This window comes from Telopea speciosissima, chromosome 2 (assembly GCF_018873765.1).
Source record: "Telopea speciosissima isolate NSW1024214 ecotype Mountain lineage chromosome 2, Tspe_v1, whole genome shotgun sequence".
Classification (NCBI taxonomy): Eukaryota; Viridiplantae; Streptophyta; class Magnoliopsida; order Proteales; family Proteaceae; genus Telopea; species Telopea speciosissima.
This window is the reverse complement of record NC_057917.1, coordinates 52,983,348-53,116,303: the sequence shown is the minus strand read 5'-3', so window position 1 is coordinate 53,116,303 and position 132,956 is coordinate 52,983,348. Positions and strand designations below refer to the sequence as shown.

The following is a 132,956-nucleotide window of genomic DNA, read 5'->3' as shown; positions in this document are numbered from 1 at the left end:
TATTTTCCCACTTCTATCGGTCCTATTCCTCTCATCTACATCACAGATTGTAAGTTCTAGGGCTTCGGATCAGATGTCGTATTGCTTTCTGCTTTCACAGGTTCCGACTGAGGCGGATTCAATGAAGACACAGCTGCAGCTGGTTGAGAACCCAAATCAACAGAGGCCCTAGCAGATCCATACCCACCTACAAAATTACATAGTACGATGATCTGATTTCAACAAAATGTAAATAGAAAAGCAGTTGAATTTATATATTTCCATGGGGAGGTAGATTAACACCACATCCATCGTGTAAAATAAAACATAGTACGATGGTCATCTAATACCTCTTTCTATTTTGAAGTTATATTACTTGTGCAACAGAAACTCTAATTTGTCAAAGAAAAGCAGATCCATACCCACCTACAAATTACACCATTGAACAAGGGTTGCGATTTCTAATCCTAAACTTCTGTGGATACTAGATTCAATAGGTTCGATGACAAAAACAGATATATCAAATAAAATCAAAGACTAGATTTAGCGGAAATGCAGATTTCATGCTATCACCGTGAAGGAAAATTTGATTGATTATACTGATAAAGATTAGCCAACAGTAGCAGCACTTGACTCTCGCCGTAGATGATGTTCGCCGGAGATGAAGTTGGGGGGAGAAGGGGGAAGGTTGACATTTTAAGGTTAAAATAGACATTTCAATTTTGGGGTTAAGATGGACATTTCGTCTGGTTTTTTAAATAACTAATAGGTAAAATGGACATTTCAGTTTTAGTTGCTAACTGTGCTAATACTCAGAGGGGGTGTCCGTGAAATTTGGCGTAATTTTTATAACATTTTTTAACAAATGGGCCCAAGTCATAGAAATTGAAATTAGGATTAATGAGAGAAATGAGGAACGAGGATCAGATCGGTGAAATAAAGGGTTCAAATCCAAAACTCTTCAACCTCTGCTATCATTGACCAAAACATTTGTAGATTGGAAGATCGACACTGCGTTTTTCTCCTTGTGGTTTGTTTGGATCGAGTCTAGAACTCTTCAATCTCTTTAGCTACTTCTCCATCTTCTCCAATGATCTGCAGTAGAGGAAAGAACTCTTCAAGTCCTTGCAATGTGAAGAACAGAGCATTTATAATAGGAATGCTTGATGACTGAGAAAAGCACCTTAACAGGTCTTCTTTCTAAATCCAAAAATGCAAAACCATAAATCAACCAAACCCAGCTGGAAGGACTGCAAACAAGAACCAGAAACAGAGGAGAATGGGTATACATGGTGCAACCTTGATAGATTAACCCATCACGTTCTGATATTTTCTCTCTCCCTCTCTTTCTCATCTCTTCTTCTCCCACTTCTAGCAAGACCCTCTCATCCTTCTGATTCTCTCTTCCTCTATCTTGCATACTAGCAGTCGTTTTTCTCTATTTTGCTGTTTGCAATAACATACAACAGAAGTGAGTGAACCTCTGACTCCGCATTCTTCGTCGGTTTGGCTTGAGATTTTGGGCACATGTTACCCTTCTTTGGGCAAGCCAAAACCTCCATCCTTAACACTAGGGTCTTCATCTTTTAGTAGAACTAGACATGCAACCATGGCTGCCTAAAGAACTTCCGCCTACCTCTATTTCTTATTAAATTCTTTCACTATCTTGGTGTTAAATTAGGTGCTTATTGGTCATATTTTATAGAGCATTACAGTAGCTATCTAATCCCATTTTTCAGGTTGATTGGGTCAGTATTGAGAGAGATTTCTATCTTGTAATAATTCTGGTTTTCCGCTATGGGTTATTGACGCAAGGAAGAAGACTACTCTTCCTTCCTCCATGATTCCTTTACTGTCTCTTAGAGCCATCTGTTCAGATCAGAGCAAACTCAAAAACAAATATTTCGTCGAGTAAATCGCAGGTTGCATAGTACATCGGTGAGGTTCGTTGCAGGAAGAAAAAAAGAAGAAGAAGAGAAGGAGGAGGAGGCTTGACTTTCTAAAAATTAAAACAAATGTCTATTTTACCCCTCGTATTTGGGATTTATGAATACATGCTCATTAAACGTGACTAGCGAAAAAAAAAGTGAAAGAAAAAACAGATTTTGGCCATAATTCATGAGTCTATTATCATTTTGGAGGTTTTTTTCATTTATCTTAAATAAATACAAGTTTCAAAAGTGATATCAAATACATAAAAATGAAGAATTGTCAAAAAATTAAAATGAAAAATGATACTAAAGAGGCCCTAAAGTCTTATACCAAGTATGATCTCGATAGAGCCTATTAGAGGACAATAATCCATATAATAGACTCCATTTAGCTGAGTTTCTCTTGACCTGCTGAGCTGTGTCTATTTTCTCTCACTTTCATCTTTTATTTTTTATCTTTCATTTGTCATTTTTCATTTTTTATTTCTTATCTCATTTAACATCCCCTTTTTCCCATCTCTATATTCCCCTTTTTTATTTAGATCTTTGTTTTCCCTATTTTGTTTTGTTTGGATCCATGCAGTCGACCCTATTAAGTTGGGATAAGGCTGAGGCTATTGTTGTTATCTCACGTTTCACTAATATTATGTTTATGACACCTAACATCTCATAAATGTTATGTATGGGAGACTTTCTTTTTATAATTTCAACTTTGCTCATAGATGTTATGTTTGGTACTTGTTTTCCTTTTTGTTCTCTGCTTCTCTTCTGTAGTTCAATCTACCGCATCAACGGGGGAAAAGAGATGTAGGGTGATTGTAGACCACTCTCTCCTAGTGGTCGAGCTGATTTAGCATTAGCGCCCCTGTTAAGTTTTGATTTTCTTGCTGGGCGTGCTAACCATTGCTTGCTTGATTATTGCCTTCGTTTGTTGGTTCAAACAAGTACTCCTAGTAAAAGAAAGAAAGGGCTCTCCTCTAACTAGATTGGCAAAGCAAGGCTAGCTACTAGTAAGACAAGTCCTAAGTTTTAAAATCCAGTGAGCTAGGGAAGAGACAATAAGTTGAGGGGGAGAGAGAGAGAGAGAGAGAGAGGCAAAGTGGGATTGCTGGGAAGGCAATCGTCAACAGGTGGTAGAGGGGGAACAAAGGGAGCCTCTATGACTGTGCCTGGAGGCCTTCTCCTGGAGACTCCCTTTCAACGAGTTGAAATCCATCAATATCTAGAGGAGGAAATCAGATCATGATGCAAGTGTGCACGAGGGAACAGAGAGTTAGATTACATAGGCGGAGTAGTACTCAACAAGAAGTGTGCAAGTAGTAGGTGGCAAGGAGTAGCGGTAGGGGACAAAACAATAGCACAAAGGGGCATCAATAGTCGAGGTTTTTGAGGAGGTGGTGAATGTGAAAATTTTGAAATATGAAGATGGTATCCAAAACATTGTTTTTAAAACGTGAGGTACCCCAGACATAGTTTATTTGAATGTTAAGGCCAAGGTGTAATTTATCCTTAATTAATTAACTTTTTCGCTTTAGAAAAGAAACCAAATTTTTTTTTGCATCAAGAAGCTGGATTTAATAAGGAAATATATTTCAGCACACCTCACCCAGAAGTATCACCACGTCTTGTACATTTTGTTGTGGAAAAGTGATATTATAATTTTGATAGTTGGATATTAAGAAAATAATGTTGATTGGGCAAATATCATAATTTCAATTGAGATTCGATATATCATCTCAATTATAGGCATACCGTCTTATGTATATTTGTACCCATGTTAAACCCTAAAATTTTCAATACAATGTTTTACCACTTATCAAACTTGAATTAGACTGAAACTTGACATTTGATTACAAGACCATGGGGTCAACCTATAAAAATAGAATTTTTTAGACCCTCACCATGGCAATTATTAAAAGGCATGCAAATATATTTATGAGTGATGGTGTTGTCCACGCTTCCTTTTAATGTAAGTGGGATAGTTACCAAATGTCATTATTATTATGGAGTAGGGGCTTGGCACCATAGTTTTTAAAAAACGGTCTCGACTGATATTGATATCGATACCATTATAAATCGATTGTATCAAGCCGAATTGGATGGTTTTGCCCTTAATTTTGATTACAAATGACTTGTTTTGATAGATTTATCCCAAGTTGGAACAATTCTGTCGATACAGATTAGTCAAGTATCAGTATCAGACATGACTGATACAAATACGGGTCAACCAATCTGTCTGATCCGATACCATTTTTTGTAAAGCCATGCTTGACATGCCCTCACTCATGAGTAGAAGAGCATACCCTTCAATGATTGCCACATTTGTTGAGATATTGCATATTCATAAATGTTTTTGGTGATTCCTACTTGTATCTTAATGTGAAAAGACCTACACTATAGTTGTTTTCATTTAACATCACTTCTTATGCTTCACAATGTGCATAATGATTTGTATACCAATGGTTTCTTGGATGGTCAAGCCTTTATTATGAGCTTGGCCTTCTCATGGTTGGCAGCAAGTGACACCTTCAAAAGATATTATGAGTCCTTTCGCAAGTCCACCCATGGCTTGAAGTGGTATGCACTTTAATAAGTCCAATTCAGGCATGATGATGGTGAAACACAATTGGACTTAATCAAGCTTCCATTAGTAATACTAAAGTTGGAGATTGTCAAAGCTTCATTAGATCAAGAGCTTCAAGTGGTCACTATCAAGACTTCATCAAAAGGCAATGACTCTTTGCGACTTAGGATTTTGTATTTTGTAATTGCAACATTTTGTAATCCTAAGCATACATATGTGATGTGATTCTCAGCCTAGGGCATTAGTGACTCACCTAACAAAAAAAAATCCCTAAATAGAATCCTTTTGGTATACCTTGACTTAGTCTTTTTAGGAAAATGGCCTCGGGCAAGTAAATGTTTCAAGCTAGGGGTTTTTTACTTAGAAAATACCAGAAGAATTTGAAATCAGTTTTGTTAAAACTATACTTGAATCGACCTTACACAACCTAAATTTAGTCTGTCTGACTTGTGTTCCAATCTGCAAGTTCATAGCAGCTGATGAAGCCCGAGGGATTTGGTCCTTGGTTGCCTATGTGTCGAGCTGCCGGTACGTACCACTCGATGAGACTCGAGGCTTATCAGGCTTGCTGGTCTATTTTGGTGACATGTGCTTAGGCAACGTTTGAATACCGATTTGTGTATCGGTCAATCGATGACAGGCCAGAATTGGATGACAACTCTTTATGACCATTGCTCAACCTACGACCGATTGTATATCTGTTAGAATTTTAGTTCTAATAAAATTTATATGGACATAATTAAATCCCTAAACCAGCTAATTAGGGTTTTGGTCTAATAAAGTGAGGTCATTAAGTTATATTAGAAGTCTAATGTGGACCGGCTAGTGTGGGCCGGAGTAGATTCCTATTGGGACCGTGATGAGTCGCCCTAGGGATTACTATATAAGGAGAGCTAGGTCCCCCTCTACCCATCACAACTTATTATTCTCAATTACTATTGAGGAGTGCATTCTTGAAAGAGAGGGAGATATTCAAATGTCTGGCTCCTCGCGATTCTAGATTCCTCATCGCGCTTACTTTGGGAATAGAGGGGAAGCACCTAGATCTTTGTTCTTTATTTTCCACGCAATCATCATCACTATGGATGCAAACAAGGTCATGGTTCTATCCTATTTTCTATTATTTATTTGATTGTGTTCTCGAACGCCCATGGAGATCCTCCTTTTGGGATTTTGTCCCTATTCGGATCAATTTAGTCTAACATGTGTATCGTAGCCTCCATAGATCCGTTGTTGAACCTATATGGATTCAAAATAATAGAACATAATAAGGGAATCAAAATTTTTTCGATTCGAATCAAGGTTTTTAGGTTTTTTCCGCTTTCCAAAACCCGCGGACACCGGTATTCTCGCCAATTTTTTAGCCAAAAAACAGAATCGATCACATGGGGCGAGAGCTCGCAAAATCGAGTTTTCGTGGGTGGATCACGCAGCCGCGCCGCCGACGCGCTCCCACGGTCGCCATGGCAGCTCGGGTGATCTTCACTCGCCACAGGTTAATAAAAAAAAAAAAAAAAAAAAGGGAATCTGGGTTTTGCTATCGATACCGATGCTATCTATAGGCGATGCTAACGGCGCCTGGTCGGATCGACCCGGATTCTCGATCCGAAAACCCGACCCGCTAACCCGGTAGTGACATTTTTGGTTGACCGAACCCGTCGGATCAGTCCAACCGTTCACTCGAACGGGGTTGAACCAAATTGATTTGGTTTGACTTTTGGACCGGTTTGCACCAACATACCAACCTGATTTTGACTTGAACTTTGACCGGGCTTGGGGCTACGAGACTCGTTGGGGTCCCGCTTTTTGCGTTGGCTCTATTTTTCTCGTGCTCTCACAAAGGGTGCCCTCTTTTTGATCAGATATGAATATTTTAAATATTATTGATATTCTTTTAATGCATGCCCTATTCTAGAATTTGTCGATCTGCTCCATTGGGAACCGAACTAATTTTCTCGACTTCATCGAATACCTACTTTGATGAACAATATCATGGCATATTTGTGTTAATTTTGAGACAGCTTAAGCCCCTTGTCATAAAGTATAAAATAACACAATTTGTTTAAGGATGTAAGTAATTTTGGAATATCCCAAGAGAGGGTTCCATGGGTTCGACAGATGCATCGCCAAAGCGACCTTCCTTGTTGGATTTATGAAACACCGGTCTCATAAGGGCTTGTGGGATGTCATTCAACTCTAATGTGTGGTCATACACCCAAAGGTGGTGGTCATGTATTGGTATTTGAAGGGGTACATATACGTGATGCATATGAATAGGTCGAATTCTAGAATTCTGCACACCCAAAGGTGGTGGATTTTGAAAGTTGAGTGTATTCCCATGACCACTCGGTATGTAGGGATTTTTACAATTGCATGTTGGGAATTCAGCCCAAAGGTGTTTTCACAACGATGTGTGTAAAATTCTCGTTAACTTATAAGGTTTCAAGTCGTACTTGCATCATGCCGATTATTGTATCTGTTCATTGTTTAAATTTTCAACATTTTCTCAAATAATAACATGGTCACTATTGAGATTCTTATCGGGTCAAATTTTAAGAAGTGGAAAGAGGACATTATGTTTGCCATGAAGATGGCAATGTGCATACGCCCCTTGTTATAGATAAACCAATGGACCTAACAAATGATAGTACTGAGGATGAAAATTTGTGCATTCTCGCATGGGAAAAGAGTAATCGCTTAGCTGTACTATCTATAAAGAGGTCGATACCGAACACCTTAAGAGTGGTCTACCCGATAAATGTATCGGCAGTATTGTCTGGATGCAATTTTCAAGAGATACCAAGTTTCATCGAATGCTAAGATTGGGAGACTTCCTAAGGGCTATTTAATATGGAATACCATGGTTCGGGGGTGTTAGGGATTATATTGTTTGGATGATTGACTATCAAACCAAAATCAAAGCCTTGAATATTGTTCTTCCCGATGCCTTGATTGTTCATCAAGTTCTTAATACCCTACCTTCCGATTTTGACATCATCAAAACCAACTACCTTCCCAGGACGATGTCCGGAGTATCAATGACCTTATTTCTAGGGTTGTATCCGAGGAAGAGAAACTACTTGTTATTTCCAAATCCCATGAGAGTGAAAAGTCTAAAAACCATACTCATAAGTCTCGCCAATAAAGAGTGCGATCGGATTAACAATTTGGGACCTAAGAAAGACTCTTTCAAGAAAGAGAGTGATCACGCTTCTTTTGCAAGAAGAAGGGTCACATAAAGAAGGACTCAACAAATACAAAACTTGGTTATCAAAACTCGGGCCATCGTGATTCATAAACCAAGAGGCCAAATCAGATGAATCAAGACTTGTCATAGGGAATGATGGATATGATTGACGAAAGTTCGTGGGAGATCATTTTATTACTAGTTTCTAGTTTTAATTTGATCAGTAAGAATACTTTTTATGTACCATCCTTCAAAGGAAATTTAATTTTGATTTCGTGTTGGACATTGGTAGTTACCATTTTGAAATAAAGAACAAGATGATAAATTTGTTTCAAATAAAGTTGGTTCCTCGCATTACGTCCAATGGATTGTACAGACTGTGTTTATCTCCCAATGATATCTACGCCTTCCATAACATTGAAAACGTTGTTTCCAAAAGATCCTTACCTAAAGAACGGTCTTTCACATTGTGGCATAAGATGTTAGGTCATATTTCTAAGGCAAGAGTGGAAAGACCGATAAAGTCCGACATCCTACCTACTCTCGAAAGTGATCTAGAAACTTATGTAGACTGATGTAAGGGAAAGATGACCAAGATAAAGAAGAAAACTCGTAATCTATAGTTCGACTGTTGGAGGTCATTCAAATTGACATCGTGGTCCCCTGTTCACCCACATTGTGTAGAAATTTTTATTTCATCACTTTTAATAGGCGACTACTCCCGATATGGCTATCTCTGTTCTTAATTAAAGAAAAGTCTGAATTTCTTGACAAGTTCAAGATTTTTGGGACTAAAGTTGAGAAACAATTGGGGAAAGTTATTAAAATTGTTAAATCCGATCGTGGGGGTGAGTATTATGGCGTATATGGCGATGCCGATAGCTTAAGGGCCTGTTTTCCAAATACTAAGAGGACTCGCGATAGTTGGTCAATTTACTATGCCAGAAGTCCTGAGAAAATGGTGTCGCCGAAAGGCATAACCGCACCGTGAAGAGTATGATTAGTAAAACAAATTTTACCTAAGTTCTTATGGGAGAAGTTTTTTGAAAACTACTCATTGTATCCTTAACCATGTAGTTACTAAACCCGAAATCATCTTAGAGTTTGGGGGTGCCCTGCAGTATAAAACTATATTATCCGACTTTGAACAAGTTGGATCCCAGGACTACTCATTACTATTTTGTTAGCTACCCGTGATCATTCGAAGGGATATAAATTTTATAACCTCATGGAGACACTAGAATTATGGACTTATAGGCGTAAGTTTCTCGGAATTTGATATGGCCAAAAGGAATGATTGTTCTCGATCGCTCGAGATAGTGACATGGTTGGTACATTGGTACATGTTCTTCTACCTATTCGGACGGATGTGGGGCATACCACGCCATTAGTTACACTCGCTGGAGTTCGTGAGCCTGATATTGATAACGATCCTTGACATTCATGTAGCACTGATGAGATTCCTCTCAATCAGATGCGATTGAGGATCCTATCATTGATGCGCTCCCGAGATTTCTCGATTCGTGGGTGAGGCAAGGGTAGCACCATCACGAAAATCCATCAAGGGGAGAAATTCAGAAATACCATCTATCTATGAGGTCTATCTCGAGAGAACATGACTACGACATTGGTTGTGTGGTTGATCCAGTTACTTATTCAGCGTTGTTTCTAGTTCTCGCTTAGATTTGTGGTTAAATATAATGAGAGATGAGGTGGAATCGATGAAACATAATGATGTTTGGGAGCTTGTTGAATTAAACCCGAGGGTCTTGCGGTGGATGGTTCGCACCATCTTGCGTGGACTCAAGAAGTCTATTTACTGTCTCAAACAAGCTTCCAGCAAAGGGTATTTGAAGTTTGACAGTTGTCGTGACTTCATTCGGTTTTGTGAAAAATAAAGCGGATCGTGTATATATCACAAGGTCATGGGAGCAAATTCTATTTTCTCATATTTTATATGGATGACATCCTTCTTGCTAGCGGTGACCTAGGGATGTTGCATAAATGAAAGCAACTATTATCTAGGGAATTTGACATGAAGGACCTTGGTGAGGTTTCTTTTGTCCTTGGCATTGAGATCCATGGGGATCGTTCTCGCTTTACTAAGTTTTTCTCAGAGGGCTTATGTTGATCGTATTCAGAGAGATTCAAGATGCCGATTGCAAACTTGAGAATGTTCCTGCTCTCAAACCGAGCTCGACACAAGCCCGAAAAATGAAGCCGAGAAGGATGACATAATGAGGTGCCTTATACTAGCGCACTAGGTAGTATCATGTATGCTCAGTCTCACTGCAGATCGGATATTACTTTTGTGATGGGTCTTCTTGGCGATATCACCGATCCTGGTCTTAGCCACTGGGTTGCTGCCAAGAAAGTATTATGGTACTTGTAGGGGACAAAAGATTATATGTAACATAAAGACACATTCTCGAACTCAAGCTAGTGGGTCATACTGATTCTCGACCTTGCTAGTCTGAGAATGATAGGAGATCCACATCCGGTTAAGTTTTTCTAATAGCAGGAAGGGTAGTATTATGGAACAAGACAAAACAAACATTGGTAACCACATTGACTATACAGTAAAGTTTGTAGCATGCCATGGGGTTGCTACTCAGGTTATTTGACTCAGAATCTCATAAAGTAGTTGACCATTTTAGATTCGTGTGGATAGACCCATCCGCATATAGTAATAATACTCGCTATGTTGGTTATAAACAACAATAAAGGACTTAGAGGGTCTAAACACATGGAGGTCAAGTATTTGACCATAAAGGAGAGAGTAAAGGAAGGTGACATTACAAGGAGCATATTAGTACAGATGATATGGTTGCAGATCCCTAACCAAAGGTCTTCGCCTTTGTGTTTTTGAGAGACATATCATGGGCATGGGCTTAGTTACATCATGGGATGTGGTTGGTTAGTGGGAGTTTGTTTTATTTTGCTTCATTGTAATTTAAAGTTTATTTTCATCCGTATTTTTACCTTATGGTAAACTTTGATTTATATATATATCGTGTCATTGCATGCTTTCTTTTAAACACATGAGTGTTTTATTTATTGACATGATGTATATATTTCTGATTTTAAAGTCTTAAGGAATGTGTTAACCTTAAGCAAGGCCGGCATTAAGTTGTTAGCCTAAAGGTATGTCTTGTAACACATAAAGTATAACTCGAGTTATTTCTCGATGAGACATACGATTCGTTAGAATCACAAAGTTTATTTCTCTAGTGAGCCTCGTGCCACTTAAAGAAGAGAAATTTTGGACCGATAAACGAATAATACATAAGGAATCACTACGTGAGTATTATCTCGTTGCCACACTACCACATTGTATCCATGTTAGTAAAGTTGAGGGCTCTCGTGACCATGGAAGGCTCTGTGTCGCTTGATCATAGATGCATTCACCGCCATGATTCGGTGTCTAAAACTCTATGGGATAGGATTGACTTTCTAATATGACCTCTAGACCAATTTATTTTAAAAAAAATTGTGCACATAAAGTTTTCTTAAAGAGTTGTTAGCTGTGATTTGTTTTGGTCAAAACTGTTTTAAATCCTTTTAAAAATAAGGAATTTAATGTAAGTCCAAGTGGGAGAATGTTAGAATTTTAGTTCTAATAAAATTTATATGGACATAATTAAATCCCTAAACCAAAGCAATTAGGGTTTTGGTCTAATAAAGTGAGGTCATTAAGTTATATTAGAAGTCTAATGTGGACTGGCTTAGTGTGGGCTGTATAGATTCCTATTGGGACTGTGATGAGTCGACCCTATAGGATTACTATATAAGGAGAGCTAGGTCCCCCTCTACCCATCACAACTTATTATTCTCAATTACTATTGAGGAGTGCATTCTTGAAAGAGAGGGAGATATTCAGTGTCGCTGCGTCCTCGCGCATTCGTATTCTCATCGTCCAGCTTACTTTGGGAATAGAGGGGAAGCACCTAGATCTTCGTTCTTTATTTTCCGCGCAATCATCATCACTATGGATGCGAAACAAGGTCGTGGTTCTATCCCTATTTTCTATTATTTATTTGATTGTGTTCTTGAACGCCCTATGGAGATCCTGGCTTTTGGGATTTTGTCCCTATTCGGATCAATTTAGTCTAACAATATCGACTAACAAGGCAAATTTTGCCCGTTGACCTGATTAGGGGTGTCAAACCCTAGCCCGAACTGAAACCGAAATGGAGCTTATTGGATTGGCTTTGGATTGGAGTTTAGCAAAATCGAACCCAAACCGGACCATACCAAAATCAATAAGACCTCGAACCAACCTTAGAAAATCCAACCGAAATCAAACCCAAACTGATATAATTTGATAATAGGCTGATACTATCCCAAAAGTCATAATAAAAATAAAAAAAAAAAACATGATTTTGTTAACACTTATGAATATATGTGCATGTCAAATCGAACCTGATACCAAATCGATAACACACCAATTACAGAAACTGATAAGAAACCAAACCCAAACCGTGCTGAAACCGAATCGAAACCTGTACAAACTTATTGGATTGGTTTTGGACTCACCGGTTATCACATTGAAACCGGCCCAAACCCACCAATCAACACCCCTACACCTGGATTTTGTGGCACTTTTTGAGCTCTATTTAAAGACCATATGGGAATTCAACCACTTCAGGAATTCTAACACTTCAAATTGATATCCTTACGAGTCTTAGTGCCTTTATTATTGAAAATCATCTAGAGCTTTCATATTGTATGTCTTCCTTGTTGAGGTTTGTGATTTCATTTGTATATCCAACTTTTGAAGACCTAAAGTGAACCTATTTGTTATACCTCGACTTCGACTTAGTCTTTTTGGGAAAACGGCCTCGAACAAGGAAATGTTTTAAACTAGGGTTTTTGACTTGGAAAATACTTGAAAAATGTTTAAAATCAGTTTGTCAAAAACCATATTTGAATTTGAATTATCATTTAAAAAAAAAAAAAGAAAAAAAAAAGAAAAAAAAAAGAAAAAAAAGAAGCATATTTGAATTGACCTTGCACAACCCAAATTTGGGCTATCATCCTATGTTATATAGCCTATCGATTCATACTATTCGATGAAGCCCAAGGGCTTTGGTCCCTAGCAGCCTTTGTGTCGGCCTATCAGTACATACCGGCCCATGCGACCCGAGGCCAACCAGGTTTGCCAGCTTATGTTGGCTAGGGGTGTAAATGGATATTCGGAAATTCGCATTTGATTCGCGTTTATATCCGTTTAGGAGAATTCGAATCTGTCCAAAACTAATCGGATACGAATATGATAATCCCCCTATCTGACTAATTATTATCCGATTCGTTTAGCAATTCGACAGTAATAAAATATTTGAAATATATCTCTGTGTTCGCCTATCCTTTTAAGTTACGTTATTGGATTTTGTTATCTTATTTTTATAAATTTATACGTTAAGATAATATGATTCTTTTTCTAGATTTGCTATTGGTTTATATATATTGTTTTATGCAATGTGATACATGGAATCACATATCTATTAAAATAAATACAAGATAAAATCAAAAGTAAAAAACGTAAGAAAATCGAAGACTAAGAAGAGTAGAAAAAATGGTAGTTACTAAACTCTCAAATCTCAATTCTAACCCTCATCATAAAAACGGTAAAGATGTCAACGGATAGTTGAAAATTTGTATTCGATCTGTATTCATATCCATTTAGGAGAATCTGTTTTCAAAAAATCACTGTCCGGAAATTATCCGAATCCATCCGAATATAATCAGATATGAATATAATAATGTCACTATCCGATTGAATTCGATCTTTTTACATCCCTAATGTTGGCGGTCTATGCTCAAGTACTGGTCAGTCATCGATCAGTGTATAGGCTAATCGGTGACTGGCCAGAATCAAGTAACGACTCTTTTATAACTGTTCTCAATGGCTATTGAGTACCAGCCAATGTACCGGCTGACTGGTAGATCGACCAACAAGGCAAATTTTTGCCAATTAGACCTGGTTTTTGTGGCACTTTTTGAGCTGTTTTGAGCTCTATTTAAAGACCATGTGGGAACCGGGAACCAATTCAACTAACTCTGGCACTTCAAATTGATATCCTTTCCTTTGTTGTTGACAATCGTCATCGAGTTTTCATTTTGCATGTTTTCCTTGTAGAGGTTTCACGATTTCATTTGTATATCTGGATTTTAAAGCCATTGTGTAATTGAGTGAAAACACTAAAAAACTCTTCAAAGTGTGTTGTTGTGTAGATTAGGGAATCTCCACTGTTGCAAGGTTTTGAGTGTTGACCTAAAGACTAGGGTTACTAATTATCTCAGAAAACTACTAAGGTTTGAGCATGAGTTGAAACAATTGGATTTATTGTGATCTCAAGAAAACAATTGTGAGAATACTTGATCAATGTCATTGGTCAATTGATCACATTGTGAAAATACAAGTGTGTAAATATAAATATTTTTTGGTTAACCAAGTGTGTACATATCACTTGATAGTGAATGCAGGCAAGAGACTAAACCACTCTAAATTTTTTGTGTTCACATTCTCTTTCTCTTTTTCTTCTTTTCAATAATTGCATTCGTCTTTTGTTTTGGATAGTTAAATTTTAAATTGTCATTTGTATTTCACCATATCCAATTCACCCCCTCTTGGGTTGTCTATAATCCTATCAAACATTTCAATTGGACTGAAAATTTATGTATAGATGGACTTTAAGATCCTTTGATCACTTGTCAAGTTCCAACCTAGTTCGAGTTTTCCCAAGTGGTAAAACAAGAAAGGATAGCCTACATATGAGAGGGAATTTCAACCCACATGTTATCGTGGCATATTTTTTTTTTTTTTAAAAGATAATAAAATACTAAATCAAGAAAGAAGATACATCAACCAAAAATGTCAGATTTAGTATTAGTACTCCTAACTATCACAGCTAACCTATGAGTTGGATTGATATAAATACTATCATTTTTTCTGGTTTAATGTCCAGCAAAACACTACATATTTCCCATAGTTGCTGATAAGACCTTGGAGTCATCAATTTAACCAACCCATCACAATCAGTCCAATTGTCGATACTGTTGACTCCTATTGACCTTGCTTTTTACAACCCCGGCCTCCCATGCATTGCCTTATCTCCCACATTATATAGCGCGTCTACTGAGGTCGAAAATCTGAACGCAAATACCCCAAAAAATGACTAAAAAAACACAAAACAGGGAACGAAATAACAGAGAACAGGTCAACAATGGAAAGAAGTACCTGAAACAAAGAAGGTTGGATGACATCCTGTGCTATATGATCATCATCCTCTTACCTATTTTAATGGTTCTTTTCTTTCTTTCTTTGGTTTCTTTGTTTCAAATATTTTAAAAAAATGGATGAATTACATGTCATCCCTTGATTTTCAAACGAAACTTAGATCACCCCTGGTTTTTGGAAAAACTCAAATCACCCCCTCTACAATAATGGTGTTAGTCTGGTGTTAGTTATTAGTCTGAAAGGACTGTTTTACCCTTGTACTAAAACATTAGAATCAAATTTACAAAACTACCTTTCCTTCATCTTTAACATTGGTCAAGGGTAGTTTAGGGATTTAAATTTTTTTAATTGGCTAACATCATCACTTAACAACATAAAACTAACGATAGCCGATAGGGACTAATTTGTCATATTAAGGTCTAAACCAGGGAGTGATTTGAGTTTTTTCAAAAACCAGGGGTTCATCTGAGTTCCGTTTGAAAACTAGGGGGTGATGTGTAATTTACCCTTAAAAAAAATAAAGACTTCAACAAACTCACTGAATAAAGCAAAACCCTTGGATTACCAATAAAGTGAATCACAACACATGCATGACCAACTCCTTTTAAACTAGTCAGAGAGTGGCATTTTACTAGCGAATGCTGCTGTTGTAATGTTAAGAAATAAAATTAGCCGATGAGAGAATCCATAAGAGTGCTGCAATACAATGACACAAAACAACATTCCCACCTTAGATGTTTAATACAACTCTGGTTCTTCAAATTGTACAGAAAGAAATTGCTTCTAACGTTGGTAAAGCCTAGGGAAGTTTGTACCAAGACATGTGCTCAAAAGTCATCTTCATCCCATCCATTAGTCACTTATCTGCTACCGTCCAACCCCACCCTCTTCTTGAAAGAGGAAAAGGGATGGGGTGGAGGAGACTGAAATGCAGCAAACTGAATATTTTAGAAACTCCCAAGAGCTGCAGTTTTAACTGTAGAATTGGTCTCTTACATAGTAGAGCATTAGGAAACGGTTTCAATGTGTACCACCATTGCATTTAGGTCCGTGGTGAGAAAGAAGATCTCACCCATGTAGCAACTACTTTATTGCATCATAGAACCTCTCATGCCCTCGTCACCAACAGCCATCCAAGAATCTGGATCAAAAACACATTAATCCTCAAGAAGTTCTGGCAGCTTGGCAATATTCAATTTGTATCTTTCTAAAAGCAAAGGATCCAGATTCCAGAAGTTGTCCCCGAAGGAAAAATAAATAAATAAATCAATTGTTGCTTACCTTTTTGAGTTGCCAAGGAAACCAGACAGTCATTTTATCTAAGCATCTACATGTTAGCTTTCCTTTCCCATCTTTCTTTCGTGTCAAGCCTGCCGATCAAAGGACATGAAAGAATATGCAGTCAAAAAGCATCTGCCAAAAATTGCTTCATGAATGAAAAAAATATATCAATAGCATAATCATAACAAGCTTTCATAACACAAACCAAACAAATACATTAATAAAATTTGATATGTATCCATTATTGTTGGTCCATGCATAATATTTTCATGCAAATTTATGCATGCGCCACAGATGTAACGGATTTGTCAACATATTAGGGCAAGATACGAAGGTTAATACCCCCAGTGTAACTTCTGGCGCTTCTTCGGTGCCACGTGTGTGACAACTTTCTCTTGCTGGAGCAAGGAAACACTGTTAGTATTGCCTTTGGAAATGGAGACACCAGAATCTTCAAGCATCACATTTATATCTTCATCCTTACTATTTTTGGCATCTGCTTCCTTTACATGGGCATTTTTTGCCACACCTGTTTTCCCTGCAATGATCTTCCACAAATTGAATAGACAATTCATAATTTAAACAGTAACAAACAATGCTGACAAGGCATAGTCACAAAAGGAACCTTTTGAACTCTTTTGAATCTTTGATCCTTCTTTTATCTGTAGACGTCTCTTGTGTAATTCCTACCAAAAGCAAATATAACAGTAGTCAAAACTCGGACTTCAATCCTCCAAGCAGGAAGAAGCATAAAAGTAAAAAGAGAAAGAAAGAAAAGAAACCAAAAAATAAGGTTGCTAACCAAGTTATAAAAACCATGAAATTGTTCTTCAGGGTTGTTTTGAAAAAATTATATCAAGGCACCATTTGCATTTCTACCACATCTTGTGTTGTTCCATCCAAGGTTTAAAGTATTGGCATTGGGTATCGTATCAGTCGGGCGATTTTAAGAGACGTATCGGAGATACGTATCGAACGGTGCAAAAACGCATGGAAATGATCAAGATACACATGGAAATAAACTTTTGGAAAAAAAAACAATATAAACAAACAATATAGACTATAGAGTCACTCCCTCATGCATAAACAATAAAATGGAGAATAATGTATAACCAAACAAGTGCATTAAATTGAAATTGTTATAAAAGATGATGAGGTTTCTTACATGTACAGTCACTCTATAGCCATGAAGAGTTCAAATCCTTGCAAATGTTAGACTTTGATGCATCTAATAGCTAAGTTGAACCTAAATGCATAGACTTATAGCAAACAACAGAACTAAAAAACATGATTTGAACAAAAAAAAAAAAACCATTTCTTTTCCTATGAAATCCCCTTCACTCTTTGATTTCAACTTGTTGGATGATGTTTTCCACTACTTGAATCATTTTCAAGTGTTCAATGGAAGCCCCAAGGTTGTACGTGTGAAAAATCAAATTTAGAAGCAAGATTTCAAGGTTTTCAAAGTGGCTTCTGGGTGTTTTTTCTGCCTCTGCCTTGCTGTGTTGAGTTTCTGGGTAAAAAATAGGGTTTAAAGGCTTTGTATTGATCATATCGGTATGCATCGAGCCGTATCGGCTGATTCATCTTGATATGTATCGATACGTATTAATGTTCACCTAATGGCTAGTGTTGGTCGTATCAATATATCGGTGCATATCTGCCAATACAATACAGTACACTTGATACACCATTACTATAAAAAAAGGGAAATTTATGTTTACCACCCCTGTGGTTTCAAACTATAACGTCTATCACCCCTGAAATTTGATCTATTTCAATATTCTTACAACCATACCCCTACCGTTAGATTAGAACAGTTAAGTGATGATGCCATTGTCCAAATTTAACATAAATGGCCATAATACCCTTAATAGCATATTTACCCCCATTTGGGAGCACCTGCTGCTCTGTGACCACCTGCTGCTTCGACACTTTACTACTTTTTTCTTCTTCTCTACTTTCACAAATAGAAAGTAGTGATTGCTAAGAATAAAAGAGGTAACTGACTATTAGGTTCCATTCTCCTCACACTCCTCCCACGCAGCCAACCTGCTCTCTCCACTCCAATCTCTGTCGCTGACGCAATCGGAGTTGCATTCATCGGTTTGGTCATTGTTTACATATAATGGAAGAGGAAAGACTCCAACAATGGCTGCAGTTGCACAGGGAAAAGCAAATTCGGGGGTGGCGATAAAGGCATGATTAAGTTTTGTCCTTGCTCTTGCTTGAAGGGCATTTCAAGTAACGACACTCAAATCGAATCCAAGAAGGAAGGTGGTGGGGGAGTAGAAGGCCAATTGGTTGCGATCGATGAAGGGTTCATGTTCGAACTGGACGAACTACTGAGAGCATCGGCGTATGTGTTGGGGAAGAGTGGATTGGGGATCGTGTACAAGGTGGTTCTGGGTAACGGAATACCAGTGGCTGTGAGGAGATTGGGTGAAGGTAGAGGTCAGAGGTACAAGGAATTCGCTCACGTTTTCTTATTTTTACCGACTGTCATATATATCTCCTTCAACCCCAAAAAAACTTTCCTTTAGTTCCCTCTCTCTCTCTCTCCTATCTGTGTGTAACGTCGTTTCTGCTCCTCCTCCGCTCTCCTGCTCTTTCTTGTCTTCCTCTCTTTCTCGTTCCTCTTTATCTTCTCCTTTGTAGCGCCGATTTTAGTCCTCAAATCGCTCTCTACAAGGTACAACTACTATTCAGCCATTTCTATAACTTTCTGTTGCTTCTGGTTTTGTTAGTCTTAGTCGAGAAAACACAGAAACTGTACATTGACAATTTCAGTTCTGAATTCTCTATACAAGGTACAGGTATAGGTACTGGTCTGTGGAGATTAGAATCCATCACTTTGATTTTGTTTTACTGTACATCCCTGATTTCTCTCAAGAGTTCTATTTCTTCTTCTCCTTCTTCTCCTACTCCTCTTGGGCTAATGTTGTTTTCACAGTTTCAAGTTGGGAGCAAAGAGATCAGTTTTAAAGGTAAACTCTTGAAAAGGAGAATGGGCAACGGAGCAGAACCAACGAGGGTGGGGGTGACTGTTGCAACACCAATTTGCTTGCTTCTTATGCCTCTGATATACACCATTTCCCTCTCCCCATTCGATTTCTGTAATTAACCTTTTCTTCTCACTCCTTTATTTCTAGTTTTATGTTACATGTTTTCTTTTCTTAATCTATGTCTTGGTTTCTGAATTGATGTTTTGGAAACCAGTTTGTCTAGTAACAGAAGATCAAGAAGCAGAGAAGAAGAAGCAGAATAAGAAGATACCTGTCAGAGCAGCAGGTGATGCAGGTTCATCATAGAAATTGGCTTATTTCTTTAGAAATAGGCCTAGGGTTGGGTTACATACATGTTGGGCCTTTGATCCCATGGGTTTCTAATGTAATAGACCACTTTTATGGGCCTAAAATATGGGTAAATAGGTTGCATAAGGGATTAACTCCCATACTTAGTTTTATTTCCATACTAAGCTTTTTATTGGTGTTTTAAATTGAACCGGTTCAACCAATGATTCAATTTAAGTGATTTTATTAGTTTTTCTTTTAGTTGTTTAGTTGGGCTGGATTAGGACTCTATTTTGAGTCTATTTCAGTTTCCTAGTTGGTTTAAGTTACCTAATAGGTTAGGGATAGGGTTAGGCCATTCCTTTTTAGTGTCTGAGTCTATTTTTGAGTCTTCTATATAAGTTTGTAAGGGAGGCCAGCATTACATACGAATTTTGATTAATAAAACTCAGCTTTATGCTTACTGCCTTTGTTGCTGCCTTTGCTCCATCGTGAGTGTGCCTTGTGAGTAATATCAAGGTGAAGGGATTGGTGGATCTCCAATCAACTCCTTGCATCGTGAAAATCGGGAGGGCGGCTACTTATCTCCTTGCATCTTGTAGATCGGGAGACCCCATTGTTCATCTTCAAAGTTGCTGCCATTGGAGATCTATTCAAATCCAGTAAGTTTAAATCTGAACTTTGTTTAAACCTTCTTCTTCTCACTCCTACCCTAACTAGGATTCCTCCATAACTTCAAATCTATCCATTAGTTTCAAACCAAACTTTCAGCATACATCCCTTACATCATTATTGACACTCGATCAAAGTTTCATCAAACCCCCACCACCCTAAACCCTAGAATCCCCTACTCCTACCTCCATTAGGAATTGTCTCCAATAACCTTATCTTGCTGTCCAACTCATCTAACCTACTTCCATTCACTCAAACATCATAAAACCTACACCAATAGACTCCTAAAAACCTACACATCATTACCAAATAAAACCCTATCTCGAAACCCTAACCCTAACCCTAATTCTGCCCTAATTAGCCTAAGCTGTCCAATTGGCCTGCCTTGTTTGGTGATCCTATTACCCTGGTTCCTAGTGGGACTACTCCTACCTAGGACTATATTAAATTGGTATCAGAGCCATGGATGTACATGGCAATCCAGTTCTGCCCCCTCCACTTGATCCTATGGCTGCTATAATGGAGATGCTACAGAAGTTGAATGAAAAGGTGTCACGATTGGAAGAGAAGAGGACTACCCCTCATAGGGACAGCAACATTCCCCTAGAAAAGGACAGATATCAAGTCAATTCGGTAGTACAAAGAGCCCAAGGAAGAGATCAATACAGAGAAGACAGAGAAAGGTACAGAGATCATAGTGAAGATAGGAACAGAGGATACAGAGACTACAGGAGACGCCATAGACCTCCAGAGGTGTATGAGTTGAGAGACTATGATGGCAAACCAAATCCACAGGTATTTTGTGATTGGTTAGCTGCTTTAGATGATTATTTTAATTGGTATAATTTGCCTGCATAGTTGGCCATGACAACTATGTTTGCCTGAGCATAGGAAAATGAGACTAGCACATACCAAGCTAGTGGGACCAGCACATAATTGGTGGAGAACCCAGATGGATTATCCTGACTACTGTGGTAGAGAACCTGTAACATGGGCAGAGAAGAAAGAAGATCTGAGTAAGAAATATTTCCCACGGACGTTCAGAGCTCTACAACAAGGTAACTTAAATTCCCATCGACAACATCACCACCAAAAGGCCTTTAAATCTGAAGACAACTTGAAGCCTCCATCAATGAGATTCCGTTTGCAAGTTGAAGCGTGTTGGAATTCTGACATCACCAGTGTTAAATCAGCGGCTGAATACAAATGGACATTGCCAACGGAAATTGAGAGAGCACAAGTTGAAGACAAAGCTGAAGTGATCACAGTGAATTTTGATGAAAAGAAAGAGACAATGCCTGAAGCTTCAAAGATGGAAGTTCAACGTGTAGAAGATTCTACTGAAGAGGTATACATTGAAGAGAACAAAGTAGGCAAAGCTGAAATAGTAGAAGATGAAAAGTTGATTGAGAGCATTCCAAAGGAAAACAATGACCTTCAAGATGCTGTTCTTGAAGAGGTGGAGCTTGTGTCTCACGCATTAGATGAGAAGGTTGCTAACATTGAAGGCTCTATGGACGAGACATTGACAGTTGCTGCTGATTCAAAGAAAGAACACATAGAGTTTGTTATGCCACCATGGTTCTTCGAAGAGAAAGCTCCACGCATTGAAGACTTTATCCCCAATGTTCCTGCCTCATCGGAATTTTGTTTGGGGATGGTCAAAGTTGCTGATCACATGTTGATTCCCCCCCATCACTGCAAAATTCGAGGACGAATTTTTTCAAGTTGGGGAGAGTTGATGCAGGTTCATCATAGAAATTGGCTTATATCTTTAGAAATAGGCCTAAGGTTGGGTTACATACATGTTGGGCCTTTGATCCCATGGGTTTCTAATGTAATAGGCCACTTTTATGGGCCTAAAATATGGGTAAATAGGTTGCATACGGGATTAGCTCCCATACTTAGTTTTATTATACTTAACTTTTTATTGGTGTTTTAAATTGAACCGGTTCAACCAATGGTTCAATTTAAGTGATTTTATTAGTTTTTCTTTTAGTTGTTTAGTTGGGCTGGATTAGGACTCTATTTTGAGTCTATTTCAGTTTCCTAGTTGGTTTAAGTTACCTAATAGGTTAGGGATAGGGTTAGGCCATTCCTTTTTAGTGTCTGAGTCTATTTTTGAGTCTTCTATATAAGTTTGTAAGGGAGGCCAGCATTACATACGAATTTTGATTAATAAAAACTCAGCTTTATGCTTGCTGCCTTTGCTCCATCGTGAGTGTGCCTTATGAGTAATATCAAGGTGAAGGGATTGGTGGATCTCCAATCGACTCCTTGATCGTGAAGATCGGGAGGGTAGCTACTTATCTCCTTGCATCTTGTAGATCGGGAGACCCCATTGTTCATCTTCAAAGCTGCTGCCATTGGAGATCTCTTCAAATCCAGTAAGTTTGAATCTGAACTTTGTTTAAACCTTCTTCTTCTCACTCCTACCCTAACTAGGATTCCTCCATAACTTCAAATCTGTCCATTAGTTTCAAACCAAACTTTCAGCATACATCCCTTACATCATTATTGACACTCGATCAAAGTTTCATCAAACCCCCACCACCCTAAACCCTAGAATTCCCTACTCCTACCTTCATTAGGAATTGTCTCCAATAACCTTATCTTGCTGTCCAACTCATCTAACCTACTTCCATTCACTCAAACATCATAAAACCTACACCAATAGACTCCTAAAAACCTGCACATCATTACCAAATAAAACCCTATCTCGAAACCCTAACCCTAACCCTAATTCTGCCCTAATTAGCCTAAGCTGTCCCAATTGGCCAGCCTTGTTTGGTGATCCTATTACCCTGGTTCCTAGTGGGACTACTCCTACCTAGGACTACATTAGCAGGTGGTCGTCGCCGGAGCAACAGGTGCTCCCAAACCCTTCTCGCTCTAGGTGGGTTTGCAGCGGTAACAAGGGTGGGGTTAGTTTATTAATAACAAATAAGAAATACGATACAGACCGATACTTTAAACCATGTTTCCACCATATATATCTTTGGGTGTGCCCCTTGATGGACAGGCTTCACTATTAAAATCCATAATTCAGTTGAAGGTCAAGGACATCCAATCTCATTCAGTTACTGATCCTTCCACAGCAAAGCATGCTATCATCTCTTGGTTTCATCTTGTCACTCTCTTTCATAGTCAACTCTCTAGTAGCGTTAAGAAGTCACTCTTCTAATACGAATACTGATATTCCTTTCCTTTAGCTCTTACACTAACTCTCTTTTTCTTCCATATGCTTCAAGTATCAAAGCAACAGGCCTAGGCCATTCAAACCCAACATCCCAAAATCTTGTCTGAGACTATAGGAGGGAGGAACCTCAATCTTTCTCACTGCAGTTCACCCATCAACAGGGCAAAACCTGTCTTTATGGACAAGAGGGTTCTAGCCAGATATATCAGGCAATGTGGATAGGCAAATATCACATTGGCTGAAAACAAAGATGGACACTACTCATGCCAATCATACTACAAGAAAATAATAATTGTGGTTTAAACAAATCAAGCAGTAAAGTATTTCCTTAACCCACTTTAAACCAGGAATATTTAGGCTCTATATGACTGTTATAAACATAGTTTCAAGAATTGGTACAGATTGGTAGGATAGTCAGACTCATATCAGAATATGAGGGGAGAGACCATTCTATCATATATGCACATATTTTGGATCAACTGATCCAGTAGCAATATCAGGATTTTTCTCACAGAATTGGTCAATCCTTCATTTGGATCTTCTAATGTGCCTAGGAATGGTCTAGGTTCTGATATTGATCTTTAACTCTTTGGTTGAGAACACGTAGAAGTGAAGGAACTACTGAGGATAGGGTTCATTTCTGAAGCTGGGAAGATTCCATTGAGCAGATATGAAAGAATAAGAAATTAATCCCCCCCCCTTTCTCTCCCTACAGTCAATGCGAGTTTCCAACTCTCATTTAGAGGTCAGTCAGTGAATCTACCTCCTGTTCATTCAAATGCTGCCCAAATCTTGGCAAACAAGTCGTCTAACAATTTCTTGTGGCATCAATGTTCAGGTTTTCTGGATTGCTTCAGTTATATTTTCACCACTCTTGAAGTTATGGAGCCAAATTATTAAAAATAATGGTATGTATTTTATTATGGAAAGTGAAATTATGATTTTGAGGAGTGACACGATAACTTTTTTTGGGGGTTTGTTAGATTCATAGGTACAGAGATTTATTGAACAGTTGACAGGCCAAACTCAGACTTATAAGAAGTCAGCAAATGAGACAAAGTGATGTAGAGATTAGTTGATTACAAAACAATATAATGAGGTTATAACATTATAGAGAATTATGGAGAATAATAAATTACGGTTTACAAGATTTAAAGAAACAGATTATCGGTGATCAACTGGAGAAGGGAGCTCTAGGGCTAAAAGAGAATTGAGAAACAAAAAATAAAGTACGAAAAAGAAAATATAGAAGTTGTAGAAGAAATAAATAAATTTTGAGAATGGTGAGAAGAAATTGAGATGAATGGTACCGCTTAAAGGGTCCCCATGAACAATGAAGAATGTATAAATGGAATGTAGAAGACCATAGATTTCCATGGCTGTGGCTCCTCCACCAAAAATACTGATGCAGGTCCAACCATTAGAAAGAAGAAGAAGCCTTGACTTGGCTGTTTTGGGTTGGAGCCTTTCTCTTTTTTTCTATACTTAGTTTTTTTTGAGCTCTTAGATTGAACCGGTCCAACCACTGGTCCAATTTAAGTGACTCTTTCCTATTGGCTGTTTTTTGTTTTATTTCTATTGGCTCTTAGAGCATCTTTTATATTTTTTTGTTTAAACTTTGTTTTAGTCTCCCCTCCACGATTTTAAGAGGGTAGAGCTATATTGTGACTAGGATTGTAACTAGGACTCAGATCTGGGATTCCTAATCCAGATCTGAATATCTGTAAGGCCTTTTGGCCCTTTTTTAAAACTATAAATACTAGTGATCGTGGGTAGGCTCCCCCACTAATTTATGCAATAAAAATCTCCTGCTTTCAAGCTGTGTTTGCTGCCCTCGTGCTGCTGCCTCTGTTCCTCTGCGAGCTCTTACATCCTTGTGGATCTCAAGGTGGTGAAGGGTAGGTGGACTCCTGCGACTCCTTGCATTGTGAAGATTGGGAGGTCCTTTCAAATCATTCAAGCTGCTGCCATTACAGTGAGTTGAACCTGCTTTACTTTAGTTTTCTTTTACATAGACCTGATCTACAGTCCCTTCTCCCATCAACCCTAATTCTCCATTAAACCTGCAACCCGATGCTGCCCAAATGCAGAATTTTAAAACACCTCCAAACCCTAACCTTTTTATGTCATTAAGGCCTCCTAAACCCGTATATTAAAACCCTATAAACCTTTTTCCCAAAATCCACCCCTAAACCCTAGATCCTGAAAACACTCCATTTTCGCAAGGCCTCTAACCCGAAACCTTAGATTTCCAACTTCATCCAAATCAATCCAAACCTACACCAATAGACTCCTAAAAACCTGCACATCATTACCAAATAAAACCCTAGCTCGAAACCTTAATCCTAACCCTAATTCTGCCCTAATTAGCCTAATCTGTCCCATTCGGCCAGCCTTGTTAGGTAACCCTATTCCCCTGGTTCCTAGTGGGATTTCTCCTACCTAGGACTACATCAACTTTTCTGAGCTTCTCTACTCAAAATCAACTTAAACCAAGGGATTATAAAGCAAAATATATCTGACCATTCCAGCTTGTTCTAAGTCAATTACAATTCAAATTAGTTATTAACCAGGGGTTGGAAAAGTTAAACCACAGCAGCGAATAACATCCTTGAACCTGAAAAAATCTATCCTAAGAAGACCATAACAGAACCCAAACCGAAACTGGACAAAGACCAAACTAATGGCTGCGCAAAGACTCAAACTTATTAGGACTAAAGCTAATAAAATTAAATAAAATACTCCTACCTCAAATATAGAGAAATGGAATGAAAGTGAACACACAAATTATTCCTAAGTCTGCTCCAAACAATTTAAAGCATGTTCTTGACATAATGTGGCCAGCAGGTCCCAAAAATTGTCCAATGTTGGGCTGTAAACATGTAGGAACTGTATGCTTCAATTATAGTGGCTGAAATTTAATTGTCTTTTCTTTTGTTTTCTTTTCCTTTAAAGGTGTTGTCTATGTGCTTAGTGCTCACACTTGGCAACAAATGATATTTCCTTGATTATATAGCATACCACTGAGGAGACTTTTCGTACAGGTAAATACAACACCTCTAATTGTACCTGATGCTGTGACCACTCCCTTCACACACACACACACACACATACACACACACACACACGAGATAGTTCTGTTGGTAAATAACGGATGGGCCTTAACACAAGCAAATAACAGAAGTTAGCTGAGTTTTAGAGATGGTAATTAACCTTCCATATATAAGCAAAATATCAAGAATTGTACTGCACATGAAGGTTCATACTTACCCTGAATTTGACACATTAAAAGATTTTCCAATGGCAAAACATCATAAAGGAATGAATATAATAGACACTTGAATGTGTGGTAGAAAGTGCTAGCACCATGCCCAAGTGGTGGCACACACAGTTAGGATCCCAGCCATTCAGTGGACTCACCTCTAAATGGTTTGTGTCCCACTATATGGCCATGATCTGAGCTAAGCATATGCCACCAGTCGTCTGTGTTGATAGCACTCGTCATGTATGTGCATACGCTTGGAGATAACAAATAGAATTACTAATATAGTTAAAAATCGTCAATGATCTTCCATAGTCAACAGGCAAGGCCTAGGTCCCATGCTAGGGTGATTCTAGGCCATTGACAACTACAGTGAGCCTCTCCACATTCACAAAGACCAGGATACATCTTTAGCACAAGAACCAACCCTATTGGTGACAGTATGACACTACCATGGGTGCTCAAGTACCACCAGTTAAGTCTACAAACAAATGTTTGAATGCATTAACCATCCTAATAGGCAAACCAGGCTTCTTGGAGACGAAGAACAGCACTATATGATCAAACATAGAAGCTAAGGAGGAGTACAGAATACTTCTAACCCTTCTAAAAGAAATTATTTCCTCTGATACTGTTATAGCCAAAACCGATCTTCTGACCTTTCAATACTTGTAACTTGTAATTTAAACCTCGAGTTTCAGACATAATTATAGATGTTAAAGAACAATTGTCATCTCCAGAAAACAGAATTATAAGAATGAAAGGTGTGATAAGACAAAAAAAAATCCCTAAAAAATGCGTCAAATATTCATATCTTCGGTACCTTGAACTTATTAAGTTGATCTTTCGTAACGCTTGTGGACTGAAAATTTGGTTGCAGAGCTGGTGTCACTGCTATCGCTGCCTCCCCCCTTTCGTTCACATCATCATCCGACTCCATTCCCATCCTCCGTCGCAACTCACAACCCTTGGCTATCTATGTAATAAGATATTGGTTGTTAAGTTTTATATTTCTAGCATAACGATGCCCCTCCTTTTCAATTTAGTTTCCAAAATACCCCTCATGTTCTGCCCATACTTAAAGTTTGCGACTGCGGTGTCACATGTGATGTAAATGGTGCATATCCACCCAACAACTGGGTTTAAATAATCGAGGATAATTTCGTCATACTAGAAAGCTACGGATCGAACCAGTCTCTTTCTTATATTTTTTTTTGTGAATTCAAAGAGACGAGGGCTCAAGCATAGATTCTTGTTTATTTGCGCGAAAATGGAAACAGGGTATAATTCCCTGCGAAGAATTGTTCCTTTTTTTCATCATTCCTCCATTTAGGTCTTCCTTACAGAAGCTGTTCAACGGCATCAACTCTTTCGTATCCCAATTATTGAAAAGAAGTAAGAATTCAAAATCGAATACCCATCTTGCTCAAGTTCTCAGGATATCTTTTCCCTTAAATTTGCAGAAAGGGATTGTCTTTGGGTGGTGCCTTTCTTCCATGACGACGTCTTTAATCATGGAGACGTTGTTCCAGCGTTCCTTAGAGGACATGATTAAAGGCATCCGTCTGCAGGTGATTGGGGAATCCAAGTTCATCGCCAAAGCCGTGGAAGAGATCCGCCGGGAGATCAAATCCACAGACGTCCACACCAAGTCCATTGCTCTTCAGAAGCTTACCTACCTAAATTCCATCCACGGTATCGACATTTCGTGGGCCTCCTTCCATGTCGTGGAAGTTATGAGCTCCACCCGATTCGCCCAGAAGAAGATTGGATACCTCGCTGCGTCGCAATCCTTCCATGAAGACACTGATGTCATCCTGCTGATAACCAACCAGCTCCGCAAGGACCTCACGAGCACCAACGAATACGAGGTAGGCCTCGCTCTCGAATGCTTATCCGTTATTGCCACGGCCGATCTCGCTAGAGACTTGACTCCAGAAATCTTTACGTTGCTTTCTAGTAGTAAGACTTTCGTTAAGAAGAAATCCATTTCTGTAATTTTGAAGATTTTTAGCAAGTACCCAGATGCAGCGAGGATCGTTTTTAAGCGTTTGGTGGGGAATTTAGAAAATTCCGATCCTCAGGTAATGTCTGCAGCCGTTGGAGTCTTTTGCGAGTTAGCCTCAAGGGACGCCGGATCATATCTTCCACTTGCCCCGGACTTCTATAAGATTTTGGTTGATTCCAAAAACAATTGGGTGTTGATCAAGGTGCTTAAGATCTTCTGTAAACTGGCTCCTTTAGAACCGAGGTTAGCGAATAGGGTTATTGTTCCGATTTGTGAGCTTATGAGGAAAACTGGGGCGAAATCGTTGATGTTTGAGTGTATTCGTACTGTGGTCACCAGCTTTACTGAACATGAATCTGCAGTCAAACTTGCAGTTGAGAAGATCCTTGAATTTTTGGTAAATGATGATCCGAATCTTAAATATCTTGGCTTGCGGGCGCTTTCAATTCTTGGACCTAGGCTTATATGGCCGGTGTTGGAGAACAAGGAAGTGGTGATAAAGTGTCTGAGCGATGCTGATCCAAATATTAAAGTTGAGTCCTTAAAACTTGTCATGGGAATGGTTTCTGAAAGTAATGTAGCTGAAATCTCCCGGGTTTTGGTAAATTATGCACTTAAATCTGATCCTGAATTTGCTAATGAGATTCTTGGGTCCGTTCTGTCAACTTGTAGTAGAAATCTTTATGAAATTATTGTTGATTTTGATTGGTATTTGTCACTGCTTGGGGAAATATCAAGGAACCCATATTGCCAACAGGGAGAAGAGATTGCATACCAGCTTGTTGATATTGGTCTTAGGGTTAGGGATGTTAGACCAGAGCTTGTCCGTGTTGGACGCGATCTTTTGATTGATCCTGCATTGCTTGGTAACCCATTCTTGCATAGGATATTATCTGCGTCTGCTTGGGTGTCAGGAGAGTATGTTGAGTTCTCGAAGAACCCATTTGAACTCATGGAAGCACTGTTACAGCCACGCACCAGCCTTTTGCCTCCATTAATAAGAGCTGTGTATATCCAATCTGCATTTAAGGTTCTAATTTTCTGTCTTCATTCTTACCTCAGGCTGAGTGGAGTTATTGCTTCATCAGCTGATGATTTAGCTGCAGGGATATCTGATCTGGCATCTGAAAGGGAGTGCCCACAAGGGTCTGATTTAGCAAAATGTGAGGCAGCTGCAGCCTGTGAACAGGATGAAAGGTTTTTCCCAATCGGTTCAAACAGGGCAGTGAATGATATTGCTGTGCAAGATGGAGGAGAAAGAATTCTTTCTCATGAAGCACCTTCGATTTCTGTGGAGAAAAGATCTTTCACACATGAATCTATTTGTTACCTTTTAAATTTGGTCAACATGGCTTTGGGCCCACTGTTAGGAAGTGATGAAGTGGAAGTGCAGGAGAGAGCAAGGAACATACGGGGGCTGGTTGAGCTAGTGCAACAAGAATTGCCTAATTGTGTTCCTATAAAAGAAGGCAGTGTTGAGATGGAAGAACCCAAGGCTTCCGTAATGATCAAACTGATACATGATGCGTTCTCCAAAGAGCTTGGTCCAGTCTCAGTGAATGCTCAGGAAAGAGTTCAAATACCTGATGGGCTTATGCTGAAGGAGAATCTTTCTGATTTGGATACTATTTGTGGTGATATTCTTGTCCCTGAGTCAAGTTCATTTTCCCTTGGAAGTAATCGAAGAGGAGACAGGGATGGTAGTTCCTTCTTTGACCAGCAAATAAAAGAAGAATCTGAACTATCAACTGAATCTACATCTCTGCTTGCACAACACCGTAAGCGACATGGATTGTACTATCTTCCGGCAGAGAAAAATGATATCAGATCCAATGATTTCCCACTTGTGAATGAACCTCAGTCTGCAGGTTGTTCCATTGATGGTGTTGATGATCTTGTGAAGCTTACGGAGCAAACAGTGGTATCAAAGAAGAAGCCAAATGCAAAGCCACGACCTGTGGTGGTAAAATTGGATGATGGAGATGAAATTCCTGCTTCTCTAATGCAACCAATAAATTCTAAAGACAATTTGCTCTCTGGTGCTGTTCGAGAAATTCTTCTAGGTGATGAACCCATTCCAACGACTATGCGAAGTAACCCTTCTGAGAAATCATCTGGGAAGAGAAGGGTGAAGGAAGTGTCTTTAAATAGTGAACATGCTTCTCTGTTGAAACAAAATGCAGGTGATGTGGGAAACCTCAGTCATGGAACCTCAAGTTCTAGAAGAAGCAAAAATCGTAGTCATGGTAAAGAGAGACATAGAAGTCCTAAAAGGAATGACGTGGGAAAGGAAGAAAACAGTCAGAAAGCCAAACAGAAGAGTGGTCATCGTCATGGTAGACACAAAACTCGGGAAAGGGGAGATGGGTCAAGTATGGTTGCACAAACCCCTGTGATACCAGATTTCCTCTTGTAAAATTAGAAGTTGAATAAAAAAAGCTCTTTTGTTTTTGGTTGGTGGAGTTGGTTACAGTTTTTTTTACAGCTCCATCCTGTTTTGCTAAGGTCTGTTATTGATTAGTCTGCATACATTTGTTCTGACACAGTTTGTTACAGGGATCAGTTTTAATTCATTTTGGAATAACATGTATAAACAATTGATGCTTGATTCATGTCTAGTGCCAAAGCATATTTAGTCCCTTTTCTGCTTTTTGAATTTCTTTATGGTATGCCTGAAGTTGAATACTGGATCAGATGGGCTGCTGATTATTTATGAATTTTAATCTTATTATATGCTGAAAGTTAAAGTGTTAAACTATGGGACTCTGTAGAAGTACACACTGGAACAGTTTGATCTGTAATTTTTTTTTTCCCACTCATGTTGTGGCACAATGTATGTCTTCCATTGATCTGCTTTTCACAGGCTACTTACTGAATCCAAAAAGTAAATAAATAACCCTATAGATGATAACAGGGGCACCTCCGGTGCCTAGAGAACTACTTGATGCACGATAATCAAAATCACTTGCAGCTTTTATGTTGTCTTGCTAGTGTATTGTGGATTATTGTTGATTACTGTATAAATCTTCCCCCCCCCCCCCCCTGGTTCCTGTATAATTTTTGCTTAGTTGAGTTGTATAATCTTTGCTATTTGTCTTTCAAAATTTCATGTTTTCCCAATCCTGTGGTCTAACTGGGCAAAAGAAATAATTAAATGGTCTTTTCAACTCCAGTTATGGTACAAATATTCCTTAAGCAGCCTCATATTGATCAGTATCTCCTGAACAACTGATCTTTGCTAATACATGTCCAATTACATTGTTGGTTGACCTGAAAAATTATGGCCCAATCGATTCGTGGTGTGCTTAGAATGCTCCTCCCTCTTTTCTCCTGTAAATTACTCATTAATCTCTTTTTTGATGAGCTGATCATTAATGTTCGTAAATTGATTAGTTGTAAAGAGAAAGACCACCCCTAATTTTTTTGTGTTTGGTGCGATCTTACTCTTTGAAGAGTTGTGCATGTCTCTCTGTGGACTTGATTCACAATTCTTAGTTCTCTAAGATCAGTGGCAGATTCTTTTCCCTGGACCATTTTTCTTCATCACTTTCATTTGTCAAAATCTTTTTTTCTTATTTTGGGGGTTGTGTTTTTAGAATAACTGAAATAGATCCTAAGTTTCATTTTGACTCCATGTGTCTGTGTGTGAGCATGCCTGTGCACGTGTGTGTTATTGTTTCCTTTTATCAGCAAAGTGAAGTTGCATAAAGAAAGTGTGTGTACTTGTCCTTTTCCTCGTTTTTTCTTCTTTGGGTACAGAAGTGGAGCTCTTCGAAGCTATTTATGCATATATTAATGTGTCAGAGCATGTCTGTGCGAGAAGTGAAGCTCTTGCTGAAGAGCTTCAAGGAGGATCATGAAGCCCTATAACAAAGGTAAGATTCAAAAGAAAATGACAGTGCTTACAGATCCATCTCTTTTCCCATACGGTTATCTGACATGTACATACAGAGCTTGAGACAATGCATAAGTTAGTGGTCATCAACTATATTACAGAACTAAAATAAAGCTTTAGGGGAGCTGTACAAGAACTGATGGAATGTGCTAGCTTGAGTTATGCTTTCTTGCTTCTTAATTATGTACTTTTTGTATTTTCTTGTAGAGCATGCTGTATATTTTGTAAAGCTATGGCATTTTTGTTTACATTAATGAAACTTTCTGAAAGCTATGACATTTTTGTATACATTAATGAAACTTTCTGTTTCTGACCCATCCACCCCACCCCCAAATTTTTTTATTTTTTATTTAGGCCCAATAAGCAATGCCAGATAGGAAGAGGGAAGGGTAGGCTGCCACTGTAATGGTGTCATTTGTGTCAATTTTGCCACATTCCGAATCCCATTATCTCACTCTGATGGATTTAAGGCTTGATATTCAAATGAAGTATGGTAAGTTACACCTTAAATGTCTTATTTGTGTATTGAAAAGCTCACAAATAGAAAGGGCATCACTTTCAATCACAGATTCACAGCAGCCTTGAACCCTTGATTTGCTAGCTCAAATCCATTTAGCACTTCCCCCTACCTTTGCCCTTCATACAACTTGAAACTTGTTGGAATTTTAAATGATTTTAAGGTAGATGATTCAAAATATTGATTTTTATTTCAGGGAAAAAAAGGCTACCTGGTCGTGTGGCCCCTCTGTCTAGACACAGGTGGGCGCGAAATGACTGCCCGGCCTGTGGAAAGGCAGAAATCTTGCCCTCTGTGATGCTTGCACGCATGCTCTCATTGCGTGGGGCCCACGCGACCAGATAGCTTGCTCTTGCCCTTTATTTTATAAAAGGTTTGCTAGAAGGTTGTGTCTTTTCTTAATAGCACCTAAATAACCAATATGTGTGACTATTAGAAAACATGTTTGAATGGTCAATAAACATATCCAGTGGGTAAAGATAATGGTGTTTGGGCATGTCCGTTGAAGATAAATCTTGGTGGTGTCTCTCCCTCTCCTGTATATAGAGAGGGGGGTTTTGCCCTTTTCTCTAACATTGTTTTTGAAGACAATCACATCTTTGTTTTTTCTTGGCCTTCTTTTTTTATTGTGTGTGTCCTATTAAGCACAAATCTTGGTATCTTTGGGTGCCTAGTGAGTGAGTGCAACACTATTAGATAGTCTCATGTTGGGGTTGTTTTATTGTGGGAGTTGATTGGCAAGTAAACCCGTTTGCACAGATAAGGAACCTCTACAACCTTAAGGAGAGTGAAAGCATTATTCAACTCGCATCAACTGTTGCAGTGTTGCAGAATTCGAATCAGTGAACCTTCTACACTCCCCTTCAATTGGTGGACATTGCTACAGTAAAAGATAAGTTCTTATAATCTCATCTTGGTGTTCTACCTGTGAACATCTGAGTAGTCGGCTGCACATTCTGCTCTGTGCGTGTTTACTTCTCCGCTTTGTGCGTGATGCCCTAAGTTTCCATTCCTCATCCTTCCTTCTGCAAACACTTCCAGCTTGAGTTGCGACATTAGCTCCTCTGGGCATCCCCCCCCCCCCCCTTTTGGATACCCTACTACTGCCCCCTTCCCCCTCCTTCCTCAATCAACCCACCATCATCAGTTTCCTCGTCTCAGTCTGAGACTCCTTTATCCCCTGAGAATCTGACCAATGACTTTGATGATGAAATTATCATTGACGAAGAAACTGAGAGTCGCCTATCGCTGTTGTGGGAGAGCACCCTGGTAGGGTACATTTTAGAGGGCAAACCCTTTCGCAAGCAAGTTGTTTCAGCGGTACTTGTTAATGCTTGGAATCTTAGGCATAAGGTGTACATCTTGCCCCTGGAAGAACGTGAGTATCTTTTTTAGTTTCACCATGCGATGGATATGGAGAATGAGTTGCAAGAAGGCGCCTGGGCAGTATCGGGTAACCTTCTTATTCTGGAGAAGTGGAATGCGGCTCAAAATTGGAATTTCACACACCAATTTTTGGGCATAACTACATTCTATACCTGTGGATCTTAAGGAAGTAAATATAATCTTCTAGTTGACCTGAAAGCTGGGAGAGACTACAAAGGTCATGTTGATCGAGGGAGTTTAGTGTGGAAACAAGGTCTGCTACACTCGAGCCAGGGTGTGGGTTGATATCCAAAAACCTCTCAGATCTTCCATCATCGTCAAACGACAAGCCGACAGCAACTCATTGATGACAATTAAGTTTGAGAAACTCCCCATTTTCTATTATTTTAGTGGTATGTTTGGTTATGGTTAGATCACTCAATTCAAGATCCAAATAAATTTGGTTTGGATCATACCTGAATATATATGGGAAGACATTGGAAGAAAGATTAAGAACTGAGCTTTTGGTTACGAGCACACGAACAAATCTTCTTGAATCTCTAGATATCTTGAAAGGCTTCTCCACATAGAACTCCACACCACAAATCCTTGGGAAGAGATGGAATCCCACAGAGAACACAAGTACTTGGAGAGTAGAGAGAGAGAGACAAATCTTGGTTTCCAGTGTTATGGCCTTAGGGTTAGAGGTCCTCTATTTATAACCAAAACCCTAAGCCCCCCCTCTTTTTAAGATTCACACTAGGAATCAAACACAAGAGAGGGGGGGGGGGGAGAGAATCAGCCACTTAAGTGGCCGACCTCTCTCCCACGCGCTCGGGTTGAGCCCAACTCCGTTTTACATCTCCTACTCTCCCACACAGGATGCGATAGATTAACTATGCATCCAAGTTTCTCTCAATTTGTGTTGCTCTTCATACAGAAAATGGGGCATGCGACCTAACGAGATAATACGGGGTAGGAGTCCTATATCAAGCTTCCATCTAACCAACATAGCACATCACTCACCAACAATCTCAAAATACCCCAAATAATCCAATTCCACCAGATCTAGCAGTCTCGACCCTCATGATGAGCAGTGCCAACCCTTTGTATATAATGTACTTATGACTACGCCGATCACAAATACGACAAGTCCCATGGGCAATGAATCACAAAACAAAGATGTAATGTCGGATGGTTTTCCCTGAGCCCATTATGTCAATCCAATTGTTCCCAACAACTTTCCCAATCGTGTCCCGCTGGACTATATCATCCATGATCCTAAGGAGTACGTCAAAGTAGCATCATTGGGCATCCTCTTCATGACATTGTCTCAGGTAACAAGGGTACTGAAGGATTCATATAATCCATGTGGCTCACACAGTGACGAAGCAGGGATCCATTCAGTTACTCTCACTATCGATCAGTATAAGCACATACAATATGATATGTATGCTATGGTGTAACTCCCACTGAGGTGGGTATGTCACTCTCGAAAAATATAAAAGTCATACGGATCTTAGTCTAGTTGCTGCGCCAAGCGCCTAACCTGGGTTTTCTAGTACAGTCACCCTTAGGGGTGTCAATAAAGCCCGCTAGGCCCGAATCCGCCCTGAGCCCGGCCAGGACCCGACCCTGATTTTTCAGCCCGAAGGGCGGGTCAGGGTTTAGAAATAGCTTGACCCTGGCATGGTCGGGTTTAGGCCTCAGGTTGAGCCCAGCCCGACCCTGAATTGTTTATAAGGATATATATATACTTTTACATATACAATATATAGATATATAGATATTTATATATATTATATTCTTCTTTATCCTAACAAAAAATAATAAAAAAACACTCAAAACCCTCAAAACCTAAAATCGATTCACATTTCACTCACCCCATCTCTTTCCCTTCTTTCCCTTCTTTTCCCCTTCATGCGTCGTCTCCAAACCCCATCTCTTTCCTTCTGCGATGTCTGGATTAGCCTCATCTATCGTTCTCTTTCCTTTTGATTGTTCTTCTTCTTCCGTATCTCTCTCTTGGTTCTGTCTCTGGCTCTCTTCTCTTTGCTCTTTCTCCTTTTTTTTTTTTTTTTTTTTTTTTCACTGGGTTGAACCCTAGAAGGGGTTAATCGAAGTTTTAGAGGAAAAAAAAGGGGTGGTGGGCATGCAGTCTTGTGATACATGAGAAGTCCAGTGGCTTGCCGTCCCAATGCGATTTGTTTTCCGGCGAATGGGTTTTTGATAACTCGTCCTACCCTCTATACACCTGGGAGCAGTGCAGTTATATTTCAGATCAAGTGGCGTGCGAGAAGTTTGGGAGAAAGGACATAAAGTATCAGAATTGGAGGTGGCAACCACATCAATGTAACCTCCCAAGGTTCTCTCTTTCTCTCTCTCTTTGTGGGTGTGTGTGTCTATCATCAATCTATCTAAATTTGATCTATATTTTTTTGATATTTGATGGTATATATCTAAGTTAGTGTAAGTTTTTCATGTAAAAAAGGTTTAATGCCACAGCATTGCTGGAGATGCTGAGAGGGAAAAGGCTTATTTATGTTGGGGATTCCCTTAACAGAGGTCAATGGGTATCTATGGTTTGCCTTTTAGAGTCTTCAATCCCTCCCTCGTAGAAGTCCCTCGACTGGGGCGGGCAGGATGACTCCTTCAAAGGTCTGTGAAGATTGAAGATTCTTTTTGTTAATGTAATTTAGGAGTACGATGCATCAATCGCGTTCTATTGGGCTCCTCTTTTGCTGGAATCCAATTCGGACCATCCATTTAACCATCGTCTACCTGTCTACCTGACCGAGGAAAACCCTGCCAGGGTCGGGTCGGGCCCGGGCCGGGTTAGAGAAAACCCTGGCAGGGTTGGGTTAGGGTTGAGGGTTTCTTGGCCCTGCCAGGGTTGGGTCAGGGTCAGGGTTTAGGTTAAGGCCTCTAGGGTCAAGGTCAGGGTTTAGGCAGGCCCGGCCCAACCTGACCCATTGACACCCCTAGTCACCCTCATGGTTTCTGCCTGAAACTTCACATCCGGCTTTCTGCAGGCTACGAAGAAGTGTGGTATCTTCCAAGTTGGACCAGATAAGGTCTCATCTTAGCTCTAACTAAGGCACCACGAGGCATAAATGCTCATGGACTCATCTTGCTCGCTATCTACAAGCGTCAAGGCGAGTCACCCGTGTGAGTGGGTCGACTCAATGCCTGGTGACATCTTTACAATAACCAATTAATGTGTACACACAATATTGCTCAAACAAATATATCTCATAAATAAATGAAAGAGAGATACAAACAAATATCCATCCATAAAAGTGTTCCAAAGTAAAATACATATCAAATCCGTCTTAGTCCTAAGTTCCTAACATGATCAAGGAAAACATCTCTTGTAATGGGCCATCAAAGGATCATGCAACATACTGCCAGTGGAGATATGCTTCAGAACAACTTCACCTTGCGCAACCATGTCTCGAATGTAATGTTATCGTATGTCAATGTGCTTGGCTCTCCCATGAAACTTGGGGTCCTTCGCAAAAGCCAGCGTTGCCATGCTGTCAAAATGTATAAGAACAACGCCGTCTGAGTGAGCAGAAACACTAAGTCTCTGCAAGAATCTTCTGAGCCAAACGACCTCCTGAACTGCTGTCGAACATGTAACATACTCCCACTCCATTGTGGATAGGGCGATGCAGGTCTGTTTCTTGCTACTCTAAGTAACCTTGCAGCCTCCTAGGACAAATGCATACCCTGAAGTGGATTTGCGCTCGTCTCTATCACTAGCCCAATCAGCATCATTATAGCTCCTTAGTCTTAAGTCTGAACCATTGAAGGTGAGCGAGAGGTCTGTAGTCATAGGTATCGAAGGATCCTCTTTACAGCTTGTCAATGAACTGGTCCTGGGTTACTCTGATAACGGCTAACCATGCCAACAGCGAAGCATATGTCTGAACGCGTGCACATCATCGCATACATCAGACTGCCTACTGCGGCTGCATAGGGTACTTTAGACATTTGGTTTCTTTCTTCATTAGTCTTGGGGCACTGGTCTTGGCTCAAAATGCATGTCTTGTTCATTAGAGTATCTATGGGTTTCGAGTTGTTCATATGGAATCGCTCCAGGACTTTCTTTATGTAAGTCTCTTGAGACAAACTAAGAAACCTCCTAGGGCGGTCCCTCACAATCTTTATGCCCAATACAAAGTTGGCCTCACCCATGTCCTTCATTTCAAAAGTAAAGGACAACCACTCTTTAGTGGCGACAATTAACTCCATATCGTTCCCAGCCAGTAGGATGTCATCAACAGACAAAGATAGGATAAGGAAACCTTCCTTGGACTGTTTTACATACACGCAGTGTCCCTCTTCAATCATTTCAAAACCCATAGAGGTAATGGCATGATAAAATATAATGTACCACTGCCTGGACAATTGCTTAAGGCAGTAGATGGAACGTTTGAGACGACATACTTTACGCTCTTGTCCCTTCACCACAAAATCCATGAGTTGAGCCATAAAGATCTCCTCATCCAGTTCTCCATCGAGAAAAACAGTTTCAACGTCCATTTGGTAAAGTTTCAAATCCAATTTTATGACAATGGCTAGAATGAGGTGAATGGAGGCCATTCTCACCACCGAGGAAAATGTCTCATCATAGTCTGCACCCTTTCTTTGGGTATATCCCTTGCCACAAGGCGTGTTTTATACTTATCAATTGAACCATCTGCCTTGCGCTTGACCTTCAGGACCCATTTGTTCCCGATGGCTTTAAATCCAGGTGGAAGGTCAACTAACTCCTAGTCTCCCAGACTTGGTTCTTACTTATAGAACTCAATTCATCTTCCAAGCAGCTTTCCATATTTCATTAGCTGGAGAGGACAGTGCCTCTCTTATTGAGGCTGACTCATCCTCATCCCTTGGAACATAAACGAGAACGTCCCCTTCAATCTCAAAATGACGACGGGGGACGTGTCCACGTGCGCTCCTACACACAAAAGGATCTTGACTTTTGGGTTGTGCGCTTTCACTAAGTGGCACACTCCCACTGAGCTGATGATGACTCTCACCCTCTTTAGCAATCTCATGATGAGTTATTAATTCCCCACCTTCGCCAAGAGTAGTTGAGATGTTTTCATCAATCTCTATCTCAAAGAGGTCAAGATCTCTGCTAGCGTCTTTAATACTAGGGAAATCGGTCTCAAGAAAAGCAACATCGTGGGACTCGGTTTCTGTCATTCCGCCATCTTGATGTTCACCATACGTGACATAGCCTTTTGAGCTATCGGAGTATCTTATAAAAATATTCTTTTTAGCTCTAGGGCCAAGTTTCCCAAACTTATGGGAGGTACTATGAAGATATCCAGCACATCCCCATGGTCGCATATGCCCCAAAGTGGGTTTTGTACCTTTCCACAATTCATAAGAAGTGGAAGGAACTGACTGTGATGACACTCTGTTAAGGATGTAGGTTGCGGTCAGAAGAGCGTCCCCTCAGAAGTATATTGGGAGGTTGGCTTACGCCATCATTAACCGAACCTTGTTTTATAATATTGCCTAAACCTTGTTTAAAATATACATCCTGTTGGGAAAACATTTCCCTCCCTCCATGATTATTTTGATGATAACAAACAAGTTGGCACAAGCCATTGTATATTAATATGTTAACAGGTTTAATGATGAAATTAAGAAGATCAAGCCAAGACTGAAAAGACATAAAGCATAAGGATGTTCAAGACAATGCTTGAGAGATCAAGATTTCAAGCAAAGATTTTAAGAACATCACTCGAAGAAATCAAGTTGAAGCCCAAAACTGAAGACTTATCGCACACACCTCAATGCACATTGTATTGCATGAATTATAATGAAATTTGCATATCATATCATTCATGCATACTTAGAGACTCTAGGAAGTGACTTAAAGACCCTAGAAGTCCTTAGCACAGATTGGAAAAGGACTGGACCAAAGTCCATCAGAGACAGGCTGGCAAAATGCCTAAAAAAACCAAACGGTCGATCCAACCGGTCGACCGGTTACAGAGGCTATTTCGCCCACTTAGTTCCAGTAGCCAACCGGTTCCCCAACCGGTCGCCCAACACCAACTGGTCGGACAACTGGTCGACCAACAATCGACCAACAAGACAAATAATGCTCCAACGGCTATATTATCCAGTCGACCAGATGGATCAAAAATATATCCGTTAGAGCACATTTGCACATGTCTTTAGAGCCTTTAATGAGCCTATAAATAGAGAACATGTCAGACCTTTTCAATTATCCATTACAATCCAAAATAGTACTTTTGTGAGAAGTAAAAAGTCATTCTAGAGCTCTATTGATTGAAGTCTACTTGTCTCCTTCAAGATCATTCAAGGTTGACTTCAACACTCAAGACCTTCACAAGCTTGCATTCTAAAGAAGGTTAAAGTCCATTTGCATTCATTCCATATCATTTGACACTTGCAAGGAGTACATGTCACACTCCTTGCCTAGGTAACTCTTACCTTTCCTTATTGTATTTGTTTATCCTTTTGACTTGAGAAAGCATTGGTGTATTAATCTAGACTGTACTTAGATTAGTACAAGGATCCTCTTATCCTTAAAAGATTAGGATTCTCTTATAATGTGAAAAAGATTAGGATCCTCTTATCCTGTGAAAAAGATTATAAAGGTGTTCTGCTCACCTACTGTATTGAAAAGAAGATACTAGTGAAATTCTCTCAAGGTTGAGGAGAGTGGATGTAGGCTGGGTTGACCGAACCACTACATATCCTGTGTCTTCTTCTCTTTGAGTATTTATTTACATTTACTTTGTTTTAATCGAAGAAATTTTAAAAAGGTTAATATTTCACTAGTGATAACCTATTCACCCTCCTCTAGGTCATCTCACACATCCCTCCTCCTTCTTCCTCATTACACTCTTGTAAAGTCGATGTAGGAAGTAGAAGAAGGCCGGCATAAAATCTCAAGTTGCTACCAACAATGGTGCCACTGCGGCTGCTGCATGCCAAGAGCAAAGATGCTGATGGCATCACAGAGTACACCAGCCCGTAGTAGGTTATTTATGATATTTACTCCCTTTTAGGGTCTGGTTTTACTTTCACGGAGGGGGGGGGGGGGGGGAGGGGGGGAGGGGGGAAGGTGGCTTCCTACGAACTGGTGTATGTTCATCATTCTAGATTCTTCCTTGAATTGTTAAGAGTAGTTATTACTGAGTACTTTCACAGTGTTGTTTCATCTCACTTCTACATATGCAACTTTTAATTGTCGAATGTTCATCATTGGGAAATCATTAGGCTGTGGATACCCAATTCGAAGTGGAGTACCTTCCAGAGAAGGTGGATATAGAGGATGATTTGTTTGAAGATTTCAAATAGTTTTTCAAGAAATTCATCTTCGATGAAGCAATTGGAGGGTTGTAGGTTTTCCAACTCCGTATATTTTTAAATGGTTGAGACGTTCATTCAATCTCTAAGATGTTTAAAATTCTCATGTAGGACAATTACAATAAAGATTAAACCGCTGTGAATACAACATTGGACAAGAAATCAGCTTCCGACTCCAACGAAGAAGAGCAAGAAGCACAGCAGAAAGAGAAGGGGCTTTCTAATAAGAAGAAAAAGGTTTCATGCTTAATTTCTTATTTGCATTTACATTATTATCCTATCACAACGTTTTACTGATTTTACAATTTTTTTGTTTTTTAGCTCCAACAACGAATGAAGATTGCTGAGTCGAAACAAATATGCCCAAGGCAGGATGTTGTTGAGGTATTGTCTAAATACCAGTCTTGTGCTATATCATGGTTTTTTTTTCACCCTTCCATTTTGTACATCATACCATGGATGCTTGTAGTGATTCTCCTTTTTGTCTTCTTATAGTTAGTGTCTCATCTTGCTTAGTTTTCAGATTTATGTACTCTATGAATTCATCACTGAAATAAACCTCAATAATTTGCTTTGGACCATGTCCTATCTCTTATTAGATTCGTGTCCGGTCACTTTTTAGATTTACCACCATCACAAATCCTTGGCCAAATAAGTTCCTATTTGCTAATTTATCTGCCATCTCATTGGCATTTCCTGGATTCTGTTGGAATGAGCAGCTGTACAATTTCTTTGTACATGTATAAGAATCAGCCCATAAAAGCTGCTTTCATCATATGTTGGATGGTGGCATAGCTGGGTCGAAATCATATGCCAGTCCCCTTTAATCATAAAAACTGTTTCAGCTGTTTCAGGGGTTGAGCTTTGCTTGGTGCAAATTTGTACTGACATATCCTGCACTGACATCCATTTCTCACCGTCTCATGTCCCTTCCCATCACTCTCTCTGCTCTCTTATTTTATTTTATTATTATTATTTTTAAAGATTGGGAAAGTCCTGAAAGTAAATGTGATCCGAAGGATGTGGGGTACCCAAATGAAGAATGAAATAAATTGTTTTAGAGTAGAGGAAACAAAACAATCAGGGGTGTCTCTAAGGAGAGCCGAAGCCAAAAAGAGAAACAAAATCAGATGTGTAAAGTTTGTTAGTGTGATCCTATAAATTCACCAAATAATTCATCACTATTAATAGATTGAAAAGTTAAATCTTTCTCAACTTCTGCAACTCCAGACAAAGAATGCACACTAACAAATGATCTATTTGTTTCCAACAAATTAATGCAAATTTTCAATGGAAACAGAAAGAGAGGAGAGGAGGAAGAGGAGAAAATTTGTGCTTCATGTTATGCATGTCTCTTTGGAAATATTTGCATGTGATCTTTGTTATGATCTTATTTTTTTCATCAATTGTGGTTCTACCAAATTTGACTATTAGAGATATGGTTTCTTCATGTTTGGTTTTTCATCAATGAGTTTCCTGTCCTTTTCTATTATATTGTTCCATTTTCATCTTCAACTCCTGGTTTAACAGCTACAAGGAGTTGAGGTAATTTCATTTGAAAGAGAATTTTTTTTTAAATATCATTGAAGTTAGGTTATACAGATGGTAATCATTTTGTTTCTGTAGGGACAGAAGCAGAGATGATACAGTAGTGACAATTCATCATCGGAAGGTAAGTTGGTTTTTGTCTTGCATCTTTTTATCAACTGAACACACCTTACAAATTTTAAAGTCTACTAGGATGGAAATGCTTGTATTAATTTAATCTTTGTTTTATTTATATAATATTGTATCATATTTGGGACATTCTTAAGGAAAATTTTATCCCAACCGACTACAGATATGGGATATTATGAACATTTGCTCTTTCATAGCATAACAAGCCTGACAGAAGAAGAAGGTGAATTAGTGATTGATAACAACTAAGACGGTGTCTGTGCTTTGTCTTTATCTGTCGAGATGAAGAACAGGAAAGAGCCTGATTGCATTTCTTCTGACAATCGTGGGTGGTTTTTTGAGACTAGCCCAATGTGGCTTGGTGGGTTTTTCTTTAGATTTTCGGTTTCATTGCTTTTTTTTTTGGGCAATTTTTTCAATTAAACTCCTTTATATTGTGCATTCTATTTCGCTGTTGTTATTATGTCCATTGGGTTCGCCATTTGTTTGCCTTCATATTTAGGTGTATGTTGTGAATTCTGGCACTCCATGGTTGCTTGTTATGCTTCTTCCTCGATTAGTGACTACAGTTTTTATTAGCCTGTTTGGATGTTTGTGTGACTTTTGTCTGGTTTTATGAGATTCACTCAATCTGTCTATTCCACTCACGCTTTCTCTACTCTACTTATGGATGATGTTTGGGTCTTTGATTCTGGCTTCGGATCCTTGAATCAAACTCCAAAGCTTCTGATGTAGAGGAGATATCAAATGAGTTCTTGAGCCGGTTGGACCAGCAGAAGTCCACCCGAACTGGTCGGAGGTATAAGAGAATAGGGCGAATTATATATCAAATCGAAAATCTTGATGAGTTATTCTAGGATAGCGCTGATGTATGCATTTTTCAATCGTTTTTGCGCGTTTTGAAGGCAAAACAGCACCCCAAAGTTTTGTAATTTGAATTTGGATTTTGAATTTCGAAGTTTTGTTTTCTTCTTCTATAAGCAAGCCTCTCTATATAAGGGCTTTGAAAATCCTTTGTAGGCAGCTTTTCTCTACTTGTGGATTCAAGGTTCGTTTGTGCTAGAACGATATCTAGCCACCTATCTTCTACTGCGTCAACTTCACATGCCGTGCATGTCGCTACCTGCTTGGAATGCTGTCAGCTACTCTTCTCCTTCATGTTGTTTCTGTTGCTATATTGTTGTGTGCTGTTGGTCAACAAGATCCTCGGTTACAAAATGTATATGGATTCCGCCGATCAAGTGGCATTTGACGATTATCCCTCCCACCTACCCAGCTTGAAATACAAGCAAGTTGATAGCAATTCAAGGCCTGGTGATGGAACTGAATGCAATTCAGACCATAAAAATGAAAATTCAGTAAGGTTCTTGTTCCTCCTATGAAGTCAAGAGTAAAACTAAAGGTGCTCTCATATCCTATAACGAACTAATGGCTATTTGCATATTTATGTTTCTAGCCGTTGGAATGCAAGAATATTGTATGGAAACAAGGTAAGGGTTAGGAAGTTGCCATGTTCCCATATTTTTCAATTTTTGTGCTCTAAGCTTCATTGAGTTGCTTCTCCCAATTTTAATTTCAAATAGAAACAACATTGCTGGAATTCTTATTGAGTTGCTTTATTTTCTACTACTAATTAGGATATCAATACTGGATAATCATGAAAGCTTGATTGATAGTTTTTCCTATCGAAGGAAGGAACTGGTGTTTTAGCAGATCATTTGGACCTTCGGTTACCACTACTGAGTCTAAATACCAGCGGATTACCAGAATTTAGTAGCTGTGCAACTGCAACCGAATTCTTTGGGGCCATTGACGAGTTCAAAGACCAGATAACGTTCCCGTTTCTGTCGAGGAGGACTAGATTTCCATTGTTGCCAATTCCATTGTTGCCAATAGTTAGAACTCTGGACGAATCACTAAGTGGGTTGTATCTGTTTGTGATCCAGACAACTATAAATGAGATGCCTGTACCAGATGCCAAGGTAATGGTTCTTGTAAGAACCTGGACTAAAGAAGCCTAACACAAAACTCTGGCTTGATTAAACTACGGTCTGACCGTCACTCATGGGATAGGTTGCATTAATTATACTATCTACAGCTACAGATCGGTGAGCAAGGGATTAATTTATAATAAATTTGTTACCATCTCGTCTTACATCCCTATGATGACTTTAATTTTTTTAGTTGATGATTCACTCTCTTTGATGCATGTTGTCTTTGATCCTCTTTAACCCAAATAAACTTTCTTTAAGGGTTATATTTGTGGCTCCTAATATGAGTTTTGTTAGAGAGAATTTCAGCCCATTCTTCAAAATTAAATAAAATGATAATAATAGATATTTGGGCATCTCTCTTTATTATACTGTTATATTTTGATTGTTTAATGTACTTTTTCACTTGAAAAAAAAAATACTCTGCACCGTAGAATTTATTATCTTCAAGCCCCTTTAGAATTTGTTCATTTGAAAACCTTTTAATCATCAATTACCAAAATCCCTATCCTTGTTAAGAAAACCTTCTTAACTCCCTCTCTTCACAATCTCCCATCGTCTCTCTCTCTCTCTCTCTCTATATATATATATATATATATACAATCTCCCCCAACATTTTGTCACAGAAAACAAGGAGAGACCTTTAGAAAACTGAGAGACCCGACTGTTAAGTTTCATGGCAATTCCATACTATGTAGGAGACATGAGCATCACAATATTTATTAGTTTCTAAATATGTGTAGCTTATAATAATACGAGGAAAATGGCAAAAGGATCAAAATTTAGCTACATGGACTTTTAGGAATAAAATGGCTCTAATGTATACAGGTGCACAAGGTCTACGATGAAGCTGGGGTTTTGGATTTCTAGAAAGGCGTTCTTCCAATACTTAACATGGTAAGAAATATCTGTTATTGGTACTGAAGAAAAGAAGGCCACTGAAATGTGCCTGGTGTGTGGTGAGGTTACAAGTTAGCAATCCTTCCATACAGTTCATGTTGTATGAAACCTTATTAAAGAAGCTAAAGATTAGGCGTGCTTCAAGGAAAAAGGGAATGTTAGGGTGAGTGCTTTAGAGATGGGCGTTCACTCGATGTTTTAAATCGCCTCTTTCCAGTATATGCTTCTCAGACCATATCAATGACTTGACAAATTTATTTTTTTCTTCTTGGAGCTGTTGCTAAACTTGGAACAACTATGGTGACATATCCACTTGTTGTTGTGAAGGTAAGTCATAAGTGAGCTTGTAGGTCCCCTGTTAAGGCAACCAAAAAATATGACCCTCGACTGGATGGAGTTGCAAGTCAGCTCACAATTTGGATTGATATATGATGATTGAGAATTGGAGTTACAATATTTCACTGTTGCATACAATGTCTCTGCTTAGGTTGCTTTAATCAGGTGGTTGGACCCCAAACTGGATTACATTGGTCCAACCACTCTTTTTCCTAAACACATTGGTTACGTAATATTTGTCTCTCAGCTATAAACTGCCCTTTAGAAGTTCCAAACATAAGTTGATGCATCTATTTACAATTGAGTACAACGCTATTGTTTAGGTCACTGACTGTTGCCAGCCAGTTCCTTGTTTTTAGGTTAATAATTTGTTTAAATCTCTTGACATGGCAGTTGGACTATCTACTGGGTTACATTGACATTGAAATTGGTTAGTAGTTTGTCTATTAGACATTAAACTGCCATTTAAAAGCTGACCCTAGAGCAAGTAGTGCATCTATTTACAATTGCATACAGTACGTTATTGTTTAGGTCACTAATTGTTGCCAGACACTGCTCTGTTTTTAAAAGCATTGTTTGAGGTACAATATGTCAATCAAGTGATCAAGCCATAGTTGGCTGATCCAAGTTTGTATGTCTATTTGTAATTGGATATCTTTGAGTTTTGTGGCTTATTATATTCAAAATTTGCAAGTTTTTGTATGCTCTGTCTTCATTTCTCAATCATTCGGCTTCAGGCAAAACAAGTAACTGGAGGAGACAAAAGGCCGCATCACTATGAAAGTCTGAAACAATATCATGCTTGTCTTCTGATATATGAAGAAACTATTTTGTAGGTTGTCTGGATTACCTTGGAAAAAGACCTCATTAAATGGTATCACCAATTGTGTAGTGAACATGATGGAAACCATTCCTCCATTTAAACAACAGGAGCTAGGAAAGTGAGTTATGTGCGGTTGATCCAGAAAATTGGGGTCATTGATTATTACCGAAGTCATATTTACATTTGCAATACCCTAAGATGTGAATTCTCACCCACTTCTTTACATTCATAAAACACCAACATGCGGATTCTTTCCTAACTAATGTTAAGAGTTGTAATAAATTTCTGTGGAGTTGGAATTGTTTGCCATTGATTGTGAAATCTCTCTCCCGTCACAGTTGTTTTTCATAATTTTACATTCCAATTGCCTATTTTCACACAATTTATTTCAGTTTCAGGTTGGAAAACGTAAGGTTTCCTAGGCAAAGATCCAGGCTGTGGCTTTTGACTTGATTGAGACATGGGAAAAACTAATAATTGAGGGAAAAAACCAGAGATAAGAAAAATGGAATATCTGAGGATAAAAACTTCTACAAAGGTCGAAAAGGCTGAGATTGTCAAGGTTGAGAAGGTCTGAAAGGCTCATAAAGATTGAAAAGGTGCCAAAGGCCAGATTCTCAAGGTCTGAGGGGATTTGATTAGGGTGAGAATAAAACCTAAGAAGGCTTTATTTTCAGATACTAGCAAAATTGAGAAGATTGAGATTGTCAAGGTTGAGAAGAAGAGTTGTGGGAGTGAGCTTGTTAAGGTTGAAATGATATTCAAAGAGTACAACCAACCAAGTTTCTGGAATTAAGAAACCTCCACAAGACTCCAATGGTCCTTCAAAACTGACTTCGATGATCAAATGCAATGATGCGTTGTGTGGCTAGCTCTAGGAAAATCCTGCAGAGGCCTTTTCCAGAGTTTCTATTGAGGTCATTGAAGATATTTGGGATGAAGTAAATAAATCTGGGTTGTTGTTCTGTGGAGTTTGTGTTGTTTGAATAATGGGGCTGGAGAGTATGAGTAAACTGCAGCAACCACTGGAAGTTGTTTTTTGATTAGTTTTCTCTGGAGCTAATAAGGTCTTTGGCTCGTCGTAGTTAAGACTTGAGGATCTAATTGATCGTTCGTTTAAGGGAACTCTATATATCCTAGGTGTTTTGGCTGAAAAAAAAATTAAAAAACAAATAATAAAGATAATATTTCGTCCACCTTAAGAAGATACAATATGTACTAATGCCCTCCTCCTAGACCATCAAAAATGTTTGCTGGAAATTTCTATTCCAAATAACAACGAATTTTGTTTGCGTAGGGGGGGAATTGCAATGACCACTCAAAATCAGCTAGGAAACTGCATTACGAGTTAATTTATTTGAATGTCTAGATTCATGACCTTACAAATTTCCCTCGTGATCTTAGTTAACAAATTAAGGAGAATTTTTTTTTTTGAATTGAATCAGATTTCATTTGACAAATTCAGAAAAAAATTCATGAATTTTTTAGAGTACTTCCATGAATAATTCGTGTATAAATCAAGGAAAGGATTGAATTTTGGATAATCAAGTAAAGTGTAATCAGTTTGAACACTTTTTATATTAAATAACATTGATTCCAACTGATTCGTACTGTATTTTTAGGGTTAGGGCAGAATCTAGCCGACCCGGATAGTCATAGAATTGGAATCGGTTGAGACCTATATTCAAATCCTGATCCGCTCTTTAAAACCGTGGTTCATCGTCTTGGAGTGTTACACGACTCCGGCCAACACTCTTGTGGTATTCCATATGCTAGGAACAAAATCAAGGTGTGTCGGTATGGTTCCTACAATTCCTCTCGTAGAGGGGGCAGAAATGACCACTTTACCCCTTGCCCGGGTGAGGTTCACCCCCCTCTTATTAGAGGCGCTAGGGGACCGGACCAGGCAGAGAACCATAGATAGGAGATAATTTTCTGTGCGAGGGGGAGGGGGGAGGGGGGAGGGGAGGAGAGAGAATCCGTAGGGAAAGTTTTAACGAGGCATCGAGGGGTCGAAATGACCTCCCCCCTCCCAAAATGAAAGTAGAAATGTCGACCCTGTTGATGCTTATGTGCATGATCCTATTGGACCCCATGCATGCATAGGGGTCACGTTCCCCACAGAGAACACTTCCTGTAAATTTTATTACAAGAATTGGGGATGGAGAGTTACAATGGAGTGAGGACCGACCTGGCTCCTGTGCATCCGGGCAGTCGGGCTGCATGTGCAGCGCCAAACTCAAGGCGGCGTGTTTTGACCGCCTTACCCTTGCCCAAGTGCCTTGCCCGAGCAAGGTAAGGCGGTCAAAGCACAGTGCCTTGAGTTTGGCGCTGCACATGCAGTCCGACTGCCCGGATGCACAGGATCTTTGCGGAGTGAGGAATCCATAAAGGCTACGCTTTATAGCATGCATGGGCCGATAATCTGAATCAAACAAAACCAACCCGAGTTTAGGCCAGTTAGGCAGTTATGAGTTATGAATGGATGGATATGGCTGATCGCGTGCTCTCTCTTCTCAGTGGCAGAGAAAGCTAAAAGCACAGCTTCAAAGTCACCCTTCTTAACACTTGATCCTTGCAGGCTCTCCTGCTGTAGCAGCATTTCCCATGTGCAATTTGTGCACTCATTCCCCAAACCAGAACGTTATTGGGACCCTATGGTCCTACCCAATTACGTAAAATGGAAATGGTTTCTCAATCCAACACCTTAAAAGATGTTCCCTAACGCCAAAAGGTTTCACCATCAAATTAAAAACCTAAGAGAAAGAGAAAGAGATGATTGAGAATGAGAAGCAGCAGCAGCAGCAGCAGCAGCCCAAGGAGATGTCTGCTTCCTCGAGAGCCAGAAGAGAAGGTAGAGATGGGGGCTTTTCCTTTCAGATCACAACCACTATAATCTTCTTCTTTTCCATGTCCTTCTTTGTTCTCTTCATGGGAATGTTCATTTCTGATCATGTCAAGAAATTTGTTCTCTCCCAGGATTTCTACTTTCCTCAGTTCTCTCCATCTTCTACTACTACTACTTCTTGGCCTCGTACTACTTCATTGACTGCTACTCCTTTATGTAACTATTCTTCTTCATTGAATAGTAATTCTACCATGACAACAAGAAGGACAAGGACAACAATGAAGGGACTGGCAGACTGGGTAGCCCCTAAAGAGCAGCAGCTATGGCACTCGATGAGAGACAAAGAGCTCATGTGGCTGGCATCTATGTCGCCCCTTGTCGAAGACTACCCCTTCAACCGGACTCCCAAGGTGGCTTTCATGTTCTTGGCCAGGGGGAGACTCCCACTGCAACCAATTTGGGAGAGGTTCTTCAAAGGACATGATGGGTTGTTCTCCATTTACCTCCATTGCCCACCTGGTTTTAACGAGGAACCATCTGAATCTTCTGTGTTTTTCAAGCGTAGGATACCAAGTCAGGTTAGTTTTTTCTTCCCTAAACCTCAAAAATTGATATGATATTCCCCACACTTTCAGAACTATCTACCAAACAGTAAATCTTTCAAATGATAGGTTTTCATGAAAATATCTTCTTTTTGTTTCATAGGAACACATTTTATAAATTCTCTCCAAAACATTAAATACTGTTAAAGGACTCCCATCCCCTAGTTACTAGTGAATATTAAAAAATGCATTATTTTCAAGCGCCCTGGTCACCATTTGATGCACTTTAAAGGTGTATTACGCAATGCATCGCACTTGAGAAAATGAAAATTCATCGCCATTTTTTTTTTATCATATTGATCGATTGTACTAGTATCGATAAGGTTGTCACCAATACCAATACATATCGACCATATATGATACCGATACCTAAATCTATGGTTCATGGGAGAGTGCTGGAAAATGAGCAAGGTAATAAATGCATGGGCTAAATGTAGATATTTTTTGAACTGAGAAAAGTTCGGGTCCCACTTAATTACTTGAGGTGGCCCACATGAATCATGATCCATGTCCAACCGTTGCATTCTACCTAGGCCTCATGTGGGAAGCATTTTGAGAGTATGATAGGAAAGTGTGAGATACATTTGTAGGTTACATAATTGCAATTCAAGAGAACAGACTGCAGAGTATTATCAGGAAGAAATTGTAGCAACCAAATTAATTCACCTATCTAGGATAAAAATTCTCTTTCAAAGAGGTTTTTTCTTCTTTTTGAAAAAGAAAAAAATGGTAATAATGGTCTCTTTCTTGGAGGTTTTTTCTTCTTTTTGCAAAAAGAGAAAATGGTAATAATGGTCTCTCTCTCTCTCTCTCTCTCTCACAGGAGTTAAGATGATCCATTAGGTTAGGGTGGCCCTCGGATCTATAAGTTAGCCCAGTTTAGGCTTTAGATAAATAAATTTGTAATTTAGTGGTAAAGGGTGTTTGAATCATAAATGATCCTTTAGACTTTAGCAAAAAGTTTCTTTGAACTGGTTTGTCCATATTAATTCCTTCTTTAAACGTTCCCTTTCTTACCACAGAGGGATAATAAGTAACCCTCCAAATTTGATCAAAGTTCATACCCAGATCATTTCCATGAATATTGTTTCAAAACTGATCAAGTTCGTGTTGATTTTTGGTAGTGAGATTCTTTTAAGTCGATCCATTCAATACTAACTCTATTGATCTTTTGCACTACATATAGGATGTGTTGCATTTTATGTGCTCAACCACCAAATTTTTCCTCTTTCATGTGTGGGCTACTTAGCCTACTTTCAAAATAAAATCTTTAATTTTGGAAGAGGGTCGGTTCTTTGAGTATGCAGTACAGAAGAGCACACCAATAAAAAAACGATGAAATAGTTTCATACATAAAGAGACAAAGAGGTCATTTCATGTGAAGAGGAGAGAGATAGACAAAGGGTGCTAGCTACTGTACACTCAAGATCGGCTTAGAGAAACTTTTCCCAATCTTTTTTACCGCATGACTTTCACAATAAAATCTTTTGGGGAGAGGGTTCTTTGAGCAACTAGCATAGAGGAGCGCACCCCAATGAAGCGCGACAAAACAGTTTCATACATAAAGAGACAAGGAGGTCATTTCATGTGAAAAGGAGAGAGAAAGAGAGAGGGTGCTTGCTAGTGTACACTCGAGGTAAGCTTAGAGAAACTTTTCTCAATCTTTTTTACCCCACGATTTCTTCTAGGGCTAGCTATCTACCGACCAACCTAACTTGACTCAGCATGGGCCCAATTTTATAACCAAAACATATATAGTACTGTTGGGGGTATGATATCTTGTATTCCATCGCTTGAATTTGTGGGTTGATTTCGAAGATCCGTTAGCAGGCCTTAGGCTTCGAGGAAATTCTTTTAAGGTATATATGAGTATTTCGTTAAAATTTCTGTATAGGATTTCGCTATAAATTTGTAGCGATGATTCTTTCTTTGTAATGCAATCTGAGAGAGGTGTGAGGATGACCGACTCTAACCCTATTCTCAATTAATAGTGACTTAGCAGATCTCATCTCATCGTGGACGTAGACAATCTCGTCAAGCCACATAAATCCTTATGTTTGATTGTGTGATTTCCATTCTTTTCTGCATCGTTATAGGTGTTGTTTTCTACAAGTACTGTCAGAGCGAAAACCAGATCATTGGGCTAAAAAAGGTTAAGCTGAGTCAGCTGTTGATCAAATGAAAATCCTCTAATTTACTGTTGGGTGTGCGATGCACATCCTACTGCCCAGCAGAGGCCATGTGTGCCATGTGTACCACGGGACCTCTGCTGTGCCGCAGGAAGTGCACCGCATACCCTGCAGTACGGCAGGGGGTCCTGGCCCGCTGATGATCTGGTCTCCCGTAAGTCTTAGGTACCATAGTATATCGATGACACATCTAATAAAACCATATCCATAGGAGAGAGAGAGAGAGAGAGAGAGAGAGACTATGGTGATGGAGATCAGGATATGTTGATCAAGTATTATGTGTTTCTTGTGTTCTTGTAACAGCAAGTCCAATGGGGAACAGCAACAATGATAGATGCAGAGAGGCGGCTATTAGCCAATGCACTCCTCGATTTCTCTAATGAGAGATTTGTGTTACTCTCCGAGACATGCATTCCTGTCTTCAACTTCACTACTGTCTACAACTATCTCATCAACTCCAATCACAGCTTCCTTGGCTCATTCGACGACCCACGCCCCATGGGGCGTGGCCGATACAACAAGAGGATGTGGCCAATTGTATCGTTGTCCGATTGGCGCAAAGGGTCCCAGTGGTTTGAAGTGAACCGGAAGCTCGCAATTAAGATAATATCTGACCAAAAGTATTACCCGGTCTTCCGAGAACATTGCAGGTAAGGGTGTAAATCAGTTCAGTTTTGGTTTAATCACTTAAATTAAAATCGAACCGATTATTAAACCTTCTCAATTTCTCAAATCGAAATCGATTAATAATCGGTTTCTTGGTTAAAACTGAACCGGTTATTTGAGTTTAACACCCTAACCGAATAATTATTAACCGTTCGATTCAATTCGATTTTAAAAGGCCGGTTTCGGTTTCTTTAATTGCAGGCCTCCATGTTATATGGATGAACATTACTTGCCAACCCTAGTGACTAAGCTCCACCCGGAGCTGAACTCGAATAGAAGCCTCACTTGGGTGGATTGGACAACTGGTGGTTCGCACCCAAAAAGATTCGTCCGAAGAGATGTTTCCGAGTCATTGTTGAACCGGATTCGGAGTGGTTTCAATTGTTCTTACAATGGTAATTATACTACTTCAATCTGCTTCCTCTTTGCAAGGAAATTTCATCCCAGCACTCTGGAGCCATTGTTAAGGATTGCTCCAACAATGCTTGGTTTTGATCCTTAAATTGATTATAGTTTGTAATTTTTGTGAAATGATCAGAATCGGAGCTAACTCGGGTGAGGGAAGTCTAATTATTTCTTTAATTTCCTCCATTTTTCCTTGCTTAATTGGTACAATATTATATTAAAGAAGATCTGTAACTATAAGGTAGTAAAATGTAGCTTTTTATTTGTCACATTTAAATGTCCTATCGATACAATGTTAAAATATAAAAGATGGGCAAAAAGTATAAGAATAGAAATATAATATACGAATAGTAAATACAAGACTTATTTGATTACTATGGCCAATAGTATAGCACTGGAATATTCTTGTAGAAAGAAGTACACCAATACATGTCCTCTTGTGATACTCAACAGTAAATAGTAGAGTTGAGTTGCGTCAAAAGATGCTCTCCTTAAGGCTTTTAGATATCTTAATTCTGCAATTCGGGTTGACCATGCACCTATACCTCTAAGATAAAACAATTCTCAAATCACATAGATTGCAATTCCAAATGTGATTACATAGGGAGTCGAAAGGCTATATTTACTATGACAGACTACTGTGGGGAAGAAAACAATATATATACCACACTCATATTTTTCTTTTTTTTTTCTATTTTCATGCATGTGTCTAATTAACCTAATGCGAAAAGTTTGTAGGGACTCCCATGCCTCAATGGGTTCACGTGGCAGAAAACCAGAAACTAAACTGCTTTCTGGGGAAACACTGAGTGCTAAATTACTTGTCAAATGGTGAAACATATGTGGGTCTATGTGATAGAGAACTTCACACACTCTGTGATAATAAGTTTCAGTTGAATAATGAAAGTATTTTAAAATTATAAATGTCATATTATATTGACAAAATATTATTTTGACAAAATATTATTGTCAGAAAGGTCAATTATTTTTTCAAATCTCACAAGACACCTATATCACATGGGCAGGTGATGTGTCCATTCCAACCGTGGAATAGCGAGGACATGGAAATGGATGGTTCATGTTTGTGACTTACCATTTTATGTTTGCTTCCTTATGAAATTTTACAAGTTTATGGCCTTTGACATCGAAGCACTTTCCTTGCCCATCTTCGGTTGAAATTTTACAAAGAAATGGGCATATAGAGTTCTCTATCACATAGACTCACCCATGTCTTACCATAATTATTTCATAAACTTCAAATGGCCACTAGGTAGAGTGAAAGTTAGAGCCTTCAAAACTAATTATAGTTTTCTCAAATGCAAACTGCAGTTTGGCTGAATAATTTCCAAATGAGTACAGGGTGAGCTGGCTTTTATGTAAATCATTTTAGGGAAGGACTAACCACGTACACAGCCATGTGGCAAGAAAAAAGGACCACCATCGAAACCATCGTGCATCAAGGATCGATTAAGGAATGTCCTAACCTTATAATAACTAGATAACTAGTGACATTGGTTAATAGTTTTGCCCAAAGGTTCCAACTCCAGCCATAGATGTTTGTGGCAAAATTTCTTTCACATGTAGAGAAAGAAAGAATAATTTGACCATGGGTGAAATGACCATTCTTAAGTTATCAGTATACTCTCACCTCTTAGTAATGGTTGATGATCGAGTGGCTATTTAATGTATTGGGGGGGGGGGGGGTATGATGTCGATCTTGTATTTTATTGTTTGATTTGTGGACTGATTCTGAAGGATCGTAAGCCTCGAGGACTATATGGATATTTTAGTAAAATTCTTGTATAAGGTTTCTCTATAAATATATAGCAAAGATTCATTCTCTATAACAAAATCTGAGAGAGGTGTGAGGACAAGTGACTCTAACTCTATTCTCCATTGATAGTATAACATATCTCATCTCACTGTAGACGTAGACAATCTAATTTGCCAAATCACAGTAAATCCTTGTGTTCGTTATGTGATTATTGTTTATCTATTTCATTTTTTTAAACATTATATTAAGATTCGTTTTCAACATAATGGTCAAGTGTAAACACGGTAAATGAATTCTTAGATGAAGGGAAACATGGTCCTTTGTTTGTATTGTAGTCCACTTTCACGTTTGAGAATATAGCCGTACGTAGACTGTAGTCCTCTTTTTGTTTTTGTTTGGTTGAAGAATGTAGTCCTCTTTGGACTCCTTCAAGTTAATATCAAAATACTATATTTTCCTTGTTTCTCAGACTCTTCAAATAAAAATACTGAAAAGACCATTTATTCTCCCTTAAAGGGTGAGGATTTGGTTTGGGTTTCTAAAGGGTAATCTGCAAGTCTTCCTAAGCCTACCTCCCTACAATCTACCTTCCCTGCACGTAGACGTTTTGAAACACAGACACTTGCAGTCGCAAGTTTACTTCATTACTTTAGATATTTGAAAATATTCTTTCATTTCATAGTGGGTTCGGTCCTAAGTCATAACTCATGATAAGTCAAAATGTCAACATACAGGAAGGTTTCCTCATTTCTTGGGTGTGTGTGTGTGTGTGTATTGACCTAAATATAGTACCTAATTATACATCCCTTGCGCACTCGAAACCTTAAAACAAAACCCAAATTGCTGCTTCCACCTCGAGAGAAGGGAACATGGCACATGGCGTTTTGATAGGTTTCTTTACTTAGGAACTAACTAAGGTCTCACTCACATTGTTTCAATTTACTTAAGCTTGATGAAGGGGTCACATCACCTCGTACCTTCTCCACTCAATATTAACTCTCTTTCACCATTCCCTCCCAATCCCTACTCCTCTGTCTCTCTCTCTCACTTCCTCTGTGTATGTTTGTGTAGAGAGAGGGAGAGAGACTTGTACTGATAGCTAATAACAATGAGAAATGAAAACCATCAACAATCCTTCAACACTTCAAAGATCCTCAATACCCATCTACAGTTAAACCGTGTTATTCATTGCCTTTTCTTTGTTATTGGTTTGTCTCTTGGAATCATAGCTAGCTTTTATCTCAAAAGCTTCTTATTCAATCCTGAAGCCTTCTTAAATCCTACGTCTACTTCGCTCCCATCAACATCATCACCACCACCACCACCACCACCACCATCATTTTCACCACCACCACCATTTCCGTCGTCACCACCACCACCGCCGCCATCATTTTCGCCACCACCACCAGTGGCGTTGTCAATAGAAATGCAAAGGGGAAGTGTGGTCAAGGCAAGAGATGAAAATACATCTCTGATGCACAACATGGATGACAAGGAGTTGTTTGCCAAGGCATTGTTGGGAAGGATTGATGAGGTTCTCCCTCATGAGGAGAAGAAGCCCAAGGTTGCTTTCATGTTCTTGACAAAAGGACCACTTCCATTTGCACCCTTGTGGGAGAAGTTCTTCAAAGGTTATGATGGGCTATACTCCATTTACGTCCATCCTGATCCTTCCTTCAATGAATCGGCAGTGCCTGAAAATTCTGTTTTCTACCGGAGAAGGATTCCCAGTCAGGTCAGTTCCTTTGCTTGACTTTCCTTCTTTTTTTTTTGGCCTTTTTGGGATAAAATGGTTTTGGATCCGTTCAACTGTACTTAATAAAAAATTCCTTAAAAAGAGGTCATGAAGTCCCAAGTCCCAACGCCAATGGAGGGTGTGAGATGGGTTGTGAAGTTGTGACCCAAAATAATACCCAAATATTCCTTCTAAAACCTTTCTTGCTGCCGGTAATGCCAAGCGCCAAAATGGAATAATCCCTTTCCCTAATGGGTTTCCAAAATATCTATTTTTAATTGGAGTAGGATTCTATTTCAACGTCTAAGATTACGTCTAATGTGACAACCAGCTTTTCCCCGTGGCGAGAGCGGCTCACAAATGAGGCGACGTGCAATGATCGCCTTACCTCCACTCGGGCAAGGCGTTCGGGTAAGGGTAAGGCGATCATTGCGCATCGCCTTATCAGTGCGTTGGCCTCACCACTACGGACAGGCGCGCCATAGAAGATCTCGATTGTCAATAATATATCTCACTTTACCCCTGGAAATGAAAATTTGTAACATGGAACGGAGTGAAACCCGGCCAGTCTACATGTTTAATTACAAGTTGGAAGCAACCAATTAAGGGAAGGTGGCTTCTCACTCACGAGCATTTTGGGTGCTCTCAGACACATTTGCGTTTCCATTCACGCGGTCTGTGGCGTAAGTCGTGCGTTTTTCTCATTCACATTTGGGTTTTCAACACCCATCAAACAAACAGACCAAGCTCACCCTGATTCTTCGGTGTCAGCTCCTTCCATAACCAAAACCCGCCTTACCTGCAACTTGAAGCTAAGATCAAGAGGGTTTTTTTTTTTTTTTTTTTTCATTTTTACTTTTTTTATTTATACTAGTGTTGAGTGTCTATACAGTAAAATATAAATATAGCGGGAGCTGGAGGATTCACCCCAGCAAAATCAGTGTGGGGTTTGTTCATTTCAAGTGATCCGGCTCTCTTTCAGGCTCTAGCTGTGGCGGGAGCTAGAGGGTCCAACCCAACAAAAACAGGGGATCCATTTGGGTCCCACTTGTAAAATGACTAAACCCCCCCTTATTTTTTGACCCTTCAGCTCCCGCCACAGCTGGAGGAGAACCGAATTTGAAATATGTGGTAGGTGGTAAGTGGTAGATGGAACAGGGGTACAAAAAAAATGTGAATTCCTTAACAATGATGATAGACGGTTGAGTTACATATATGTTGCAGAGAGCCGAATGGGGAAGGATGACAATGATCGACGCAGAAAGGCGCCTTCTAGCCAGTGCACTCCTCGACCAGCCCTCTAACCAAAGATTTGTGTTACTCTCAGAGGCATGCATTCCTTTGTTTAACTTTACAACAGTCTATAACTACATCATTAACTCCAAACTCAGTTTCCTTAGTTCTTTCGATGACCCAAGGAAGGCAGGCCGTGGTCGCTACAACCCGCAAATGTTTCCTGTAGTATCGATCTCCGAATGGCGTAAGGGGTCTCAATGGTTCGAGGTTCATCGTGATATCGCAATTAAGATCATATCAGACCAGAAGTACTACCCAGTCTTCAGAAATTACTGTCAACCTGCATGCTACAATGACGAACACTATATACCAACATTAGTTAACATAATTTCTCCAGAACTGAACTCAAATAGAAGCGTGACTTGGGTAGATTGGTCGAGGCCAAGTCCACACCCAAGGAAAATTGGATGGAGAGATATTTCAGTAGAGTTTCTCAATGGCATACGTTTTGGAAGCAATTGTATGTACAATGGGAATACCACATCGATATGTTTCCTTTTCGCTAGGAAATTTAACCCAGATACGTTGAAGCCTCTATTGCAGATTGCTCCATTACTTGGTTTTGGTTCTTAATTGTACCGGCTTAAAGGAAAACTTTTGAGCCTTTTCTTTTTGTTTTTGATTGTTCATCAGATTCATCATTTGTGTTGTTCAAAATAAGTATTGTCATACTTGAGAATATAATGCTCTTCCAAGAGAGAAAGAGAGAGAGAGTATGTATTGCAAAATAATGTAGTACACATTTATGCCTTATATATAACAAGAATGTTCTTAAGATTACATGGTGCATACCTTAATCACATGGTTTGAGACTATACTTGTAAACTTTTTTACATTTCACATTTTGACTACACGAACATCGATGAAAGAATCATCTTAACCGACATCTAGATTTGTTGTGGCAGGTCAAATTAATGAGACTAAATTTTGTGGATAGATAGACCCTAAAGTCCCCTGTTAACATATTTAAACTCAGCCCAGTACAAATTTTACCAAGTGATCATGACAAAATAAGGAATTGAATAATTAAAGACAATCTAGAGAGTGTATAAGGCTAGAGTGAAGACCATTAACTACAAAGGAGGGTATTGCATTGGATGGAAGGTAATGCTGCAATAGGATTGGGTGGGTTGGGTTTTTTAAAACCCCAGCTCAATCCTAAGTCCCTTTAGCTTGGCCCAGGTCTGGCTGGCCTTGACTCACGTTTTGAAAAATCCAACCCTGACCCACCGCCATCAGGGCCTAGCCGAGCTGAGCTCCGCACTTAAATGGTAGCAAATTAACACTTTCAACTTGACAGTGAACTAAAAGCATCAATAACAATAATTTAAGGAAACCAAATCTCAAAGTAATAACAAACTTATGGGAGAATATTCTTTGTGCCTGCACCCAGGCACATGGGCAGCCTGTACAGGGGGGCAGGGTGGTCATTGTGCCCATCCCCATGTGCCTAGGTGCAGGCTGCGCTACGGCACAGAGAACAGCACCCCCAAACTTATATAGTTCTAGAGCCAAAAACATCTAATAATCACCATGTAGAATCTCTACTAGTAAGAAAAATGATGCATTCCTCTAATCATATTAAGTTTTTTTTTTTTTTGTTTGTTTTAACCGTAGAATAAATGATTAGGCAATGAGATTGTCATTGTTGTCTAAGTATAACATGACCATCGTTGTCTCAACCTTGGCCCGGCCCGACCTTGACTCAAGACTTGAAATTCCCAGCCCTGACCTGCCCTCAAGGCTAGGGTATCTCAGTCCAAGCCTTGTCGGGATCAAGGCAGGCTCAGACCGACAGGGCCAAACTTGCACCCCCTAATGGAAGGTAAATCATTGAACTTGAGTATTAAATTTGACACATGGTGTCATCAGTCTTCCCTAGATATCCAACATTGTCGGATTTATCACATTGTTCTTCTATGTGACAAAACTAGGTATGATCACTAAGGAGATTCTTTTCTAATCAGTAGTGTGGGAGAACTTTTTGCTTTTAGATATCATAGTGCAAATTAGCATGAAGAAAATAATTTAATTTACCTAATAAGAAGTGCTTTTAGAAGGAAATTTGACACATGAATAAGGTAGGGGTGAATTTTTTTTAATAATAAACCGATTTGTCATTTAGTGGCTTTGATTTCCACTTACTTGACCATTTCATTAGTCCCAACATTAGTCCTAATACCATCATTGTATCTATCAGTATAGGAAATGTACAAAGGATCTCTATTTTTTTTTTTTTCTTTTTATAACATTACTGTATCAATAGTTCCCATATGTGAATTGAGGCTACCGATAATACTGCATTTCTTTTAGGCTCCATTGGGTTGGATGTAGAATGATGAAATTAATGTAAAACAATATAAGGGAGTAAAAAAATGACTCTAAGACAATTTAAGGGAATAAAATTAATGAAAATTAATATAAAACAATCTTAGAATCTCCTTTTCTTCGCATTCATGATTGGCAGTGTCCTTCTTCAGCCTGTCTTCTACATGACTCTAAGACATCATCTTCGAAGCGCCTTGAAAAGGATGATGATTCTGATGGTCATGGCGTCTATACTTCTAGACGGAGTTATCACTTAAAATTTGCCCCATAATGTATACCCCTACTCCAATGAATGAGAAATTTAATTTGTGGTTGATCATATCCCTCCAATGGTGTTATGATGAATCCTCCCTTTTGCGAGTTTTTTATTCGCCCCCCCCCCCCCCTAATTTTGATATATCATCTTGAGGAAGATTTTTTTGCTCCTTTTGTTTGGAATTTTCCCCTTGTCTAGCCTTCGTGGCTGATATATGAATTTTCTTGAATATAAGTTGCCATTAAAAAAAAAAAAAAAAAAGAAAAAAGTTTTGATTTTTTGCTTTAATAGATATTACAACAATATTTTACATCCAATCAGACGGACCAACACCAATATAGTGTAATTGTTTTTTTGGGGGTGTGTGAACACTTCCACAATGCATGCCAATAGCGTTTCTACTTAAAGAATGTTAAATTTATTTAAGACTACTTAATTAAGATATTGTGCATCCAAAGACAAGTCGCACATGGGGTATGTGTAAAGTGTAATGTACGTATTATATATTTAGAGTCTCAATAAGACTCTCAATTAAAAAGATAACCTCCCCTAAATTTATGTTTGTCTGTTTGTTTTAGGTTTGAAATTGAATCATTAATCTTGAGTTTAACTTAATTACACCTTAGATATATTAATCATCGAATATTACTATAGGGAGGGTCTATCCCTTGCCTTTCAATGCTGGTTAGGTTGGTACTAATACGCAATTAACGCCTATGGTTGGAGGACACATATATTTACAATACTAGAACTCTGAAATAACTTCAATTCTACTTTACTATAATTTATTTTAGGGTTTTTTTTTTGTTTTTTTAGATGATCTCTGTATGAAATGAAACAGAGGGAGTTTTTAGATTTTTGGATGAAACATATATAATTTAGTAATATACAATAGTGTACAAATGATAACCATTACCTCCCTTTAATTAATTAATTAATGGATTGACCAAAATAATTAACCTTGGCACACACACAAATTAAGGTGTAATTACACAAAATATAATAAAAATTGCTTTTGGTCAGTGTACAACTAACCGTATTAATTTTTTATAAGATCATGAGTTGTTGAAACTTGAAAGTTGAAATTAACTGATCCTCTTCGGCTGAAGACTGGAATATACTTATACCAATATGTTCAACACTGAAGAACTGCACCAGATAGACACAGAATTATAAGACCAAAACTCCATGCAGATCTGTTTAGTTATCGTAGACCAGAAGCTGATAGACTTGTTTGTACATGCCTAACTAGCTATCTCGAGAGAAGAGAGCATTGCACATGCAATCACACATCCTTTCCTTAGTTCAGACTTGACTTTTCAACTTTAAAGGGTCTCCAATTAGGGGTGCAAGTTTGTCTTTCAGGACCCAAGTCCACCTTGAGCCCCACAGGACCTAGGTTGAGATACCCTGACCTTGAGGGCGGGCTAGGGCTGAGAATTTATGGCCTTATGTTAGGACAAGGTCGGGCCAGGGTTGAGTCCTCGGGTTGAGCCCAGCCCTGTCTAGCCTGACCCTGTCGTCTTCTTCTCCCCAACTTGGCCTAGCCCCTACATCTCCCTTCCCCCTCCCCATGGTTGGGGCCAATCAGGGTCAGCCTAACCCGACCCTGAGGGCAGGTCAATGTTGGATTTTTTTGGCCTTGAGTCAAGGTTGGACCGGGCCTCGACCCAGCTAAGGGGACTCAGGTAGGGGTGTCAACCGGTCGGGCTCGGTCGGGCCTAGCCGGGCCTCACCAATTGTGCAGGCTGCACCGTGTCCGACCATTTAAGTATTCGGTCCGGGCCATGTCGGGCTCGATCGGGGTTCGATCGGTGTCGGTCTTTAATCAGGTACTAAAATTGGGCTTTAATCGGGTAACCGGGTTGTGGGCCTGTTTAACTCTTCATCGGGCCTTACCCGATTCTTAATCGGGCCTTTACAGAATTAAATTCCTACTTGAAAAAATAAAGAGAAAAGAAATGGGTTTCCACCAAAACACATTCAAGTCCCAAATCCAAACCCAATTTTTCAAACCATAATTTTTTCCTGAACTTATGTTTATTAGTTTCTACCAAAAAAAAGGAAGAACTTATGTTTATTAGTTTTTATTTACTGATTTGTTTCTTTTTGTAATTATAACTAACTCAAATTTATGCAGTGCTTATGTTTATCAGCTCAATCATCATTGACGGTACTGGGTTCGTCATGCTATTTGTTTTCTCTTTGGAGCAAGAACACCCCCAGCCCTTTTTGTATATGTCTGGTTCTGATTCTATGAAATGAGAAACTTAATGGAGAAGAATATAAACATTTTTTTGAGTTAAGGAAATCCATCAATTGAATTGCCCATTAATTTGGGCTTAATGGGCTAATCATTTTAAGGAGTTAAATAGGAAAAGAGAGAGAGTTATCAAGTGGGCTAAATGGATTAATGGAGGGTGGTTTGCTTAAAGGGTCGGGCTAGGTCGGGTTGTAGCTGGGCGGGCTAGGTCGGGCTTGAAAAAGGTCGGTCCGATCGGGCGCCCGACAGGCTAGGACCCCACACCAGGGCCGCCCTATTATTAAACGTGTCGGGCTTAAGCCCGACACATTTAAGAATCGATCCGGTCCGGATCGGGCTTTAACCGGGCGGGCTCGGTTAGGCCTGGAATTGACACCCCTAGACTCAGGGTTGGGTTGGGGTTTAAAAAACCCGGCTCAACCCAACACTGTTGCAACCTTGGTCTCTATACTCTCCACTCCCAGTCCCTAGTAAGCATTCTTCAATGAATATGAAGGATTCCTAGCCAAGTTAGCTTCTTATAGATCGACATTTGCTCTTGAATCAAGTTTTCTTCTAGCCACGGTGAAGGATGGATGGGCATCATTACTAGTGGATGGGGTGTTATTGTGGTTAAAGAAAAATAAAGGGATTTTTTGTTCCCAAAACTGTAAGTTCTTGTAAGTACCCCCTTAGAATCGTGACATGTGGCACTAGCGATCTAACGGGTGAGAATTTCCAACCTAGCTTAACCTAACCCAATCCTAACCTAACCTAACATTCTCTCTCCTCTCTCACTCCTCCCCATCCCTCGTTTCTCTTTCTTTCTTTCTTTCTTCCTTCTTTTTCTTCTCCGGTGAACACCACCGTCACACCTGCAACTCCTCTCTCACTCTCACTCCAACCACCCCACTACCTGGTTTAAATCCAATCCATTTTTGTCCTTTCCAAAATAACCTCCTGTCGATCCAAACGAAGCCGACCCAGCAACTCCCAAGCCATTTCCTTTCTCTATTAAATCAAACCAACTCAGACTCCATGAAAATTAACTAATAATTTCTTTGATGCTACTATTTTTCCGCGTCGGCCATTTAAATGAGTTTCAAGCTTCCCGAAATTTCTTATTTCTGAAGATGAAGAAGAAAGGAACAGGAGTATGAAACTGCTCAATTAGGAGAAAGTAGACGCAATGGCGATAGATGAAGAAACCACCAACCCATGCAAGTAAAGGTCCTGAGATACAAACCCAACACCTGTTTTTCCCATAGAAAATCAAAAAAAGAAAAGCACTAAAATATGAGAGGGGGTGGAAGAAGAAGTGAAGAAACAAAGGAATAGAGCAGAACTGTGTAAGAAACAAAGAAACGGAAGAGACCTGATCTTTCATTTAGTGAGATATGAATTGTTTTTCCATCTTTTAATATCATGAGATTATTATCCCCAAACAAATGAGAATACCCTTCAACGAATGACAAGATGGGTAGATTCTGATTCTTAGGAGTTGCAGAAGCCAGAACCATCACAGACTATTGGTGTAAATTGATCCTTAATTCATTGATTTGCCCCAAAGGGGATATAAATGCATGAGATACAATCCAAGCTAAACTTGGTAGACAATATTTGAGATTACAAAAATATTACAGAGAATATTGCATAACCATAATAAGTGCCGAACCGATTGGGTTTACTATATGTATCCAAGATATGTATCACATGTGATAACACATGTGATAATGGCCGAGAAAGGTAACTGAATATTGCGCTGGGTCTTTCTCTCTATACACCCCCTCAAGGTGGAGAATCAGGCAATCGAATCTTCAGCTTGTCCCTTAACGTTTCAAAACGGGAATGCGCCAAGGGCTTGGTTAATGTGTCTGCCAGCTGATCTTATGATGAAATAAACTGAACTTGAAGTTGTTTCTTAGCCACCTGATCACGAACAAAGTGAAAATCTACCTCCACGTGTTTGGTACGGGCGTGGAACACAGGATTAGCCGACAAATACGTGGCCCCAAGATTATCACACCACAGAATTGGTGGCCCAGATAGTGTGTGACCCAGTTCCATAAGCAGTGATTCAAGCCAAATCAGCTCCGCAGAAGCATCTGTGAGAGCCTTGTACTCGGCCTCAGTACATGATCTAGCCACCGTTCTTTGTTTTCGAGAAACCCATGAAATAAGATTTTGGCCCAGAAAAATTGCAAAACCACCAGTTGATTTGCGGTTAGACCCATCACCGGCCCAGTCTGCATCGGTGAAGGCCTGTTGGGAATGGGCTGGAGATCTCTCAATTAGAAGACCTATTGATTGTGTACTCTTTAAATACCGAATTATTCTCTTGGCAAGCTGCCAATTCTCCTCGGTCGGTGCATGCATGAATTGACACGCACGATTTACCGCAAATGAAACATCAGGACGGGTTAATGTAATATATTGTAGTGCACCCACAACTGACCGATACTTGGTTGGGTCGGCTAGGGGTGCACCCCTTGAGTCACTGAGTTTGAAGGTGGTAGCCATAGGAGTTTTCACGGGTTTACAATCTGTCATACCCGTTCGATTCACCAGATCCAAAATATATCTATTTTGAGACAATAAAATGCCCTTTGGATGCCGATTTACCTCTATACCAAGAAAGAAGTGGAGATCACCGAGATCCTTGATAGAGAATTCACTAGCCAGCAGGTGTAGCAAGAAAGTGATCATAACTGAGTCGCTGCCAGTAACTATGATATCATCAACATAGATTAGGATGTAGCAAACTTTGCTTCTAGATCGACGGATGAAAAGAGACGTGTCCGTTCGTGATCCAATAAAACCCAATCCAATCAAAAATTCTAAAAGCCTATAAAACCAAGCCCGGGGTGCCTGCTTCAGGCCATAGAGTGAGCGATGGAGTTTACATACATAGTCTGGGTGTGATGGATCGACAAAGCCCTGTGGTTGCACCATAAACACCTCTTCATCCAAGCTACCATGTAGAAACGCATTATGGACATCAAGCTGTCTGATCGGCCAGTTACTGGTTACTGCTATAGATAGTACACATCTGATGGTAGTTGGCTTGACAACTGGGCTAAAAGTTTCACTATAGTCCAAACCATGTTGTTGGTGGAACCCCTTTGCCACCAAACGGGCTTTATAGCGCTCTAAAGACCCATCAGCTTTCCTTTTAATGCGAAATACCCATTTATAACCAATTAGGTTCATTGCAGCAGTGCGTGGAACTAGAGACCATGTGCCATTTCTCAATAGGGCATTAAATTCATTTGTCATCGCAGCCCTCCATTCTGGAACCTTATTAGCCTGCGAGAAAGAAGAAGGCTCAGTAATAACTGCATTAGAAGTGTTGGCCTGTGGCTGGTTTTGGTGAGACCGCAGGCGCATTGGATGTAAGGAGGGTGCAGGTGGCGGGTTTGGTGGTGGGGTTTGATATAGCTCATGAATGGGTCTGGTTCGGATGGGTGGAGATGTTGGAGATGTGGTCGGACTCGGGCTTGGGCTGTGAAGACCCGAAGATGCTTGGGTTGGTGTGGGTGTGGCTGCATAATATGGAATCGGTGTGGGTGTAGGACTCAAGGATGGTGGATCCATTGGTGATGGCGGTGGGAAATGGGAATGTTGGTCCCTCATACTAGGTGGTGTAAGGGATGATGAAGCCCACAGTATGGACTGGCTTGGTGTGGATGTAATGGTAGATGGTACGGTGATACTCGAAAAGGGAAAATTGTTTTCATCAAAGCGAACATGCCGAGCAATGATGATTTTGTGAGTGGTGAGGTCAAGACATCTATAGCCCAGATGAGAAGGGCTATAACCAAGGAAAATGCATTCATTGGACCGGTAATCCATCTTATGACGATTGTATGGCCTTAAGTAGTGAAAGCATAGGCATCCAAAGACCTTGAAGAACCCATAGTCAGGGGATTTGTGAAAAACTAGTTGAAACGGGAAAATACCAAGTGAAACAGAGGATGGCATTCTATTGATTAAGAAAACAGCTGTTTCGAAGGCGAAATGCCAATATTTACGAGCCACAGACCCATGAGCAAGCAGGGTGAGGCCGATTTCAACAATGTGTCTATGCCAACGCTCAATCGAACCCTGCTGCTCATGTGTATGTGGAGCAAAAATTCTATGAATTATCCCAAGCTTGGCAAAATAGGTAGGTAGAGACCGAAATTCCCCACCCCAGTCAAATTGTAAAGCTTTTATTTTTCTCCCAAATAAACATTCAACCATGGCCTGAAATTTTGGGAAAATTTCTAAAACATCAGATTTACAGATGAGAGGGTAGAACCAAATGAATTTGGTGTTGTCATCCACGAAAATCACATCGTATCGGTGGTTGGATATAGATGGGGTGGGTGATGGTCCCCAAACATCTGTGAAAATTAGATCCAAAGGGAATGTACTTCGACTACTAGATAATGGAAAAGAAAGTCTACTGGCTTTGCCAAGTTGGCAAGCCTTACAAAGAGATTTAGAACCAGAAATATTAAAATCTAAATTATTTTGACGAAGCATAAGTTGTAAAAGTTGCTAATTTGGATGTCCAAGACGGTTATGCCACAGAATAAGAGAACCCCGAATAGCAGAATGTGCAGAAGGTGGAACAGATGGGTGAAGCTGATAAAGGCCGTCCTTACTCGGTCCGGACAGCAGAATTTCCTTGGTTACCTAATCCTTCACAAGAAAGTGAGACGGGTGAAATTCGAAGAATACATTATTATCGTGTGTAAATTTTTGAACAGATAACAATGATTTAGAAATGGATGGTACATGGAGAATATTATGTAAATGAAAGGCACGGGAAGATAATGATGGAAAAGATGAAGAACCAATATGTGATATATGTAACCCCTTACCATTACCCACATGCAATTGATCCATACCGTTGTACTCATCATATTGAGAAAGTGCACCGAGATCTGGAGTCACATGATGGGATGCACCAGTATCGGGATATCAAGGTAAGGTTGTGGATGGATGAGGAGTAGGTAAGATGGGTGGATTCGGATGTGGATAGGTGGGGTAATGGGCTGTCGGATTTGGGTAGGTATGATGGGCCGTTGGGGCTGGAGTGGCAAAAGGGTATGCAGGATTGGGTGGAAAGGCCTGTTGTGGTCGGTAGAAGCATCCGTCTATGGAATGGTTTGTATGCCTGCATATGGTACACCAAAACCTGCCATAACCAGTGGGTGAACCACGGCCACGCCCAGCATTTTGACCCCCACGTCCCCACCGACCTCCACGACCACCACGGCTAGGTGGAGGGGAGCCAGAGGAGGGAGAGGAATTAGATCGCTGGACATTATTTGCGGTCATCGTTGAGATAGGAGCAACATCCTTGGTCAAAGCAAGCTTTTTCAAAGAAGAGCCATGTAAGAACTCATGGCTTAACAACATAGCATGTAAATCATCATAACAGATAGGATCGGTTCTAGTAAGAAGTGATGAAACCATGGACTTGAATTCAGATTTTAATCAACAGTAAACATGGAGATTGAAGGCACCAGGTCGCAGAGAGTGACCAGCAGCAACCAGTTCATCGGTGTAAGTACCGTGGTCCTCGGGACGAGGGTTCCTCAGCCTTATGGCGACAAACATTGGCTTCGATGAATAACGACGTATCGTTCCGATATATCATCATGGGGATTGGGATCATGCTTTATAAAGGAATGGAGTCGACACCTAGGATTAGGGCCTAGGACCCAATGGGTGTAGCCCCATCCGGGGTTAGAGGAAAGGGCTACGTGATTCCATATGGTCTGGTCAGAGATTCAGGGTAAGTAGTCAGGTTACGAGGGTGGGAAGGTGTTAGGCACCCACCTCGCCCGGATAAACTGGTCTTTCTACTAGATGATGGTTTTTGAATATTCTCCCTTGATAATATATCTTATACTAACATGTAAGGCTAAGTTATGATACACTAATCTTGACAAAGGAAGAGAAAATCATTTATTATGTACACTAAACAAGTTGCTTTAGTTGTCTACATTATGCCAAAAATAATGAAAGGGAAAGAGACAGATACCTGTCTAGAAATGCAAGAAATAAATGAAAGCGCACCGAGGGCGAAATATGTGATGTCCCACGGCTCAGGTGGAGACGGACGATCGGCTTGTCTCTCTCTTGTCGGACAGAATGAGGCTATACGAGATGAGTTTTGTCACTCAGACTTCGGGCAGAGTAACGACTATATAAGAGATTCTCGTTATCTGTATACAGACAGAATAACGGCTGTGAAGGGGGTTTTTTCGTTATCCGTACACTGACGGGATAACAATACCCAAGAGCAGAATCGCTCTATGCTTGGATGGGTAATCGAAGGATCTACCCAAGTCGAAGAACTCCACTCACTCACATGCTCAAGAGGGAAAGACGGAGGAAAAAAGGGTGAAAAGGGGGGCAAAACGAGCCCTGGGGGGTCTCCTTACCCGAGAAAAGCTTGAGAAATGAGGGGGGAAGACCCTCCTATTTATAGGGAGGGGTCCCCTCTCTCTCCTAGCTAGATAAGTCCTCCACGGCACCGTGGGGGACTTTTCCACAACGCCGTGGGTGACATCAGCAGGCTGATGTCACACCCCCTCATGGCGCCGTGGAAATCCAGTACACATCCCCATAGTGTCGTGGGAATGCGCCCACGGTGCCGTGGGAAGAGTCCACGCGCCGTGGGAGCGCAGTGCCATTTTTCCTTATTTTTTGGGTTTTTGGCTCCCTTCTGACTCTTCAGGAAATTTCCTGTCGGGGGGCTCCGCCTCCTACACCCCCCGCAGGGGGGCTGCCTGCCCCCCTCGACCCCCATGGCCCGCTAACCGGCTAGCGGGACCGTCGTGGTGGGGGAGGGTGAGCAGTACCTCCTTCAGTATTTGATAAAAGGGTCTTATAAGTCATTTTAGGGATGTTAGGATGATTTGGTTTATATGTAGGGACAAGAGTCCTTCTTGAGAGAGATACCGATGTCTGTTCATGTCCTGTTGTCATCATCGCCGGGGGGTGACAAAATTCAGTGTCTACAATCGGCAATGGACTTGGCTCTCTGTAAGAAAAGTGACACTGCTTCATCTGGTTTTTGCTCTAAATCCATGAGAGCCATGTTTAGGGCCATTAATATGCTCTCAGAGGGAGAGGAGAATGCAGTCTGCAATGTATCCCAGATGTCCTTGTTGGAGGAGCCAGTGCTGCCGGCCATTGGGAAAATGAAGAAGAAGATAGAAAGAAAAAAAAAAAAAAAAGGACTAGAGATTGCTCGTTGGAGCTTGTAGTTCTCTTGATACCATATTAGTATAAATTGATCCTTAATTCATTGATTTGCCCCAAAGGGGATATAAATACATGAGATACAATCCAAGCTAAACTTGGTAGACAATATTAGAAATTACAGAGAATATTGCATAACCATAATAAGTGCCCAACCGATTGGGTTTACTATATGTATCCAAGATATGTATCACATGTGATAACACATGTGATAATGGCCGAGAAAGGTAGCTGAATATTGCGCTGGGTCTTTCTCTCTATACAGACAAAATCATAAAAAATCCCAAACAAAAACCCATCATTTTTTTTTCTTTCTTCCTCACAATGCTATCTTTCTACTCTCTGTTTTCCTATATTATTAATCTCTTCCAGTTTCGTCTTTTTTCTTTTATTCTTCAGAAGGAGATTGACCTCTACAGTAATGGCAATCAGCCCAAAAAAGGGAGTGACACCGTGAGAGAGAGAGAGAGAGAGAGAAAAGGTGGGAAGTGACAAATTGTCCTTATGTTCTATAGTGGTGCTAGCAATTTGAGTGTCCACGTTCGTCTTTCACCCCAAATCCCTCTGGAATTCGATAGTTTCTCGCCTGAAAACGCACTCGAAAGAGCAACACAAAACTGGTCTTCTTCCTCTTCTTCTTCTTCTTCTTCTTCTTCGATCATGTACGTAGTAAAGGAAGAAATCCCACATTCTAAACTGAAGACCCATTTGCCCCTTTGGCCGGAATTGGAGTCTTCGGTCCCAGAGAGTTGGTGGGAGTAGGAGGTTATTTTGGAAAGGACAAAAATGGAGTGGAATTAAACCAGGGGAGTGCGACGGTTGGAGTGAGAGTGACAGTGGGAGAGGAGTTGCAGGTGTGACGGTGGTGTTTGCCAAAGAATAAAAAGAAGAAAGAAGAAAGAAAGAGAAACGACGGATGGGGATAGGGGTGCAAGTTTGGTCTTGTTGGCCTGAACCCGCCTTGGTTCGCCCTAAGCCCGAACAGGGTCAGGGTTGAGATATTTGACCCTGAGGGCGGGTTAGGGCTGGAAATTGATACTAGAATAATTGAATGTATTCGGTTCCAAAATTCGATTCTTACACTGTTCGGTTCCAATTCTTATACTCGATTTATACCATAAAAATAGTATAATATATTATACTATAATTTTATACTATGATATAATAGCACTATAAAATCTAATACTAATATTAGAATATATCAGTAATATATTGTATCATTAATATACTATAATATATTAATATTATACTGTATTAATAAACTTTAATATATTGGTTCTCAAATTCGATTCAATTTTGGTTCTAACAGTCAGTTCCTAAGCTGGATCCGAAAAGTAACCAAGTCCTGCCTCTATTCTATTCCCCAGCATTCTCACATCTAACAACTAACTAACCGCGCGACTTGAATAGTTTTCTCATATTTTTCCTCTTCGTATGGCTCCAAAGCTCAAGCAATGGTTGACTGCACTTTCAGCTAGCATCACCTGGCACATATGGTTAGCTTTCAACGACAGAAGTAGATCTTTTGCCATGGATTTCTGTCGGCCCAGAAATGATCATCATTTATCAAGACAAAAAAACCTTTTAGTTTCTTGGTCTCCTCCCCCAGAACATGTAATCAAAGTGAATATGAAAGGTTCAGCCCTTGGATCTCCAGGCCATGCTGGAATTGGAGGTGTCTTCAGGGATAGCAGAGGAGTTAGTACAATGTTGATTGAGAGCAGTAACGGCTCCTGATTCTTACAAATATAATTGATCACACTAGTAAAGAGATTTAAAAGAGACACGTCTGGAATAGTCTGAAACAAATACGTACAAATTTACATGGACCCCAAATCCATAGTTGCACAATAAAGAATATCAAGCACGTATGCTGGCCTGGGCCCAGCCCATCTGGCTCAGAAGTTATTGACCTGGACTTGGGCCAGATAATCTAGATGTGATGGACCTGTCTATGAATTTCGAATTTGTAACTCCTACCCTTGTGTATTAAGGGCAGAAGATGTATTTTGTATCTAATGGCCCTAGCTAATAGACTAATAGGAGAGGGTTCTTTGAGCAGGTGGTATAGGGAGTGCACCAATTAGGAGTGATTAAATGATTTCATACATAAAAGAGAGAGAGAGAGAGAGAGATTGCTTGTGTACCCTCCACTGTCCGCTTAGTAAACCTTTCCTCTGGACTCATATTAGTGAAGGGTTTTTGCTAACATCAAAAAAATTGTGAAGCAGGTTGCTTACAAGATTCACAGGAATTGGAAACCTTGTTAAATATAGGGATGGAAAATAAAAATTAATATTCTAATGGGTGATTGGACTGTAATGCTCATGAGGTCGCAAAATCTTTGTGATTAGCTTTTTGGATAAATAATTGATTAAGTTTTGGTAAAATAAGATTTTTCTACTCAACTAGAGAATATACCTAAGACGAACACCATGTTGTGCCACATGAAGGGTGGCATGGAACATAGAATCAGATAATAAAGTCCATAAACAGTCCAGTTCGCGATGTCCACCATTTTGAGTTCCTTAATTTATTTTCACTCGTTTTGAGAGAGAGAGAGAGAGAGAGAGAGAGAGAGAGAGAGAGAGACTTACTTGACGGCGATTGCCGAATTCTCCGGCGAAGGCATGACTCGGCTAAATCTTCTCCGAGTTGGTTTTTTTGTTTTTTTCCCTCTCTCTTTGAAATATGAAGAGGAAAAGAACCCGTGGGGAATGTAATATGATTTTTTCAATTATTAATCACATCAACTTTTTGTAAGAAAAACAATGGATTTGTGTAAAGTACTTTGTATTTTATTTTGTTTGGATTGGAGGGAAAGGACAGATTTTTTTAATAATATTATCGGATATGTAAATAAACTGTATATAATACATGTGTTAATTAAATAAGCTTATACCATGGACTAGGAGAATATTCCATTTACACATCATCAATGGATTTAAGAATACATTTCTATGTTTTTAATTAGAAACAAATTAACTCGATCTCCAGCCAATCCATTGTCATAATAAATTATGAAGAAAGTTTATCGCCTGCAAGGATGAAGAGATCTTTCTTCATCCACCATAATGTGATCTCATGATTGGACTCTCATCTTCATTATACATCGTTTAAAGTACTCTTCCCTATTTCAATCCAATGCTTAAATGATGTTGTAGATTTCGAGGTTCTCTCTTCATTGGGATCAGGCTCCTCTCTTTGGGAATCCAGTGCCCAGCGAGTGCCCAGTGAGTCATCCAATGGCTAGGCTGATGGGCGTGCACAGGGATGTGTACCTGAGTGGGGCCTGGCGTGCACCCAACAGCCTAGCCGTTGGATGCCTCACTGGGCACTCGATGGGTGCTGGGCTCATAGGAGAGGAGCCTAATCCCTTCATTGCGGGGGTGAAGAAGAGAACCTAAGTCCGTATAATATTCCAAAGGGAAAAAGAATCTTGAAAGGCAATGTGGCCCCTGCGTTAGACACAGTGGGGCGAAAAATGACAGCTCCACCCCCAGAAAAGTTGAAAATCCCTCCCTTGTTGATGCTTCCGCACATGTTTCCATTGCCCCTCCCTATGCTGGCATAGAGGCCAGATTGCCTTTCAGGGAACCCTGAAGAATGATCTAATTATGTTAAGGGAAAAACAACTCTGTCCGGGAGTGCGGCCAACGCCAGCACTCCCATGCATGAGTCTATCTCTCTCCTCCTCATATGAAAAGGCACTTCTGCCCCCATGTTTTGAGGAGGAAAGAGATAGACCTATGATAGCACTTTTGAACAGAAAACTACCTCCCTTATGTTAAGCTAAAAAGCTAACCTGTTGGACCTTCTCCCAACCCCCAACAAAAAAATATTGTAATCAAGGTAACCAAAGAGGGAATGTAATAATGTTTCATAACATTCCAAAGAAAGGTTATTACCACAAAAAGAAAAGAAAAGAAAAAAAACCAAAGAATGTTAAATTTATAAACATTTGTAGAGATCCAGTTTCCTGCATATGCAAATTAAATTAGTAGTTGCTTAGTTATTTCCATAGCTTGTACTTTCTGATTGTCATTGAATAAAGAACATAAAAGTTGTGAGCCCAGAAACATCTCATGACAGAGATTTCTCCATTTTTGTTGTTTAATAGATTTTGTTTCTAGACGGTTTGATATAAATGTTCATGCATGATTACTTACAAGAATAAAAAGATTAATTAATCATCCTCATTATATGTTTTAAGTCATCAAATGGCAACGTTCGGAAACAAACATGTGACCTCATTGAGACACGGAATTCTGGATCAAACTAGCAAGCAATCCAAGTTTCAAAGATGACTCTAAGGCATGAAAATGCTCAAATTCAAACAATTTCACACAATGATAATAAACAACAGCATGGATCATTCTTCATTCTTCATTCTTCTTCTTGCCAGCCATGTATACGCGTTCTCCATACTTGTATACCTTCCACCCTCACTGTTCAGGCTTGGTGAGTAAAATCCCAGCTGGCTGATCACCACCCCCTGGTTAATTGGAAGTTTATAATCCAAATTGAATGAACCAGTTCATCAACCAATACAAAGAGAGAGAGAGAGAGAGAGAGAGAGAGACGAATTCTAACCATGGTTTTAAAATGGTATTGAATCGGGCATATCGATCAATATTGATACCTGATTGTTCCTGTGTCGGTTAAAAAATTCTTATTAAGGGTAAATTTATCTAGAATCCAATTTTTTTTATTGAAATTGAGGGCAAATCATCTAATTCGATTTGAAATGACCAAACCCAATCCATATCGGTATCGACCGAGACCGATACAAATTCGCATACCGTTTTTTAGAACTATTGTTCAAACTTATCAAACCCTCATGTTTAATCAATGACCAATATATAGTTCTCGGGAAAAAGAACTCTGTCTGGTAGTGTGGCCTATGCCAATACTCCTATGAGTCTATCTTTCTCCTCCCCAAATGAAAAGACACTGTTGTCCCCTTGTTTTGAGGAGGAAAGAGATAGACACATGGGAGTGTGGCCTATAGAAAACTACTTCCCATAGTTCTCGTGTTGGCACTTGGCAACTAGAAGGTGATTCCACTAAGAATCTATTTAGGTCAATTGGATGGGTTCAACTGCGTGCCTATTGGCCCTTCTCACTTCATTTGGACTAATCTAAATTAAGGTTTTCAATTTAAAACAACCAGAAACAAAATAGGCTGTTTAAAACCGAACTGAATCAAATCGATTTTTTGGTTTGATTTGATTCTAGGCTAAAGCTATCAGTTTGTATCGAATTGTATCAATTAAATTAAGTGTAATACTTATAAATTGAACCCAAATCAAACCTAAACTATATTAAAGCCTAAAAGGCTAAAACACAAGTTTTAAGATTTCAGTTTTCACTTCGCCTCTTCTGACTCGGTCTTCGACTATCAACTCTCCTCACTTTGCTTCTACAGTTTTGAACTTCTGGTCATTTCTTCTTCCATTCCTTGCTTCTTTTCAAAGTTCGTATGAGACATTCCCAAGTCTAGTAGGAACTAAACAAAAAAAAATTGAACAAAATCAAGTAACCAAGATCATATACAGATCGAATGAAACCAAATACAGAAAGTTGAACATGAACAAAAAAAATCCGATTTGAGATTATGAAAATTATTCGATTCTGATTCAGTTTCAATTTATACATATTATATCTTCAATCGAATCGAAACCAAACTAATTAACACACTTAATGCGTATGTATCCATAGTCATATAGCTTCCCTTATAGGCTGCATTAAAGCCCTTCTATTTTGGGGTTACCGTCTGTTGCATCAGAAATCCTACTAGAGCGAGTTCTTCCTGCAAGACAGAGATTAGCAGAGAGTACCGGGCGTCGCCAGTGATCTCACTCCGATGGTTAAGTTAGATCTCTGAGCAATAGTCCATTCAATGAGTGTTCAGATGGGTTAGGTGTGTGTTACCTACCGTATTTATGCTGGTTGAGAGTTTGAGTTATGCTTGAATTGGAAAGCTGGAATTCCTGAATGGAGTGAGACCGTTGGAGAGTGTAATTTGGAGATAACGTTTATCCGTTGCTTCCCACGCGTCTGATTAGGCGTGATGTGGGCGAAAGTCTCAGACCCTGTTGGTCCATGATAGGCTCATGGTGCCCTATGTAAGCCGTAGGGGTTATTCTCTTCTTTCTTAGTGTTATTCCAAGATGACGAGTTACGCGCCCCCAGAGCAAGGCGGGGTGCGTGTTCACAATTCGACGAGCTCGAGGCCCTGGCTTGGCTTGATGACCACAATAGCTCGTTCTTATAGAGCCCGTTTCCATATCCCAACACGAGCCCCCCACTCCCCTGAACGTCCAGGTTTATTTTGCTTTATGAAAATTACCCTGGCGCACATGTTTCGATAATTAGGCAGCTAAGTGTGATTTGTCGCTCCAGCGGCTTTTTGACACATGTCTGAAACCCTAGAGGTGTCTCGATTCGAGGCGATGCTCGACGTTCCTTCTTTGTATTGACACGTGGCCATAGGCATTATGATCTTTGGGCTAGACCTACCATCGGTTGATCCTCTTCACGCTAAGCCCCCCCATTGTGTTTCAGCCATGTGGATTGAGCTTTAATTACCTCGAGCCATCCCAAACGTTGGCTACCTTCAGCCATTCGAGGGGTCGCGTCCCTGGGCCATTGGATTGGGAAGCATTTCTTCTTCTTTATAAACTGGAACTTCACTTTTTTACAGCAATCTTTTACTGTCTTTCGTTCATTTGGGGATTTTTACTCTTGGTGCTTCCTGTTGTCGCCGCTGCGTTTATTCTGACGATCATCGCGTCCAAGGATCCTCGTACTCTTCTGGTGGAGTTCCTCCTTCACGAACACTCGTCAGGTGCTTCGATCTTATTGCATCCTCTGCTCTCGATCTCTACCGCCCTTTATTAGTAAGTTACTCTTTAGTCATGTCTTCTCCTTCATCGGAGTCTGCCAGGGGTTCTGGCAATGCTGCCGAATCGAGTGGGGGTTCTGACCCGAAGTGAGTTTCGAGGGGACCCAAGAGGGGTGATCTATACTCTTTGGGTCCAAGAGGTTTGCTGCCTGGGCCCAACGTCTGACCCGGGGCTCCGCCGCTCGGTCCAACGATGGGCCAGTGTCGGATGAGACTTTCGCAAAGCGTACTGTCGACGACGACGGTGCCTCTGGCGTTGATGAAGAGGAGGAGGTCCTAGTGAGACCTACCAGTGTGGTAGCCTTTAAGAGTACCATGACTGCGGAGTCCCTAGCTGCTCTTTGCACCCAGTACAACTTTCCCCCATGGGTGGAGACATGGGTTTCTACAAGAGCAGAGGGCGAACACCCCACGGCCGAATACTGTATGCTTGTACAAGGTTGCCTTTCAATGCAGCTTACACTTCCCCGTCCATCGCTTTATTCTGGAAGTGTTAGACCGCTTTCAGATTTCTCCAGGCCGGTTAGTGGTGAATGCCTGGAAGCACCTCCTTGGCTTCTACCTGTACTTTGCCCAGCTTGGCCGTGAGGCCTCCTGGGCACTTTTTCTTTACTACTACCACCTGAAGCAGACCGGCGGTGAGTGGTTCTACCTGGCCCTACGTAGTACAATGAGGTCATATAGACCTAAGGCTTTTGTTTCCTATATGCCCGAATCAGCGAAGAAGTGGAAGGATCGTTTTTTCTTTGCACGTATCGAGGGCAATCCCTTTAGAGCGGAGTGGAGACTTGTACGACTTCGATCAGTGAACCAGCTCCCCATGCTGAGCTCATACGATCAGCGGTCTCTAGAGATTGCGGTATAGGGCACGGCCTTCGACGTGTGCGGTCTGGCAAACGAGGGTCTGCTGGTTGAACATGGACTGAGCTCAGCGCGGGGTGAGTCCCTACCCCAAAGAACTTGTTTCCTTAACAGCCACGAGTTGTTTCTAACTTGAATTTATCTTTCTTTCAATGGACTATGAGCCTGATGCCAACGAGCTTCGTGGAGACGTTGTATCGGCCAGACATAAAGCCTTGGAGAGGCAATCTAGGCATTCATCTCGCCCTTCGCTCCCTGGCATTTCAATAGGAGGTTCGCCGTCCTCCAATAATTTTCAGAAGAAGCAGGAAGCCTCCCCCAAGGGGATGGAGCGGGTAGAGAAGTCTAGTAAGGCTCTTCCGCCTAAGGTCCCTGAGAAGAGGACGCGCGAAGATGTGGCGAGCTCTGACCCTTCCTCGAAAAGAGTTACGCGAAGTGTTGGATCTCTGGAGGAGACTGTCCAGGTCTCAAGAGCCTCAAGGATAGCTCCCCAAGACCTCACCAAGGGAAAATCTGGCAACGGTGAGACGGGTGTTCAGCCTCCTCCCAAGGGGAAGAAGTGCCTCCAATTTTAGTGGGAGGTTTATGAGGGCGATTCCTCCCTTCATTCTCCTCGTGTTACTGGGGAATTGATGGATCACGGGCCTCCAGGGGACGTCGATGATTTTTATGCTCTGTCGGATGACGAACTCCTTAATTCTTTTGTGCTGGATTTCGCCAGGGTAAGCCTCAGGCCAAGATGATTCCTTCATTAGTTTGCTCAAGGCACTTCTGATATCGTTCTGTTCTCTATAGGTTACTCGGGGAGCAAGCGAGTTACGGTGGCATGTAGCAAGCCTGTCTGCCTCTTATGAGGAGGAGAAAAAGATGAGAGTGGCCGCAGAAGAGCAGACGATAGTCGTTGGGACCACCATTTCTACCATGACTGAGGCGGCCAAGGGCCACGAGGATGCGGTCAAGTCTTTTACCAAGAGCATCGAGGAGCTGGAGGAACAGCTGATATTTTCTTCCCCTTGAGGCTAGGGTGAAGTTGCCCAGTATATCCATCCCCCACATGGCGAAGGGGATTGGACTAAGTATGGAAGTTAGTTTTGTAGCGGGTTGTCGTGGTACATCCGTGAACTTTTGGCACGGCTCGCATCTTCTTACGTACTGAATCGCCTCCTTTTGCATGTTGGGCCAGTAGAGCCCTACTCTCAGTATTTTGTCCGCCAGATGCCTTCCCCCCATATGATTGCCACATATGCCTTGATGCACTTCGGCCAAGGCGTTCAGAGCATTTGTGGGGGTCAAACATTTCAGCAACGGACCCGAAACTGACCTTTTGTACAGCTCGTTCTCTATCATCATGTACTGTGCTGCTCAACCTCGAACCTTACGGGCTTCGACTTTGTCTTCTAGTAAGACGTCATCTCGTAAGTACACGATAATTGGGTCCATCCAGCTGGGCTCGATCTCGGCCTGCATGACCTCTCAAACTATGTGGGCGGGTGCATCGAGCTACTCAATATATACTGAGCCATCGAGCTGGGCTAACTTTTTCTTGGATAGTCGAGAGAGCGCATCTGCTTTCTCGTTCTCGCTGCATGGCACCCTATATATCTTGAACGTCTCGAATAAGCCTACTAACTTCTTGGCTTCTTTAACATATGCTGCCATTCGATCGTCCTTGGCCTCATAGTCTCCGCTGACCTGATTCACGATCAGTTATTAGTCAGCCCGTACGGTCAGCCTTTTGACTTGTATGGCCCTGGTAGTCCTCAGTCCTGCAATCAATGCTTCGTACTCGGCCTCATTATTCGAGGCAGGGAAGCTCGGCCATAGTGCGAACTGTATCTTGAAGCCTTCTGGGCTTGTTAGGATGAAGCCAGCTCCCCTGACCTCTGCGTTGCTTGACCCATCTACAAACATAGTCCAGGACGACTCCGGGCTAGGCTCTGCTTCTGTCATGTCCTCCCGTTCTTGCTCGTTCTCATTCTGCGTGCATTCAACCACAAAGTCTGCTAGGGCTTGTCCCTTGATAGCTATTCTGGGCTTATACTTGATCTGATATTCGCTCAGCTCCACTGCCCAGGCCGTTAATCTCCCAGATATATCAGGCTTATGGAGTACCTTTTTTAAGGGTTGGTCAGTCATGTCCGCTATTAGATAGGCTTGGAAGTACGGCTTTAGCTTTTGGGCTACTTTCACCAGTGCGAATGCTAGCTTCTCGATCTTGGGGTAGCGAGTTTCTACATCTAGTAGGACGTGGCTGACATAGTATACGGGTTTTTGAACTTCGTCTTCCTCTCTCACCTGGGTAGCGCTTACGGCTACTGGTGACGTCGCCAGGTATAGGAGCAGTTCTTTTTCCGATACTGGACGTGTCAGGAGCGACGGGTTGGTGAGGTAAGCTTTGAGGTCTTCGAAAGCTTTTTGACATTCTTCTGTCCACGCGAAGCCCTTCACATCCTTCAGGTTCTTCAAGGTTTTGAAGAAAGGTAGGCATTTATCTCCCGAGCGAGACACGAATCATGCTAGTGCCGCGATCCTTCCGTTCAACCTTTGTACCTCACGAACCGTCCTGGGTGGGCTCATCTCCTGTATAGCCTTGATCTTCACTGGGTTGGCCTCGATTCCTCTTTGGGACACCATGTAACCCAGGAATTTACCCGAGTTGACCCCGAAGGTGCACTTGGTCGGATTTAACTTCATCTGATGAGCACGCAATACTTGGAATGCCTCATCCAGATCGGCCAGGTGATCCCGGGCTTTGATGCTCTTTACTAGCATATCATCCATGTATACCTCCGTGTTTCTGCCTATCTGGGCCTTGAAGATCTTATTCACCATTCTTTGGTAACTCGCTCCTGTGTTCTTTAGCTTGAACGACATCACCAGGTAGCAGAAGTTCTCTTGGTCAGTCCGAAATGCTATGTACAACTCGTCTCCTTCCTTCATCAGGATCTGGTTGTACCCGGAATATGCATCCATAAAGCTCAGCCTCTCGTGTCTCGTCGTTGCATCTATCAACAAATCGATCCTTGGCAATGGATATTCATCTTTGGGGCACGCCTTATTGAGGTCAGTGCAGTCCACGCACATCCTCCATTTCCCATTTGGCTTGGGAACCATTACCACATTTACGAGCCAGGTGGGAAATTGTTCTTCTCTAATAAAGCCGAATGCCTTCAATTTCTCAATTTCTCTTTTCATCGCGGCCTGTCGTTCTGGCGCGAACATCCTCCTTTTCTGCTGCACTGGCTTCTTGTTGGGATCCACGTGCAGAGCGTGCTCGGTAATATGACGGGGTATGCCTGGCATGTCAGTTGCTGACCAGGCACACGTCCTTATTCTTCTGTAGGAATGTGGTGAGCTCCCTCGCTTCTTCTTTACTTAGTGAGGACCCGATTTTCACAGTCCTTATAGGGTTCTATTCATCCAACGAGACCTCCACGAGCTCCTTGTTTGAGTTAAAATAATACCGCAAGCGTACGGGTCAATCGTAGCTACGGGTCGAACACGAGGAGATATACGCCACTCTATTTAATTAACTTAAAAGTAATGCAAAGTGGACCAAATTAAAATGTTAAATTAAACTAATTAAACTAATGAAAATTAATGCATCCTAACTCATAAGCATCTAACAAAATTAAGGGATTAAATTGGCGTCCTAACGCATGAGCATCTAACCTATACGCATGAGCATCTAACCTATCAAACTAAAGCGAATTGAAAGGAATAATAAAAACGCAGCCACACTTCATAATCACATAAAAAGAAATAAGGGAATAAAAGTGCATCCACATACCACAACCATATAAAAAAAATAAAAGAAATAGAGGGAGAAGAAGAAGAAGATAGAGAGAGATAAAGGAAAGGGAGAATGAGATTAAGGGTTTAGAGAATGAGATACCTTGATGTGCTTGAATACTTGAATAAACTCACCATGGCTTCCTCTTCTAAATCTCCATGTCTTGTCATCAACATAGGAACTTAGACTAGGAAGCTTTAAACTAAAACTATTACAACCATTAAACTAGACTTATGAAATCAAAACTAAGAACTTGAAATCAAAACTAAGAACTTAAGCCAAAAATAGGAAAAGAAGAGAAAATTTCACTAAGTGAATGAAATAAAAATTACACTAAAAAACTGAATTAAAATTGAACTAGAAACTAACTAAAAACTGAACTAAAACTACTAACTTTTACAACCCAGAGGGTAAGGGGTATTTATAAGAGGAAGAGAGGAGAAGAGAGAAGAGGGAAGTGTAGGAGAAATATTCCCTAAGAAAAGAGAATATTCTCTTCTCCTTCCTCTTTTACAATGCCTTGAATCCTAAGAAAAAAGAAAAAAATAGAAAGAAGAAGAAGAGAATATTGTTTACATAGACCTTCTATTTCTAAAAGTAAACTTCCAATTCTAACAAGTCTTCCTTTTCTTTGTAGATATCTTCTCCAAGCAATAAAATCAAAACATCTTTGATTTTTCAACTTTCCATAGGTGAGAGAATATCTTTCAAAATAAATCTATCCCAAGTAGAATTTCAGAAGTGCCCTTGAAAAGTTGGAGGAGAGAGAGAGTAAGGGTGATGACTAGGATTCCTTCAAGAATAAATAAAATATCCATTCTGTCCTTCAGGAAACGTGGAGCATGGGGTGCTTATATAGGCCTCACCATTGTGTTCCTTGCGAAGAATCACCCAAAATAGACCCAAATTTCGTCCAATTTGGAGTTCGGGAGCCCAAGATATCTCAAGTTGAAGTTGGACTGTCCAGAGCCCTCCAAATGGAATCTTTCGGGTACAAGAAATATAACTTCTAATAATTGCGTTAAGGCCCCTGCAATCTGAACTTTCGTTTCACTTTATCCCCAGCCGACTGTCAATAATTACAAATAAACCCCTATAGACCATTTTCGTGCCGTTACGAAACATCCGTAACTTCTTCGTTTCAACTCGGAATCATGTGTCGTTTGAACCGTTACGAAGCTGACTCGATGGGCTACACATCCAAGCCATTAACACCTTTAAACAGCTTAAAAACATTTCCTTAGCATCATCTCCTCCATTTTCACAAGAAATCACCTACAACCTGAAAAGCACAAGAAAGCACCGAGTAACTCTGTCCAATGTGATAAAATGTATGCTTTATGCCCTAAGATGTCACACATAAATGTGCTCATCACTCCTCTACTGGCTCACCCCTCTAATAGCGCTTATCATCTTCGCGGTTATCCATGACCTCCACCTGATAGGCCGTTCCTCTACAGTTGCCCTTGATGCCTTTCAAGAATGCAACGTGGCACTCCTGGGCTTTCTTTTGCTCCGTTTGGCATTCTCCCACTCCGTCAGCGGTAGAAAACTTGACTTTCAGGTGTTTGGTGGAAACTACTGCGCCCAGCTCATTCAAGCTTGGTCTGCCCAGGATGGCATTGTAGGCGGTGGCTACTCGAACGACCATGAAATTGACTTTTATGGTCTTTTGGCATGGTGTTGTTCCCACCGTCAGTAAGAGCTCTACTGACCCCTCGATCGGGGCAAGTGCTCCTAAAAATCCGTATAAGGGTGCTGACTCGGGCTTCAAAGTGCCCGGCTCAAACCCAAACTACAAGTATGCATCGTAGGATGCATGTCTACAGATGCCCCCGTATCCACCAGTATCCTGTGGACTGGTCTATTGGCTATAACTGCCTGAACCACGACAACATCGTCGTGTGGCCAGCTCAGCCCCTCCATGTCCTTGTCTGAGAATGTGATGACGGACTCAGTGCACGCTTTCTTCTCAGGGACTTCAGCCACAGCCATGAACCTCGCCTTTGCCTTGGCTCTGCGGGCTGACTCCCATCCTGGACCCCCCAGGATGGTGAGAATGGCTGGTGCAATGGACGTATTGGCCTCGTCCAGATCTCTACGTACCTCCCGCGAATCGTCTCATCGATTACCTTGGCGATCTCGATCATCTCCTCTACAAGCTCTGTCGTCCCTTCCACGATTATTTCTCGTGGCTTCCCAACCTCGGGTGTTATCCTTTACATCGCCTTTGACATACCGTCTTAAGTGGCCCTTTTGGATCACATCTTCAATCTCTCTCTTCAATTGCCTGCAGTTCTTAGTGTCATGGCCCACGTCTTTGTGGAACTCGCAGAACTTATTCTTGTTTCTGTCCTCCGGTCTGGAGAACATTGGCCAGGGCCACTGCAGCAGTCCCCGATCATAGACTTCCATTAGGATTTTGGTCCTGGTGGTGTTGAGCGGGGTGTAGTCAGGACTTTGGTCTCTGTCTGACCTTGCTCTCTTGGTGTCCTTACTCTTCTCATTGTTTTCACTTGCCCTCTTTTTCTCAAGGACTTTGCCATCCATTGCTTTTCTTGCCTTCATGATATCGAACATGTCGGCAAATTGGTAACAACGGTCCAATAGCTGCGGCATGGTCGCCACTGGGTCCAACGCGAGTGATTTCACCAGGTCGTGGTTGGTGACCCCATTGTGCAAGGCGTTGAAGGCCATTGCATCATCCAGGTCCTTGATCTCCAAGCTCTCCACGTTGAAGCGGGTGATATAATCTCTGATGGACTCATCAGAGTGCTGCTTCACAGCCAACAAGTTGGCTGCAGTCTTCTTCTGCTTTACACTGCTCTGGAAGTGGCTGACAAAGGCCTTGGCCAACTCTGTGAAGCTTCGGATTGAGTTAGGCTTCAATTTGGCGGACCACAACGCCACGGGCCCCTTGAGAGAGGTGGGGAAAGATCGACAGGATACTACATCGGACCCACCATAGACTATCATCATGGCATTGAAGTAACTGATGTGGTCGTTGGGATCGCCCTTCCCATCATAACCCTCGAATGTAGGGGGTTTAAAACCCTTGGGAAGCTCTGCTCTCATGAGCTCCCTTGTAAAGGGATGTTGGCCTGGCCTGAAGCTTTCTTCTGGGGCTGTTCCCCTCTCCAGGGCTGTAATTTTTGTGTTCATCTCTCTGAGCTTACGGTCAAGCTCGCTTTCTTCGACCTGGTTGTTGATGACATTCGTGCGTGTACGACGTGCATTCAACTCGTCCCTGAGATCTGAACGGGGTAGCCTTGGTGGGTCTACTCGATCAATGCGTATGTCTGAGGCCCTAGAATGAGTCCTTTCAGACCGGTTGTGAGTTCTCTGGCCGGTGGAAATTGATTAATCCTCCACGCGAGGGGGCCTGCTCCGGGTAGGCAGGTTCCTCGTACGCACTGTTCCTAGAGGAGGTAGCTCTCGCCTGGATGGGTGTGATGACCCCGCTCTACTTCCTGATGCTCGTACGGTGTCTCTCGCTGTCCTCGGATTCTCCCGGGCAGTTCTTGGGAGTACCAGAGGCAGCAACGGTGTAGGGGGTGGTATTGCTGCCGGTGGGAGGCCTGCGGCCACAACAGTGGCTGCCCTCAATGCTTGTACCTCACGGATTATATCCCTTAGGACCCCACTCTGGTTGAGAACTTGTAGTTGTAGGTCCTGGATTTGGCCGACATTGACAGGCGCTCTAGGATCTATCTCGGGGATAAATCCCTGGGGCATCGGTGGCAGAGGTGGTAAAGCCTGAATGCAGCAGCTAGACTAGCCCTGATCTGAGTCACCGTTTGGTCAGCCTCCAATGAGGCAGAGGGTTGGGTTCTTGCCACTTTCCCTGCCGCTGGTAGCTGGGGGTCGATAGATGTAGTTGCCGTCTGCCGTTGTTGGGTTTTCTTCCCTGCATTCCCGCCGCCGTGAGTGTTCTTCGTTGTCTAACGAGTCACCGAGTTTTCCACGGCTGGTGGGGCCTGAGTATTGGATGGAACGACATTGGGTTCTCCGGCCATGATCTCAAGTTCAGTCAAATAGAGAGTCTAAGGCTTTGAGAATTGTATCGTTCCCATAGAAGGCGCCAAACTGTTGCATCAGAAATCCTGCTGGAGCGAGTTCTTCCTGCAAGACAGAGATTAGCAGAGAATATCGGGCGTCGTCGATGATCTCACTCCGATGCTTAAGTTAGATCTCTGAGCAATAGTCCATTCAATGAGTGTTCAGATGGGTTAGGCGTGTGTTAGCTCCCGTATTTAAGGTGGTTGAGAGTTTGAGTTATGCTTGAATTGGAAAGTTGGAATTCCGGAGTGGAGTGAGACCGTTGGAGAGTGTAATTTGGAGATAATGTTTATCCGTTGCTTCCCACGCACCTGATTAGGCGTGACGTGGGCGAAAGTCTCGGACCCTGTTGGTCCATGATAGACTCATGGTGCCCTACGTAAGCCGTAGGGGTTATTCTCTTCTTTCTTAATGTTATTCCAAGATGACGAGTTACGCTCCCCCAGCGCAAGGCGAGGTGCATGTTCACGATTCGACGAGCTCGGGGCCCTGGCTTGGCTTGACGACCACAATAGCTCGTTCTTACAGAGCCAGTTTCCATATCCCAACACCGTCAATGGTTATTTACTTCCCAATTAAGTTGTATACATGCTTCTACACTAGCTTGGAGTTTTGGAGCCATTTTCTTTAAAAGGGAAAAAGAACTTTGAAAGACAGTGTGGGCGTAGCACTTAGACACAAAGGCATGTGCAATGACTGCCCCCACCTTCCATGAAAAGCAGAAACCCTATTCATATTGATGCTTTCCCTCATAGTCCCATTGGCCTTGGCACTAGCGTAGGAGCCATGTTGCTTTCTAAGGAACCCTCTCCCAAGAAAAGGGGCCAAGCTTTTGCTTCCAGGTTGCGTGGCCTATGCACCGGTGGTGCCTGAGCCAATGCAAGCACAAGCATGGGCATTCTTAAAGGGACAAGGGACAAATGGTTTTTCACAGGCCATGTGTCTGGCACGGGAATGGCAGCTATCTTTTTACCAAAAAGAGAAAAAAAAAATTAAAAAAAGAAAAATAACAATCAATAGTCGGCTATCAAAGATTCAACAGTGGGGGATTGGGGTTGCTTGTTTTCCACGCCGGTCTACGAAAGTATCAGTCATGAATGGTGAGTGGTGAGGTGTTTTAGGTTTGATTCATGGCTACCTATTTCTAAAATAAAAAGTAAAAGGAATGAGGGCCCATCATACCCACCACGGCCCACAAGCATACACGTAACCTAGCCAGCGACCTTCCTGGATCTGGACTCTAGGTTGGTAATATAGGTCGTTACATGATTGGACAAGACTTGTCGTGAAATTTAAAAATTTTTAAAGGTCAAACTCAAATGCTTCCATTCTTCAAACCGAACAGACAATACATCCCTTAATGGGTGAACGAACCTGGGCTTGGGCCTAGGGTAGTCCTACAAAGACCAGACTTTTTTTGTTTTTTGGTGCAAAAAAGACCAGACCCCACACGGTGCCCTGCCCTCAACTTTGAATAAGACTACCCTTTCTGTGTTTTAGGACACTTTATTACTTTGACCATAAGCACGTGGTTTAAGTTTTTGGTATTGGTACCTTTATTGGTCAGGTAAACTAACTGGACCAACCCATTTTACATTACCTAGATCCGAACCCGATTGGTTTCAGACTTCCTCTACACCTGCAATATTCTCTTTTTAAGCATTACACGGCAAGTAAGACTCCTTCAATAGTTCTTCAAACTAGGGGGAGTAAGTCGCTAAACGGTCATGTACCGTCACGCGTCACATATTTAAAGCGTGCGAATCTAGTATTATACGATAATTAGGATCATTAGCTGTAATTAATTTTTGTTTTCACTATTGCGTAACTGTGTTTCCCACCAGTTAGTATCTCAGGGAGTCAAAAAACCCATCTTCTAATCAGAGATTAATGCTTTAATAATGGAAAATTCCAATAATGGGGTTTCCAGTTCTTCTTCTTTACGACCGTGTCATTTGTCAACTCGCTGACGATAAGCTTCCGTTGTTCACGGACACACAGAAATTAAAGAGGAGGTGGAGATGCTGAAGGAAATGCTTCATTTCAATTCCCCTTTTTCTTGTGTTGCTTGATTGACGAATCAACTCATCAAGCCTCTCTAGAAACTTGAAAGTTTCTTTCTTCTTAATCACAATTCCTCTCTCTTTCTCCACCTGCAGTCCACCCATCTGTCTGTAATTGCTTGCTCCAAAGGGAAACAGAACAATGAAACAACAAGAACAGAGACCGTCAGTCTCCATAGCGAAGATCTTCAAAGACCAATTACGTATGGGTAGCCTCCTCTCTAATTTCCTCTTCCTTGGGTTTGGTGTTGCCCTCGGAATCATTGTTAGTTCCTTTCTCATGAATAATATGCCAATCAGTTCAGTAGCTACCCAATTCTCTGACTCTCCATTACCAACAACATTTCCGGTCACCAACATTTCTGAAGCTTCAATAAGCCCTCCGGCACCACCGGTAAGTATTCCACCACCGGCACCATCACCATCACTATTGCCATCCAGTGACGAGAATAGTACTACCAAAGAACTTTTTGGATTGAAGGACTTCTTGAAGGTACCTGATGATGCTATGCACAATATGACCGAGGAGGAATTGTTGTGGAGAGCATCGATGGTTCCTCGGATTGATGAGTTCCCTTACAAGCTCATCCCTAAGGTTGCTTTCATGTTCTTGACAAGAGGACCATTGCCATTTGCTCCTCTTTGGGAGAAATTCTTTAAAGGATTTGAAGGGCTCTACTCCATTTACGTGCACTCTGATCCATCCTTCAATGAGTCTGATCCTCAAGGTTCGGTGTTCTACGGTCGAAGGATTCCCAGTAAGGTTAGTTATAATTAAATTTCTTGAGTTCATCAATATTGAATCTTGATTTGTTCTCTAAAAAAATTACTGGACCACATGATCTTAGGAAGCAAAGTTTTAAATTTGATTATAAAACTAACTGAAAGTGAAATACTAACAAATTAAAGATGAGTGAGAAGAATTATTTATAACAGGAAACTTTTCCTTATAACAAATAGAGATAGATTGTAATTAATGAAAAGGAAACATTTGGAGGCTTATGAGCTGAGCCACCATTTTTTGGCTCTGGTGCTCATTACTTTTAGTTGTTCTGTTTGGTAGATGTTTCTTAACATTGCAGGCAGCACTAGTGCCTTATGAGCCAGACCACCATTTTATTGGAAGGTTCACAAAAGAACAGTTTTTTGTGAAAAAACAAAAAAAAAAACAGAATCATACTAGTAGGGCCTGTTTGTTTGAAAAAATTTAGGAAGAGGGTTCTCTCTGCAAGCAGCATAGGGGGAGCACGAATGAGGTGTGTCAAAACAGTATTGCATATAGGAAGTTAATGAAATCATTTCATGTGAGGAGGTGAGAGATAGACACAAAAGTATTAGTGATACCATGCCACTCAGAGAACCTTTTCCCAAAAATTAAATACGTAACAGGTAAGAGCTCAACCTTATTGAAAAACTCCTTCAAGCATCAAAAGTAACAAAACTTAAGCAATAAAGGTGATGTTTGGAATGCAATGCAATAAAAAGCAGGAAAAAAAAGGAAAATTTATGAAAAGAAAGAGAGAAAAAGATACATAAACTAATCATTATTGTTTCATTACTTTTGTCTTATTATATATAAAATAAGCGGACCTAGTGCACGAGGCTCACGCCATTGTGGGGTCTGGGGAGGGTCATAACTAATGTATGTGTATTTATATTCCTTACATTTTAAACATAGCCTAAGTCATGAAGAATGAAGTATTTTGGTTCTTAATATTCACATTCTGGTCTAACATGGTAAATTGACGGAGTTGGAATAAGCTGTAAACTTCATGCCATAAAATCATTTTCAAATATAATGAAATGATTGGGAAAACTCATCTGAGCAAGACGTTTTGATAACCTTTTCAAAAAACCCATCCTCATTATGCAATATGGATGATGATGTGGAAATTTGACCATTCGATAAATGACACATGGCCTGGATTAACCATGTGTGTTATTTTTTCATACGCTAATTCAATCAAATACATTTCCATATATTGGAATGCATCCTCATGTATATTCATGTATGCCTAAACCAACCTCTATTATGCATTCTCTCATAGTCTTGAATTTCAAAACCTAATTTTGTATTTATCCTAGACTTTCAAGTTTTTTGCCCCAGGCATTACCAGGCAAATTTAGCTTCTCTTTCCTTTTGTCTTCATCCAAGAGGAAAAGGCAAAAGGGACAAGAGATGAACTTTCAAAACATCTTCCAAGACTGCATTTTGGTGGATTCTAAAATTTTGAACTTAGAAATCAAAATGTTTCCCAGTCAACTAGGGCAACTAATTTAACAAATGCTTCAAAATGATTTGTTTGACTACTTAAAGAGTTTCTTCTTTCTGTACATCACAAGATCGATGTTTGCCATCTCTACTGATAATGATTGTCCATTAAACATTTAAAGTGATAATTAAGAAATAAATTAACCTAATTAATTACAAACGTCATCTTCTGGTGCAGGAAGTACAATGGGGAGAATTTAGCTTGATCGAAGGAGAAAGAAGACTACTAGCAAATGCTCTACTAGACTTTTCCAACCAAAGATTCGTTCTCTTATCAGAATCATGCATTCCTATCTTCAACTTCACAACCATCTACTCTTACCTCACTAATTCTACAGAAACTTTTGTAGAAGTTTACGATGACCCAAGCCCTGTAGGGCGTGGGCGTTACAATCCTCAAATGAGCCCAGTTATTGAACTCGAACAATGGCGAAAAGGGTCACAATGGTTCGAGATGGATCGACAGATGGCAATCGAGATAATCTCTGATCGTATCTTTTATCCTGTTTATGAGAAATTTTGCAATGGTCCTTGTTATGCAGATGAACACTATATTCCTACTGTTGTGAATCTCTTGTTTCCAAAGACGAATTCAAACAGAACTTTGACATGGGTTGATTGGTCAAAAGGAGGACCACACCCTTTCATGTTTATGAGAACGGATGTGACTTTTGAGTTATTAGAGACTTTAAGGAGTGGGAGCAACTGTGAGTACAATGGCAATACCACCACTACCTGTCATTTGTTTGCAAGAAAATTCCATCCTAACACTTTGGATAGGTTGTTAAGGTTTGCTCCCAAGGTTTTGGGTTTCCATCAATAACTAGGAATGGTGTACATAAAATTTATTTTTTGATCATTTATTTATTTGTAGGTTCTGTAATACATTTTAGTTACAGGCTCTGTTTGGTTGTACGGAAAATAAAAGGAAGAGAGGTGAAATCAAATTTAAACCAAAAAAAAAAAAAAATGAAATTTTTTTTTTTTTTTTTTTGTAATTATTACTTTACATGATTGATTAGCTCTAACTCCAAAATATTTTGATTTGATTATAATGTTATTATTAAAAAAATTGGGTTCATTTGTTGGTTACAAACAAAATTTGTAACCGTACTTCAGTTGCCCCCATGGAATATATAACTTCTATTCACTTGGATGGAAGCTAGGACAAATCCTGACTTCCCATGTTGCTGCTCAAAATCCATCAACTACAACTACACCACGGTTGATTCTTCCTGAACCTCACCCTTTGATAGATACACATGAACCTTGTTTTAGATTAGGTAGTTGTAGGTTCACGCTTCAAAGAGATCAAATCAGCCTGGGTTTTAAGCTGAGCAGGAACTATAATATGCCTCAAATTGAATTGAATGGTAATTAGATAGAATCTTTGCTTATAGTGATAATAGCTTGTTTATGGTATTTGATTTTATGAATATGTTGATTTAGCGGTTTGGAAAATGGCCTATCAAGAGCATGAGGAGATCTATCGAGATTTTGGAGTGTCGGATTGGAATACGGATGACATTTTTCATCCGCTTATATTTTCAGAACTATCCCCCAATTCATATCCAACTATCTGAAGCGTCGATAGTAATTGTTGTGTCTAGCATAATGTTAAGCTTAGGAATCAAAAACCTATACTTGACGGTGATCTTATTGATGGATCTATTGTCGATGCACATGTGGCACATTCCATCTTTCTTTGGAGTAAGTAGTGCTAGTAAAACACATTGACTCATGCCCTTTACAATGAATCCTTAGATAGCAATTCGTCCACTTGTCTCTTGAGCTCAACATGCTCAGTTGGACTGAGATGATAAATAGGTAGGTTGGCAAGACTGATCTTGGCACTAAATCAATGGCATGTTGTATGTCTCTCATCAGTGGTAGCTAGCTCGTTGGGTAAGTCATTTGATACTAAGTCTGCAAAATTTGAAAGTTAACACCTTATAGGTTTGGGAGAGTTAGCTAGTTTCAATTGTAGACACAACTTCTTTACTAACTAATGCTAATAGTAAGCTTACTTCTACATTGGTTGCTAAGAACTCTTGATGAGGTAATTAAGGCTAGTAGCCTTTGTTTCGTACGTTGCTCCTTGCTTGTACTTGCACCTTCTTGCCCTGTCTTGCCATACATATATTCTTTTGATGGTGTTTCATGACTACAACTTCAAAATCTATATATTGTCGTTTGGATTGTGCAGCTCTAAGATTTAATTTCATCATTGGTATGTTGAGTGGATTAACAACACTAAAGATTTACAAAAATATTGTTTTTAGTGCCTACCACCAACATGTTGTCGTAATCCAAGGCCGTCCAAGTAGATCATCGGTCAACACCATAGTTATGATGTCACACCATACGTCTTTCTCATAACTTGAAATCTTCAAAGGCATAGAACATCGTTGGTTAACCTCCAAAGTGTCATCGTTGAGGAGTGATACCTTGTATGGTTGTGGATATGGTTCTGGCTTCAGCTTCTCTTCAGTAATGAAGGCTTGTGACACCATGTTGACGTTACTACCGCTGTCCAATAAGACTTGTACGTTCCACTAGTCATCAATGTGCATGTAATGCAATGGTGTCACCAATCTTCACCTTTAGCTTCAGCGAACAAAATCTGATTAATGATTTTAACCTCATAGATATCATCATCATTATCATCATTTAAGGTAGCATTGTAATCCTCTCCCTCGAGGCCAGGTAGCATTAACTGACCAATAATCATCCACTTGAGGTTCATAGATTAGCAACTCGGAGTTGGATTCAATGATTGAATTTGATTTACCCCATTGTGGAAAAATTTTGCATAGTGACCGAACCCATTACAATCAATAATAACATTTTGTGGCACCTATATTAATCATAGGAGCCTCACCTTATCCATTGTAGCTTGTGCAACTCGGGTAGGTGCATGTACCACTTGGTTTATTTGTTTTGAAGTTCTTCATGACATCTCTGGATTATGGATTAAAACATCGAGAAGCCAATTTGAGTAAATCCTCTGCTTTAAGTGCCTTCTCAAAACAATCGTTCAAATTGAGGATATAGATCACGCTCATCTTGTCACGGATATCAGGTCGTAATCACAATTTGAAACGAGATAAGAGTTGGTTATCTTCTTCATCAACACCTATACGTGAGAGAAGATCTTCAAACTAGTCTGTGTACTCCTCCACTGACATAGACCCTTAACGAAGGGTATTGAGTCGTTGGTCATAAAGCCTTCGTCGAAAGGTTGATTTGTGATAGATGTCTTTGAGGGCAATCAAATGATTGATGTCCTTAAGGTTGAAGGGTAATAAATTTTGGACCATGAATTGACTATAGAGTTGATTCTATACATTTCTACTCACCACATAAGGTTCGTTTTGAAAAGGACAATCCAACATGATACATGGAAGGAAGTGTTCTTTGTAAAGACATGTACCACCATGATTCTTAGGTTGAAGTTTTCATCTCAAATGTTAAGTACGCTTACAATGTTAATGTTTACTATGAACATACATTATATTAAGAACTTATATCAATTACTTGGCATATGACAATATAGGTCAAGTGGGATAATGTAAGATATGGCATACATTGCCACATCAACATTAGGTGTGGGAGTAGTTGATCGAGTAGTTTTTACCACCACCCGATAACCACAAATATGGAAGGTAGTTAGTTATCTAGAGGGTACTTAAAGTCTCCCCAGGTCCCTGGTTTCAGTATGCAGTACACATAACTCACCATCACAGAGTATGGTATGAGGGAATACAGAGAAACCAGAAGAAATTGGGGATCGATGTCGTCGTTCGCCAGAAAATCTTTATTCATAGTTGGATAGAGCACTGAACTTCTTGGTCTTATGGAGGTAAGCTCAACACCTCTTCTTTAGATTAATCAGCCTTTTTCCTACAATTGAATCTTGCACATTAGGATTTAATTATTCGTTAAATCTCACTTTTTGCATCTAATCATTCAATTCATCCATTGTTGTAACCCATTCTTTCTACCACTAGTACACATTTTTTTCTCTCCCTCTCTTTTCTGTAACCCAACGACACTCATTGCCCTCTCTCTCTCCCCTCCTCTCCCCCTCGTCGCCAACAAATTCTTTCGTTGGCAAATGCGGGTACTAATCCATTGAACTTTTTGCCAATGAATGTGGGCTCTTCTCTGAAGAACTTCTTAGAGGTAAATCTGAGGTTTAGTAAGGGGGGGAGGGTGGTCGTCCTAAACGAGTAAGGTCGGATTTTTTCTCCTACGCCCTGAAGAACTTCATAGAGGTGAATGTGGGTACTAAATGCTTGACTGAATATCGCTTATCCAAAGAATTTCTTTCAAGTGAGGAATTCATGTTTTTATTAACCTCTCTATAGATGCTAGAGGTGACAAAGCGAATGGATGTAGTGGAGTGGTGGCAATTGCGCCACCGATTGTAGTGATTTCGATGATTTCGACTTCAAGCCTCTTGAGCTTTAGCTCACCGAGAGAGGAGAGGGAGCCGGAGTGTTAGACAATTAAGGACTAGGAGAGGCAAAATCTGAAGAAGGGTAAAATAGATTACTTGAATTTGAGCTCATATTTTTATAATTCTCTATAAATACAGCTCTTGAGCTTGATCCAGTAACAATTGTGCTCCCCTTACTATCAACCAAACCTCTTGATGAGTAAAATTCCTCACCAAAAGAGGAATACCAGAATCCACCTAGTTGCCAACCCGAAGCAAGTTCCTTCTTAGAAAGAATGGGCCGGACTTGATTTGCCCATACTATCGTACTCAGGTTTACAAACCAAGAATCAGGATCTGATAGGTCTCGACCGATGGCCTGAATCGGTTGAAATCAACTAAAATTAGTGGTGAAACAGGGTCGGGTTGGGCCGGATTTTGTAAAACCCTAGCCCAACCCTGAGTCTTCTTAGCTCAACCCAAACCCAATCTGGCCCAAGGTCGGGTTGAAATATCTCAGCCCAGGCCCAATCTTGTCTGGCTCAGCTCAACCCAACTCAGCCATGATTGACCTTGATTTTTGCTATGGCCTGGTTGGCCCTGATTGACCAGTCTCATGTGATTGGGTATTGATTTGTTTCACACACACACACACACACACACACAAAACTGCTGCCCTATAGAGAGATCTTATGACGGTTGTTTATCACTGCCACTAGACAAACAATGTTTTGTATTGTTTTTCTATGTGGCTAGTTGTTTGGGAAAGTAAGCGGGTAAGCATCGAAGATACCTCACCGTCGGCACCGCCAGTATCGCCACTTGTAATCCATTCAATTCTCCAACGATATCAACCCAAATGAACAGAATCAAGTTCTGATCTTTCAAATTTTGAAATAAAAAAGAGGAATCCTCCCTTCAATTTTAACTTTTCTGTTGTTCTTCAAGTGAGAACGGTCTATGGAAAACCTAGGGTTTCTCTTGGCAGCGCAAGAACCACTTGCAGCGGTCATCGCATGACCTTCGGCTCACAATGTAGCCTTTTTGCCCCTGTGGCGTGATCTTTCTCCACCAATGTGGCGTGCAGTCCTCCGCCCCAGTGGCATGTTTCCTCTACCTTTTTTTTCCCCCTTTTCTTTCCCTTTCTCTTCCCTTTCCTCTTCTTCTCCTTCTCTTCCACTCGCCTCATTTCAGAGCTATACAGCTCTTGGTTCTAATGTCGAACCTTGGGAGTTTTGACTTGATGAGAGGAGCTGGAGATTTCACATGCAGGGGGAACGAAAAAGTCTCCATTGTTGTTGTGAAATGGCACCCCCTCCTATAGGAAAAGTTCCCATTGATGTTGCTATTCCTTTGGATTCTATTTCTCTTTTTCTTTTTTTGTGTGTTTGCAGGTGATGCCGCCTCAGATGCTGGTGGCACCGAGGTTGTCGTTGGCTCCAAAGCTCCAGCCGCTGTTCACTCTTCACCATCCCTCTCCTATCAACAGGACAAAACTCCACTCATCGATCCCGCAAATCTTTGTAAATCTGTTCGAAAGTAGGCTATGGCAATGATTCTGGTGGTTTTCCTGTCGTCGGTTGATGCTCCACTCGTTGATCCAACAGACCTTTGCCGATCCGGCTAGTCTGTTTAAAAGTAGGTTGTGGCAGTATGTCGACACACGTGGGCAGTTTGGTGTTGGTCTTTTTGGCACATATGGGGTCCCCTCTATTGGCACGTTTGTGCATGCACTCAATTTTAGCTGTCTTTTCTTTTAGGGAAGTGATTGTGACCCATTCCCTAGCCTGGATGACCTAGTCAATGGCATGTAAGACTGGGTCAATTTCCACTCCTTGGTTTTGGATACCTTATATCCATACCTTGTGTTTATCATGCTCTCTTTCTGTTCTATGTATCTGTTTTTCCTTTGCTTGGCGTTGGACGCACATGAATCAATAGCCCTCTTTTCTACCCCAAAAAATAAAAAAAAAAAGACTATTAGACTTTTCTTTTGGTTAAAATACTTAGCCCAATCTTAAAATTTTAAATACTTTTGTTCAATAGATAATTAGTTTTTTATTTTGAGTAAACCAATAGATAATTAAATACTAAACAAAAATTGCAAAATGTAATCAATAAACTGTAAAGCATAACCTAACACAGGGCCAGGCCAGGCTGGGCTTAGCCCGAGACCTCAACCCAGGCCCAACTCGATTGATCCTGACCCTAGGCCTAAAAATTTCAACCCTAACCTGCCCTCAAGGTTGAAAAATCCAGCCCTGACCTTGTTTGGGCAGGCTCAGGCTGACAAGCCCAAACTTACAACCCTAGCTAAAATACACATGAACCTTATTTACCGTACAAAATCGGTCCAATTCGAATTGGCCGATCCGATATTTTCAAACCCTGATACATTCTCGTATGAATTTCATATTTGGGCTCTATTCTGTGAAACTAGGATAGCATTTGGTATGCATTCTAAGTTGATTTCGTATTCTCTGATGATAAAAATAGTTTTTTATCTCGAGAATCTAAAATCGATCTAGAATGCATACCAAACACAACCTAGGGGAATCTGATCATACATCCTTTTCTTTCACGTATGAAGCGATGAATACGACAAAGGTAAAATGACAATTTGACCAATATTTTTTCATAAAATGACAAATTGACCGAGGCGACAATACCTATATTTCCTTCGTTCTATTCCACGTGTCTAGCGTTAAGACGATGACACCAATAGTACTCTTAGCACGTGAGACACTGAGACGTCACGGTCCCTTCATATTCCATTGCCGTCCTGTCCTCTGCCCACGCACTATTCCTCGTTTTCGAATCTCTCTGTTCAGTCTTCATTTGCGCTGTCTTTTTCTCTGTCTGTATTAGAATCTCCGGCGGTATTCGGCGGCCATCCGTGGCTGTAGGCGGAGATTTATCTCCTGAGAATGGAAGAGTACTTGCAGCTTTTCGTTAACGAAACCAACTTTTTCAATCGCATTGTGCTGGGAAGCCTTCTGCCTGACAATCTTTGGAAGCCCCTTCCTCACTTTCTCCAGTCCTGGATTCGGAATTACATTGGTGGAACTTTAGTTTATTTTGTCTCCGGGTTTCTCTGGTGTTTCTACATTTATTATTTGAAACGAAACGTTTATATTCCGAAAGGTATAAATATTTCGCCTCTTCTTTTCCAATTTAGTCATTTACAATCATTCTAGGTCTTCTCAGTCCTCTCAGTGTCGTTCTAGTTGGAAGCCATTGATGTTCGATTTATAAAGGATGATTTCGTCAAATCTGTGTGTTTAGTTAGTTGGACATGTTTGATCCTGTGTTGTTTGTGTGGAATTGATAGATATGTATTTGGACTAATAGCTTTTTGTAATTTTTCCGTGGGTATCTATTTGTTCTGATTCTTACTTTATCTTTGCATGCTCACTTTTCACTTTTTAGTTGTCTTTCTGTCTTTTCGATCGAAAAATTGCTCGTCGGATACTATTTGATCGTAGAAAAGATGCAGAAAGGCGGGAGAAAATTTTGATTATCTAGAACCTTATTATGAGATTACCATATTTGTCCTCGCTAACCTTCACGAGACGGTCATCAAAAGCCTACTTGTGGCCCTGCATGGTCCTCATCGAAAACTTGCTTTTTATAGTGATTTTCAAAACTTATTTGCTTTTTTCGTATTCCCACATTTCATAGACGTAGATGCCCGAATGAACCTTCAGGCATTCCTAAGCTACTTCGTGTTTTGCTTTCTCTTCATTGCAATGGCATTGCAGTTTTTTCCTGGCTTCCTTGACTATTCCAATCATGGTTACAAAGATCCATGCTCTAAAATCCTGCTTGTTACTAATAGAAGAGCAACGAATTTGTGCAGCTTCTCTTTGGATTCAGTTGTTTTATAGGATTTCTTGTTGTCGGATCTTGTAGTTATTCCAAACCAATGTCCAATGAATGTGCATGTCATGCCTGATATGATGATTTTGCTATACTTCGTGTACAGTGTGTCTTAACTCTTAAGCATTATGTTTTTGTTTCTCTCTCATTTCAAACATCAAAATATATGTTCAAACCACTTAGGCAGGTGGCATAAATATTTAAGATGTGGCATTTACAGTGAACATGAGAGAATAGTTGGGAGAACTGAAAGATGATAACATAATGATATTTTCATCTTGCCTTGCCTCAATAATGCACGTCCAATTGCAAAATTACCGAGGTTGTGTTGCACACTTGCACCAACACAACATCGATGGATTATCTCAGCTACCCTAGGCCCTATCTGGCCGTTTCATATGCAAAAGTTTTTTTAATCTAATTGGAGGTGGAGTTTGTTATGTGCCGCTATGTACGTGAATAGTTGTAAGTAGTTAAGCCTATGTAACTATGTAAGTAAGGGTGTTAATCGGTTCAGTTCGGTTCAAACCGTTTAACTAAATGGTCTCACCTTTGAAACCATAACCGAACCATTTATTAAAAGGTTTCACGGTTTCGTTTTAAACGGTTTGGTTCAGTTAGGTAAACCGTTTCTATTTGCTTTTGACACATTTATGTACATTTAAGAGTGTGAAACGGTTTATTCGGTGAAACGGTTCGGTTCGGTTCAAACCGTTTAACTAAACGGCCTCAGTTTAACCGAACCATTTATTAAACGGTTTCATGGTTTCAGTTTATACGGTTCGGTTCAGTTTCGGTTTGGTTTTGACACCCTAAGTGGTTAAGTAGACGTGGAGTTGTGGTATTTGTTGTAGTTATTTAGGGATGTAATTGAAGTTGTACGTGAGGTGTGGGAGATGTGGGAGAAGTTTTAGGATTTAGTAACTACTTGTTCAGCATTGCCTATTTAATAGGCTAATATGAAATGGAAAATGGATGATTAAATCCCTTAATTTATCTCTAGTGATGAGGTAGGCTTCCTCACCCAAGCCAGACACCCTTGCTTCGTCTGTAAAGCATCCATATTCTCTCTCTCTCTCTCTCTCTCTCCCTATTTCTCTTTTTTCTAATTTTATTTTTAAATTATCTTTGCACGTAACAAATGGCATCAGAGCTAGGCAAAACAGAGGAAATCGACTGTCCCGGGTCTATACGGGATTATCCTCTATTTAATGGCTTAAAACAAGGACGGATGGAAGAGATTTGTTCAGCAGAGATTAACCGTTCCGCGTCTGTATGGGATTTTCATCATATTTTTCATTTATTGGACCGACAAGTTTGTGGCGTAGCATCCAATTAATATCCATTGACCATCAAAGGAAGCAACTTGGGAATTACTCTAACAAGATTTTGGATCCAGGTGGAATGATTTTAATTTTTATTTGTAGCCTAGTGGTCTTGAGGTGACCAAATTTTAGGGGGATGGATTGTTATATGCCAATATGTACGTGAGTAGTTGTAAGTAGTTAAGCTTATGTAACTATGTAAGTGATTAAGTAGACGTGGAGTTGTGGTGTTTGTTGTAGTTATTTAGGGATGTAATTGAAGTTGCACGTGAGGTGTGGGAGAAGTTTTTGGAGTTAGTAACTACTTGTTTGGCGTTGCCTATTTAATAGGCTAATATGAAAAGGAAGATAGACGATTAACCTCTAATTTATCTCTTAAAGATGAGGTAGGCTTCCCCACCCAAGCCAAATGCCCTTGCTTCGTCCATAAAGCATCCATATTCTCTCTCTCTCTCTCTCTCTTTTTTTCTCCTTATTATTTCTCTCTTTTCTTATTTTATTTGTAGATTATCTTTACACGTAACAGAGTTTATTGTAGTGCAGAACTACAGTATATTTAGAGGGTTGAACACCTCAGTATTTTGAATATCTCAGTTTATTTTGTAACTCTTGCCTCTGAATTTGGCATACCATAATTTGCTCATTTTTGCTTCTATGGTGACCTTCCACAAGTAAAAGCAGATGGTCAAATCACTTTCTGTTTGCTTCCCCATCAATTAAGATAACAAGTTACTTATTCTTCTTTTAGGAATTACTTCTTCATCTTCTTTGTCTTTTATAAACATATCTACTGTTTTTTTAGATTGATTGAGAAACAATGCTTTTCATTCATTACTTTATTTGTTGACATTTTCTTAGAGCTTAAATACTCTTGTTACAGATGCCATACCTTCAACAAAGGCCATGCTTTTGCAAATAATTGTTTCAATGAAGGCCATGCCCTGGTACTGTGCTCTTCCAACAGTTTCAGAGTACATGGTTGAAAGTGGCTGGACAAGGTGTTTTTCTAGAATAAGTGACATTGGTTGGCAGGCCTACCTTGTCTACTTGGTGATTTATTTTGTATTTGTTGAGTTTGGGATTTATTGGATGCACAGAGAGTTGCATGACATAAAACCTTTGTACAAATATCTTCATACGACACATCACATTTACAACAAGCAAAACACGCTTTCTCCATTTGCTGGTACGTTCTATTGCCTATTTAATTCATGCGTTACATGTTATCCATGTGCTGGTTTATTTTTGTGTCTCCATTGTAGAGGTGCGTGCTGTAACATGCGGTTAAGTGGCTTCACATGAAGATACTCAAGAATCAAACTTTACTAAACTCTGTCAAACTATAAGACTGAAATACATAAAATTTTCTATACTCTTTTTACCTTTCGGGTTCTGTGCCATGATTTCCAAAACCATTGACGGAGATCTTACTCAATGCATGAATTTAGACTTGCAGATAGGTTTTTAGTCTGTGCTTGGTGTATGGGGATTATTCTTGTTGGTGTATGAGCTGTTTCTGTCATCATTAATTCAAGTTATCTAAAAGGTTAGTTAGCGTGATGTATCCCTGTTAATACGGTTGATTCTTGTTCAATAGTACATTGATGTAACTCTTCTTGTGGACATTTAAAATATAATTGTTTAGTGATGTAACCCGAAAGGGTATTTTGGGGTTTTCCCCCATAGCCGACTTATTTAGTAGAGTTGGCTATGAGGGGGCCTAATTGTAATTCTGTCCATTCTCTCTTTATTATAAATATAAGGGTTTGGTGATCACATTGATCATCCAAGCATTCAGCCTTAGCACTGCTGTTAACATGGTATCAGAGCCATTAAATCTGATTTCAGCTTCTCCTTCCTTCTATCGCAAACTTCTTATCTCACCGTTCTTCTTCCACCTTCTCTTCTTCCTCCTTTTGTCCTTCTAAACCATAACAGGGCAGCACTAATGAGGTGATTCTTATGCATCTAGTTGCTGCCCTATCTCCCACCTCGATGAGATAAAAACATCAAACCCTGCAAGGATCGATTGGAGTGCTTTCTCCCTTCTGCGATTCTTCTTTTTTGGAGACTGAGTCTACATCATATATAGAAGATCAAGTACTGCTCCTGTGGAAGCATCCATCATTGCTTGCAAGATTGAAGACCAATTATTGATTTCAGGACTTGGGTGTTTTTTTTTTCAAAACCCTTACTTCATCGATTTCAGCTTTCCCCTTTTTGATCAAAGCTGGTTTTTTGGAGGAGGTCTTCATTACCCTAAAAGAGGATCCTAGCTGTGGCCTTTTCTGCCAAGTTTTTTGGGGTTATCTACATATTCTCTTCTTTTTTTTTTTGGGTTTTCTCCTAAAACCCTGACAGCTCAATTTCACCTATCCCTTATCAGCAGCAGCTAATTTTTGGGGGAGTTATTCACCTCACCAACAGAAGAACTCGATCCAAGTTTGAGCTGTTTCCAACAGCTGATTTTGAAGATATTGATTTTCTCCATATTTGAGTGGATCTGGTGTTTTCTTGTGCCCTAATGTCTGACACTTCTACTGTTACTTCTGGGCTTGATGGGCAGCCACAGAATGAGTATCTTCCCTTTGCTGTCTCAATCAAACTTGATGGCATTAAATACCTGATGTGGTCCAGGTCTACTTACTTAACTATTGCTGGTTGCGGTCTTACTGGACACATCACTGGGACTGCCAAGAAGCACTCTACAGCTGGTCCTCTTCAGGATCAATGGATTTCAAATGACTCCCAAGTCATGTCCTTCTTTCTTAACTGTGTGCAACCTGACCTTGCCGGTGGTTATTTGCTATTAGACACTGTTGCTCATATATGGATTGCTGCGAAGGAGACTTATGGTCAGGTTGGAAACAATGCTCAGGTGTGTGAACTTCGCAAGAAAGTTCATGAAACCACCCAAAAAGAAGTTTCCATCTCCCAGTACTATGCTCCCCCTTCGTAGCTTGTGGCAACATTTGGATCACTACACTGATTACCAGCCCACTAATGCAACAAACATTGCTGCCTACAGCAAGCATGTGACAAGATTGGAGTTTATGACTTCCTGACTGGTTTGAATGCTGAATACGATCAGATTCGTGTTCAAGTCCTTAGCAGATCATCTTTTCCTACATTGGATCAGTCTTATGCTCTGGTTCATATTGGAAAAAATAGACGGGTTGCCATGCTTCATCCTCCTACCATTGACTGATCTGCCTTGCAAACTGGTTGAAGTTCTACTTCCATATCTGATGGGTCTTCTCACATTGGAGATACCTCTAAGGAGGTCATTAAATGTGAGCACTACCATAAACCATATCACACTAAAGCCAACTGCTGGAAACTTCATGGTAAACCTGCTGACTTTGAGGTGAAACGTGGTCGTGGAAGTCCAAGTCCAAGGGTAATCATACTGAAACTGCTGCAGCCCCTTCCACAGACATTAGGCTCACTCCGGATGAACTTCAAGCTTTCCGTTGCATGTTAATGGCCAGAAACGGAGTTCGCGATCAACTTAGTTCCTGGTGTAGCACCTTACAGAATGGCGCCTGTGGAGCTAAAAGAGCTGCAGATTCAATTGCAAGATTTACTGAAGAAGGGACTTATTCGACCAAGCGTGTCTCCTTGGGGAGCACCTGTGTTGTTCGTGAAGAAGAAGGATGGAAGCATGCGAATGTGCATCAACTATCGGGAGCTGAACAAACTCACAATCAAGAACCGATACCCATTGCCACGCATCGATGACCTGTTTGATCAATTGCAAGGTGCAAGGGTTTTCTCTAAGATTGATCTTCGGTCTAGGTACAATCAGTTGAAGATCAAGGGTAGCGACATTCACTAGACGGTGTTTAGAACCCGATACGGACACTACGAATTCTTGGTGTTGTCATTCGGATTAACCAACGCCCCAGTTGCGTTCATGGATATGATGAACAGGGTATTCCACGACGTACTAAACAAGTATGTCATCGTATTTATCGACGATATCCTGGTCTACCCCAAAAGTGAAGAGGAACATGCTCAACGATATCGTATTACTTCAAATCGTTGGGGAGGCCTATGTCCTTTACTTCTTTTTTTAATGTGATTTAAGTCAAGTCGGATAGCATCAGAATTGATTACAGATAACTTTGTGCAAAAGAAAATAATAATAAACAACCTATCTTACTAAAAGACTGATTCTAGAGATAGAGATAAGGTAAAGATAGAAAAAAAGTTAAGGCATAAGATGGATTGTTAACATCAAACTAATCCTACTAAAGTTAAGATAAAATAGTTAATAAGAAGTGAAATAGAAAATAACTACTGAGAACCCCAAGTAATTCCGTTTTCCTATCTCCTACCCATGTTTTAGGTCCATTAAAGTAGCCTATTATAATGAAAACCTATTGGACAAAAGTCTCAACACATATGTAACCCAACCCAAGGCTTCTATCCCCTATAAAAAAAGGGTGTACCCAATGCACAAGGTTGCCGCCACTGCAGGGTCTGGGGAGGGTCATAATGTACGCAGCCTTACCCCCACTTCACTAAGAGGCTGTTTCCTGACTCAAACCCGTGATCACTAGGTCTCAATGGAGCAACCTTGTTGTGCCGAGGTCCGTCCTCTTAAGACTTTTATTTCCTATATGGTTAATTAATTCAACATATAGAGAACGGTAACTTTGGGATATCTATTGATCAATTACATTTTCCTTTTTGATATTGTCTCCACTGAAGTTACTTTCATATACTTCCTCTTTGCCCATCTTATTTTGAATCATTTTAATTCTTAAATGTCCATCATACTTACAGCTTTGCATGTACTCATTTCTAATCTCCTCAATCAAAAGTGTCATGAAGAACAGTATGTACACCATGGGACTTCCTCATATTTGGTGTAGTTAATCCATCCATCATGAATCAGGAATATCATGGGCTTAAAGATGACTCTGTCATAGGTCTATTATGATTGGAAATTTCTGTGTTTCTCTTATAGCTTGTTCATGTAGTAGAGCTCCTTCACAGATGTCTTTAATTGTTGCTTTGTATCCAAAACTCTCAAAATTCTTTCCAAAGGTCCTATCATTGGTTTCTTTTATGAGTGAAGATTATCCCAAGATCAATCCCCTTCTCCATAATTTTTTCCCCATCTTTTTTCCTTAGTTAGAGGAAACCCTCGATGGTTGGTTCTTGAAGCTAAAATAGTTTTCTGATACTCTTGTTTTTGTTTTAATATTTGCTCCTCTCTCCCATAGTTTCATAGAATTTTTCATATGTTCAATCCCTTGGAGCACAATCAACCCCCCCATCCCATAACCCTATCTCAATCCAACCTCCCATGTGAAGGCAGGATTTGTTCACCGGTCACTGCTCAGCTAGGAGAAGTAACCTTACCAACTATAGTTTTTTTTTTTTTTATCCTCTTTAACTGACCTATTTTGATGAGAGCATTCATAATCTTTTACCAGAACTAGTGATTGTTCTTAATCTATGCTCCTATGGTGGGCTTCATTTAATAATTTTTGAATTAGTTGTCTGTACCCCATGATTTCATACGTCATCATTTCCTTTTAAAGGAGATTTGGAGGGTGGGGGGAGAGGATAAAATTTAATGGAATACAGGGTAATGTAACCATAGTTAGTAAGTTTGCGTATTAATTGCCATATTAATACGTGTATTTGACCGTATGAATAAAAAATCCAACTCTTACCATATTCTATCAGGTAGTACAATTTTATACGCGACTCTAAAGAAACACTGTATTAATTGCCGTATAAATTTCCGTATTAATCGCGTATTAATACATATTTATGAGTTTTAATTAAATAAAAAAAATAAAAAATAAAAAAAACCGAAAACCTAAAAGTCCAAAAGCCGGTGAGAAAACCCCTAAATCTGAAACCTGAAGACTCTCGTTCTAGCAAACCATCTACTCTCACAGTCAGGGAAAGCACTCTGGTTCTCTGATCAACCTCGAAGACTCTAGTTCTAGTCCATATCCATCAATTCCAGGTATCTTTCATCTTTCTCTCTCTCTCTCTCTCTGTGTTTGTGTTGATAAGATTTATACAGATCTGCAGTTCTTCACGAACTAGGTTTTTTTTTTTTTTAAATATGTGTTAGTTGTTTTTTATTCATGGTGCAGGGTGATCCCTTTCTTCTTTTTTCTTTTATTTATTATTTTTCTTCAATTGTTATTTTCTTTGCTTCATTGCTTGTGACCTTATTATTTTCTCGATTCTCTGCATAGGGTTTATGTTAGTCTGGAATTTGGATTCATCAAAGCTAAATACTTGGAAGAATCACTGAATTCTGTTTCTTTTTTATGGAATGAACTATATTTTGTGGATTTCATGGGTTATGTGATGGACGATATACATATTTTCTTGTTATAGATAATGTTTTGTGGATTGTCTTGTTTGATGAGATAATATCAATGATGATATTTTGATTTGTTAAATGGTTGTCTACTCATTATTATTATTATTATTTTGACTGATACATGCTATTATTTGCTATGTTAGATTGTGGTTGATGGATTACTTATCAACATTTGTTTTGATAGACATGGTTAAACTTAATTAATATTAGATGTAGATATCCAAAAGAATGAGAAATGATTTCAAATTGCAAAGTCATATTGGTTTTAAGTGTTCATGAAGGCTTGAGAGATTAGAATTTGATTGCCAAAAAGTCAGTTTGCTCCTTGACTTTTACTAGGATAAGCCCTTATTTTTGCTCCCGACTTTTACAGAGCAACCGTATTAAAACACGTTCCATATCATTGCCGTATGTGTTTTATTGTGCTGGAATTTTTAAAACGTGCTATTGCCGTATGGGCCGATTAATTGCCGTACGTATCCGTTCCTGTATGATTGCCATACATATCCATACCCGTATTATTACCGTACCCGAACTTACTAACTATGAATGTAACTGTATTTAAAAGATCAATACAGTACCAAATAACAAGATCTTTATCAAAGAATAAGTCCAGATTAGGGTGGATAACTCAAAATCAGATGGATAGATGGGGATGAAACTCAAATCGAGTTCAGTACTTGGGGGGTGGAATAGCTGCTGAAAATCTGAGGATGATCCAAAAGGCTGGATCCGAAAATATGAACTAATCCTAGTAGTACCAAGGGAAGGGCATTTTAGTAATTTGTCCAATCGAAATAATTATCAGAGATCAGAATTATATTGAGTATTTGATTCTGATCATAGAGTAATAAAATCAGCCAAAACAAAATAGTATTCACAGCAAATTGATTCAGAGTTTAGAACAGTAAAACAACAACATGTAGGAACAGGGGCAGAATAGAGGTTTCACTATAAGTACAGAGCAGCAGGTCTGATCTGTATAAAACTTGAATCGAGTTTTTCTTTTGGATTGAAGAACAGTTGGTCAAAATTTGGACAGATTGTAATGGCTGGATTGTCTAATCAGAATTCATGCAAAAAAAGTCGTGCATATGAATCTCAACTTGAACAGAATTAATTGCAGGAACTAGAACAGCAAGTATTAGAAGATGAATTGTATAAAATTAATTAGAACAGTAACATTATCGATGGATGGGAAGAAGATAGAAGAATAAATAAGATAGAAAAACACCTGGGCTTCACACCGCAAGGTGGTTGGATGGATCAAACACCAACCAGCCTTAATCAAACACAAGGATTCCTTGATCACACACAAAGATTCTTCACCATTGGAGAAGAAGAGCAGCGAAGGCTTTTCATTAATCAAAATTCGTGTACAATGCTGGCCTCCCTTACAAACTTATATAGATGACTCAAAAACTGATTCCTACACTAAAAGAAAAGGCCTAATCCAATCCTTAACTAATAAGGTAACCTAACCTGAGTAGGAAACTGAAATAACAAAGAAATGAAGACACTAACTGAACTAATCCCATATGCCAAAACTCTACCATTATTATATGCTCATTACAAAGAAAACCCATTGTAGTAAAGGTCCCACACATATTTAACCCAACCCAAGGCTTATTTCTAGTAAATTAAGGTGACTCAACTGCATCACAGGGCCTATCTATTTCTTATCTTGATCATCTAGCTTCTTATACCAACCATTTGGTTTCGCGGTCAATTTAGAAAATGGATTCAGCAAAAACAATTTACTGCTTACTGATTTAAACCAATGCTTCTTTTGGTTTGGATTTTTCACTTGCATTGCCCAATTCAATATTTTCAAACCTGACTGGAAACATGTCTAGGAAGAATCCCAGATGTACATGACCTGGTTCTATCATTGAGTTGTGTGAACCAACCAGATAATGTAAGCCCAAAGAACTCACTTTACATTCGTGTCCCCCTTATTTCATTTATGAGGAATGAATTCATAATATCCTTTCATCTTTGTAAGACATAAAATATATTTATTATATTTGGGAAAAATAACTCAATGGCTAAACTGATTTCTCTCTTGGTAAATGTAGATTTTGCTTTCTAGTAAAAAAGGTGATGTTTCAAAAATTTTCACACTACCAAATGTAATCCATTTGATTTAGGTGTATTCCTCGAAACTAAGAAATTTCAGTTGTCTATTAAGAGGATCAACAAAGGTTCAAGAACTCGGTGCTGACACTGGTTTCAACCAGCCAGAAATCGAGATGATGGCTGGGAGTGTATTCAAGGAAGAAGAAGATGAAGTATAAGGCAGCAGCCACGATTTTGAATAGGCTACTGTCCAGCAGTAGCCCATGGTTCTATTGGGTTTTCTATGTTTTTAATTGTGGGTCATGTAATGAACCAATCAACCGGTTGGTTCAGTTGGTCTAGTTGAAGTCATGGTCAGTCTTGTGGACCAAGTTAGCAGTCTTACTTTCTATTTTCATTGTATGGAGTTAGTTTCTATTTTCATAATTAGTATGTGACAAGGATTAGAAGGTCACATAAGTTTAGTAGCTGATTGTGTCTTGTAACTCAAGCAAGGGTCAAGATTGGAAGTTTTTAATTTTTAGGACTTTCTAATTTTGTTCCCTTGCCATTCCCGCTTTATTGCTGTCTATAAAAACTACCCAAGAGGCCATACAGGCCATGATTTTACCCTCTAATATTGCTGTCAAGCTTTGCTTCCATTGAAGTGTTTTTCTTTGGTGTTTGATCCATGGACGAAGGAGCTGGTGTATGATCTGGCTGACTCCTTGCGGTGGGAAGCCCAGGAGGTCACTTTAACTTGATGTTCTTCATATCCTACAAGCTATCAAGCCCCTAGAAGATCCCTCTACACCAACCGAGACACACTGCTGCTCCTCCCTCGCTGCTGTGACTAGTTTGTGCCTATTTGCCCTACTTTCTTATTCCATTCCCCCCTTTCTCCTGCCCTATCCAGCCATCACCTCTTTTCAATCTTTTGACCACATAATCCCCCACCTATGGCTTCCACTTGATCCCACTTTCAGCTCCATCTGACCTGCGGGTTGTCTTCCACAGGAAGTCTCACAAAATCCTTCAAAACCCTATTTCTTAGCCTGCGACGCAAATTGGCAGAGGTGAACACCCTGCTGCAGATTTGTTTGCTTACTCCCTTGACCTCCTTGCTATCCCAGAACCTATTCCCTCATATTAAACCTAACCCCTGACCTAAACCCTAACCTATCAAACCATCCCAGCCCTAACCCATCGAGCTGAACCATTCCCTTGATTCTAGATCCTGTTTTGGGACTGGTTGAACCTGCAATCCTGTCTTACATTATGAGATTTCCTAGGTTTCGACCATATCTCGGATTCTCGGTCGAAACCTTGTACTTTCTCTAGGCTATCTCAAAACCTTGTTTTTGAGACCTGAAGTTTTTTTGCCCTGTTTCTTGTTGTGCTGCCTATTTTTGACATTTTGAATCCAATCCATGCATTAGTTTCACATAGAAAACACTCACAATAATACTCGTGGTTTTGACCCAAGTTTGATGGTGTATATTGTTTTTGGACATGGTATCGAATAAGGTTTGACCGGAACATAACTCTTTCAATATAAATCAGATTTAATCTTGGATTTGTTGGAAAGCTTTCCAAACTTAATTTGGTGTGCGCAAATGTTGTTTAAAATCACTATGAATGGAAATAAATTTTTGGACATTAAAACATACGAATATTTTACCGCTCTTTTGGTTCTTAGCAATGTTTTATCATATTAAGACTTATGGAATTTCAACTTTCTCCTCTTCGCCCTTCCATGGTCTGACCTCTCCCCTTCCCCCTATCCGCCAGCCTCCATGGCTGGCCTGCCTGGGACGGTGCCTCCACCTCCCAGGCCCTCCGCCTCCTTAACCTCCTCTCCTCCCTCACCCTCACTACCTCCTCCTAGAGCCTCCTCTCCCTTCCCCCTCTCGTCCCCTGCTGCCCCTACCCCTTAGGGTGGGATGGCTTGGTCCAGTCTCTTCAGCAAGGCCCCCGAGCCATCAGGTGAAGGTCTCCCGCTACATTTTATTCCCCCCCCCCCCTGCCACTGATGGCAACTCAAAAATTGCTTGTTGCCTTCCTGAGATCCTAGCTAACAAGGCAAAACTCTGGTTCAACTCCTTAGTTGGCCACTTAATTGGAAGTCAAGGGCAATTGGAAACTTACCTGTTAGATAGCGGATTTTTCATCTTCAAATTTTCTAAGGAAGGAGACCAGATTCGTGTCCTTGAAGGTGGCCCTTGGCAGGTTGATCGCAAGCCGATCTTCCTCCGTCAATGGGATCGTCGCCTCCAGCTTCGCAAAGTTGATCTCACCTCCATTCCGTTGTGGATCTCCCTTCCAAGGCTCCCTTGCAATACTGGTGCTCAGACGGACTGAGTTTTGTTGGCTCGGTTCTAGCTACCCCTCTATTTTCAGATGGTATAACGAAAAGGAAAGAACATCTGGCCTTTGCCAGGATTTGTGTTGACGTCCTTGCTGATGAAACCCACCCCCCCCCCCCCCACTTCCATCACAATCTCTGATGGAGAAGGATACAGCTTCGAGCAAGAGGTCATATACAATTGGAGACCCCCTCATTACAATGTGTGCAAAGTTTTCAGCCACAACTCGACTCAATGTCTGCCTAAACCCCTGCTACTGATGATAACCCTTCTCAGCTTGGCTTAGCTGAAGCTACCCAAGCTCCCATCCCCTTTGCCTCTGAAACCTCCAGCCATCCCCACACCTTATAACCTGCTCCTCCCATCCCTCTGCCTTCGATTGGTCCTCCCACCTCTCCCTTGCGAGGCCGTCAGAGAAGTAGGCGCCAGCACCCTAATCAGTGAAAACCCGCTTCTGGTTCCCCCATCGGTTACTCCAATGCGCCCCCTCATCTCCCATCTATCCTTCCCTCTGCTAGGACCAATGGTCCCGGCGCCTGTACCATTCTGCAACGTGCTGACTCCCTCGATGCTCCCATAGACTCTTCTCCCAATGTCTAGGAGCTCCCAAGTCCCTTGACAAGTCACTTCCCTCAAAACCTCCTGCCGACAAGATATCTCTGCTAGGATCCTCTTCTTTTAAGTAATTTGGGTCAATGACCAGACTGACTTGAATTCATGTTTAAGGATAGTCCAACTATCCACTCTGCTCCTGATTTAAAAATGCTGGCCTCATTAACACAAGGAAAGACCTCACACCACACAACCATGTTGTAGTTGCTAAGAACAGGTTTTGAATCTTGTCTGTGGTATGGTTCAAATGTGTACTTGATTTAGAAGTTGAAGGTCAAAATGAGGTTGCAGAGGTGAAAATATGAATATATGGTACTAAATGAAGTAACTCAGAGAAGCTTATCATAATTAAGACACCTTAGGTTGATGCATCATTGTCTTGTGTATGTTTCTCCAATCACAGATATGACTGTAGTAGCTGTGAAAACTACTAACATATCAGTTTTTTCTTAATAAAATTGTTTGTATGTGAATTAATATCTTTGAGCAAAACAATTGATCAAGCCTATGCAGAAACTACTCTTCAATGTCCTACATAAACCATTAGTCGATTTTTTTGATATTCTTGGGGAACCCAACAGTTCAAAGTTACTATTTTCTCCTCATGAATCTTAGGGGTCCTTCCTCTAGCACTTGTAGTTTGCATTGTGGAACCCTGCAATTTCTCATTTTTGCATCTCTTTCTGAAAAGATACCGACAGTAATAAACTGATTTTTTCACGTTCATTTTGCATATCACAATTTCTTGGGTGGGTCTATGTGATAGCAGGCGTCACACCCATCTCATTAGTCAAATATCTGCCTCACACAAGAACTGGAAGTTCCTAACAAATGTCTCAAAATTTATATTATTAACAAAGATGTCACTGGATTCCATTAACATGATGGAATCCTTGTAATTTTATGAAACTTTGGATTCACCTTTCAAATGTTTCATATTCTTTTTAGATATGAATTTTGATCTGTGAAGTGGATGTGGGGTCATCTATCAAACAGATTCTGCCATGTTTTTGACATGGTGACAATCAAAATTTTCCTTTTATTAGTTGTTACTGTATTCCTGACGATTAAGAAGCGATACTTTGTTTATTTCAGGTCTGGCATTCCATCCACTGGACGGGATATTACAGGCACTACCGCATGTGATAGCACTCTTCATAATTCCAACCCATTTCATGACTCACATTGTTCTCTTATTTATTGAAGCTCTATGGACAACTAACATTCATGACTGCATCCATGGCAAGGTATGGCTTGTCATGGGTGCTGGCTACCACACAATTCACCACACTACGTACCGTCATAACTATGGCCACTACACGATATTGATGGATTGGATGTTCGGTACTCTTTGTGACCCGATCGCGGACTCACCAAAGAAGGTGATGTAATAGACTTGCCTACCATGGAGGGTTTTTTTTCAGCCACCCTCTCTTTGGCTGTGTGTTGTTGTTTAGTATGCTTTGGTTGAGACCTAGCCTTCAAAGTTTGTTGTCTTGACCTTTTCATTCTCTTCATTTGGTAGGAATGTTTCTGATGTGCATGCCTTGAATGTACATTATCAGTTAATTTCTGGCAATAGCTTTTCAGTTCTTATTTCAGGGAAGTTATAATTGGAGACAAGAATTTCTGTTTGAATGTGTCTCCCCCCAAACCCCCAACACACACACACACACATACACCCTCCAATTTTTTATTTTCAATGTTTCAAAAGAAAGCGGGACTGTGAACTGACTGATGGAGTGATGGATGTGTTGGGATTTTGCCACTGTATATTTCCCATGTTTGGATTGGTCAGATAAGCAATGAAGTAGAATGAAACTGAAGAACATTAACAGAGACTCGGATGTTAAGTTTCTCTCTTTCTGAAGAAGCCCAAGCCTGCATTACTTATTAGTTAATTAGTTGTACTCCAGACTGTCATGCTCTCAAGATTGAAGAGACAGGACATTCCGACCCAGGGTATCTCGTGGAATATAACAGAAATTAAGGGTATCAAAATCAAACCAAAATCATTTACCAAAACCGAATACCATTTAAACTGGAACCCGCAAACCATTAGATGAATGGTTTAATTCTGTTTTTTAAAAGATAAAACCTTTCGGTTTGAACTGTTTGAACCAATTGTTTGGAACTGTTTATGAACCGATTTAATTGGTTACTCGTTTTTGGGGCTAAGAGGTTTTTCTCCGCTGCCTAGGGGTGTCAATTGGCCTGTCCGGGCTGGTTTTAGTTGGGCATAATTGGTACCCCTCCACCTCCCCCTACTTTTGGATCTCCTATCATAACCGGTCCGTTTTAGTAATTGGTCTTCGTAGGCTAGGCATGATCTCATAGTCCGCTACAGAACGAATACGTTTATTTTCAAAGTGTTTCATATTGTCAACTGTATCCATTCCAAAGTTCATTCCAATCAAATGATCTGTAGCTGCCAATACACCTCGCGGTAACAAAAATGTATTGTTTTGAGGTATATTAAGATTCAATCATCCCGAAAATGTTTGGGTCAAAATATACCTTTCAAATTAAGTTCCGAATTAGTGGATGCTCCAAAGGGAGTGGCGATCCAATGTCAACAAATGTAACCCATCCAATGGTATTTAACATCCAGAAAACCACTAAATAAAATGCATCCCAAGCCAAAATATCACAAGTACCGCTTCATCCCGGACCTTCGAAAGGAAAACTGTAAGACATGGTCCCATTTATGAATTGCCCGTCGGGTAGCAATCTTTAGTACAGCTCCCACTAATCGGGCTAGACGTGGCTTAGATTGGCTTCTCCACCTTGTATCTGTAAATGGGCCTTAAATGGGTTTCTGTACGTTGTATCTCTAAATGGGCGTTAAACAGGCTGCTGAGCCTTTTTTCTCTAAAAGGGCCATACCTGAAAATGGGCTACTGAGCCATTTTTCTACATCCCCCCCCCCCCCCTTGAACAGGCTGTAATATGGGCACTAAAATGGGTCATGCCATTTTTCTACATTTCCCCCCTTGAGCAGGCTGTAATATGTCTATATCAAACTGTTTCATCTCAATAATATAGTATTATTTCAACTTCTACTCTTTTTAATCATAAAACGATTTTGTTATTGAATCTCCACCTGTGTTGCTATATAAATGGCACACATTCCAAGGATAGTAGAAATATGCTAGTGGATATATCAGTTAGGGTCTCACAAGATAATCAAAAAAAAAAAAAAAAAAAAAGTTAGGGTCTCACAAAAAAAAAAAAAAAAAAAAAAAGAAGAAAGATATATTGGTTAGGGACCCTTTTGGGTTTAGGGTTGGATTAGGATTTTTTTTCTTTTTTGCTACGGAGATTAAGAAATTTACAAGGCTTTTAATGGGTCGGGTGACCATTGGGCAAATGGGTCGTCTTTGGGAATGCTGGATCTGAGGTTGATTTGAGCAAAGGAGCTGTCTTGTTCTCTCCTAGAGGCTGGAATGATGGGAAGTTAAAAAGAAAAAAAGTTTCATTTCTCAAACTAGAAAGAAACTTTGGAATTGCTGAATCTTAGAGGAAATAAATCTATAAAGCAACGTAATCATCATAGTATTTTTTGGGACTCCTCTCTCTGAAAGGAAGGGTGGTTTCCGTAAAGGATTTTAATCCTCTCCAATTCCTAAAGTCGTGCAGTGCGGCAGTGCTAGGTGAAGATGTCGGCACCTGGTAGCTTGGACATCCAACGATCTGAGCTCAGACCGTTGGATGTGTAAACTGTCACAGAGATTAGGATTTTTTTTTTCTTTTTTGGTAAAGAGATTAAGAAATTTACAAGGCTTTTAATGGGTCGGGTTTTTTCCCGGTCGGGTGACCATTGGGCAACACCCTTGCATTAGGAACGATTGGATGTTAGTCAGGCCGTACTTGAGCCCAACATGTTTAATAAACTAGCCAGGCCAATTTGGGGTTTTACTGGTTGGACTACCAGTGCAGGCCTAGAATTGACACCCTTGTCTTCGCTATTTATGGCTTTGGCAAATGGGTCGTCTTTGGGAATGCTAGATCTGAGGTTGATTTGAGCAAAGGAGCCGTCTTGTTCTCTCCTAGAGGCGGGAATGGTGGGGAGTTAAAAAAAAGAAAACAGTTTCATTTTTTATTAAATCGTTCAAACTAGAAAGAAACTTTGGGATTGGTGAATCTCACACGAAATAAATCTATAAAGCAACGTAATCATCATAGTATTTTTTGGAACTCCTCTCTCTGAAAAGGAGGGTGGTTCCCTACTGATGAGAATGTGCGTCGCAGGGTAGTATCCATGGTATCTGGATGTGAGCTCTGCTTTGCCGCCTGTGAATCGGGATCTCATATATTTATAGACTGCGCTTGCTGGTGTCAAATATGGAGGGAAGTTCTCTATTTTTTTAATGAGAGTTGGTGTGGTTTCCCCTCTATGGAGCTTCTATTTTCTTGGTGGGGAAGAAAATCAAAGGTGGTTTCTTTACCAAAAATATAGGGGGGGGGGGCTTCTTATTATTATTTGCCATCAGATTTGGATAGAGCGCAACAGGCAGAGGTATGATAATGTACGGAAACTCCTTGTTCAAGTGGTAAAATTGTGCTTCAGAGAGATCACAAACTGCACCCGTCTTAATGGTGTCCATGTAAAGTCGGTCAATGATTTGATTTTGGCTAGGAAGCTTCAAGTAGCAATCTCCAGATCGCCGGCGAAAAATATAATGGAGGTGAGATGGAGGCACCCACAGTCAGGTTGGTGGAAATTAAACATTGATGAATCCTCGCTGGGAAATCTGGGGTCCTCGAGTGCAGATGGGATCTTTCGGAACCATCTTGGCGCAACTATTAGATGTTTTGCTTATTATCAAGGGGTAGAAACACAAGACTCCAATATTTATTTACTCCTCCTCCCCCCCCACCTCCCACCCACCCAAAAAAAAAGAAAGAAGAAGACTCCAATCCTTAATCACTGCAACAAACAATGGACTCGGATCCGCAAAACCCATGTTGATTTCTATTGGGGATTGGACACAATTGCACAGTGGATCACCCACCCACCCACCCACCCAAAAAAAAAGAAAGAAGAAGACTCCAATCCTAAATCACTGCAACAAACAATGGACTCGGATCCACAAAACCCATGTTGATTTCTATTGGGGATTGGACACAATTGCACAGTGGATTCGGATTGGGTATAGAGTATTTGCATTCAAATTTGAGAAAACCATAATAAATTGATATGGGAAATGTGTTGGGTACTTGACCAGTACGCCAAAAGCTCCAGAGCTGATGGAATGTATTAAATCAAGTCCTTTAACCTATCTCATACTAGGCTGGTCCAATCTAGTGCCCATACACTAGAGTGGGCCCCATTAGGCACATAACAAACTACCATGCTTCCAGTCGTAGCTGTCGTCTTCGGCGGCTTTCACTTTAGGCAGCTCTCACTCTAGTGGTAGGTAGCTCTTTTCAAGCAGTTCCACTCTGCTCCAGGATTTTTGTCTAGAGGTAGGTAGCCCTTTCTTAACAGCTTTCACTATACTCTAAGTAGCCCTTCTCCTAGGTAACTCTTTCTGTGACTCGAACCAGTGACGTGGTGACTGCCTCTGATACCAATTGTTAGGTACTTGACCGATATGCCAAAAGCTGCAATGCTGATGGAATGTATTAAATCAAGCCCTTTAATATATCTCATACTAGGCCGACCCAATCTAGCGTCATACACTAAAGTGGGTCTCATTAGACATATAACAGAATATTAGGTTACCTTAGAATTGCAAACGAAGTTCCTTTTTCAAATAATAGTTCTTTCACACTTGAGCAACAACAAGAATTTAAGCAATTAACATTTGAATATTCAATTCAGTACTAACAAACAAGATCAACTATCATCAAAACCTGAGATTTAAAATCCCAAAACCTTAGCACCACCACCACCAACACTCAAAGTGAGAGAAAGAGAGAGAGCCATGGGAGAGGGAGGCTAGAAAATTCGGTCTAGCCTCCTTCCCCTCTACTGTTTATATAGTGGAGCCCCATTAGGCTCTAGTGATTCTCAACACTCAGTTTCCTAAATTGAATGTGACACTTTGGTGAATCCTAGGATTTGCATATGCTATCTTGCTTTAAGATGGGAAGAGGTAGAATCTAAAAGGGATTGCTTATCTTTTTTAATTATGATTGATGATTTAATAAAATTAAAAATATCATAATTAAAGAGATAATTAACCCATTAATATTTTCCAATAATTGTCATGCATAATTAAACTCTTTAATTTACACAGAGGTCCCTCGACTAAACAATATTTCATAATGAACTAAAGGACATGTAATTCAATATTGCCAAATCCTAATTCATTATATAATAGAGGTATCTACCAATGTGTCTCTTTTGTGACAGTCAGGCCACTCGCCACATCGCTGCCAATCCCGTTTTCCATGAATGGACGAAACGCATTAAAATTGATTAACACCTAGTCCGTAAAAGGATCCAATCGGGTTGCTTGGCCACTTTCCATGTCTCTTCTCGTCTCCAACTGGCCGACATTTTCACTAAGGCTCTTGGCCGTGATCAATTTCTATTTCTCCTTTCCAAGTTGGGCATTCGTAATCTTCATGCTCCAACTTGAGGGGGAGTACTAGCGGTATGCCGGTATCTATTGGAAGAGATTGGCTTCCATCAATATTTTTATCTCTTTTCTATTTGTTTCCATCTATATCTTATTTGTTTCCATCCTTATCGCATGTGGTTATAGAAGTCTAGTAAATCACAATCTTCTATTATCACATGTGATATGAGATAGTTTCCTATTCCATTCTTTCTTTTTCGTAGTGCTATATAATTGCACCCTTGTAATCTTAGTAAATTCATGGTTGAATGAATAAACCTTCCTTAATTTCACATTATACATGTCCTATCAGAGATTCTGTGATCACAATCAGATGTCAAAAACACAATCAAACATCTTTAAAATAATATAATAATATATTCAATATTAAGAAAATATTTTTATAAACAATTTACAAATCGTCACTACATCCAGATTCTAATCTGATTGATCTCAGACTTTTTATCTATTTAATATTCTTCAATCAAGGGTAGTGGATTCCATGTTGAGCATTTCTTTTATTTTAGATGTGCCATCACAAATCCAGCACAATGATATGTAGTTCAGGAGACATCAACCTTCAAAACCTGTAATGATAAAAATCTCTCAGGTCAAAAGGTCAACTGGCGACGGGTGCACATTTCGTCCTTATAAAATAGACAGTAACACATGTGAGATTTGTATCAAATTCAATTCTATAACAGACTCGATGTGTAATCACATTTATGTCCTGAAATCAACATTTCTAGTGACATACAATGTCACGACCATATAAACAGGATGTCCAATTTTATCCTTATTCCATAATGGGTTTGGCTGAAAACCCATGGAACAAACTTATGAGCCCGTCAAAAAAATTCATATAAATATAAAATAAATTAATTATTCAAATCAAATTTAGATTAATAGACACATATTCCAACAATTATTCATATCTTTAGCCTCTATTTCATTCCTTTATTTATTTATGGAACTGATGGACGGATTCTTGATGAGTAGGTTACTAAGGAACTCAATTTTTTAACCGAGATCACAGCTATAATATTTCGTTGTGATTCTCATTTTTTTCCCAATATTGGTTTTTGGGTTCTAGGTTTCGACCTGAATCCATGTTCTTGATGCGTTTTATCATAAAAAGAGATTCTAATCATATTGAGTTGTCTTCTACTTGGTATGAGCTCTGGCTCTTTCTGAATTTGGTCCTAAATGTCATTTATTTCTCTTCACTAATATTAGGTTTTCTCTTTTAGTTCAATTGGGGGTTTATGCATTTCTCTTAATCTTTCCTTTAAATTGCAAAGGGCCTGTGTTATATGCCTTGCTACCATGAAACCAGGCCATGGCCGTGCCATCTTCACTGCAGAATGTTCACATGCTTTCCATTTCCAGTGCATTGCTTCTAATGTAAAGCACGACAATCAAAACTGTCCTGTTTGTAAGACGAAATGGAAGGAAGTCCCCTGTCAAGGCCCTAGTTCAAAGTAAGGGTTTGTTACTCAGAGGATTTCAATGTAAATGGTTTATCTCAAACTGATAGTAAAACTAAAACTGAAATCATTTAAACCGTTTACAAATCGGAAAAAATGGGGAGGGTATCGGCCCAGTTCCTTGATTCTCTGCACCGACAGAAAGTGACATGATCTGCCAGAAAATACTAAAATTCCTAGGGCCAATTTCTAGATGACATAACTTTATCATTTCTTATTTGATTCGCCATTAAAATATTTTTTCGAAAATAGTTTGCAAATATCTACAAGCTAGTGGGGCATAGCCTGATTCAGTCAAGGCATCTATCTAAAAAAACCATTTGTTTTCAAGGCCGTCCGAGATTTCAAAGTTTTGGCGTAATTTTTTAATCTTAAATTTTCACTACTTTTATTAGTTTGAAATATATCTTGACCTATTATATAAGGTCTCTTTGGGGTTTTTAACAGATCATCTTGAAATCTATTGAAATCTATTCAAATCAATTGTTTCGCCTCATTTTGCCTACCTTGTGAATTCAAGGGTCATTTGTGCTAGAATGATATCTAGCCCATCCATCCTTTTACTACGTTACTATCACTTGATCACAATGGAGCAACCTTACCATTACACCAAGGCCCACCGGTACTTTTTAATTTTCAATTACCTGGATGAAATCAAAATATTAATTAGGGATGTAAATGGATAATCGAAATCCGAATCCGAATCCGCATCCGTATTCGTTTAGAGATATCTAGAAAATAATCCGAATACTCCGATTAAAATCCGTACGAAAAAAATCCGAATACTTAATAATAAAAAATTAAGTAATATGATTTTGAGGGTTTTGGAAGATTCAATAGGTTCTAGAATATGATGAGAAGATAATCATGATCTAAGAGATATGGATTGAGAGTGAATTGTATCCACCAAGGGGGAGGAAGGTCCGGGTTAGACTAGGCAGAGATGTAAACAGATGGTTGAAAATCCGAATCCTGTTCGTATTCGAATCCGTTTGAAGGTATCCGTATTCGGCCAAGAAATATCCGACCCCGATCACATCCGATCCGTATCCGATCCAAATCCGACCCGTTTACATCCCTAATATTAATTGATTACTCTTCTCTAAGTCTTCAATTAGAGACGCCCAACCCGCTTTTATACCCTATAGGTACCCGTTGGTCATTCCGTATCCGATCCAAATCTTATCAAAGGGGGGTTAGATTGAGCTTTTTGTTTTACCAATTGGTTTTTTCTATTTCCTTTGACTTCCCTGTAGAAAGTATCCTCTATTTGCTCTGGTCATAACCCCATCCTCCTTAATACCTCTCCTATTAAACCCTCTTTTAAAATTCTCTTCCATTTTCAACTCGCCTGGACCCACCACCCTAATTTCACTAGCTTTTGCAAGAATTTTTGGTTTGACTCTTCTCCTGAGTCCTTCCTCTGCCGTCTTGCTTCTTTCTCTAACTTGCTTCGGGGATGGAATAAAAATGTTTTTGGGGAGATTGATGGGATTAAGAACCAACTGCTCTCTAAAGTTGGCCATCTCGAGGATTCTTATCTTCCGCGCCTTGATGACCTCCTCTGTTGTTCAAACAAATTAAAATGGGTCTTGGATGCGGAAGAAAGCTTCTGGATTCAGAAATCAAGACAAAATTTTGTTCGATTGGGTGATAGAAACACCCGATTTTTTCACACGATGGCCAAGCATAATCTTCGCAATCGAAGAATTGACTCCATATGTCTGGAGATTGGGGAAAGACTGACTAACCCAAATTCAATTGCCCTGGCTTTTGGCGAGCATTTGAGTAAGATCTTCTCAACTTCTAACCCCCTGGATGCCAGTTTTGTCGAATGTTTGTTTTCTCCTATTATTTCTGCTGATCTTATTGAGTCGCTTTGTCTTCCTCCTTTAGATGAACTTAAAAACACCATCTTTTCACTTGGCCCCCTCAAGGCTCCTGACATTGATGGCTTCCGGGCATGTTTTTTCTTGAAGTTTTGGAAGGTTATTAAAGATAGTCTTCTTAATTTTATTTCTGGCTGTTTTTCTTCCCTCTCTGTTCCGGCTAACATAAACCATACCCTTATTTGCTTAATTCCCAAATGTAATTTTGCTTGTTTCTTGGGTGATTTCAGACCTATCAGTCTGTGTACTGTGACTTATAAAATTATTGCGAAGATTGTGGCTAATAGACTTAAACCCTTCCTCCCCCTTTTTATTTCCCCTTTTCAAGGGGCTTTTGTGAAAGGAAGATAGATTTCTGATAACATTATTATTGCCCAAGAAATCTTTCATTTTTTAAATCATAAAAAAGGAAAAAAGGGTTTTGTTGCAATTAAAATTGACTAGTCCAAAATTTATGATAGAATTGAATGGTCTTTCATTATTTCTATTCTTAAATTTCTTGGGTTTGGTTCTCCCTGGTGTGATTTCATCTTGCAAATTATCTCCTCTTCGTCCTTCTCTATCAAGATTGATGGCAGCCCGTTTGGCCTTTTTAAGGGAACCAGGGGTATTAGATAGGGTTGCCCCCTTAGTCCCTATATTTTCATCACTAGGATGGAGATGCTCTCTTGCCTCCTATCTGCCTACAGGGATTTGAACCTTTTTCGGGGTATCAAACTGGCTCGGGGTGCTCTTGAAATCACTCACTTGTTATTTGTTGACGACCTTTTCATTTTTTGCAGAGCCTCCTCTGAAGACCTTCTAACCATTAAGGCAATTCTGGATTTATTCTCTGATTTGTCTAGACAAGAGATTAATATTTCTAAAAGTGGCATGCATTTCAATCAGAATGTCTCTTCGGCTGAGAAGTCTCGGCTTTGCTCTTTGCTGGGCATCATTGAAATGGATAGAGACACATCCTTGTTAGATATATGGCCAGAATACCGTGGGGGTATTCTGGACCTCTTTTCTTTGTTATTTTATTAGGGGGTATTCTGGACCTCTTTTCTTTGTTATTTTATTAGTTTTGTATTATGTGGTTTAGTCCCACATTGCTGCCATACAGATGTTTACTGTTTTATTACTCTTATAAATAGAGTGCTTGGGATGAATAGATCATCCAAGCTTTCCCTAATTTTAAATCTGTCCACATGGTATCGGAAGCGATTTCGAGTTAGGGACAAAACCCCTCCTTCAAATTTCAGTTTTCTTCTCCCTCTCTCTTTCGATCTTCTTCTCTTCTAGTTCTCTCTTTCTTCTCCCTTGTTCTCCATTCCCATATAGGGCAGACTCGATGAGGTGATCATACGATCCAGTTGCTGCCCCCATTACCTCTTTTATGCACTATAATTCTGCTGATAAGGACTCGCCAAGCCTTGCGATATTGGATCTTCGCTTTTTTGGAGCTTGCTTCTACAACAACTACAAGGCATTAACTCCTTCCTTTGAAGACCACAAACTGCAGCAGGATTTCTTTTTTATTGGTTCAGTTCTTATCTACTGATTTGAAGACCTCCTTGAGATCGATCCTACTATCACAGGGTTTTTTTGCAAAACCCCGACACCTATCGATCTTGGAGTTGTTGCAGCCCTGTGTTCCGATTTTTCGCAGTGCTTTCTTCCAAGATAGAGGGTTAATTGACCTCGATTGAAGCCATTTTTCTGAGAATTTTGGACTCCTTATTATCCTCATCGATTTCAGCAATTCAGGTTTTATCAAAAACCCCGCCATTATCGATATAGGACTCTTCACTCTTGTCTCGATTTTTGGAGTTAGTTCAGCCTTCACTTGAAGACATTATTGGACTTCTTCGGCGGATGGGTGACTCTCTCGATTCTTCACTACTTCAGATCAGCCACCTACCGATGGTCACCACAAGACTGACTACCACGACTTCACACCAAATCCTATTAAACTTGATGGCTCGAATTACCTTTTATGGTCCAGTTCCGCCTCTTTTGCCATTGTCTGGCCGTGGTCTCACCAACCATATTAATGGCACTAGTGTTCAACCCATCGCCCAGCCCCCTCGGACAGGTGGCTTGCTAATAATGGTGTTCTCATGTCCTACTTAATTGGTTCAATGACTACAGATTTGCGGATAACTTTCTTCTTCTAGACACTTCCGCACATTTGGGGCTTGCAAGGAAACCTACGGGCAGCTTGGCAATGATGCCCAGGTATATGAACTTAGGCAGAAGGTCCTCCATACCACTCAAGGTGAACTTTCAGTTTCGAAGTACTATGCTACTCTACGCAATCCATGGCAGCAATTAGACCACTTCTCTGACTTCCACCCGTCTACAGTTGCTGATATTGCTTCCTATAAGAAGCATGTGGACAAGATCAGGGTCTATAATTTTTTGGCTGGCTTGAATGTGGAGTATGATCCAATTCGTGTTCAAGTGTTGGGCCATAAGCCTTTTCCCACACTCGAACAATCTTATGCATTGGTTTCATCTGAGGAGAACCGTAGGGCTGCCATGTTGCACCCGCCTATTACTGATAGATCAGCTCTCAAGGCTGCTGCCCCGACCCCTTCTGCACCTAGTGGCACTGCTTCTCTTGGTGATTCTACTACAGGGACTGTTGTTTGTGAGCACTGTCACAAACCCTATCACACCAAAGAGAAGTGCTGAAAACTTCATGGGAAACCGGCTGATTTTGAAGCTAAACGGGCCCCAAGACAAAGATAAAGACAAAGACCAAGGCCCATCGATCGAGATCACACTACAGCCCCTACTACGACACTGGTCTATCCCAGGATGATCTACAGGCCCTCCTACGTATGCTTAGGACTTCACGCTGCGCCTCTACTACATCGCCATCGCCAATTCCTCGGCTCCTTCAGTTCACACTTTGCCCGGCCAGGTATTCCATTTGTAGGTCATTGTGCTTCGTGGCTTCCCATCCTTGGATCATAGATTCTGGAGCCACAGATCATATGACCGGTTCCTCTAGTCTGTTTCACGATATTCTCCCACTTCAGGAAAGATAAGGTCAAAGTGGTGATGGGTCCCTTTCTTCAATATCTGGAAAAGGACTCATCAACGGCACTTCCTCTCTTCCCTTATCTTCTTTTACATATTCCTAATTTTACTACTAACCTTCTTTCCATTAGTAGTATTACTCGTGATCTTAACTGCAAAGTCATTTTTTTTCCATCTCATTGTGTGTTTCAGGATCTGGACTCTGGGAAGACGATTGGATTGGGTAAAGTGCATGGTGGCTTGTACCTGCTTGATGACGGTCGCTTCTCTCCACCACCATTGCCTTCTCACTGCATCAGAACTCCTTGGTCTCTTCTGAACTTTACCAGTGGCACTCTCGGTTAGGTCACCCCCCTTTAGGAATTTTAGCTCATTTATTTCCTAGTTTGGTCACCCTACATACTAAGGATGACTTTTTTTGTGAGGCTTGTGTTCTGGCCAAACAGACACGTTCAACTTATCCTATTTCAAATAAAAGGAGTTCTTCTTGTTTTAATTTGGTACATTCTGATGTTTGGGGCCCTAGTCGCAAGCCCTCTATTTCTGGTCATCGCTGGTTTGTCTCTTTTATTGATTGTCATTCTCGGAACACTTGGGTATATCTTTTGCACACTAAAAATCAGGTTTTCTCATGTTTTCAGCATTTTCATAAGATGATTCAAACTCAGTTCCAAGCTACTCTCAAAATATTGAGAAGTGATAATGGAACCGAATTTACTGAATCATAATTTCAAAAATATTTGGCTGATCATGGCATTATTCACCAAACTAGTTGTGTTGATACCCCTGCCCAGAATGGTGTGGCAGAAAGAAAAAACCGCCATTTGTTGGAAATGGCCCGGGCTTTGATGTTTGCGAGGAATGTTCCTTCTCAATATTGGGGGGATGCGGTTCTCACTGTAGCCTATCTCATCAATAGGCTCCCTTCTCGGGTTCTTAATTCCCGTACCCCCTCTGATATTTTACTGGGCCATTCCTCTTTTATTGTCCCTCCCAAAGTATTTGGGTGTGTGTGTTATGCTAGGGATACCAGATCTCCAGGCAAGCTTGAGCCTCGTGGGCTCCGTTGTATTTTCTTGGGTTATTCTTTAACCCAGAAAGGTTATAAGTGTTACCATCCCCCTTCCCGTCGTACCTTGGTGAGTATGGATGTTGTTTTCCATGAAACCCTTTCTTATTATTCTTCACCACCTCTTCAAGGGAGAGTTCTAGTGAAGATGTGCCCTTTGAGATTCCTCCACTAGAGGTTCCTCCGCTGTCTGTCCGGCCTCCGTGACGGCACCCACGGCGCTTGCCACCTCCTTTGATCGATGCCCAACCTCCTTTGGATGATGTCCAACCTCCTCCACTGTTCCTCCCTCACCTAATGGGAATCCTTTACGGGGGAGACCATAGAAAATAGTGTTATTAATGTTCCTATTCGGGGAGCGACTCATCCAGAGAACTATTGGTGAATTTCGAAGAGAATTGACAATTCCAACATACTCACCTACACAAGGGGCAGAACCAACAGAGGGCAGTTGCAATCCACTTTAGGACCAATACCCATCCAATTGCCGGCTCCAGATCCAGATCCTCCATCTCCTGGTAATCCCTCTTCTTCCGACCTACCTATTGCTCACCGCAAAGGTACTAGGACTTGTACTTTACATCCCATATCTCGTGTTGTTTCTTATAGTTCTCTTTCTCCATCTTTTCGTGCTTTTGTATCTTCTCTTTCTTCTGTTTCGATTCCTAAAACTTGGCAGGAAGCATCTACAAATGGAAAGTGGAAGGCAGCAATGTTGGAAGAAATGAGAGCACTACATAAAAATAATACATGGGAGCTTGTGACTCTTCCTCCGGGAAAGAAACCAGTTGGATGTAGATGGGTCTTCGTGGTCAAACAGAAGGCTGATGGTTCTGTGGATCGATATAAGGCACGTCTGGTTGCAAAGGGGTGCACTCAAACTTATGGAGTTGACTATTAGGAGACCTTTGCACCAGTGGCGAAGCTCAACACTGTCCGGGTGCTATTATCCTGTGCTGTAAATCTTGGGTGGGATCTTCAACAGTTAGATGTAAAGAATGCCTTCCTCCATGGGGAGCTTGAGGAGGAGGTATATATGGACATTCCACCAGGCTTCTCGATGACAGACCAAGGGCAAGGTCTAGGCTCAGCGTGCACTTTATGGGCTGAAACAGTCACCTAGGGCATGGTTTGGCAGATTTCACAAGGCTATGATTTCAGCAGGTTATAGGCAGAGTAATGCTGATCACACTTTATTTATCAGACGAGTTGGTGACAAGTTAACTCTTCTCATAGTCTATGTGGATGATATTGTGGTCACTGGTAATGATGGTGATGCTATCAGGGATTTGAAGCTCCTCCTTGGCCGTGAGTTTGAGGTCAAAGATCTTGGTCCTCTGAAATATTTTCTAGGGATAGAAGTTACTCGCTCTTCAAAGGGCATCTTTCTTTCTCAAAGGAAATATGTCATTGATCTATTGACTGAAACAGGGCTGCTAGGCTGTCATCCTTCAGATACTCCTATGGAAGCTACTACAAAACTTAGGGAGAAAGAAGGTGAGCCTGTTGACAAGGGTGTTTATCAGCGGTTAGTGGGCAAGTTAATCTACCTTTCTCACACACGACCTGACATTGCAGTTGCTGTGAGTTTGGTGAGCCAGTTCATGCATGATCCCTATTCCTCTCATATGGATGCAGTCCGTCGTATTTTGAGGTATTTGAAGTCTGCTCCAGGAAAGGGAATCCTTCTATCTCCCACGGGTCACCTTAAGATTGAAGCCACAATCCTATGTAGGGACCAAACTTTTCTATCAGAAATCTAAAACTAAGCAACTGACCCCATTGGTGAACAGGATCAATGGGAGATTCTCATCTTGGAAATCTAATCTTCTTTCCTTTGCAGGGCGTGGCATGCTTATCAAATCTGTGTTAAGCTCTTTACCTGCTTATCTTATGAGTTGTTTTTACTTTCCTAACTCAATCTGCAGGAAGATTGATTCTATTAGTTATAATTTTTTGTGCAATGGAGGTGATAAGCATAGAAAACATTCTCTTATCTCGTGGAAAAAATTGAGTGACCCTGTGCCTTCGGGCGGTTTAGGCTTCCATCCTGCTCATACTCAAAATAATGCTATTCTTTCGCAGTTAGGGTGAAGACTCTTGAATGAAGAACATTCTCCTTGGGCTAAAGTTTTGAAAGCTAGATATTTTCCCTACACCTCTCTCTTTCACCCCGGTACGAGGTTGAAAAAAGGATCTTGGTCTTGGAATAGTATTACCAAGATCATCGGGGCCCTTCACTCCTTCTGTTTTCGAAGGATTGGGAATGGTTGTAATACTTTTTTCTGGACCGATCCCTGGATTCCATCCATTCCAACCTTTGCCATCAAACCAAGCGAATCCCATAGATCGTTTCCTAAAAAAGTTAGCCTTTTTCGAACTAATAATCTTTGGAATGTGGAGGTTATTATAACTGTTGTCCCTTCTCACCTACCCAATATCCTTAATGTTCCTTGCTCTGATTCTGAAGATTCTTGGTGGTGTACTCTTTCTTTTGATGGACGTTTTACTACAAAATTAGCAACAAAGTATCTTTCTTGTACCTCTGTTAATAATTTTTCTTGTGCCACTTGGTGGAAATTTTTTTGGAAACTCAATCTTCATCCTAAGTTTAAACTGTTTTTTTGGCGTGTATTAAATGCAGGGATACCAGTTAAGGATACTGTTTCAAAATGGATTCAGGTCGACCCCACTTGTGCTCTCTGTGGCACTTGTAGACCCTCTAGCATATCTTCCTCTCTTGTGATTGGGTTAAACATATCTAGGTAGCTGGTCCTTTGGGTCTGAGAACAGATTTCATTTCATCCCCATCTTTGAGACATTACTGCATCTCTACCCTCCTAAGCCGCAGGCTTGATAAGCCCTCTGTCATTTGGTTTTTCTCTGTTTTTATTTTTACTTGTTATTTCATTTGGGATTCTAGAAACAATTGTGTGTTTAATTCTGTTAAGCTTAATCCTCACATTGTGTTACAGAGGATAGGACAATGGTTTATGGATCTTCATATTGCTCCCCCTACTGATAATTTGGATGCAATTTCACCAACTGATGTGGCTATTTCTAATCTCACTAGGATTGATTTACCAATTCTAGATTTTCCTGTTTTGTTATGCGCAGGATCTGATTCTGAAGACTTAAGCTATTCTGGATGGGGCATTTGGCATTTTGCTAGATGGCAAATTCTTTTTGTTGACTACAGGAAAGATTAAAAACAATCATGATTTGGAACCAAAGCTGATTGGAATCCTCAGCGGGTTAGACTGTGCTGCCTTGAGAGGTTTGAAGCTGAAAGAAGTTTGGTATTCCAACACGGCACTATCTGGACTTCTTCCAACTCCATCCCATTCTCCTTGGCCTTTTGAAGTCTTAAAATTATTTTTGCAAATTTTGGATCGAGCCAAAGATGTCTCCTTCAAGCCTTTGACAAACTCTACTTTATCAACCTGTTTAATATCTTTAGCTAAACTAACAACTAGGGTTAATGTACCTTGCGTTGTTGAACACTGTACGGATTTGCCTTCTCCGTAATTTATATAATGTTCTCCTTTTCACCAAAAAAAACAAACTACGGTTTGATATTAATGGGGTTGGCCTATAGATATGCTAGCCATGAATATGATCCTTCTTTGAAAACATCACAGAATACCTACCTCCATATCTAATTGTCAATTTGCATATTAGTGATTCATCAGCCATGAAATTTAGGCTGTGTTTGATATGTATTACTAGAATGTATTCTAAGTCGATTTTGTATTTTGTATTTTTATTATCTCAGAATGTGAAATCGACCTAGAATTTATTCCTAAAATTCATATCAAATGCAGTCTTTTGTGGTGTGTTCAAAGGATGAGCTATGTGGCCCAAAATGCTAGCCTTATTGTTTACTGAAGTTTTAGTGACTATCTCCCCCTCTCCCCCCCCCCCCCCCAACAAAAAAACAACTCGGTTCTAACCCATGTGGATGATACCATTTTTTGTCCTGCCACCAGTATAGCATTCAGATTTTTCCCTCCTTTGGCATCATGGGAAACCCTCTCCCTATTTATTAAGTTTTGACACTCTTCATTTAGAAAAAAAAAAACAAAAAGGGATTAAGTTTGACCGTTGGATTGGGAAGGTATTTTGAGAAACAAACTAAAACCTTATCGGGGTTTGTGAATCCTAGGATGGGGTGATGAACTTTCAATAAATTTTCTCCAGAAGAAAAAAAAAAAAATGTCAATGGCACTCCTTGGATTTCAAATTTCTAATTATATTCTTTTTCAAATTATAGTTAATAACTAAGATATTATACTTCTATTCCAAATAAATAGGTAAGTGACGTGTATTCAAATTTAAATATTCTTAAACGCGTTAATTGCTATCTTTGAATAGTCATCCCTGGGAAATATCTCTCTCATTCCGAAACCTTAAACAAGTTAGTTAAGATTAAGATTAAGATTAAGATTAATTAAACAAGCTAGTCACTTATGAATGTTTGGTGGAATGGACTGCGACACTCGATTCATTCCTGAACATACATCAATTGAAGTACAGTACCTCCAATTGTGGACCACACTGATCTGATCTAAAGGCATGCAGAGGACAACATCTGTATTAAAAGATGATGGGATGGAGATGATGTATCCAATCCCTCCTTTTGCTTTTTTTACTTTTTGGTAGAAATATCTTATTACTCCACTCTTCATACTAACATGTATACTGAAAAAGAATCTCTGTGCCGCCAGGGCGAGTACAATAGCGCTTCCCTCTCCTCACATGAAATAACCTTTTTTTTTTTTTTTTATACGAAAAGAAAATTTCATTAATGAAAAGGAAAATTACAAACCATCTCCACAGCACGGGATATTAGTAGCAGAATCAAAAAAACATTTAAACTTATTTACAAAAGCTAGGTTAGAAAAGTTCTTAAAAGAGATATTGGAGGATTTAGAAGAAATCTTCAAGAAATAATCAAGGACTTCTAGGGGCCAGGACGAAAGGGATGGAATTGGAAGAAGTCCAGGTAGCAAAGAATTTGAGCACCAAACCTCTTTCAGCATCAACCCTCTCAAGGAAGCAAAATCAAGTCCGTTGAGAATCCCAATGAGCTCAAGTTCCAAAAAATGTGAATTTTTACTTCGATCAACAGGTAGATAACGAAGTTTACCATCAGTCAAAAAAGCAAAGACCCAACCCGGCTTACCTACCCCAGTGGAGCCAATCCTTGTACAAAGCAACACAGGAAAATCCAACACAGGTAAATGACAGTTAGAGAGAGACATAGTAGAACTATCCATATTGGTGCAGATAAAGAAACATCATTAAGTTTAGAGGAGGGAGGAAAAATGTTTAGGTCCCTCAATCATTGGTTTATTCTACAAATTGTCTTCCCAGGGTTGGAGTGAACATTGTTAAAAAGCACATCATTACGAACTTGCCAAATAACATAACATGAAATAATAAAAACAGAAAAAAATCAGATTAAAGAACACTTGTCCAGCTTTCGGTCCAGTAAAGTAGACGTGAAATGACCTTATTGCCTTCTTATGTGCATAATTGTTTCGTCGTACCTAAGGTATCAGATTGGTCAGGCTTACCCTTGTTTTTTTTAAAACGTTAAATTTTTTTTTATTCATATTGACCTTTGTTTGTGCTGATCCATCGATATGGGATCGGACAAGAATTGGTATTGATCTCCATTGATACCAATATGAATTGGCAATTCCAATACCGATTCCTCAAAAACCGTGGTTGCACCTAATTGGTACACCATACACTCTTCTATGTGATTTGTCAGATAATCCTCTCTTTATCTATATTTTGAAAAAAAGATTGGTCCAATGTCCTTGTACAGATTTCTCTATACCCTTTTCATATGATAAAGGGTATAATTTCATTATTTGTAATGTGCAGATTCTTTATTACACTGTTATTGTAGAAAATACCCTACCCCTATATGTAATAGCAGTTAAACGGGTAAGAATGTGTGGAACCCGTTGACAAATCAACGAGTTCCAAACTTCCAATATACGGGATAACTAAACAATCAAGTCAAACTGATAAACACTGCAATATATAGAAACATAAACAAATACAATCCAACGCGGCATTGATTTTTCAACTATTTTAGTGAATCCAATACCAGTAATCCAAGTGTGTGTATTAACTTTGCATCATTTTGTTTTTCAATCAATTCCAACCTACCCTGCTAATGATTTCTTCCAGTATCTTTGATTCTTATTTGTTTTTGTAAGTTTTCTTATCATCCCTCACGTCACGTAGGGGTGTGTGTCAAACAATCCAACCATCGGATGCCTCATTAGACGAATACCTCCAAAGAGAAGAATCCGACGCGGGAACTGGAGATGATCTATTCTGATATACTTGTGAAGGGATATTACCTAGTAATAGCCCTTTTTAGCAAGTAGGCAGTAGTAGCAAGAGCAGGACCACCACTTATCACTTTTAACACTCAAACCCAACTATTTAACCTGGTAGCCAAAACCTTTTACTATTATTGTTCATGAATGAAGAGCTACGGGTCCACTGTTTTATGGGCCTCACATAGGAAATCTCTTCCTTCCATGCCTATAAGGCTATAACCCCATAAGGAATCATCAGTTCTTGATCTTGTCCTTTTTCTTCTTTTTTATGATAAGTGTGTATCTATTTTCACCATTTTATATAAAACATAAAATCCCTCTTGTAATAATTTCTTTGAGTGGATGGGAAAAAAAGAAAAATGATAAAAGGGGAAAAGAGATAGGATTCAATATTCTAGTGCAGGGAATGTTCACGTACGTTATTTATTTTATAGTTTTTTT

The 132,956-nt window shown here is 40.1% G+C and overlaps 7 protein-coding genes and 1 long non-coding RNA gene across 8 annotated transcripts; 5 read left to right on the top strand and 3 right to left on the bottom strand.

Annotated features, from left to right (window-relative positions):
* Window positions 1-15,511: 15,511 nt before the first annotated feature.
* LOC122649781 (protein FAM204A) lies at window positions 15,512-27,601 on the bottom strand. Its single transcript, XM_043843020.1, has 5 exons — window positions 27,452-27,601; window positions 16,828-16,888; window positions 16,545-16,740; window positions 16,203-16,291; window positions 15,512-16,062 (listed from the first exon to the last, which is right to left on the bottom strand). Exons 1-4 carry the CDS (start codon window positions 27,572-27,574, stop codon window positions 16,249-16,251), a joined length of 423 nt encoding a protein of 140 aa, XP_043698955.1. The 5' UTR covers window positions 27,575-27,601; the 3' UTR covers window positions 15,512-16,062; window positions 16,203-16,248.
* A 285-nt stretch (window positions 27,602-27,886) lies between these two features.
* On the top strand, window positions 27,887-31,060 carry LOC122652264 (AP-3 complex subunit delta-like). The gene has a single exon (XM_043845956.1). The coding sequence runs from the start codon at window positions 28,125-28,127 to the stop codon at window positions 31,050-31,052; it is 2,928 nt and encodes a 975-aa protein (XP_043701891.1). The 5' UTR covers window positions 27,887-28,124; the 3' UTR covers window positions 31,053-31,060.
* A 19,220-nt stretch (window positions 31,061-50,280) lies between these two features.
* On the top strand, window positions 50,281-54,350 carry LOC122650853 (glycosyltransferase BC10-like). The gene is made up of 3 exons (XM_043844226.1): window positions 50,281-50,931; window positions 53,448-53,794; window positions 54,012-54,350. The coding sequence occupies exons 1-3, from the start codon at window positions 50,281-50,283 to the stop codon at window positions 54,310-54,312; spliced, it is 1,299 nt and encodes a 432-aa protein (XP_043700161.1). The 3' UTR covers window positions 54,313-54,350.
* Window positions 54,351-57,405: 3,055 nt separating this feature from the next.
* On the top strand, window positions 57,406-59,625 carry LOC122652708 (glycosyltransferase BC10-like). Its single transcript, XM_043846523.1, has 2 exons — window positions 57,406-57,724; window positions 58,949-59,625. The coding sequence occupies exons 1-2, from the start codon at window positions 57,416-57,418 to the stop codon at window positions 59,591-59,593; spliced, it is 954 nt and encodes a 317-aa protein (XP_043702458.1). The 5' UTR covers window positions 57,406-57,415; the 3' UTR covers window positions 59,594-59,625.
* Window positions 59,626-65,173: 5,548 nt separating this feature from the next.
* LOC122652737 lies at window positions 65,174-71,418 on the bottom strand. Its single transcript, XR_006331641.1, has 3 exons — window positions 71,377-71,418; window positions 66,916-66,917; window positions 65,174-65,372 (listed from the first exon to the last, which is right to left on the bottom strand). It is a non-coding gene; the product is annotated as an uncharacterized LOC122652737 (long non-coding RNA).
* A 13,022-nt stretch (window positions 71,419-84,440) lies between these two features.
* On the bottom strand, window positions 84,441-85,832 carry LOC122650852. Its single transcript, XM_043844225.1, has 2 exons — window positions 84,803-85,832; window positions 84,441-84,706 (listed from the first exon to the last, which is right to left on the bottom strand). Exons 1-2 carry the CDS (start codon window positions 85,830-85,832, stop codon window positions 84,441-84,443), a joined length of 1,296 nt encoding a protein of 431 aa, XP_043700160.1.
* Window positions 85,833-88,934: 3,102 nt separating this feature from the next.
* On the top strand, window positions 88,935-91,966 carry LOC122650851 (glycosyltransferase BC10-like). The gene is made up of 2 exons (XM_043844224.1): window positions 88,935-89,555; window positions 91,243-91,966. The coding sequence occupies exons 1-2, from the start codon at window positions 88,935-88,937 to the stop codon at window positions 91,885-91,887; spliced, it is 1,266 nt and encodes a 421-aa protein (XP_043700159.1). The 3' UTR covers window positions 91,888-91,966.
* A 6,393-nt stretch (window positions 91,967-98,359) lies between these two features.
* Window positions 98,360-113,574, top strand: LOC122649487 (delta(7)-sterol-C5(6)-desaturase-like). Its single transcript, XM_043842671.1, has 3 exons — window positions 98,360-98,649; window positions 101,590-101,895; window positions 113,202-113,574. Exons 1-3 carry the CDS (start codon window positions 98,433-98,435, stop codon window positions 113,495-113,497), a joined length of 819 nt encoding a protein of 272 aa, XP_043698606.1. The 5' UTR covers window positions 98,360-98,432; the 3' UTR covers window positions 113,498-113,574.
* The last annotated feature ends 19,382 nt before the right edge of the window (window positions 113,575-132,956 follow it).

Excerpts from the sequence above, each read along its gene's own strand:
- LOC122650853 (XM_043844226.1), top strand. The coding sequence starts at position 50,281 with ATGATTGAGAATGAGAAGCAGCAGCAGCAGCAGCAGCAGCCCAAGGAG. Across the intron at positions 50,932-53,447 it reads AGCGTAGGATACCAAGTCAG|CAAGTCCAATGGGGAACAGC; the intron begins GTTAGTTTTTTC and ends TTCTTGTAACAG. Across the intron at positions 53,795-54,011 it reads GTCTTCCGAGAACATTGCAG|GCCTCCATGTTATATGGATG; the intron begins GTAAGGGTGTAA and ends CTTTAATTGCAG.
- LOC122649487 (XM_043842671.1), top strand. The coding sequence starts at position 98,433 with ATGGAAGAGTACTTGCAGCTTTTCGTTAACGAAACCAACTTTTTCAAT. Across the intron at positions 98,650-101,589 it reads AAACGTTTATATTCCGAAAG|ATGCCATACCTTCAACAAAG; the intron begins GTATAAATATTT and ends CTCTTGTTACAG. Across the intron at positions 101,896-113,201 it reads CACGCTTTCTCCATTTGCTG|GTCTGGCATTCCATCCACTG; the intron begins GTACGTTCTATT and ends TGTTTATTTCAG.
- LOC122652264 (XM_043845956.1), top strand. The coding sequence starts at position 28,125 with ATGACGACGTCTTTAATCATGGAGACGTTGTTCCAGCGTTCCTTAGAG.
- LOC122652708 (XM_043846523.1), top strand. The coding sequence starts at position 57,416 with ATGCAAAGGGGAAGTGTGGTCAAGGCAAGAGATGAAAATACATCTCTG. Across the intron at positions 57,725-58,948 it reads GGAGAAGGATTCCCAGTCAG|AGAGCCGAATGGGGAAGGAT; the intron begins GTCAGTTCCTTT and ends TATATGTTGCAG.
- LOC122650852 (XM_043844225.1), bottom strand. The coding sequence starts at position 85,832 with ATGAACACAAAAATTACAGCCCTGGAGAGGGGAACAGCCCCAGAAGAA. Across the intron at positions 84,707-84,802 it reads AGATGATCGAGATCGCCAAG|GATGGGAGTCAGCCCGCAGA; the intron begins GTAATCGATGAG and ends TGGGGGGTCCAG.
- LOC122650851 (XM_043844224.1), top strand. The coding sequence starts at position 88,935 with ATGAAACAACAAGAACAGAGACCGTCAGTCTCCATAGCGAAGATCTTC. Across the intron at positions 89,556-91,242 it reads GTCGAAGGATTCCCAGTAAG|GAAGTACAATGGGGAGAATT; the intron begins GTTAGTTATAAT and ends CTTCTGGTGCAG.
- LOC122649781 (XM_043843020.1), bottom strand. The coding sequence starts at position 27,574 with ATGGGAATGGAGTCGGATGATGATGTGAACGAAAGGGGGGAGGCAGCG. Across the intron at positions 16,889-27,451 it reads ATCAACTTAATAAGTTCAAG|GAATTACACAAGAGACGTCT; the intron begins GTACCGAAGATA and ends TGCTTTTGGTAG. Across the intron at positions 16,741-16,827 it reads GATTCAAAAGAGTTCAAAAG|GGAAAACAGGTGTGGCAAAA; the intron begins GTTCCTTTTGTG and ends AGATCATTGCAG.